This window comes from Mesocricetus auratus, unplaced genomic scaffold, assembly GCF_017639785.1.
Source record: "Mesocricetus auratus isolate SY011 unplaced genomic scaffold, BCM_Maur_2.0 Super-Scaffold_100020, whole genome shotgun sequence".
Taxonomy (NCBI): Eukaryota; Metazoa; Chordata; class Mammalia; order Rodentia; family Cricetidae; genus Mesocricetus; species Mesocricetus auratus.
The window spans coordinates 26,068,969-26,190,539 of NW_024429201.1; the positions used below are offsets into that span (position 1 = coordinate 26,068,969).

The following is a 121,571-nucleotide window of genomic DNA, read 5'->3' on the forward strand; positions in this document are numbered from 1 at the left end:
GGATCTTGCCATTGTAGTCAGGGTCCCTTAGTACCAGGCATGAAGTAAGTAGTCAACACACATTTACGGGGTCAGTAAATGGCTGCCTCCTGAGTAACAAGAACAGTGGGGTGTAGATGGGTCAGGTGAGCCCTCCTACAGCCCCCAAAGCCACTCGGAATCTGCGCTCAAATGACAGCAGTGCCAGTTGCTGTGTGTACGAGGCAGAAGCTCGCCTTATCCAGCTGGCTGTACTAGCTGTCCTTACTTACTCGTTGTCAGTCAAAGATACACAGAAATTTTACAAATCCCTCTGAAATTTAATCCAAGGAAGTTTGGCAACTTGTTTTTTTATTTTTTGTTTTTTTTTTTTAGATGAGGTCTCATGTAGACCAAACTGGCCTCAAACTCTCCATATAACCAAAGATAACCGTGAGCTTTTGGTCCTCCCAAGTGCCGGGCCACACGCATATGTTATCTCATCTGGTTTCATATGGTGCTAGGGTCTGAACTCCAGGCAGGCACTCTACCAACTGAGCTACACCCCAGCTCAGCAATATAGTTTTCATCTCCTCTTCTCTGGGTGAAATACACCTACAGACCTTTCTCAGTTACCAACCCCCTGGGAGGGGGAGGGGCTGATGGCTCCCTCTTTCACAGCTCACTCAAAGGTAGTTTCTGAGCCCTCAGATCCTTCAAGAGTCCCAGGGTGCTCTTGGTTTTCCACTCCGTGGTCTGGGTAGATTACCCAGATGATCTTTCCCTGGACCTCTTGGTGTTTTATGAGCACTGTGAAGAAGGTTACTAATCCTCTTCTGGAGAAATATTTCTGATCACTGAAGTCTACCAAGTCATGTTCACAAAAACGGTCACCTGCGAGGCAAGTGTGTCAGCTGATCAGATCTGGGGAGTCCAGGTGTCACCTTCGCCCATCCCCCAGCTCTTACGTTGCTCCCACGCCTCTTCTGGGGTGCTCCCTCAGCCTTGGTTGGGGGTGGGGAGTGATACAGATGTCCCAAATGGTCACTTATCTCAGCGCTTTGAGCAGCTGAGTCTCTGCTTTAACTGCTGCTCACTACAGCTGGAGCCTCCCTGGGCAAGGGCGACAACAGCCCTAGTCTATGGGTGACAAACACTGGCAGTTTGTCAACATGAAGCTTAGCAAAATGACAATAAGTCCCCTCACCGCCACCATAGAGCATTATGATCTCCTGAGCCATGGGCTTTTGGTCAGGTTTACAGAACTAGGCAAGGATTACCTCCTGTGGAACAGGCCTCAGATCCAATCAGAGGGCAATTGCTTACCCTATAACCTTCATGCACTATTGCACCAGTGGAAACATTGGCATATCAGGGTGGTGTTGGATCACACTGGGTCCACTGCTGGGTAAGACTACTGACAGGTTTTCACCCCCAGAAGCCCACATAGTGTCTTCATAGTGTCTCCATAGTGTCTCCATAGTGCCTGCGTGATACCTACGTAGCACTGTGAAGGTTGATGAGCAGGACGGTTTCAGGTCAGGTCTAGCTCCTTTAAATCCAGCTTGATGTGAATGGTTCCAGGAGTTGAAGCAGACATAATCACTCACCCATTCTATGAGTTCCTTTCAATGTTTTTCCTCTCCTGACCGTTTCTGTTACTTGGGGTATAGAAGATGTCGCTGTATGGGCAAGCCCATGCCTGAGCATACGGGAGAGCCCCTGGGTCAGAGAGGACACCCAGGGTGTCAGTGGTAGGCCCAGTGCGCAGGGACAGGCAAAGGAAGGGATGCTAAGACATTCTGTTCCTGCATGAGAAGGATGGGAAATTCTTCCTTGTCCCACCCAGGGCGTTAGGCTGTGTTTCACAAACATAAGTGAATGCCTGTAACTCCTCTTTTGAGGTGAGTTATAGAGTCAAAAGGGTGATAGAGTATAGGAAGTCACTATTATTTAAATTCTTTTGAGCATTACTTTATGGTCAAAATTAATATAAACAAGAGTAAAATCTGATCTGGAAGTAAGACAACTTGGGAACTACGGCGTGGCTGGTAGCAGGAATTGAAAGGAGGGAAGGCGCTGGTTAGAGCCACACACGGTCCTAGCAACAATGGATTTTATGGAGTGGGTTTCATTCATTTTACCTGCCTTGTGTGCGTCCTCCAGGGCACGGTCGAACAGACGATCCTGTCAGGCTGACAGTGTGCAGATGCCATTACAATAAAACAAAGGTCAATTAGTGGTCATCTTGGTCAACTGTGGTCTATGTAACACAGCCCATGGTTGCATCAGCCTCTGGCCATGTGGTTGCCCCTGTCTCCTCTGCCTGTCTGGCCTGCCTCAGTAAGGATAGGAGCTTCGTGGATAGGGCACTGCTTCTCTCTTCAGACTAAGTCTTTTGGGAGTGGAAGAACAGTGCTTACTCTAAGGCCACCGGAAACCATGACCAAAACCAGCCTTTGCTCTTTGCAAATACATCATCTCATACATGTTGTTACAACAGAGGAACACTGACTAACACAGGAGGAGACGGGGAAGGGAACCATAGTTTCATACATGTTGTTACAACAGAGGAACACTGACTAACACAGGAGGAGACGGGGAAGGGAACCATAATTTCATACATGTTGTTACAACAGAGGAACACTGACTAACACAGGAGCAGACAGGAAGGGAACCATAGGGACATAGGTCCACAGATCCCTCCCATGGTCACACCTGGCCCCATCCTTTGAAGTGAACACATAGGGGCCTCAAGTCTGTTTGAACCTGTGTAACCTTCTTTTATTTACTTCCCCTACTCCCGAACTTGCCCCTTATTTGGGGTATACAAACGTCAGAAGAGGTTGTTGGCCACTGACTCATCCACCACAGCACTGCTGCAGTGACAAGCCTTCCAAATGCAATGGCTGGACTCAGGGAAACATGAGGAGGAAGGGGTCACTGTCTGCAAGGGATGAGTCCCACATCTGAATGACCTCAGAGGTCAATTGTTTCTGTTGCTGTGATAAAACATCATGGCAAGGGTAACTTATAGAAGAAACCATTTAATTTGGGGGGTTCAGGGTTCCAGAGGGTTAGAGTCCATAACCATCATGGCGGGGAGCCCTGCATCAGGCAGGCAGGCAGGCATGTCACTGGAGCAGTGGCTGAGATCCCCAAGCATGAGGCGGAGACAGCTAACTATTAAAGCCATGCATTTTCAAAACCTAAAACCCCTCTAGTTGCAAACGTGTCTCTAGGGGCCTGCCTGTCCATCCTCCAGCTCAGTCACCAGAGGTAGAAGCAGACAGTCTCTGATCCGGGTACAGAGAGGGAGCCTTCAAAACACGCCTGCCATTCCAAATGGACCCTCTGAACTTACATTACTATTGAGAGAGAGAGAGGGGGGAGGGAAAGGGAAGGAAATAAAGAAAAGAAAAAGAAACAATGAGAACAAAAATCAAGGAAGAGTGAGGTTGGGCTTTGAACCAGGCTGTAGGGTTCTTACCCAACATACACAGAGCTCTGGCATCATGTAAACTGGGCGTGGCAGCACACACCTGTAACTGCACCACTTGGGAGGGAGAGGAAGGGAGCAGAAATCCAAGATCATCTTCTACATCACAAGGTGGGGACCAACCTGGAATAAAGAGCCCCTATCTTAACAACTACTTAAATAAAAAATAGAAAAATCTGTGATTGGCAGACTATAGGCTAAGGAAGGCATAAGTTTGGGGCTGGAGAGATGGCTGGGTAGTTGAGAATACATACTGCGCTTGTAGAGGCCCTGAGATCATTTCAGGGAAACCGAGTCTGGTGGCTCACAACAAATTGTAACTCCAGCGTCAAGGGGTCCAATGCTCTCTTCTGGTCTCTCACATACAAGAACCCCCACACAGACACACAAGTAAACATGTAACTTAAATTAAAATAGTGCATCTTTCAATGCCAGGTGTTCAAGTTGAGATTCACACTAGGGAGACTGGAAACAAACGCTGTTTCAGAGATCACTAGACCAAAGTTGTGGCTTCCTAAGGCCTGGGACTTGGCCTCAGCCTGTCACCTGTCTGAGCACTTGGTGCAGGGGGCTTCTTCAGGAATCTGTAGTGTGACTGGCACTGTGACATGAAGGATGGACGTGGCTTTGGGGAGAAAGGGTTATGACAGATACTGCCTCATAGTTCCAGTCAGTCATGGCTGCCAGACCAGGGAAGAGAGTGCTAGACAGGAGCCAGAGGCCAGCATGCCCTCAGAGGCCCACCCCAAGTCAGTACATTCCGCATTCAAACCATAAAGCACGACAGAAACCCACTGTTGGAAGCAAATATGTCCACAGGAGGATCTTTCTAGCTAAGTGTAAACAACTGTCAAGACATTTGGAGATTTTTCCTAGGCAGCTGTTCATCTGTTGCTTATTTTATCATGCTCACCAGAGTGGAAAGTAGCAGATCCCCGGTGTCTAGGATACGTGTGTGGAAGCAGTGCTTTAATTGAAAAGGTTTTCCAGCAACTTGTTTGCACTGTTTGTTTGGAGACAAGGTATTGCTATATAGCACAGGCTAGCCTTGAACACACAACCCCCCCATCTCCCAGTGCTGGGGTGCACCTAGGTGGTAACCAGCTCATTTTCCATATGGCACTGTCAACCACCCCCATCCACTCTCGCCCTCTCCAACAAATCAAGCGGACGGCTGCATGAGAGCACAACTCTCCAAAGCCCCTCAGCCCTGGGTTTTCCTGAAAGCCCCTCAAAGAGAAGGACTGGGTCATGTCCATCTCCATACGCTCCACACCCCCATCCCCTCCAAATAAAGTGTTTGTGGACAAGCTGGTGGAATGTCTGCCACTCACCATGATGTGAGTTCAAGCCCAGAAACCCATGGTGAAAGCAGACTCAGCAGACACACCATGACACATGCATGCTGCATGTGCAAGCATATGTGTACACACAGGCACACACACACAGAGGCACACATACACACACGCACACACACACAGGCATACACACACATACAGGCACACACATATACACACGCACATACACACACACAGGCACACACACATACTCACAGGCACACAAACACGTACACACCGGCACACACAGGCATACACACAGGCACACACACATGCACACAGGCACACACACACAGAGGCACACGCACAGGCACACACACATGCACACAGGCACACACACATGGCATGAATTTGCCACGCAAATGTCATGCTATATATCTTGTACATATATACATACATAAAGAGAGAGAGACAGAGACAGAGAGGATGGATAGATGATTGGTAGATGATAGATGATGCATAGATAGATAGATAGATAGATAGATAGATAGATAGATAGATAGATGGATAGATAGATGGATGGATAGATGACAAGTAGATTATAGATAGATGGATAGACAGATGAGAGAGAGAGAGTGATGATAATGATGATGATGATAACGATGACTTGCTGTGGACTTGTAAAGACCCACAGTGTCAAATCACCAAGAGGTTGCCAATCTATAGCTCTTTACATATGATCCACTAGGGGGCAGCAATCCTCTAAAAATAGCCTTGTTCTCACACAGCTGCTAGTCAAGGTGAAATTTTTTTAAATTAACAGGTTTCCTTTTGGTCATTTGAGACAAGTTTATTTTGAAATGAGCCTTTCTCTGATCCCCCCCCCAATCTCTCTGTCCTTCTTCCTAGTCTGTTCCCTTCTACTCCAGTATCCTGCGGAAGTTCCTTACTCAGAGAATAAGACTGGTATAGTTTATGAAATGATTTCCCTAGACACATCACCGTAAGCACAGAACCATCCATCTGTCCACTCATCACTCACTCGTTCGTTCTCTCAAGGCCCACTGAGCCATCTGCTGTACTGAACACCAGGCACCATGCTAATCACTGTGGTGGCCAGAGCAGAGCATGACATCGGGGCTGTGAGGTCAGGCCTCTGCTCAGGGAAAGCCTTCATCATCCCATACTCAGTTACTTTAGAACTGTGAGCCTTCAAGTCAAGTACAAGGTCTCTCCCATGGAGAGAGAGAGAGAGAGAGAGAGAGAGAGAGAGAGAGAGAGAGAGAGAGAGAGAGAGAGAGAGAGACCTCGGTGGAAGGAGGGGCTGCTGTTGACTTAAGTTGACATCTCAAACTTGGGAGATCGAACAAAGTCCCTTAGAAAACTCAAAGTCAGCTGGGGACTCATGCAGGGGCGTGGCTCTTGCCTGCCTCGTGTGATGCTGTGGGGTTCCTAGCCACCACTGCAAAACAAACTGAACTAAGAAAAGGTAAACTGAGGATGCTGTAGCCACACTATGTGCACTCCTGTGGAGACGGCCTGTGCCCTCCATGTGTTACAGTTTTAATTCAACCCTTGCCACCCACTTTGTTCCTGCCTTCCAGCAACAGAGGCTGAGCCCCTCTGTTTGTGACGTCAGGGTGTGGGGTCTCCCCACTCTGGGGGTCTTTCACTGTGAGGCCTGGGGATGCCTCAGTCTCCCACTGTGCCTCCTTTTCCTAGTCCTGCAGCCAGTGCTTCAGGGCCGGGACTTCAGTCCAGGCAGCCACCCTTCCCTTAGCAGCAAGCCCCTTAACACAGAAAGGGTTCCCACAAACTGGGTAACTGAGGGGTCTTGGACAAAGAGGCTGCTGGAGAAAGTTGCGGGATGAAGCTACAACTCAGCTGGTGCAGTTCTTGTCCAGTGTACATGAAGCCCTGGATTCAACCCTCAACACCGCACAGAAGCAGGAGAGGTAACGTATTCATACATTCCCAGAACTTGGGAGGTGGAGGCTACGGAGCCCGATCAAGGCCAGCGAGAGAACCTACCGTGAATGGTTGAGGCAGATTCAAACACACATACTTCTAAAATATAAAATTAGCCTCTAGTTACAGAAGCCATCTCCTAGGTGTGGAAGGAAGAGTTATGGCAGCAGGCCTGAGAAGCCCGGTTTTCCTACCAACAGTCAGCAGCTGACTGGGCCTGGCCAGTATAATGGCTAATCTGCATTGTCAACTTGATTGAGAATCTCCTATATTAACAAAACATGACCCTGTGAGGTGTGAAACAATCTTTGTACACTGTAAATATGTATTACTCTCATTGGTTAATAAAGAGCTGACTGGTCTATAGCTGGCAGGAAGACTGGGCAGGAGAGCCAGACTAGGAGGACACTGGGAAAGTCTGAGGGGTATCGAGCAAGGCTTGGAGAGAAGTAAGATAAGCATGCTGTGCTAAAAGAAGGTATTGAAGGTAGATAAGAAATTTAGGCTACTTTCAGTTGTAACACCTGGTTTAAAAATAAGTCTAAGCTATCGGCTAAGAATTATAATTAATAATAAGTCTCCATTTGGTTATCTGGGAGCAGCTGCTGGGGCACAGAGAAACTCTGCCTACAGTGAATGTCTCTGAGGGTGCTTCTAGAGAGGTCTAAGGGTCATGACACTCCTAAATGCTGGGTAGCCACAGCTAGCAGGCTGGGGCCCAGCAGGAAGAAAGGGGTGGTTCCCTCTGCTTCCCAAGCACAGTGAGGTAAGCAGCCCTACCTCCCCTCCTCACCCCCAATCCCATGAGCACCCGGAAGAGCAGAGCCCGCTGGCCACGGTCTGCAGTCTCTGAAACCCCCAAGCCATAAGAAACCCTTCTCCTTTTTCAAATTGTTTCCTTCACCTGTTTGTCCTAACCAAACCAAAGCAAAACCAAAACACCAGCAAAACAAGCAGACAAACAGAAACCCCATGGCTGGGACTTGAGAGTCTTCAGGCTGCAGACGGCCTCACTGGGACTCATGGAGCTTGCCAGTGCACGTCCCAACTCTCCAAAAAGCCTGGATGCTTCGATGGCCTGCCACTATGCTGCCACTCATCGCTCAGTGACACTCTGCCACCAGCACCTGCAAAAGCCACGGTCTATCCAGACAATAGCCTAGTTAAGGTTCCTGTTGCTGCGGTAAACACCACGACCAAAGCAACTTGGGAAAGAAAGGGTTTATTCAGCTTATACTTCCATGTTACTGTTCATCACGGAGGGGAGTCAGGTCAAGAACTCACACAGGGCTGGAACCTGGAGGCAGGAACTGACACAGAGGCCATGGAGGGGTGCTGCCCACTGGCTTGCTCCTCATGACTTGCTCAGCCTGCTTTTATATAGAGCCTAAGTCCAGGGATGGTACCACCCACCGTGGGCTGAGCCCTCTCCCATCAGTCACTAATTGCTTGGAGTCCAATCTTTTTATTATTTATTTAAATTTAAATTAGAAACAAAGTTGCTCACATGTCAATCCCAGGTCCCTCTCCCTTTTCCTCCCCTCCTCCCATGCCCTCCCACCAACCCCCAACACCCCCTCATTTCCCCAGGGAGGGTGAGGCCCTCCATGGGGGTATCCATAGTCTGTCATTTCATCCAGGGCAGGGCCTAGACCCTCCCCCAAGAGTCCAGGGTGATAGTGCATCTTTCATTGTTGGATAGGAGCCAGGGATAAATACTGATCTACTACCCAAGGCCCAACAGATTACTAGGCCTCCTCACTGACACCCACATTCATGGGGTCTGGATCAGTCCCATGCTGGATTCCCAGTCATCAGTCTGGGATTCAAGAGCTAACCCTTGTCAGGTCAGCTGTTTCTGGGGGTTAAACCAGCCCAGTCTTAACCCCTTTGCTCATCACTCCTCCCTCTCTGTCACTGGGTTCCTTGAGTTCAGCTCAGTGTTTAGCTGTGGGAGTCTGCCTCTGCTTCCATCAGCCACTGGATGAAGGTTCTGTTCCCCAGACTCTCTGACCGTGGGATTGTAGGCTGGCACTCCCCGGTGCAGTCCAATCTTAATGGGGGTATTTTCTCAGTTGAGGCTCCCTAAACTCTGATGATTCTAGCTTGTGTCAAGTTCACATAAACTAGCTAGCACAGGTGAGTATTGGAGCGCAGGAGACTCACAGTCCTGGGATGGTCCCTACAGGGCTAAAGAAAGCTGGTCCAGGGAGGTGGGGCTTTGTGGAAGTCACTCTACATGCCCGCGGTATGGTTGACCTCTACTTGCCCTCAAGAGAAATCTCCTTCTTCCTCATCCCCTATGTGAAGTTCCTCAAGTTTCTGGTATCATATTTTGAGATAGAATCTGTGTATCCCAAGCTGGCCTTGAACTCACCAGTAGCTGAAGGTGGAACACACACAGCTTATGTGTTTATGTGCACTGGGGATCAAACTTGGAGCCCAGGTACACACTAGGCGATCACTCTACCAACTGAGTCTGAAGGGACTGCATTCAAATCCTATTTCAGGGTCTGCTTCTAGGGGAAGCAGGTCACAAGCAAACTACTCACTCAGATTTTGCTGAATCCAGACTTGGGGAATCTGCCTCTGTCTCTCTGTCTCTCTGTCTCTCTGTTTCTCTGTCTGTCTGTCTGTCTGTCTGTCTGTCTGTCTCTCTCTCTCTCTCTCTCTCTCTCTCTCTCTCTCACACACACACACACACACACTTCAGCATCTCTCTGAAACAGACACCCTATCCTCAGGCAGGCTTCCTCAGGTATCGTGATGTATGTCTGCAATCCCAGGATTTGAGAGCTTGAGGCAGAAAGACTCTAGGTTCCAAGCAGTGACCTGTGATTAAAACTTTCCCACAGAAAGCTACTTCAGAAAAGGCGGGTTTGTTGTGGCTCACGGTTCCAGGGTATAGTCCATCACTGCGGGGAAGTCAAGACAGGAGGTTGAAGTGGACAGCCATGCCCACAGGAAGAGCAGAGAGAGAATGAAGGCATCCATGCCCATTTGTGCTCAGCCACACTCCCTGTAGTCTAGGATCCCCTGAATAGGGAATGGTACTGCCCACATCAGGCTGGCTCCTCTCAAATAATTATCATTTGCAATCAAATCAGCTCCCCACAGACATGCTCACAAGCTACTTTGATAGGCCATCCCTCATAAATTGATGATTAAAACTTACCACTGTGATAGTTAGATGCCCAATAAGTAAATGCAAACTAGAATAAGGAATTAATATCAGGACTGGGTGTCTTTCATTTTTCTCCCTCCACCTATGCCCCGACCCTCACACACCGGCCCTGCCTGCAGCCAGGCCTTTTCCTTTTCCTTCCCCTCCTCCTGTACTTCAACACAGCAGGAAACAGCATGCGCTCCCGCATGGGCTGATGGGTAGCAAAGACGACCCACCCACTCCCGCCCTCCCTGTGGGTGTTTCACCCTACTCTCCTGCGCGCTGGGGAAAGCTGCCAGGGCCATGCTCTGCAAGCAGCCTGCTTGCACAGAAGTGCATTTCCACCTCAGCAAGCACAGCTGTCGCGCCTGCTGGCTGACTGAGGTCTGCTAGGCTCGCCATGTGCCACCTGCCCAGAGGGCATGTGCAATTCACAGATGCTCAGCTTGCCAAGTCCAATGCCTTCTCAGCTCCAGGATCCCCCCCCCCAGGGCCTTCGCAACAGTTGTCACCTGCTTTGTGGACACCTAAAGCGACAGGGAACTCTCATCTATCTTCTGAAGCAGCCCGCCTTAGTCATTCCTAACAGTAGGCATCTTCTGCTATACACTCCATATGTGCCAGGCAGGATTAACGTGTTTGATCTGTGTTGACTCATTTAGTTAGGGCAAAACCCCAACTCACGCAGCCCGTGAAGAAGTGGTGGGGGAGAGAGTTTAAAGCGAGGCTGTCTCCCACCGGTCTTACTATACAGCCCCTCTTCCTTGATGGAGGCCGGATGCTCTACCACACCTCTTAGCCTTTTTAGACCCAAACTTTGTGAGACTGTAATGCGATCCAAGGCCCGTCTCCTGACTACTGTGCTTACGGACACAAGGCTTTGCACACAGCTTCAGGACGTCAGCCGTCTCCGCCTCGGACCCCAGCTAACACAGCACGGCTTTGCTTTTGCACAGAAGACTGTTAGGGCTCTCTCCTCTACATCTGGGAGATTTCCTGGCATTCCTCCAGTCTCTGTTTCTCCTGTTCTGTGTGAAAGAATGTCCAACCTCTCAGCAACTGATGACAGGAATTAAAACAGCAAACACTCCAAAGCCCAAAGCCATGCTCTGGGCTGCAGTCTTCATTTGTTGCTGCCACTGACATCATAACTCTACCTTTAAGGAAGGAATGGCTAGCGCCAGGACAGTGCTGAAAATGCCCACGGACTTTTGACCTGGTAATTCATCCGTTAGCATTTATTCCAAGAAGTTATTTACATGAAAATAAAAGCCACATATAGAAAAACTGTTATAGCAAACTTATCTCAGAGTGAGAGGAAAAAGAAGAGCCAGAGTAAGGGAGGGATTAAAAGTCCAGCAAAATAATAGGCAAGTACAATTGGACACATTCACCAACCAGTTCATCTCTCTAAAAGGCCATAGACCAAACAATCAGAATAAAAGGAGCTCAGAGTTGAAAAAGAGAGACAGACACAGACACAGTGAAGTGTGATGTGTAAAATATGTAAAGATGTATATCCATCCATGCCACAAAAACAGAAGGCAGCACTGAAGAGGATAAATAAGAACAGACAGATAATGGTTTTGGAGAATTATGGTAGCCAAAAATACTACACTCAGCAGAAACTGTAGATGATAAAACACAAGCATCCACTAAGAACCAATAAACAACACAAACTAAGAGAGACATTCAGTCTCAGCAGAGTCCACGGGGAGCCGGAGAGTAGGGAACAGAGAGCTACAGCTGATCTCAGCATCCACCTGCAGGCAGGCAGGGAGGTAGATATGGGGATGGTCTCGATGCCCCTATGGTGGTTAAACATACTTGAAGCTGCAGTCAGGTTCTTCCTACAGTATGGGAAACTCACCACCAGGGCATTCCCCTAATTGCAGCACACGCATACCAACAAAGGACATGCGTTCTCAAAAGACCACAATTGAATTATACGATTTGCACTAATGGTCTTAATGCCCACCTCGGGAGTTTTTTAAGGGGACCATGGACTTAGAACAGATCTGGTCCAATGCATTTGGAAAGGGAAAGGGGGTCGCCTTGCCACATCTCATAAATATTTATGGAAACCTCTTTAAAGTCCACGGTGCCAAACACAGCAGGCTGCTAAAGCCCCTTTGAATCATCTCCTCTGGTCACTGGAGTATACCATCTTTGCTTTGCTAAATAAAATTCTGCTTATACAGTCTCTTGGTGGAATTCTTTTACCAAGAGCCAAGTAAAAACCTTCACCAGGTAACAAATTTAGAAAGCCTGATACCATTCTGATAGAGGTCCACAAAGGGGACAGTTTCCAGAACAGAGTTCACCTGGGCCAGGCAAAGTCATATGTCCAACCATGCCTGGACAGGAGCCCCTTAATTCCACAGGGAAAGGACACCACTTCCCAACCACCCTGGTGTGTGGCTTCCAAAATAAAGTAATGGGTGCTATGAGGGATTTGAGCACACTTTTGGACTGAATACCCCATTTTGATCTTAAGTGAACAGATGATTCTATGCCTTATAAGGGATGAACCATCATCTGCTAGTTCACCAAGCATCTCCAATTCGATGGGTAATAATTATACCCATTAGTAAACAATCATAGCAGAAAGACCAGATATGCGCACTATGGATCACACCACATACAATCTCCTCTCTCAAGCCTATAAAGGGAACACCCCAAGACTGACATTTCACAGGCACATTGGACCACACTCATGAGCCTTGCTCCAGAGAAATGCTGAAATGCAGGAGCTCAGCCTAGGACCTTGGCTCTAACTCAGGTGCAATGTCTCCTGTTGGTGACATACAGTCCACTCCAAATTAGGAGTTCCAAACTGCCCACCATCCAGACCTACATTTGACAGCTCTGGGCTCAGCATTTATTAAACCTTTCGTCTGGTCCCCCACAGAGACTCTTGAGTACATCAGCTCTCTATGTCTAAAGTGCAGCCCCTCGAACACTGTGGCCTCTTTATCCCTGGCTTAGCCTTTCTGTAGCCAACATCTATCTGTGCTATTGTATGAGGTGCAATGTGTGGTCTGAGAAATAATATCAGTCATTAAGACCAGAGAAGAAAGAAAGAGGCGTGGGTCTGGGGGTGCCTCTGAGAAGCCCCAAGGCAGGGCTTTGGCTGTGATGAGAAAAACCAACAGCCTAATTCCTGGCTTGTCTCCAGGGACCTGGAATGACGTGTGCCTGGGCGCAGCTTGCATGGCTGGCCCAAGAACCAGCTGGCACCAGTAGAGCAAAGAGAGGGTCCTGATTTTGCTCAGCCAGCTGGCAACAGCCCAGCCCTACCCCTCAACCATCTGGAAAATGGAAATAAGACCTCTGCTTGCTCCCAGGCTCCAGGGATTCACTCATGCAGCTCCCACATCCCCAGAGGAGGCTGCCTAGGTTCAAACTATTGCCCAGCCTCTTTTGCCTTAAACAGAAGAAGTGATCCATGAATCAGCACTTTTTCCAGTTGCTGTGGTCTGTCCTTACATGTCTTTTCTGCTCCCTCTTCCCAACCCCCAGACAGGCTTCTTGTAGGCTCCCACTCCCTGCTGCCCTAGACCAGCCTGGTTTCTGAAGCAGGGGGTCCAACTTCAAATCCAGTGGCTCTGGACTGGGGCTGTGTGTGCCTATTAGTGTGCCTGCCTCTCCTTGCTCTACGGTGTCAACTGGTTCTCAGCCAGGCTGCCTTAGAGTGCACGTTCTGACTAGAGATGGGGGGCGGAGCTTCTGCATGCCCAACACGTTACCCAGTCGTGCAGATGTCACTGGCCCAAGAGAGGCGTGCTAGACGACAACAGGAGGAGATTTTAGCTCAAATGCATTCACGTGGAAACCTGGGCTCCTGGCCTAGCTGCTGAGCTAGAGCCAACTGTGACTCTCTGCAGAGCTGCTATGAAATGGACCGGGAATCCAGATCTCGCGGCCTGCCCATCATTCTTCTTGGCAGCACTGGCGCACAGCCTCAGAGGCTAGGTGGCATTTGGCTGGGTATTCAACCAGACCCAGCAGTCCATCTTTAGTTGGGACTCTGGGGTCTGTGGAGGAGCACAGCCCAGTCTGGGAATGCACCTGAAAAGCATCACTGTTCTCTCCCTGTGGCTTCTCTGTACCTTCCCTCCCTCCAACGGGGTCAGCCAAGCCTCGGGGTGGATGCCTTCTAGTTAGCTGCCTTTTTCCTGGCAGGGCCTGTAAGCTCATGGAATCTGCCTCTTGTTGGAGGCAGGGCCTCGGCTGACCAGCAGTGGACCACTGAGTGCAGGCTGCAGCTAATCATAGGCATCCTTCTTTTGCCTCTGTAATTATCACAATCTTACAGCTCGTTTTAGAATGTTTGGAAAAGTGGTAAAAATTCTCTGAAAGAATGGATCTTTCAATCCTAGCATTCAGAACTGGATTCCTTGTGTTATATGCATAGCTGTGGTTTGTATCTAAGTCTACATTGGTTCCACCAACCCTAAAAGTTAGTGCAGCAGCCAGCCGTGACTGTCGGCATGGGCCACGCTTTTTGCCTTTGGTACTGGGCTCTGGGCTTCCACCCCCTTTTGCCCCAGTGTTGGCAGGATCCCTCCTTGGATTAGCATGCCCTGTCCTGGATTCTGCAGCCACCTTCTCTGTGCTGTTGCAAGGTGGGGATTCAGATAGCCAAACCCATCAAAGCTCCACTTGATCAAAATGTTGGGCATCCACCGAAGCTTGTTGTCTAGTGACCCTGTCGTGGAGTCCTGCACAAGGATTTTCAAGTGAATGAGGTAGACACAAGTTCCATTTTGTAGAACAGGAAAGTGTCTCTGGAGATTGTGTCCTGTCCCCGCAGGCCAGAGGTAATGCAGGAACGGGAGCCCCCAGTTACCATCTGTGTGAGAATTCCTTCCTTTGAGAGGAATAAAAATCGTCTGTCTGAGTCCCAGTGACGAATCAAAGCATGATTCTACCAAAGGTCACCCCGGGGAACCAATGAGTTCATCAGGCTTATGTACAGAGCATGGGTGGCATGAAGCCAGCCACACTAGAAGGTCTGTGCCAAGCGTGGATGACAGCTCCCTCATGGCTTCACACACAGAGCTTCTCCTATTAGCCTTTCCCAACCTCTAGCACCGCGCTGGATTCCTGCCCCCTGCCCTGCATTGGCATGACCGGTGTAATTGGGGCCGAATTGTATTCAAATGGCTGAGAGCTGTAGCCAGACACTCAGGTGAAGATCCGATGAGCCCCCTCGCTCCTTCCTTCTATGAGGGACATGCCAACAGTCAACAGTCCCAGCTGTGACGGTTTTCCAGCCAGGCCCATTGATCTGATGACAATGGCAGCTGCTTTGCTTTCTTCTGTGCTCAATGGCAAGGCTCTCTTGCTGGTAATTGGTGAATGCCACCACCTTCCCTGTGTTCAGTTGCTACATACCCAATATCCTAAAAATGGCTCCCAGAGCTGATGCAAGAGTTTTACTGATCGACCATTAAATGGGGTTAGGAGGAAATAAGCAGATAAATGTGCAGGGTTGTTGCTGCTAGGGCGAAACTGGTGTGCGTGGTGTTATGGTTGGCTAGGAAACATCCACTGTAGGCTGGTGTATTAATACTTGGTCACCAGTTGATGATGCTGTTTTGGGAGGTTCTGAAAACTCAGGAAGTGGGGCATAGCTGGACCTGCCTTTGAGAGTGATGCCTGGTGCCTATTCTTATGCAATCTCACCCTGCCTCTCCTTCCTGTCCCCCTAAAGAGAATAACCTCTGCCACTGCTCCCAACTCCATGATGTTTGACCTCCTGAGTGAACAGAACCAACCATGGTGGACCTCCGAAACCATGGGCTAAAACCAGTTTCTCTTCCTTATAATCACTATGTCCAGCATTCTGTCACAGTCATGAGACAGTTAACACATACTATACATGTTGACTACAACCCTGGTCCAGCTCAGTCTCCAACCAAGCATGGAACCATGTTGTGAAACTACACGGTGTTCTTCAGTACCCCGAGTGAATAGGAGTGTCCTCTGTGCCCGTTTTAATTAATATCTGAAACCAGCAGCCACCAGTTAGACCTCTTTCTAACGTCAGTTTTCAGCGTGTACCTGTGTGGGCATGTTCAGTCACACCTCAGCAGTCTGCTCCTGTCTAGGTCTTCAAACAGACTGAGCAGCTGAATGAAGAAGGACTTGCCCTTTTCATGCTGCTAGGGTTTGGCTTTTAGACAGCACACAGCACAACTTTGCTGAAGGAAAGAATGGATTTTAAAAAGTCCCAAGAGGGCAGGGGAGAGGGTTCAGTGGACAAAGTGATGACCATACAAGCCTGAAGTTAGGAGTTCAGACCCAGGCAGGGCGACTGACTATTATCCTAGCCCTCGAAGATGGAGGCAGGGGATTCCTCAAGGCAGGCTAGTCAGCTTGAGGAACCAGACTTGACAAATCCTGACTTTCAGAGCCAGACCCTTGCTTCAGTAAACAAAGACGGAGCGACAGAGGAAAACACCTGACATTGTCCTCTGTCCTCCACAATGCGCGCACACACACATGTGCCCCTTCACAGGCACACATGAATACATGCACACACACCACACAAAAATGAAAGAAAATCCCCGAGTTTACTGTATAAAGGTCATTTTTGACGTTTCATTATATATTTACCTTCTCTAAGGTCTAATAAGAATATGGTGACATTTGGTAAGGCTAATTTCAATCCCAGACATATTTATGAATGCTGGCCTGAGCATTACGAAACTTACCAGCAGAGGTGGATTGTGGGTACCCTCTGCAAGCAAGGACTTAGAACTCTCGTGTGGCTTTTATATGAGACCAGATCCCACTGTCCATGCCTCTGCCTCCACTTTCCAAGAACTGCCATCGCCAGCATCCTCCACACAGTGTATCAGGCTCTCCTCTGTGACTCCTCAGTCTTCACCGAGACTTCAGCCGCTTCTGACAGTGGGGAAATTACAGAAAGGAGAGACCTACGGGAACTCTTGCAGAATGGGTTACCAAGCTGTTGGAAGGGATAGAAGGCATCAATTCCACACACATGTGAAAGAGATCAACACTGCTTCACCTGGAGGCTCACACAAGGCAGTCTGGGAGGATGGGGAAATGGGGCAGAGCTGAAACTCTCCACTTCGCTACAACAGGGCAGACCCAGGGCCTCTCCTTTTGGCTTCTCTGGCGCTGCATCTTGTCTCTGTCCTTGGAGAAAAGCAAGCTACACGCACCTTTCTAAATTCTAAAACCAGGCTTTCCTGTCTGTCACAGCCAGACAGTTTCCATTCCCTCCTGTACTGATGATTTTACATGAACATTAATAGCTTCTGGAGAAGGAACAGAAATGAAAAATGAATTTCGTGCTCCAGTCCCATTCCTGGAAAGAGAGTGGAACAGATGCATTAATCCAGTGCACTAAGAACCAAACCAGAGGTTCCATTATGAATGACCCCAGAGGTTCCTCTATGAATGCCCCCAGAGTTTCCATTATGAATGCCCCCAGAGGTTCCACTATGAATGCCCCCCACCCTTCTCTGGGGTCTACATCTCCATGACCCACCATCCTCTGTAGGTAAGGAGGAAGCTGGGAGCCAGTGTCCACTTTTCTTCCTCATGGTGGGCCAAGGATCAGTAACAGGGCCTGTAAATAGGCACCTTACCTGCCCAGAGACTGACAAATCACTCCAGTGACCCCAAGGTCGCCAGGACTAGCTGGTGCCCTATGCCACACTTCCATAGGACCGGGGCAGGGGATGCTGTATCCTAGAGGTGCCTAGCTCACCCCAAGCTGTGGTCTCATGGAACTGAGAAGTGCTTCGGCTCAATGAGCAAGCTTACTACCAAAATCTCAGTAAAAGAGAGGGCGGAGTCGGGGAACTGTGTGGACCGAGCCTGGAGTGCAATGGGTTCAGTGGGCCCATCAGTCGCTGACTTGTGTGAGCATGGATGCAGACACGGCCTCCCTGAGCCCCCCCCCCCCCCGTTTCATCGCTGGAACAGGCAATGCTGGTGTCGTCTACCTCAGTCAAATGCCGGAGAAAGATGGATCCTAACTGGTAATCACCTACCTGACTTCCCAGTGTCGGCCACATCGTTCTTTCATTTCCAGTCTTTCCTGTCATTCCCCTTGCAGCAACCCTCTCATCGTTTTATTGATCTTACATTACTGAGCACCCAATCCAGAGTCCAGCCCACCCTGGGCAGCCCTGCTATTGAGATCAACAGCTAGTTCTACCTTTAGTTTTTTATTTATTTGTAGTCCCAGCAATAATTCTGCATTTATAAAGTCGAAGATGTATTAGTGTTTCTAACACTGGTGTTAGAAATAAAGCCAATCCTAAGTACATACAGGTGGTTTACAGTAGAAACTTATTCTCACAGCTCTTGAGGCTGAGGCCTGAAATAAAGTTGTTGTCAGGGGCTTGTCTACCCTGTGAAGATTCTGAGGACAATCAGTTCATTTCTTGCCTCTCAAGGCTTCTAGTGGCTGGTGCCTTTCCTAGGCCTTTTCTCTGCCTGCCCATCAAATTGCCTTGTCTTCTGTGTCTGTTTGCTCCACTGTCATTCATAGAAGGGTACTTGTCACCACCAAATAATGCAGGAAGCTGTCCCTGCCTCAAGAGCCTTTACTACCCGTCTAAGCATCTGTAGTCCTAGGCTGCGCGTATACACGCACATTTGGGAGCTCCCTGTTCTCACCTGTTCAGACGCCTACAGAACACCAGAGACTGAGGGCTGATAAACAGTACAACTGAGAGACCACGGCACTGGCAGATGGGGGCTCAGCTGGGCGACAGCCACGGAGACTGGGCGTCACACAGGTGACCGATGATGGGCTGTGGAGAAAACAAACAGATTCAGTCGCCTGGGTCTAGGACATGCAGTGTCCTGGTTGTCCTGGAACTCACTTTGTAACCAGACTGGCTTCTAACTCAGAGATCTGCTTGTCTCTGCCTTCTGAACGCTGGGATTAAAGGCATGTGCTACCATGGCTGACTTCAATATTTTTAAATAAAAGCTTTAACTCACAAGAAAGAAGTTTTCAAAGAATGTCAAAATCACCTCAGTTCCAATAACAACAAGCTTCCATCCTGAAGGTTGGACCACAGTGCATTGCACACCTCCTGGGAAAAACGAAAATTGTAAGGATCTTTATAACTGTTTGCATTTCCAGTTATGGTGAAGTCATGTCAGTGTTCAGAGTACTTGCTGTACCAGCAGTGGGAGGATGGGACTTCTCTGCCTCACTACATCAGTCTGAAGAGTAACTAGAGGTCCCTCCTTGTGGGAGGAGTCCATATCCCTACCTCTTGCCCTCAGGAGCAGCTTTTGCCTTGACCAAAAGCAAAAGACAACAGACCAAACCTAAGTGAAAACATTAAGAGTCATCAGGTGACCAGGCCTTATCCTCCTCCATTCCAGGAGCAGACGGCACTTTTAGTTTTAGTCCTGGAACAAGAGGACTTGGGTCAGAGCTGCAGACAACCACAGCAGATGAGAATGTGAACAAAAGATAACTTTGGTAAATCACTGATTTTTTTTTGGAGCTGCTTCCTATGATGGATTAATTCAGCCTACACTGATTGATACATCCACCTGTCAGTTTCTTTTCTTGTCTAGAAAGCCTTTGTGTGGTGAAATATTTGCTTGAGCTTTAACTTATGTCTTTTATATTTAAATTATATAAATATAACACACACACACACCACAGACAAGCATGCAGCCCCCTGAGGATCTTAGGTGTGAACCACCAGCCATAATCTCATTTTAGTTGATTTCTACAAGTCAACAAAGCAAACTGGAAAGAGCTCAAGCTCAGAGGGTGAAGTCCTTGTCTTGCAAGCATGAGGAAGGGACCTGAGCTCAGTCCTCAGAGCTGACATAAAATGCCAGGTGTGGTGGTGAGTACGTATAACCCCAGTGCTGGAGAGGCGGAGACAGGCAGATCCCTGGGCCTACTGGCCAGCCTGTCTAACCTCCTTGGCTGTTCCAGGTCAGTGAGAGACTCTGTCTCAAAAACAAGACAGACAGTGTAGTGACCAGTCCCCCTTTTTAGCAGCCATTACAAGCTAACATATGCTTGCATGACCTTGCTGCTCCTGTCCTGGTCACTAAGGTCAGATGCCCTCCTCGTGGCAAGGAACCAATCAGAAGTTAGCTGGTCGGGCTGTGCTTTGTGCTTTACAGACAGTGCAGAACATAGCAACCGCCCTGGGAGGGCCTATGGACCATAACAACCAGTTGACCAATCAACAAAGGGTGGGTCACCCAAACCTGGAAGCACACCAATCCTGAGACTGTTTCATACCCCTAGACACTCCCCTCACACTGCCCTTTAAGATCCCTGCCTCGAGGTTGCTTGGGGTCTTTCTCCAGCCATTCGCCATGGTGGTGGAGTGAAGGGCCCAATGGGGTTAGCTCATTAAACATCTATAATAAAAGACTCTTTGCTTTTGCATTGAAATGGGCCTCTTGGTGATTTTGGGGTTCAGAATTTGGGCACAACAACAGCATCAGAAGAATGACACCTGAGGCTGACCTCTGACCTCAGCACTCCATGTGCCCATGAACACTTGGGCGTGTTCTTGTGCTAAGATGCACACACAAAGACACACACACTAAAAATAGCCAACAAAGCAACATTTCATTTCTAGTCTACAGACAAAAATCCTCCTAAGCACTTACGACACTAAGCCTAAATTTAATGAACAATTGTAATTTAAACATTTGGACAGACCCTAAACTTAACCACCTACATCTTGTGAGGTTTTGAATAATATTTTAAAATGTAAAACATTGGTATTTGTTCACCTTAAAAAGCAAGAAAATGTACACGAAATGTCACCGCATATGATAAAAATTCCTAACCTGACATAACTTAGCTTGTCATCAAAAAGTTGTTGGAAGAATTTTGGGGTTCTGGAAATAACATGATATTCCAGACTCATCTTGATATTTCCTTTCCTAAAACACACGTCATGTATCCAACCATGGCTATGATGGGCTTGTGGCTGGAATGCAAACACAACACATCTGCCAGGCAGCATCTGGGGCCACTGAGGGGAAAGAAAGCAAGAAATTCACTGTAATCTATGGTCTGACATTCGAGAGCAACTAAACCAAGTACCTAGAGGCTGGAAACCCTGCAACGCAACTGTGGCTCAAGCACAGTCTTTCTTGCAACAGCAGTTACAGGATAGAAAGGCCAGGGGAACAGCTAAGTATGAGAAGGAAGAGGTAGGCTGGGGGAGGTCTGGGGTGCCCTGAGGGTAGGGTGGAGAGTAAAGCAGAGGGGAGTGAATTCTGGGAAGGAAAAGTACAGTGTCTCACTAAGGGGATAGTTATTCTGCCCGTTCCTTTAAGATGGTTTAAGGTGAACCCACCTCCCTAGGGATGGTCCCCTAACCAGGCCATTGACACTGTCCAACAGGAAGTTGGGTCTCCGCCCAGGACAGATATCTATTCTCTTAGTGTTTCCCGTACCAACATTCTCCCCTCTGAAGAGGTAACAAGAAAATCATTTAGGATCCAGATCAGGATCAGAGTCCCCTGACACGCTTGGCATCTCTGACCTCTGGCAAAGATGTGGCTGCCTAGAGTCCCAAGGACACTCCTGGCTTTTAGCTAAGAAAGGAAGTGGGCCCTTGACCTGTTTCTTCATCTTGCAGAGAACAGAGGTGCATGGACACCTGGGTCCCAGATGCAGGGACTCACTAAAGTTGCCTGGGCTAAGAAGATAGAGACTTCTTTTGATCCGCAGCACAAAATGGCAACAGGGCTATAGTGACAGGTGTTCCTTCTTCAGTGTGGAAGTTAGCCTGAGATGCCCTCTGAGAGCACATACTGGTATCAAGACACAGGACTGAGTTCTCTAACATACTGGAACACAACCACAACCACACAAAAAGATATGGAAGCAGAAGGGTAACCATCTGGGCCGAGAAAGGGGTCAGCAGGAGTGGACAGGATCAAGAGTGGATAATTGTTGAGGACCAGATCACTGAATCTCTTTCTTGCCCCAAGGCGCTTCCCAAAACTCAGGCACCTTCCCACAGATGGCCTGGCTCCATGGAGATGATCCATCACTTAACAACACTTCGTTAACACCTGCACTCCCTGGTGAGATCTGCCCATCGCATATCAAACGTTCCCCACTGCCTCTCTTCTCAGCATCTCCAGTCTAACGACCTCCTCCTCATGGCCAATGCCACCTTCCCCAATTTAAGCCTGTACAGAATTCTCATTAAATGGCAGCAGCTTGATCGGAAGGTCTGTCTTAGCTGTCACCTCCTCTTGTCTCATTCATTCATTCATTGGGCTCGAATCCCATTGTGCCCTGGGGCAGCTCTTACAACTTAAATTAAGCCATATTTTATCTGTGTTCTACTCTCTGTTGGTACTTTTCCTCAATACAGCATGTACATCTGCTTCCTCTGCATCTTGCTCCAGACTTCTCAGATGCCCTTCTTCCCAGTATCCTCCTGGTGTTAAGAGAAGCTTTATCTTTGCTAGCCGCTTTGGTTTATCACCTGCCAGTCGCCTGGGCTCTGCCACATTGTAGTCCCCAAATAAACACACAGGAGGCTATATTAATTATGAAGCTGTTGGACTTTGCTTGTTTCTTACTGGCTTGCTCTGACTTAAGTAATTACCCCATAATTGTTAATCTAAGTATTTCTCTTACCGGAGAGGTTTCCGGGCTTCCTACCCCAATGGCGTTACATCTCGAACTCTCGTGTTTCTCCTTCCCAGAGTCCTCCTGGACTCCTAGTCCCTCCTATCTAGATTCCCCATTGGCCAGACAGTACTTTATTGACATATGCACAGGACTTCCCCAACATCCTGGTCTGACTTTCCTGCCTAATCTCTTCCTGCCAAGCTGTAAGCCAGTCAGTTCTTTATTAACAATGAGAGTAATACATGTTTACAGTGTACAAAGATTGTTCTACAGCATAGAATGGCTAAATCAAGCTAATTAAAATGTATTACTTCTTTTTTATGGTGAGAAAACATACAGTTCCTCCTTATAGCTATTTTAAATACATTGTTAAATGCAGTCACCATTTGTTTTGTTTTTTCGAGACAGGGTTTCTCTGTATTGTTTTGGAGGCTGTCCTGGAACTCCCTTTGTAGACCAGGCTGGCCTCGAACTCACAGAGATCCGCCTGCCTCTGCCTCCCTAGTGCTGGGATTAAAGGCGTGCATCACCAACGCCCAGCCCAAGTGCAGTCACCATTTTTTTTTTACAGCATTTCTCTTGAACTTATTCTTAGCTGAAATTCTGAGTTCTTTAACATCAAAAAATCCTTTGTAACCACAAGGATTGTATGATCTGTGTCTGAGTTTACCTTGCTTGTTCGTTTCAGGTATTACAGGCTGACCACAGGGCCTCCTGCGTGACAGGCAGGTACAGTAACACTGAACTACAGCCCCGGCCACTCTGTCTCACTATAATCTAACATTACTACAGTTCCTTCTTGGGAGACCATAAATAATACCTTCCCCTTCTCCTCAGGTCCCAGCCACAAACAGGCATGATTCTGTCAAAGTTCACTTTAAAGGAAGCATTTTATTAGGCTTCCTTAAGGGAGCATTGGGAGTGGTTATATAAGGGGTGTAGGTGTTCCTCCCTCACCCCAACAGGTCACACCTGGAAAGCCTTTGCTCAGCAAGGGTGAGTGAGGGCTTCCTCATAGCCACAGAGATGGTGCCCCTTCCTCTAGTCTTCCACCTATGTACCCTAAGCCCCCCAAGGCCACATGAAATTAAGACAGAGTATCAAGATACTCAGATAAGGGTCATGTGACCCCCCCATTCCTCTACATCAACAGCCCTGCTGGAATGACTTTTTTCAAGGGGTGCCACTGAGCTGCCCAAGATAGCGGTTGCTTGGGTTGGAGGACAGTCCCAATACGTAGATGGCTTGATGTGTATGCCTACAGTTGCACTGTTGTATTTACCAATGTTCTACAAGTTCTTTCAAGTCACTGCATATTGCAGGAGTCCCTTGGTTTTAAAGGCTGGATGTATTCCGTTGCCTGTATATCACATTTTGTGTGTTTTCTCAGCAAAGGAGAGTGGCGAGATCACCTTGTGAAACACTGAGTTGGTGGCTTTAGCAGCTATCTTGGGAAACAATTCATCATGCTCTCTAAATGACTCGCTGTCTCATTCAAAGTGGAAGCCAGCGTCTTCGTAGGGGTCTATAAAAACCTGCATGACCTGCTGCCATTGCTCCAGTTACCTTGCTAACTACCTCTGTCACTTTCCCCATGGCCAGTCCATCCCAGCATCCTTGGTTTCTTGACTGTTTAACGTCATCAGATGGACACTCCATCCTGAAAGACTCCTCCCTAAGATTGGGTGTACCATTTTTCCCCAATGCTACACTGCAGTGTTGCCTTTCCAGTGACTCTCTACCCTGCACCCTCCTGGACTGTCTCCTTCACTTGCCTGCTTCATCATCTTACATAGAACCCACCACCATCTGTCTTAGTTGTTTTTCTCTTCTGTAGCGAAACACCAAAAATGATCAAGACAATTTATAAAAGAAGGTTCTTAGTGGTGATGGTACACACCTTTAATCGCAATGCTCAGGAGGCAGAGGCAGCTGGATCTCTGAGGTTTTTTGTTGTTGTTGTTTTGTTTTTGTTTTTGTTTTTCGAGACAGGGTTTCTCTGTGGCTTTGGAGGCTGTCCTGGAACTCGCTCAGTAGTCCAGGCTGGTCTCGAACTCACAGAGACCCGCCTGCCTCTGCCTCCTGAGTGCTGGGATTAAAGGCGTGCGCCACCAACGCCCGGCTTGGATCTCTGAGTTTTGAGACCAGCCTGGTCTACAGAACTAGTTCCAGGACAGCCAGGGTTACACAAAGAAATGCTGCCTCATGAGGAGGGTGCTTAATTGGGCTTATGGTTTCAGAGGGTTAGAGTCCACGATGGTGGAGCAAAGGCATGGTGGCAGGGACAGTTGAGCACTCACACCTTGATCCACAATTAGGAGGTAGAGAGAATACACTGGGACTGAACTAGCCTTGTGAAACCTCTTAAACCCTCCCACTGTGATACACTTCCTCAACAAAACCACACCTCCTAATCGTGCCCCAATAGTTCTAACATGTGGGGACTAAGTATTCAGCTTATGAAAGCCATTCCCATTAAGCCACCTCAGCATCCAATTTACTGTTCATATTCTATTCACATTGTCTCTGACTCTAGAACATACATATCCCATGCTTCATTCATGTTTCTCTCATGATTCTGGGCATGTTTGGTGCTCAGTGAGGGGTGCAGGAAGGATTTGTGAATGATGACAGTGGAAGACAAGATTTGGGCACTCTGGAGGGCTTTTCATATGATTGAAATGGCTGAATTATTTGGTGGTGAGGTATGGAATGTGGTCATATGTAAGGGACAAATTATATCTTTAGGCATGTGTAACAGTAGGTGCTGGATAGCACAGATACTCAAGTGTTGAAACATAGATCCTGTTGAGGACTAGGGACATGGCTCAGTGGAACTGCTGGTGTTTAGCATACCTGTGGGGACTTGTGATCCCAGTTCACCTAGATAGTTAACTAAGGAGGGTAGGCAAATCCTTCTACTGTTATGGTCCAGCTTCAACAGTTCAAACAAAATTTAGAAAATAAAAAAGGGGGAGTAATGTCCCCAGTCCCCACATGACTCATCAAATAATACACTCCTCATTTAAAAATTTTTAAAATGTGAATGCCAGTGAGCAATCTGCTTCAGACAGATTCTGGCATGATGGAACTTGAGCAACTATTGCTCAGGTCAAATGGAGACATCCATGCACTAGACAGTGGAGAAGACCCTAATTTGGGGTCGAGGGCATGTTTGTGTTTTCTTGCAGTAAAGGAATAAAGCTAGGCAGCTGTCAGAACATTTGGTGAGATGCATGGAGCAGAGAAAAACTGGACCTGAGACCGTGGGAGCCTACCTAAGCCAGTATGAGTGAGATCTCCTAAATCAGTGTTCCTGACCCTTGATGTCATCGAATCTACAGCCCGAGAAAGAAAGAAAACAGTTGGTTTGAGATTTCCAGTTTCTCAACAGGCCTGCTGCATCAACCTCCCGGACCCGTGAGGTTTCATCCCAAAGCCAACAGAGAACTGGAAGATTAACAGTCTGCCCTTGACACACCTTGAAACACCAGAATTCATATTGCCAGGTTTTTCCCTTTGGGGAAAAAAGGACCTATTTAAAACATTTGGACATTGGTACGGACTGTGATGAGTGGCAAAAGCCCCTTTTCAGTATTTGTACAGGACACGGTCACTTGAAATATCAGCCTTGGTGGTTCCTGTTTCTGGAATCGCGCCTATGCCAGTTTATTTTTCTGGAGAAATGCAACTTGTCCTAATGCGACAAAAAGGAGACTTTGGCTCAAGTTGCACATTCAGCTGAGGCTGCTGATGTTAAATCAACAAACTACATCACCACAGGAACAAATTGGTGCTCTGTGGATAGTGCAACAAGCCTCTTGTTCATTTTTTTATCATGCTACATGTGTAATATCAATGATTGTCCCTAATGTATCTGTGCAAGTACACGTTCTAAATGCTTTCCTGAGTAGATCTTGGAATGATTGTAAACTTTATCACTATTTTGACTATCAAATTGTAACTGTAAAACACATGAGGGTTACCCTTGTAACAGAGGAAGGCTGGTAGAATGCTATGGCCCAGATTGGGGGATGGGTACGACGATGGAGAGGTGCTATATCAATGGGGGTCCTGGAAATGGTGGCAGTGGCGATAGGCATTCTGGCTTTATGCCGAGTTTAAACGTGCCTTGTTCCAGAGGCAAGAGATCTGTCACCAAGTATTGCTCAGGTTAGCCCATGGCAATCCCGGTAGCCATGAAGTCTGATTACAGACGATTTAAGGATGAGGTTCTTCGATGACGGGCAACCTGTGGGGAAGAGACCTTCCGCCTAAGACAGGGGTTGCCAGGTCCCCCAAAAGACGGATAAGGGAGGGTGACCCTACTTGACCTAAGACAGGAGTGCCTCATTAGAAAATAAAAAAGGGGGAATTGTGGGGACAACAGACCTTGGCCAGAGACCCACTTCCCCATCGGCCTGAGAGCAGGCAGCTGTAAGACAATGTTTACTAAAAACATGTTTACTAAAAACAATACAATGTCCGGGGCAATAAGTTCCTGAAAAGGGGTCGCCCACAGGAATGCCGTGACCTCTTCTGACCCACCCACCACAGCCTCTGGTGTCAGGGTATATTATAACCAGCCAGGATAGGAATAAAAGAGAGCCTTCTTGAGGAGCCTTCTGGTCTCTGTGTCATCAATCCCGACACCCTCCGCACATTCTCGGATACAGGCTGCACAGTGGGAGCGGCACATACCCAGGGCCTTGGTCCCCAGGACACACACACACACACACACACACACACACACACACACAGACACACACGTATATATATAAACACACCAAAGTTATAACAAGCCCGGAAAATATGAACAGTATCACTGAATATATCTAGATCTTTAGTAACTAATATGCCCTTGTACGTTAATTTGAAAAATACACTAGTTGCCTAGTGGTTAAGAGCACTTGTTGCTCTTGCAAAGGACACAAGTTCAATTTCCAGCACCCACGTGATGATTCACAACTATTTTGTAACTCCAGTTCCAGGGGATCCAACAACCTCTTTGGGCCTTTGCAGACACAAAGCACACACATGCACACATACATACAGGCAAAACACTCATCACGTAAAGTAAATGTCTAAAAAAAATCTGAAAGCCAGATGTGGTAGAATATACTTTTAATCCCAGCACTTGGTAGACAAAGACAGGTGGATTTCTGAGTTTGTGGCTAGCCTGATCTACGTAGTGAGTTCTAGACGACATCGTGACATCTCGTCTTAATAACCGAAACAAAAAGAAAAAGTACAATAGATAATCGTAATAATTTTAAGAATCAGCAGCTTGCCCCAGGCACAGAGGGAAAACATGGACCCACCCAGAGTCTAGTGGTGCCAGACAGTTGGGTACTATTGTGATAAGCAAATCTATAGTGTGATATGGAGAGATAGGATGCTTCATGTTCTATGGAGAGAGGCATATCTGAAGAGGTGAAAGTGGGCTGAGGTGGGTAGTCTACTTGCCACCTGGGTGATGGTGATGTTTGGGCCCATGGCCCTGCTGGGTTGGTGTGAGAGGCTTGTTACCACCAAAGGCTGAGAGGATAGGGCTGCACAGAGTTGGCCCCACCCCTCACTGGGGGCAGCCCTAAGGAAAACTGTTTCTGCCCCTCACCAGCAGCAGCACCCAAAAGAGTGGCCCCTGTACCTCTCACCTGGACAACCCAGCAGAGCTGGCCCTGGTGGTGTAGGTATGGGTGAGCCTGCCCTGAGGACAGCAGGGGAACTGGTCCCACCCCTCGCTCTTCGCTGCACAGGGTGAACTAGCAAACTGTAGAGCTCACCCTGATGGTGAGGACGGGGAAAGCTGGCCAGCTGACCAACCCAGCAAATACCGAGGCCCAGAACCAGAGTTATGAGCTGGCCCACCCCAACATCCACCCCATCTGTGATCTGCTGGAGCGTGTTAAGGGGCCAGTCCTGAGATTCAAAGCTGCAGGATCTCCACGACACAGGGAAAGAACAGGATATCCAAAAAGAGTCCCAGTGAGGGCCCAGTATCAATCACGTTGCAGAAACCACAGGCCTCGAATTAGACTAATGACTCTTTGCAATGAACACTTGCTAGTAGACAGACCAAAGGGTAAATTGTGTGACTCACCCTAAATAAGATAGGAGTTACAACTTGTCTGGGTAGTTTAAAGTAAAAAGACCCTAGAGAAGGAACCACTTCCTTTTTTTTTTTTTTTGTATATATTGTATTCATTTGTGACATTTGTTACCGCCCATAAAGATGGGTTCACTTCATCTTGCCTCAAGATCAGAGAGTTTAAAACTGTGTAAAGGCTTGACTACCACAGGGTGTTTTGGCCTTGGTAGCAGTAGAGAATACCTTATCTAAATAACAGACTTGGGCTCAGGTGTGTTTACTCTTGACCCTGAAGGCCAGATAACAGGAGGATTAAGGGAAGTAAGTCTGTTCGCTCATTATGGATGATAACAGAAGTCTTCTGCTATTGTCCCCACTTTTGGTTGGGTACTTAAGAATGCTGAAGAACAAACTAAGAGCTTTCAGTATTGACTGGATTTGCCCTCCTGACTATCCTGTGTCTCTGACTTTTTCTTAAGTATCTTTTCCTAGCCTTTCGCAATCCACACTCCCCCTCTCAGGTACGAGGCGGGCAAGTCAGCCGGCTCCATCTGTAGCTCCACAAACACAGCTTCCCATAGACATTTTCATGTGCATAATGCATTTTGATCAAATTTACCCCCATTATCTGCCCCAACCAGCAGGGCACAACAGGATTCGAGCCCATGGGAACCTGGAATGAATGAGACAAGAGACAAGAGGAGGTGACAGCTAAGACAGACCTTCCGATCAAGCTGCTGCCATTTAATGAGAATTCTGTACAGGCTTAAATTGGGGAAGGTGGCATTGGCCATGAGGAGGAGGTCGTTAGACTGGAGATGCTGAGAAGAGAGGCAGTGGGGAACGTTTGGTATGCGATGGGCAGATCTCACCAGGGAGTGCAGGTGTTAACGAAGTGTTGTTAAGTGATGGATCATCTCCATGGAGCCAGGCCATCTGTGGGAAGGTGCCTGAGTTTTGGGAAGCGCCTTGGGGCAAGAAAGAGATTCAGTGGCCTGGTCCTCAACAAAGAGATAGTAACAAGCCTAAGCTGTCAGCCAAGCATTTATAATGTTAAGTCTCTGTGTGGTCATTTGGGGGCTGCCTGGTGAGACAGAGAAACCCCACCTACAATTCTATTTGTAGTTCAAGGCCTTATATTTGTTAATTATAAACTATCAGTATGCATAGTTGCCAAGATGTTTGATCCTTGACTGACATGTGAAAGCACCAAACCTGACAAAGGCTAATTGGAGGCTTCAGTCATGTGTGTAATAGAAAGAAAACAAACAGTATGTTTTTCAAGTTTAAATTTTATTAAAGTACAGAGTTAACAAGTTTGAGTTTTTTACATAGGAAAAGGCCAGTCAATTTCAGGTGGTTCATAGAAAAGTTAGCACTCAAAAAAAACAAACAAACAAACAAAAAAAAGATACAAATCCATAATTGGCATTGTGACTAATGGGGAAAACCAACAAATTTAAAAGGTAGCAAAATCTAACCATGTCAGAAACCTTTATAAACGAACAGTAGACTTACCACACAAATTGCATTAAAACTCCAATATAGAAAAAAAGGTAACCACAAAATTTGGCTACAGCTAATTGTTCCCAAAACATCTTTTTAAAAAATTAACAGATATGACTATAAAAATTTTTGTAGTTTTTCTTTGCAAAGTAAAAAAATGTTTAATTCTTTAATGAAGTCAAAATGATCCTCTTAAAATTTTTATAAATAGCTCTCAAGACATATATTACTCATCTGCTGTAATCTTTCTTTACCTGAGAGAATTTTTCCCAGGGTCCTTTCTCCCAAAGGATTACCTTAGAGTCCTTCCATCATTTTGCTCAGATGAATGTGGTTAAACCTCTGCCAAAGTCAATTTGGGTAAATACAGTCCTGATTTGCCTGCCCGTCCCCAACTAAAACAAAGTCAAATACACCTCTTTGGTAAAAGTCAAGTATCAGCCTTTCAAAATAACTGTCTCTGTGAATGATTCACTGATGGAAAACAGAAAAAGAAGATTTAGCTAAAGACCTTGTGATCAGCTCTCCTGTCTGTTGACGCTACCTCAACACCAGAGAACCCATCTCTGCAGGAAATGAAAATATTTACTAGTGAGTGAGTTACACACAAAACCCTTCAGATCCTGTGGCCCAGTTGTCAACCTCGTCCCTGGTCCTTTCTGGGTGTTCAGTCTCATTTCTGAAGCCCTTGTCATTTCTTGGTAGTATATATGATGTGCATTGGTATACACTTTGGCACACCAAAACAGATACTGCTCAGAAGGGCAACGGAAGAAGAAAGCCCCAGAAGTTTAAATACCAGCTCTGGAGCTGCTTTCCAGATAGCATGGAGCACCAATGATGGGCCATAGGGCAAATAAATATGTACATCATCCAAAAAAGGCAGAGGGTGGAGGTTTGGGAAGGGGGCAACTAACACTACACAGTGAAGTCACCTGCGAACTGGAAACACTGTCATCCAGTGGGAACTCCTGCTGGCCATTCCTTATGGGAATCAGAACCCCAAAGCCTCAATACTCCATGCTCCCTCCAACTCCTTCCCCACCAGTTTACCCACGATATAAAGCTTCCCCAAACCTCTGGAAAACACTTCATCTGCTGACTTCCCAAGAAGCCCGGACCAGCTACCCAGCAGCACAAAAGCCTGACTCAGCAATGGCATGGCAGGCTTTCCAAGGGTGACAGTCTCTAGCCTCCAACCAAACATCATGTCTAAGCAAGACTGACAGGAGAACCCCACCCCCAAGCTTAAGTGTTTTACTCATAAAAACAAGAGAGAAACACATACAATTTCTAACTCTACTACCCAGTCTGCCACCACTAATGGGCCAATCAGCACCTTCAAGGCATGCATTTTCATGGTCCTGTGTGAGTAGGCAAGAAGCAAAGGGTGCTATCTTTAAAAAATTATCAGCGGATAAGGCAGGTTAACACTGCCATTGTTAACTAAAGCAATTGGCACGCTTTCCAGTTTCTCAAGTACAAGAACCTAACAGCGTTCTTAAATCCTTAAGTGGGCTACCACCTGAGGAGTGTCCCACAGCTGATCATGAGTGTCAACTTTTTGTTTTGAGAAAGGGTCTAATTGGCCTAGAACTCACAGAGATCCCCTTGCTTCTGCTGAGATTAAAGGTTTAATTCTTAACTTCTTCTACCTTACTAGGGAACCCACAGTCCTCAAGTGCAGCCATCTGACCATCAATCTAACTCTAGCAGCCGAGAGTAAAGATGGATGTGGTTGACTATTCCTCTTGTGAGAGACCCAGCTTCGGAAGGGGAGGGCATGAACCCAACCATCACTTAGGCAGCTGGAAAACAGGTGGAGCCTGCCTGGCTGACAAAGAAGCCACAGGGGCTGCCACTGGTACTGTGTTTCCCTAAGCTGCTTTCTAGAGAGGAAAAGGGGTCAACAAAGAGCAGCCCAGGAATATGTGGCCTTGTCAGTCTGACCTTGGTCCAGTATGACTAGTTGAAAACTCACCACATGTGGCTGCCAGATTCAGCAGAGAAGATGAGGGCCTCGACTAGCCCTTGGCAGGAGGGAAACATCACTGTTCCCACCTGTGCATGAGCTCCCCTCCGCTGCTTCTCACAGCAGGCCTTTCAGGTGCAGCAGTGGCTGCGGCCATGGAGCCAGCTCAACGGCCCACTTTCCCAGTTGATGGGGCTCCCATTCCCACTGGACTAACTAGACTTGTTTAGAGTTAGTGTGTAGTTACGCCTGTCTTTTGTGATTCTCACGTGTATTTAAACTGGTGAGTTTAAAGAGTTCCTGACCTATACAAGGAATTGTGACAAAGTTTATAAACAAGGGATCCTTACTAGTTCTCAAACACTGTAAATTAAGTGAGTTCTTCAAAGAATCCACCCATATGCATTCCCCCATGGCACTTTTAGTAGGAGGACATAGAAGTGAGTAGAAATAAGAATCCATATTTTGGCACATGGGAACCAGGCTTAGGTAGGTTCCAATTCTGCTCGATCTGTTCAGATAGTCACAGAAAGAACAGCTAGACCAAGTCCTTCTGGGATGTCCAGAGACAGCTTCTACTTCACACAGAAGCAAGATATCCCTCCACCAGCGTCTAGCAGACTCGGCACTGGGAATTCCAGATTAAGAACATCAGCATTGAAATCGCACACCCATAAGTGTGTCTGGGATGTTTCTGGGAATGTGATCTTGGTTTTGTGAGATTCCTTCAACCTCTGCACCTAAGTCTAACTCCTTACTTCCTTGCCTAGACCTGTCTGCTCAGCTCTGCTGAGGCTTCTCACCCCAGCCCTTCTACTCCAAGGAAGCCATGATGTTAACACTGGGACACAATGCAAGTGAGGAAGGCCTTGTGGTAGATAATCAGATGGGTGAGGGGCGGGGTGGGGATGGGGAAGCTGCCCTTAACACTTCCAGAAGGGTGTGGCAAGCTGCAGCCAAGAAGCAACGTTTCTGTTAAGACCCTTACAGCATTACTGCTGATGTCACAAGAGTTGTGATCCTCTGCTTAGAGGGAAAGAAAACAATTGTTTCACAATCACATGACCACCACCATACATAAGTGTCATGTCATTGCAGACTTGGATTGGGTAGGCATAAGTGGTGGAGAACTCCATGGAGGTGAGAGCAAATTGTGCTTTTCACATTATTACAAAAATTACCCAGACAAGAATGAAGGACTTCTGCCAAGGGCAGAGAGGAAAGGTCCTGACTCCCGGCATCAGGACCTCACAGGAAAATGCTGGGGCAGGGGCACAGGGAACAGTTCTGAGGGTGGAGGACCTTCCTCTTGTCCTCTGTCAACAGGGAGTGACAGAGGTCAAGACCCACCTGAGGACTGTGGACTCAATGGTTTTGCTTTTGCTTCTTTATACCAAGGATGAGAATGACAGGTTGTACAAGGCCATTTTCATCCCTGTGACGGATGCTGTGCCCCAAGTTCTGTTCTGGTTAAAACACACCCAAGAAAAACAGCAACAGAACTTTAGCTACCATTTAGGGTAAGGCATAAAGACATAATTAATTGCACCTATCAGCTTGGCTAAAGATTTCAATTCCTGTCAGCCAAACTGGTAGTTTCCTTTTTGGATTTTAGACTAAAGCTGATTGGGAGATTTTGTTTGTTTTCTGAAAGTGTTGTCAGACCCAGGGAACCGGTTGCTGCTCAAACCCCTGATGCACACATTCAAAGGGCAGCCCTCCAGAGTGGGGCACAGGCCTGCTGAGCCAAGGGGCATGTGCACACCCTCACACTGAGAACTGCCTGGAGGGACAGCAAAGAGGGGCCACCAGGGTCCATAGGTACAGAATCACACACATCCAGCAGGAGGCCATCTTGACCCAGAAGTTGGACCAGCTCCCGGTGAAGAAGGTCTCAATGGTGGCATTCTCATAGCTGTTGAGAAAAAGACATAGTTGTGGTGAAAGGAGAAGAAAGGGAAGGAGTTTCCTCTGCCCTAGGTACTTCCTGCCCCTAGAAACCTTCAACTTCCTTTCTTAGCAATTAATGGAGTTATAACTCATATACATTTTAAATGTATCATTTGGTGAGTTTTCAAACACTTACAGAATCATTACAACAATCAGTTTTAGAACGTCATCTCCCGACATCCTGTATCCCTTAGCTGCCCTCCCATTCCCTCTGTCCCCCATTACCTGCATCTGTTAACCTATTTCCTGTCTATAGGATTTGCTCTTTTTAAGCCAATCCATGTAAATGCAGTCATGTTGTCTCCTCTTATTGGCTTTTTATATGTAGTGTAATTGTTTCCCAAGTTCTTTGTGTTATTACATATATCAGCACTAATTGCATGTCTCTTATCTGAGATGCCTAGGACCAGATTTTAGAGTTTTTCACCCCAGAATATTTACATAGATATTACCAGTTGAGCAAAATTGAAAACGTGAACATTCCCATGTCATGTGAGATTGGAGAACATTTTGAATTTCTGGATTGGGGATACTCACCTATACCTCACTCCTTTTTATTGATAAATAGTATTACATTGTCTGACATGAGCATTTGCCTATAATTTTTTGTATTTTTCCTTTTTGTCTTAGATCTATACTTAGGAGGGAAATTGCTAGATTATACTATTATCTTTGCTGAACCACGCAAGGAACTGCCAAACTATATTTCAAACTATTGCCAAATTGTATTTTCAAAAGTGGCTTCTGTTGTGGGATATTTGTATACTGTGTGAAGATATATTGCTATGATGGGCTTAATAAAGAACTGAGTGGCCAATAGGTAGGCAGGAAGAGGTTATGCAGGACTTCCAGAGACAGAGAATACTCAGGGTGGAAAGATGCCAGTAAGACGCTGAAGAAGTCAGACATGGTACAGAGCAGAGGTACTGAGTCATGTAACAGAATATAGAGTAATAAAAACAGGTTGATTTGAGGTAAGAGAGCTAGCTAGGAACAAGCCTAAGCTACAGGTCAAACTTTCATAATTAATAATAAGGCTCCATGTCTTTGGCTGGCAATCCAAAGATAGTCTGACAAGAAAATTTGTACAGGCTTCATTGTACATTCCTAGCAGGATGGAAGGAGAGCTCTGATTTCTGTCACCTGCGTTTGTTACCACCTTCCATCCTTTCTCAGATGTTCCAAGCCAAAATTCCTCCAGTTTTCAAAGGATCACTAAGAAACATCAAAGTCCATCTCTCCATCAGGAAGAACGTCCTCCAGGAAGTGTCTTCTAACTCTAGGCTCATGGTACCTACTCCCCAGCACCTCTCCACTATCTGACACTATGCAAGGGATTCAGGTCATGGTGTGTCAATTCCACTAGAGACATTCTCTGGTGCTTACAGAGTGTGGTTCATGAGAGCCACACAAACACCTATTAACTAACAGACACATGGGTACAGCTGGAAGTCTGGGGCTGCACAAAAAATATGAATCTCCATGTAGCAAAAATAAGATCCATTAGGCATGAACACATTAAAAACTGGAAAGAATAAAAGACATGTATTTGATGTAGGAAAAAAGCCCACTGTTTCAATCTTTCTTAAGACAACCTTTCCTGTATCACGCTATAGTGTTCTCCATACTTGCCAAGTGAAATTAGCCCTTCCTGTCTTGTGTGCTTTGTTTCTCGGCAGAGATGGGACCCAAGGTCTCTCACACACTGAGCTGATGCTCTGCCTCAGCGTCCAGGAAAAGGTGCTGGCTATCAGAAGAGCGTGAGCTGTTGGCTACAAAGGCTACGGGTGTGGACAAGAGTGCGGATGACTCTACACTTTCGAGAACCACACTGAACTTGGGTGTTGGCTGTTTGTTTTTTTCCTGTTGCTTCTCAGACAACTATTGGGGTGTGTAGAAACATTTACTCTGAGCTTGGTTTTAGGGTATTTCAAATGGGTCACTCACTGGAACCAGCTGGTCAAGGTCATCATCACATAGAGGGAAGCCAGCAAGAAGACAAAGTGGAAATAGGAGTAGCTGTAGACGGTGCCTTTCTTCTCATCATAGATGACCCGGGGTCCCTTTTTGACATTCTGCTGCTCTTCAGTGTCTGTAGATGACAAAGGGTGCCCAAAGGCAGTGGTGAGTCCACATACAGTTAGCTCTAGAACAGCTCTTGCTTGCACATCTCAGTCCTAGGTAATGCTATCTGCACCTCAATCACACCAGGAATTTTCTTGATTAGATGAGTTAACAAATATTTTTATTTTAGTAGGCTAGAAGAAAGCCCTTAAAGACATAGAGAATATCAGAAGTTTAGCAGGAGGGTAGCCCATGAGCTTTCAAGCCCCCAGGTCTTCCCCTTCTATGAAGAAATGACACCCAAGTGAGGTATAGGGACCTCTTTGCATTTTCATGTCATTCCTTTAAACACACACACACACACACAGAGTAATTTTTCTAACTCTGATTTGTCAGACATGTACTAGAATGCACAGTGATTTTTCCCTGCCAGCTGCAAAAAAACAAAACAAAACAAAACAAAATCCAGCAACCCTTGAGGAAGATGTAATAAGTATATAAACAGTAAATAAGCTTTGGAATAAGCGTAGTTGGGTACTACCAACATAGTGCCCGCATCACCAATGCCTACAGAGAGAAATCCTGGTCTGCAAGGACACGGTCAGGCGCAGTACAGAAATGATATACTTACCCTCTCCATCTGGACCAAAGCAAAAACAGCAGCGAGCTACCTGTGAGAGCAAAGACAACCAAGTCAGACACTTCTCTTCTATGTCCCTAACACTGCAGGCTGCCTACATGGCAAAGTTGCTATCAGAAACACAAGCTAGTGCCTGGAAAGGTTTGGCTAAGTATCCATCCCAAGAAACACCGGGTACAGTAACAGGGGTGCCCTCCTGAGCACAGGATGTCCTAGCTAGCTACCGTGGGAACAAAGCCTGTGCACCAGCTCCTTCAGGCATAGCTTCAGCTGCAGAACTGCCTTGTCCTATAGCAAGCCCCTTCTGAGTATCCCCCAAAGGACTGATCATGGAAGGCCTATAAAGGCCCAGCTAACAGGCCATGAGGGACACTCAGGGGCACCCTATATGTTTGGGAGTATGCCCTTGAGTTAGTTTAGCTTATATTGTCCTTTAACTTTACCTATATTTGCCTAATTTTGTCTCCTTACTCACCCATCCCCCCTCTACATGCGCTGACCCCTAATAAATTACCCACTTGAGCTATTCTGCCTCGGTTCCTACTTCCGGATGACTGAAACATGCAGCAAACAAGGTGAGGACCTTACTTGCCTTGCACTTTCTAGTGATTCAGTCTGCACGCTACCCAATTCTTCTCCCACCTAGGAGCTGGGACTAGGATCATGCTCACAACTGAAGACACTGAAATCAGGCAGGTTAAACAGGAAGCAGTAAACCAGCTTTGTGACAGAGCTGGGGCACATGCAGAATGGAGACCTTGGGATCTATGGTTGACAACAATAAGTGGCGTGTGGTATTCAGGGGGCTTAGTTCAAGAGTGTGGAATGGGAACGGGAGAAATCTGAAGTGCCGACTAAAGCCAGCTGCTGAGCAGGGATGCTGCTGCACTCCTGTCCTAATACTTAGGAGGCAGAAGCATCCCAAGTTCAAGGCTGGCCTGAGCAACACGGTGAATTCAAGGCTAGCCTGGATGACAGAGTAGAGTCAAACCAGCTTGGGCTACATATCAAGGTCCAGGCCAGCCTGGGCTATTTAGTGAAACTCTTACAAAAACAAACAATAAAAATAAGCAAATCAGACTGACAAGCTGACTGTGGATACAGACGGCTGGGATACTAGCTTCTTTTTTTTTTTTTTTTTTTTTTTTTTTGGTTTTTATGAGACAGGGTTTCTCTGTATTGTTTTAGAGGCTTATCGGTCCAGCCTGGCCTCGAACTCACAGAGATCCGCCTGCCTCTGCCTCCCGAGTGCTGGGATTAAAGGTGTGCGCCACCACCGCCCGGCGGATACTAGCTTCTTTAGTACACTTTGAATTTTATATCCTTTCTCTTACTTCTTCAAAACAATAAACTCAAAGAAAAAGAACTGAAACGATCTAAGTCTTATTACGTAATTGCAGAAAGACTAATAACAGGGTAAGCAGCACAACACATGCCAAGACTATCTGGGAAGCAAGGGCCCTCATTATCTCTAGGGGAGACAGCTGAGCTACAAAACCCAGAGCCAGAGTTGAGGCCATGGGAACATGAGCCTTTCACCCCACACGTCCCACTCAAGTCAAGCCCGTTTCCCTCCAGCTCCACAAGACTTGGACCACGTGAGGCAGTCTAAATTCACTAACAGCAGTGGGCCCACGTTATTCATTCTGAGGTCTTGTTTCTTTTGAAGCTTAAGTTACCACAGAAAAATATCAGCTTGGGTTTTCAAAGGTATATCTCAGGAGACTCTATGTGGGCGCATGAACTCACTTGCTCAGAGGTAAACCCTAGGCAGCTTCTCTTCAAAGGAAAAGAACAACATTCTCTTTTAAATCTAACCTGGGGACTCTCAGCTGTTTGAGCCCGAACTCTGTACACAATGGGGACACTGAAACCATAATAGGCAACCCTCAGCAGGTGGCGACCCAGTCAGCCTGAGAACAAAGGCTGCTTCTGGAAGCCTTTCTGCTCTGCAACAGACAGCAGAAACCTATTCAACCCAGCACAGTTTTCTCCTGTAAGTGACAGAAAGAGCTGCTGAATGGTGCTGGCAGAGTAAGAAGCCTTCATAATGCTTCACTATCTCTAGGTCAGGAGCTGGATGGGCATCCTAGACAGCCAGCTGCAGAGCAAAGTGCCCATATCTGGAAAGACAGCAGGGCTTGTCCATCCAGTAAATGCTATTTGATGGTGCCAGTGGCCAGACACCAGGCAAAGCTAGCAGCAGGGCTCAGGGACAGCAGCTGTGCTCCTGGGCAATCAAGAACATGTACCCTGGGGCCACATCCTGGTAAATGGAAATCGGTTTCCCTCTATAAAATGCAAAGAATAGCCCCTCACTGGGTTTTTGTGAGGACTAAATGACTAAATGGCACGTGGAAAGCTCAGAACAGCCCCCACCCCACCCTGCACCTGGCAAATGCTAAGTGACTTAGCCATCACTGGAGACCCAGGTCCTTGCCACCCTTGGGGTCAGGACTGAATCTTGTCTTAACTACCCTGTACGTTTGAGTTTTCTGACAAAGACTTATGTTTCATCAAGAGCTTCAGATAAAAACTTCCTTAAAGGAAAGAAAACAACAGGGTTTTGCTGGCTGATAGTCAGCTACAGACTCCCTCCTCCCACTGATGCTGTGAATAGTCTCATCAGTGTGCTTACAGTTCTGAATTCTTTACTGAAGGATACAAGTGTGATGGAACTGATATAGATTACAATGTCAGTGTCTGCAGAGCATGTGCAGTTCCCGCCCTGGCCTGTCTTCCTGCAGAACAGGATTACATAACCCCATGGCTATGCTCTATATGGAGAACACAGATGGGTGTCAAACAGGTGAATGGTTTAAAGCAAAAAGAACATCTGTATTCTATTATAACCAAAGAGAGTAAACAAGGACTAGCTGAACAAGGTTCAGCTCAGACTGGGGGTGGGTGCCAGGCTAACAGGCAAGAGGCCAACATCATTAATGGAAAAATCAAGAATCCTTTTATTTAATACACAGGACAATAGCTCTTTTTCTACACACACAAAAAATTTTCTTTCTCAGATAGAAAATAGAACCATGAATTCCCCCCTCAAAGAGAGATATCAGCATAGTGCAAAGGGAAAACTAGCTTTCTTACTGGATATAGAAGCCATACTTAAGTGCAGGTCCCATGCCCTGCAGTAGATGGCCAACACAAAACAAACTCAATAGTATTTTTGGAGATGTTCTTTCTCACAATGCTTTGCTCGGACATTTTCTAACTTACTTGTCTTTTGCTTCACTGTTATGGTTTCTGATTCTGTGTTTGTATGGCTTTTGTGTGTGTGTGTACACGTGTTGTAGAGTTTCTTGTGCTTTTTCTTGTTTTCTTTTCCCCCTGTTTTGGTTTGTTTTTAAATTGGCCTGCTGTTTTCTAAAAAGAGAGAAAAAGAAGAAAGCAGTTGGATGGATGGGGTTGGGGGCTGGGAAGACACAAGGGAGGAGAAACCATGGTCAGAATATACTATATGAAAATGTTTGGTTTTGTTTTGTTTTTTGTTTTTCGAGACAGGGTTTTTCTGTGAAGCCCTGGCTGTCCTGGAACTCCATCTGTAAACCAGGCTGGACTCAGAGATCCACCTGCCTCTGACTCCTGAGTTCTGGCATTAAAGGTAAACATCACCAGTGCCGGGCAAAATTCATTAAAAAAAAAAAAAAGACACCAGCACATAAAAACTGTCCTGAGAAATGGGCCCTGAGCTAAAAAGCAGGGGAAGAAAAGGAAAGGAACTTACTTCCAGCTCAGGAGCTCCGTAACGCCTCTGCAGAGCATCAGAACTCGACCTTGTTGTTGAAGTCAAACTAAGAAAAAACAAAGTCCAAGAGAACAGTGAGAAGTTGTATCTGGAATGAAGAGGAAAGCTGCCTGGCCAAGGCTTACTGCACCCACAACTCTGGCACCTGCATGGATGTACATTTATCCTCTTTGTCTCCATCTGTGGGCTTAGCTTTGCATAGAGGTATCGAGGGGGGCAGGGTGTGTCTGTGCTGAACAAGAGCACACATCTTCCCCCTTGCTCTTACTTCCTAAGTAACGATATCTTACATTATTTATACTGTATCAGACACACCATCTAGAGACATTTTAACATATACTGAGGATGTATGCAGATCTTATATAAAAATAATTCCTATACCATTTTATAGAAACTTGATTTGGGGGGAGGGGGTTGCTCCTGGAACCAACACCACACCAGACACTAAGGGATGAACACAAGCTACTGCGATATTTCATTTGAGATTCAAGTTTGTTGGCTGATTCTACAACAATCTTTTTATGTACACTGTATTAGATCATTTTTATCCAGACTCAAGTATGCTGATATTTCTCGTCTTCAGCATGGGTTCTTGCTGCTCCTCCTTCAAATGATAGAATCACTTTCTAATTTCACTTTTACCTCTCTTGTGAGTCTCACTTAGAGATCAAAAAGTTATGAGAGAACCCAGAGGAGACAAGAGACAAGCAAAGGGCAGCAGTGATACTTTCCTTTGTTAAAGGGAAATTTGTTAGAGAAGCTGCTGGCCTGCATTTTGTTTTTGTTTGTTTTTCCTTTAAGTCCAGGCAATGTAGCTCAGATAACAGAGTGCTTGTATAGTGCCTGAAGCTATGGGTTCAGTTCCCAGCACACATAAACTGGGTGAAGTTACATAGACCTGGAACATCCCAGATTTGATGAGAGTGGCTTGAAGATCAGACATTCAAGGCCATCATTGACTACATAATGAATCTGAGACCAGACTGACTTATATATAGTAGATCTTGTCCCAAAACTTTTTCCTGCCTTCCCTTTACATAGAGAGGTAAAATTGACTTATAAAGACAAAGCTATTTATTTCTCCTTTAAATGAAAACATGGAAGCACTTTCAACAAACAAAAATACTCAACATTCAGCCGAACTTTATGCACTTATTTCAGTAATTCCTAAAGGCCATAAATCTGCATGTGGCAAGCCCTGTTCTGAGAGTTAGAGGTCGTCCTTCAGCGAAAATGCAGCTGCTCTGCCTCACACAGGACCAAGCTTTCAAGGTCACAGAGGACGACGACTGTTGCTGCTCAAGAAGCTAGTGGACAGGCAGAAATTAAGATTCACCAAAGCAACCCCAGGAGGCAGCAGGGTCCTGTCTGCTTGCTCAGACAATGAACTGCAGAGAGGCAATAGAGCCATTGCCTCCCTCACCAGCAAAAAGGCCCCCTAGGACCCACACCCTAGTCCTCCACTCTACTTCCTGACAAACACTTCCCAGTGGCCATGCTCCCAAGGAACTCAGCCATCGCTCATGCACTTCGGACTTCTGCATGCCAAGTGAGCTTTAGTACAGCAGGGGGCTTCAGTGGGGAAACCCAAACTTTAATTTCAGTGTCACATCAGTTCTGAAGTTCTCAACTGGAAACCGGAGAACAATCTTTAGGAACATTGGACTAAATACTCCATTTCGTAAGTTCTTGGAACAAAAGTTTAAGAAAGACAAAACTTGATTCAAGCACCTTTGCCGCCTCATTCCCATCTTCAGACAGCACTAAACCAGGGAAGGGCTGTACTTTTCTGTCTAAAACTACACCCAGTTCATCCTCAGGGACTGTCCTCCTGTATGTAGTATAAAACTCTTGAAAACTGCCAGGTGGCAGCAGTGCGCGCCTTTAACCCTGGCACTCGGGAGGCAGGGGCTGGTGGAGCTAGCTCTGTGAGTTTGATTCTAGGACAACCAGAGCTACACAGAGAAACCCTGTATCAACAAACAAACAAAAACATATTGAAAATTATTAAAGAAAACAATGGTTTTTGCAGGCTCTTAGTCTCTCTCTCCCTCTCCTCCCTGTCGCTGTGTGTGTGTGTGTGTGTGTGTGTGTGTGTGTGTGTGTGTGTGGCTATGAGCATGGGAAGGTCAGGGACAATCTTGGGTATAAGTCCTTTACCACTGAGACAAGGTCTCATGTTGTTTCAGGTCTCTTGTTGAGTTTCTAACTTCCCCCACCCCCATCTCATTGTAGACACACTGGGGTTACAGTGTCTGGTTTTACATGGGTTCTAGGAATTTGAACTAAGGTAGCTATCTCCCCCGCCCTTTCTTTTTATTTATGTATTTAGAGTCAGTCTTACCATGCAGTCCATGCTAGTCTGAAACTCAATATGTAGTCCATGCTAGCCTTAAGTTTATTGCAATCCTCCTGCCTCAACCTCCTAACTGATGGGATTACAGGTGTCAGCCACACATCCTGGAGTGGAGCTGGAGTGAAAAGAGGGAGCACAGCAGCGAGGGATACAACTTCACTATTCAGAGACCAGCTAAAACAGCAGCTTGTTTAGTCTGGATGCCACCCACAAATGTCAATTCCTTCTGATCATTCTCACGTTCACGAAAACGTTGCCTTCCTTCCCTCCTCTCTGGAAACCCTTGCAACCCTCCAGCCTCTGCCGTATTGTCAGCAGTCTATAGAGTGCACGTCTCCTGAGAACCTGCTTCAGTCCATGTCACAGGAGCAAGCCGAAGTCCCGTGGTCGCAGAAGATCCCAAGAAAATTCCAGACTATTGGAGATCATAGACCTCTTCACACCCTAGAAAACTGACAGGCCAGGCCCAGGACACCTGCCACGCCTCTACCCAGACTTTGTGTGACAAGTCTACGACGTTCCCACAGTGCTGTGTAATCAGTGATTCGTGGCTAGCAAAGGAGACCAGAATTCTGAGGGAGTCAGGGGAGGCTACCCACTGCTGCTATGAAGAGTTCTGGCTAGAACCTGAAGGCAAGAGCACATGCAGAGGCCATGGAGGGGTGCTACCCACTGCCTTGTTCTTCCTGGCTTGCTCCATTTGCCTGCCCAGTGGTGGCCCTGTCCACAGTAAACTGTATCACAGGTTTGCCTCAGGCCAATCAATCTGGTGGGGACATTTTCTCGGTTGAGGTTCCCTTTTCCTAAATGACTATCTCGTGTCTAGCCAGATATTAACAATAATAGAAAGCAAACCAGAACACTTCAAAGTCATAAGCCAAAATAAATCTTTCATCCCTTAAGATCTTTTTGGTCAGGTGTTCTGTCACAGTGATAATAAAAACAGTAACTACATAACTATCAATCTCTGCACATGCTCGAGCAAAGGATGCTCAAGCCAATGACTCACAAAGTTTAGTCAAGAGCTGCAGGGACAGACTCCATTCTTTATAAGTACAAAGAACTCCAGGGTCCTCCCCAGCCCCAGAACTCCAGCTGGAAATAACAAATTAGCATTCCCAGTCTCAAGAACAGGAAGGAGTTAAGGACTTTGTTCTGTCACACGTTTCAGGAGAGGGTGAAAAGGCTGGACTAATGGGGCAAATGGGCCAAGGTGAGGGCCACCCTGGAGTCCTGTTTTGGATGTTTCTCCACAGAGGTAACTCCTTGACACCAGGTGGGGCTCTAGAGAACCAGGAAGCAAGGTTTGACAAGACAACACAGAGGAAACTCTCAGGAAGTGTCTTGGCAGTAGGACCCGGGCCAGACACAGCACTTAAGAAGTATTTGGGAGAGACAAGGATCCCCCAAAGAACTGAGAGGAGGTAAGTGAACCATGCTTTCTACATTAAAAAAATGTAACCCCAGACAATCCTGGGTCTTACACTGAACACTTCTTTAATTTCTTATTTCTTCTCCTTTAATTTGCATACTACCTGGTGTTCTAGACTATACAATTTCCACCAAGAATTTAACTATTCCTATAATCATGTTCAAATAACAGCTTCAGCCCAGACAGTGTGGCCTCCTTTGACAACATTCCCCAACCTCCCTCCCGTGCTTCTTCTGAAAAGAGCTGAAAACCCCCAATGGTACTGGGGCCTCCCTTAGCAGCATGTCCTTTCTTCAAGGCCCTGTGAAGTCTGAGTTCAGCCCCTGTGATCTTGAAGCCAGTATATTTGTTTATAACGTTCTCCAAGCTGACTCCTCCTGGTGCTGCAATGGGTAATTACTGCAAGCATCCGATCTCCAGACCCTATAGGAAACTTAGCCAGCTCCTGGGAATGTGTTCACGCCATGTGTGACAAAGCATCCATGGGCAGTCGCGTTATCCTCTGCACTCTGTGCACCGTGGCCTTGTGTCTTCATTCCAGGCCACTACAGTTCTACAGTTTAATTACCATCACTCAATAACAGCGTTTGCTGTTGGCATGTAGACAGTCTAAACAGCAGCTGTCAGCTTCAAAAATTGACATCTTTGGGGAACATCAAACTACCCTTTGCCAACCTCCATCATGATGCCTCAATTCGTGATGCCTCAATTCTCAGAGACGCTCTCTCTCAAAAATGATCTTTCAGCCGGGTGGTGGGGTTGTACACCTTTAATCCCAATAATAGCCAGGGGCGGGGGCAGAGGCAGGCCGATGTCTGAGATCGAGACCAGTCTAGTCTACAGAGTGAGTTCCATGACAGCTAGAGCTATTGCACAGAGAAACCCTGTCTCAAAAAACCAAGGGGGGAAAAAGTGATTTTTTTGGTTTTTGTTGTTGCTGTTATAGTGCTAGGGATTAAATCTAGGGTATTATACAAAGGAATGGCAGGCAAACTCACTTCCATAGACCCAAATTAAAAGTGATTGATTGGGGGAGTTGTGAGGATGTGACACACTTGTAGGAAATGGTCTTGAATTCCTCTTATTGGTTTGTGTGAGTATGCATGAGTGTATGTGTACCTATGTGTGTGTGTGTGTGTGTGTGTGTGTGTGTGTGTGTGTGTACCTCTGTTTGTGCATACATGTTTATGCCTGGCTCTACCACTGAGCCACACTCCCAGTCCTAAAAGTGACTTTAAAAAATTAGGTTTTGCTAAATTGCTTAGGCGAGGCTCAAACTTGTACTCTTCCTGCCTCAGTCTCCCATATTAGCTGGGATCACAGGCACATGCCAACGTAGTCTACCTCTAAAAGTGAGTTTTTATAACTCTGAGAAGAGGGGAAAATGTGAGTGGGTGAAAATTCCATACTGTGAGGAGATAGCCCCACAACTGTCAATCTATGCAGTGCACGCAGTAGGACTCTGATCTTTTCCTCGAATGGTCGAAGACAAGCCTAAACCTCTGGGCTAGCCCAGGAACAACCACTTCCTCACCCCAGCTTGACAGGACACTGACTTTCAAAAAGCCAGTATTTCATTCTGTTAAGTATCCTTACAATTTTTTCTGATAACACCAAAACAAAAGAAATCTTGTTTCTGCAAATAAACACAAACCAAAACACCAAAAAGCTAAAATGAAGGAAAATACTTATCACCAATGCCATTCCTACCACAAGTTTGGCCTGTCTCTTCCTGGGGGATTTGTCTTTTAAATATTTATTTTATGAGTATAGAACTTTACATGCAAGTATGTCTGTGTACCACATGTGTGCCTGGTGGCCAGAGCTGAAAGAGCATCTGAACTGGAACCAGGGTTACAGATGATTGTGAGCTGTCATGTGGGTGCTGGGAACTGAACCTAGATCCTCTGCAAGTGGTTAAGTGCTCTTAACCACTGAGTTAACTCTCAACCTCCTTCTGGGAAGTAGTATAAACACAACTGTATTTGATTTGTTTTTCTTTTAAAGAGAATGAGCTGTAAGCAGTTTAGTAACCTACTTCTCTTTTGGCCTACCAATATTCTTGTGATTTTTTTTTATTTTGTGTCTCAATGTTTCCTTGCACATATGTCTGTACAGCACATGTGTGCAATGTCCTAGAGTCCATATGATGATGTTAGATCCCCTGGGGCTGCAGTTACTTCAGCTGTTAGCTGACAAGTTATAGAATCCAAGAGCTCTGGAAGAACATCAGTGCTTGAGCTGCTGACTCACAACACTCTTACATGCTGGTTTGCTTTTTGCTGCTGTGATAAACACCATAACATAAAGCAACTTAGGGAGGAAAAGGTTCACTTCATCTTCCACATCACTGAGGGAAGTCAGGGAAGGAACTCAAGGCAGGACCCTGCGGCAGGAAGTGAAGCAGAGGCCATGGAGGAGTGCTGCTAACTGACTGGTCCTCATGGCTTGCTCAGCCTGCTTCTAGCATAACCACTTGCACGGGGTGGTACCTCCTCCAGTGGGCTGGGCCCTCCCACATCATCATTAATCAAGAAAACACACCCCAGGCTTTTCCACAGGTCAACCTGATGGGGTCTCAGTTTCTTGATCAAAGTTCTTTTCCCCAGATTACTCTGGCTAGCACACAGTCAGCAGAAGAAATGGTTGCATTAGGTATGGGTTCACTGGAAATGGCCAAAGACTTGAATACCCCTCACTGTTTAAGTTTATGTCTGTCTGTCTGTGTGCACCCATGTTGAGGCCAGCATATACTGGCCATCTTCTTCAATGTCTTTCTACCTTATTCTTTGAGACAGGATCCCTCACTGAACCTGGAGCTCACTGACTGAGTAGACTGGCTGGTCAGCAAGTTGAGATCTATCCGTCCACATCCCCAGCACTAGGGTTAGCAGTGTGGGTGACAAAGCTCAACTTTTTACATGGACACTGTAAAGTTCCATATATCTGAACTAAGGTCCTCATGCTTGCATGGCCATCCCTTTACTGACTGAACCATCTCCCCAGCCTCAGCCCTCTCTGTTTCAGCATAGCAGGTACTAGGTAGACAATTAATAGAATTAAATGCCAGAAGTGTCCCTTCTGACATAAGGAAAAGACTGAGAGTCCATGCTGGCTAGAGAACCACCAGTTTAGCCAGATGGCGCACAACCAAGCACTTCCTGGATGGGTCACAGTTCTGAGCAAACACCCTCTGCAGCATGCAGGCCCTTACTCTCAGTAGGATTTGTTAGAGAGCATGTATGTCAACGTACTCAGACATTTTCTTTACACGGGCTGTCACCACCAGGGTTGTTTAGCTTCAGCAAGAGGAATTATAACATGCCCATGACAAGTTGATTCCTTACACACAGAAACAAAGCATAAAGCATGCTGAAGTAAAACTCACTCTAAAAAGGCTCTTGTTGAAAGAAAGGTTCATTACCAGTGAAGCATGTACCCAGAATAGGTAACCAGACATACCAATCCTTGACTTTTCTCTCCAGCAACCTCTGAAGTGTTTTAAAGTGGAGGCTCCATTGCATAGGCATGTGAGATACATGCCTATGTTACATGTATCCCACAGACCCTTGCTGCTTGGTCTACTGCAGAGCACGGTGGGTCTTAGCACAGGAGAAGAGGGACACTTCCTGTCTTCACTGGACCAAGCATAGAATAATCAATCAGGCTTTCTCTCCACAGATAACAAAACAAATGCTATCTCCCTTGGATTAGAGTTTTGTCAGAACATTCTGGCATACACTATGTCTTCGGCTTCCTCACTGTGTGCTCCCTTACTCTTCAAGGATGCCACAGCAACTAATCTTCAGTCATCTTTTAAACAAGCATGCTTCTACTTAATTTGCCCCATATAATGGAGTACACAGGTTTCACGTAGGAGGCCATGCAGCAACACTGCTCTGTCACTTCTGACTATTTTGCTCCTATGGACAGGGGCTGAAACAACTCTTTCCCCGTACTTTTAAAGCCTGTAAGTTGAACTCCCATAACACCGAGGACTTACCATGAATACGAGATGCACACAATCAAGAGAAAGGTGCCCAGCCAGGTCACCATGTTTTCATCTTTATGCAGGCCTTGACTGAAGTCAGGTGCACATATGGTAATGTTCTTCCCGTGTTCATCTTGAACTTGTAAACACACAGCAAACACACACATTAGAAACCGTGCCTTACAGCTTTCATCTGGGAATATTCAGATAGGTCTGGAATGACTCCTCCCAATACTGAAGCCTTCACACTGAGGCCTTCTAGCCTACCATCTGATTCTGTACAACTGAACTAGTTCAGAGCACTGTCCTCCCACATGAGGATCAACACCCTGTGCCCCTCTGTGTTCCAGTTAAGTGTTCAAGCATGTGATGACTTAGGACTTAGTCACTGTTGCTCCTTTCCAATATTAAACAGAAAGCAGTAAAAGTGAGGTTAGATCCATTTCTATAATATTATACTTTCTTTTTAGCTGGATCCACAAACCTCTGAAGAGAGGGGTAGAGCAAGGCCCCCTGGTGTGAATAACCCACTTAGAGACAGTGTAACAGGTGCCTGAAACTGGGATTCTTGCCTACACCAGAGAAGACAGGTTACTACAGATGACATAAGGGACACACAGGCTTTTTCATCTATGACCTGGAAACCTCCTGAGGTAGTCTAAAAGTTTAAAGAAATAAATCAATAGCTAGATATAAATGTTTCTATATCTCTCAGTCGAAATTTGCATTTTCAAAAATCATTGTGTTTCAATTATGAATATCCAGCTAGATCTGATCATCACCTTGACCCCAAAACAGGGAAGTGAAAATCATTCTATAAAAACACGATCTGTTTGGTGTTAAATCGCAATTGTCAGTGGCGTTCACCTCAAAGGAATAAATATAACCATGTCAGCTGTGGTTTAAAAACCCTTTATTTTGGAGGCCAGTATAGTAGGGGAAAATATTTTCATGAGATGTGAACAAAATCTAACATTTATATTTGGGTAGTACTACTGAAAATTAAAAGTGTTTTATTGCTTTGGGGAAATATTTGCTATTTAAAACAAACACTGTGAAAAAAAACCCATTACGTTAAAATCAGAAATCAACATGTAAGCAATTGTAAATGAAAATTTTAAGGCCCCGGGTAAACTAAGTCAGGATTAAGCTTTTGTGTGTAACTAAACTCAGGGTAAGCTGTATTTACTAGAAGACCTCCACTTATTATTTCCACAGTAACTGTGAAGACAAGACCGGAGGCAAACACAGTGGTATGTGCCTATAATTCCAGCACTTGGGAGGCCGAGGTAGAAGAACAAGTTGAAGGTCAGCCTAGGCTACATAGTGAGTTCCAGGTCAACTTGATTTTATAGTAAGACCTTCTCTGCAAACAAACAAGACCTATAAGAAGTACCTGTATCTAAATAATCATTACATTTGTTTTCTAAATTTAGCAACTTCTATTTTCTATTCTATTAAGACTATATTTACTTGATTTATAGAAGATCAAATATATTTGAACATTCACACATTCATGTATGTATATGTATATACACATATGTGTATATGCATACTTATGTATCACAAAGTGATAAATGTAAAATATAATGATCTAGAATATCAATATGAAAATTTGGCCACCTGTTCATAAGGCTTGGGGGTCTCAAATATATTAGAATATACTACTACTTATATAGGTTAAAATATTACTTTTGGCACATGTCTTCAGTCCCAGCACTTGAAGGCAGACAGGTAATTTCTGTGGTTTTGAGTTCAGCCTGATCCACATAGAGTGTTATAGGTCTGCCAGGACTATGCAACCCTGTCTTTACAAGCTTTCAAAGTAATCACTTTACCAATGTTACACCAGTAACAGGTAACACCCCACAGAACTTGCTATGTGCCAGCCACTGTCTAACTGACTAATGCACACATCATCTGCATTTTCACTGGATTCTAAAAACAACATACAGAACAGAGCTCCAACAGTCTGGCTCCCATGGCCATGTTCCTTTCTCTGTGTTCTGTTGTCTCTAAATGAGTATCATCTAGGACAGACTTTGAGACTGCCTGCCAGCCAGTGACAGATCCGGGTACAGATTGTGTTTTTTGCTTCCTTTACCTTCACACTTTTTCCACTCTCTCTTACTGTCAGAAAATAACCTCCTGATACAGGAACAATTAAAAAAGTGAAACAAAATGAAGCAAAATCAAAACAGGGGGGCTGGAAAGATGGTTCAGAGGTTAAGAGCATTGACTGCTCTTCCAGAGGTCCTGAGTTCAATTCCCAGCAACCACATGGTGGCTCACAACCATCTGTAACGAGATCTGGTGCCCTCTTCTGGCTTGCAGGCAGAACACTGTATACTTAATAATAAATAAATGAAATTTTAAAAAATCAAAACAGGACAAAAAATAACAGAATAAAATAAAGTGGTTCTTGACAAAACAGAGCAACAGGATGCAGGAGGCCTGAACACTTAAAGCTGATAAGCCCATCTCTGTTCATGTCTTTTCTGTGCGGTGGGAAGACTCAAAGGATGCCGGGGGCTGGAGAGAGGGCTCAGTGGTTACTGCCCCGTGTAACTCTTGTACCCATGTCATGCGGCTTACCGTGGCCTGTAATTTAGCTCAGGGGATCATGTGTCCCTTCTGGACTCCTGGAGTGCCTGCTCTCACACATGCATGTGCATACGCACACACACACAACTAAAAAATAACAAAACTTTTTTAAAAGGAGAAAATTTTGTTTTATTTCATGAAAAAGTCTAGATCATCTTGCTTCTTTGAATCCTCGACAGCTCAGGCTCTGGGGAAATGAAGACACATGTACCATCAGCACATACTCCCGAACAAGGCTCCTTACCTATTTTTTCAGGCTTGCTGGTCAGTGCTGAGAAAGTGAGGTATGTGACATAGCAGCTTATCAGCCCCGACTGCAACAGCCCAGAGTGTGGCCGTCCTGGGAACAAGAGACAGATGGAGGCAGGCTTGACATCCCAGCAGCAAGACACTGGACTAAAACAGATTTCCCTCCCCACGATGAAGCTCCTTAAACTTGTGCCCACCTTTACCAGGGAAAACCTAATGAAGTGTTTGTCTTAGAAAAACATTAAAATTGAGTGAGGGTATGCCTACTCTTAACACTGCTATTTTAAAGACACCAAATTCTGTCCAACTTCTTCATAAATAAAGCTTCAAAACCTATAACTACACAACACAATGCCCAGACCCCTGAGGGTTTTTAAGTGTGTGTGTGTGTGTGTGTGTGTGTGTGTGTGTGTGTGTGTGTGTGTGTGTGTGCATCAATGGATGGATGCATGGATGCAAGGATGTATACATAAGGTACACAAGTACCATAGCATGTGTGGAGTCAGAGAACAACTCACAGGAGTCACTTCCCTCCTTCTACCTTGTGGGCTTCAGGGATTAAATTCAGGTTCTCAGGCTCAGCAGGAAGTGCCTTCACCTGATAAACCATTTCCCAGGCTCATCCCCCTGAAGCATGTAACATTAGTTCATAAATCACAAGATGAGAAGAAAATCAGCATCACTGTTTAGCTTAGTGAGATACAGACAAATCTCACAGAACATGTGCAGATGTACAAGGCCATTAGATAATCCGTGAAGCAAGCACTTAGCTGTGACAGACAGGAAACAACAACAAAACACTCTTGGCCATACTAAGTACAAGACCTAGTCCAGACTGCAAAGAAAAACTACGGGACATGGCATTCACTGGAACATTGCATTCACTGGGCAAGGAACTTTTAAAATTGTAATTATTTAAGTTACAGTTCAGAATTGGAATAATTTAGAGTAATTACAGAATCTAGTGGCATGGGCTCTCTCTTTGCTAAAATTTTCAACCACCTGTTTGCGTGAAAGGATTCAGGCTTCCTTCTGGTTAGAATTCCTTCTTAAATTACCATTATTCAATTATAATTATCAATAGAAGTATAGTAACAAGCTCTTTGAAATAAGACATCCTTAGAACTAATGGCATTAAATAAAATGTTATGCCTGTTTCAGAAGGTAGGATTGAATCCAAAGGAAATTTTAGTCAGCTTACCAATAGTTTGTTTTACGAAATTCTTTACTGATCAGTTGCAGAGATTGGGAGAATAATCATTTGCTTCAATTTCTGTAATGCAGTTGAAAACTTAGTACAGATACTAAAATCATTTGCTAATCCTTAGCTACTTCCTTTTTCCGTGAAGGGATTGAGTCTCACGTAGCCTGGGCTGGCCTCAGACACCTCTGTGCCATCAAGTCTGGCTTTAAATTTCTGATTTTCTCATTTCCATCTCCTAAGTACTATGATTACAGGCATGCGTAAACATGTCTGGCTTTTCGAACCCACTGTTTTGGAAAGGATTCAAAGGGGTTATACATTTATTATCCACATGTCATTTTCCTACCCAGAAGTCGGAATGGTATGTGCAACTTAATCACCTATAGAGTAAGGTTCCTCAAGAAACACCAGACTGGGTACATCTTTTTAACTCTGAAGGCAGCATGGCTTCCTCACACAAGCTTACAGTATCAGAGGTAGTTTATTGATGACAAACCACACCTCTGCTTTCTATGGTACTTTCAACCCTCACTGTTTCTTCTGTGGCTCTGAAACCACCTGAACAAGGCCAAGCTCACAAAGACTAAGCACATTCCCATATAAAGGCCCCCTATAAACACTGTCTATCTTCCCATGTATTGGCTTAAGTTCAGATCTTTCTGGACACAAAGTAAACCTGGCTATCACCTCCAAATAAGCATGGAATATGAAGAGGAGACTTGAGTCCCCATCCACAGGAAGTTAAAGAATGACTTGAGCTTTCAAATAGCCACTGTGTTTGTCCAAAATGACAAAGAAAAACATACGGGAAAGGAGAAAGCGATGCTTACGGCTCTGGACACAGGGTGAGATGGCCGCCAGAGAGATGAGCAGGCACAGGCCACCATGCACTCCCAGCAGGATCTTGTTGTCCGTGCAGCCATCGTTCTGTGTGTAAAATACTGCCATCAGAACCAAGCCTCCGACAGCAATAGAGTACATGATGAGCGTCGCCAGGGACAGGAAGGCGTACCACAGCTTGTTACTGTCAGTGCCTGCATTCCTGTTTCTCCGGGAAGGGAGGTGGAGGAGAGAGAGAGAACAAGTCAGTGAAGGCCTCCAGTCTCTGGAGCTTTCTAGTCCTCAGATACTGGCTGGCAGGGACAGGCCCCCTCAGGAACACTGGCACCAGGATCAGAAGACACCTTGAGCAACGATGACACTCGACCTCAGCTAGAAAGTCTCAGTTATGCACACTGCTGACTTAGGCTTAGAACCATCTCTAAACACGTGCTTCTTCTCCTGCCCCAAGTGTGTTCCCCTCCTGAAATGAGCGTCCACCAGCTCCACCCTGGGCTCCTCCACACTAACGCTAACAGCGCTGGGGAAGGTAGTGGCAGCACTGAGGCATAAGCAGAAAGGGTAATTCAGTGGGGGTGGCTTGGCACTTCTTCTGTGAGTGCAGAGCCTGGCGTTGCCATGATCTCTCATGCATTCCAAGTGCCGCCAGCAGCCCCTCTGAAGCCACCTTCTCTTGGAGGAGAAACAACCAGTTCCACTCACGGAAGCCTGGCCACCCTCAGTTGTTTCTGAGTACTGAAAGGGGCCTGCACCAGGACCACCTCTCCAAAATACTATGAGGAAATATTAAGGGAGAAACATTACAGTAAATAAAATCAGGGAAAGAGGGGCTAGAGAGATGGCTTGATGGTTAAGAGTACTTATTGCTCTTGCAGATGACACGAGTTCAATTCCTAGCACCCACATCAGGCAGCTCACGACCACCTGTAACTCCACCTCCAGGGAACCTGAAGCTTCTGGAGGTGCCTGCACTCTCATGCACATTTGCCCACATAGACATGCCCATGTGTGCATGACTTAATAAATCTTTAAAGTCAGGAAAGAAAAGCTTCACTGGGGGCTGGGTGATATCAGTCAGGGAAGCACTTGCCTTATAAGCATACTTTAAAAGGCTAGGCATAGTGGCATGTACTTCTAACACCAGCACTGGGGAGATGGAAACAGCTAGACTCCTGGTACTCCCTGGCCTTCCAGTCCAGCCTACTTGGAGTGTTCCAGACCAAAAGGTGGACAGCATCTGCAGAATGACAGCTCATGCTGTCCTCTGGCTTCCACATGCATGCTCAAATGTGTTCACCCCTGTAAACATGAATAGGCACACACATATGCACACAGAAGAAGGGAAGGGGAGGGGAGGAGAGGGGACGGGAGGGGAGGGGAGGGGAGGGAAAGCAGGGAGAAAGGGAAGGTCTACTGGGATATACCATAAAGAATCTAAGAAGAGTCTGCTTTGCAGTTTTTACAGATATTAATGAAGGTCTGGGTAAGAGGTGTTCTGTGATTCTGTAGAGACTGTTCAGAACAATGAGGAGGTGTTACATATGCTAAGAAGAGAAGAGAGAGTAGAGGAAGATGGCTGACTGTCTTATGCCTCATGATCCAGCTGCTACTGGTGCCAGCAACTGTGCTCCCACAGTCATACTCCCCCATTCTTCAGAGAAAGCAGCGGCCTAATGTTTCCACAGAGCTGGAAAGTGTTTAAGCAACACAGCTAAAACGCTTTCACAACGGGAAGGGTCACTCTCAACAGAGACAGAGAAAACAGGAAGGAAGGCTGAAGCGATTATGACCATCATATTCCTGACACTAAGCCAGGCACTGATGACCTCAGGATTACCCCACATGAAAGTCACACAAAGAAAATGAGAGACAATAAGACACTGGCGACAAAGTGAAGCACACACCGAAGGGTGAACTCTGCCTGGTGGGAGGGGCGGGGCCAGCGTGCTCCTCCTCTGGTCTGTGGACTGTTGCTAGCATGTGAGGGATTTCTGTTCCATGGTAGTCCAGGTTAAGTATTCGGCCCTAGCTCTCCTGACTCCAGACTCTTCTTCCTTCACACATCATGCTGACTCCGTGTTCACTTCCGCTCCTCTCACCTCAGAAAGTGGCAACCGCACTCATTGTTGGGAGAAAGAGAAAACACAGGACCACGGGCACGTCCCTCACCTCCACACCCTCACCTCACTTCCAGAGCCCCCCGCACTTGCCCTGTCCAGACCACACCAGAATCCCACCACCTTTGCACCCTGGCTCTGAGCTCCCCACCTCAGCGCTAGCCCGCCTCACGCCAGCCTCCTTAGCATGCTCTATGGCCCTCTCTGATATTTTGTTTTTTAAGTTAAGAATGATTCAGCTACATTCTTCTCTTCAGAAGTCTTCTACTCTGCCAACATTTCATTTAAAAACCAAAGTCGTAAGTCTGGAAAGGCAGCACAGTGGTGAAGTACTAGCCTAGCAGATGCAATGCCCCAGGTAAGAAACAACGTAAAAAAGCCTTAAGCAGCCCTCAAAGGCACTATGATCTGGCATGGGGCCATCTCTGATAACATCTTCCCTACTCTTCCCACGCCATTGGGCCCCCCACACAGATGTCCCTCTGTTCCTTACACAAGCCCCGCAAGCTCAGGTCTGAGCAGGGTCCTCCCAAGGGACAGCCTGCTTTCCTGCACCCTGTATGGTGTAGTTTGCATGCACGAGCCCTTTATATAACTGCACGATTCTGTGTTGAGTATCTACTCCCCCACTATAACACTATCTGCTTTGCAGAGCAGGCGAGGGCTGTTCCTGCCTTGCTGCTACCGTGCCTGGGAGGCGTGAGGCTCTCACTGAGAATGCTGGAAAGAAATGACACAAGATGGCAAGGTGAGCAAAGAGGCTGTCGCTGTGTTGCTCCAGCCTCACCTGTGCTCCTGGTAGAGTCTTGCTAGAGGCCAACCCAGTCAGAACTGTGACTAATCACCTTTCCAGTCCCCGTGCTCAGGGCAGTGTTTTCTGGAGCACAACAGTTCAAAAAGATACTGCTGACCACATGCTGAGTAAGAAGCCCCAGGACAGAGAACAGAGGAGTACCAGATGATTGGCAGAGTCCACACACACGGCAAGAGGGCCAGTCTGGAAAGGCTGGCTGGGCACAGGCTCAGTGAGAGGGAGGACCAAACTGAACCCAACAAGGCAAATTTAAAATCTCAAATGTTTTCACCATCAACTCTCATTAGTAACACCTGAATATACCAGCTACCGTCTGTTACTTATTCAGTTATTTACTTATGGAGGCTGTGGCACATGTGTGGGGGTCAGAGGGCAATTTATGAAAGTTCTCTCCTTCTGCCACATAGGCCCTGGGGATTAAACTCAGGTCACCAGGCTCAGTGGCAAGTGCCTTTACCAAGTAAGCCAGCCAGCCAGCACCTGTACCTTCCATTATTTCAACTGTAATATAGAATTAACCTTTCAAATTGTGAATATGACCTAGATAGTAAAAAATAAAACAAAACCACAACTATTAAACATCCAATCCAATCAACCACACCATTTTATAGTACAAAATCAGGTGCCAGAGATTCCAACAAATATTCCTCAAAGTGACATTCCAGAATGGGGAGGGACAATAGATCTGTGTTCAGCTAGTTTGCAGGTCCATGTCATGTCTACTTTGTGGCTTTGAGGATCTTCTCTTTTGATATATTTATAAATGAAATAAAAGAGAAAGAAAAAGTGCCATCTAATAAGTTGTTCCTCTAAAGTCAGTCATCACATTTTCTGTGTTAGCTCTGAATCAAGTCTATTTAAGTCAAAGCAAAACAGAAAAGGGGGGGGCATAAAAGTTAAAAGAAAAAAAAACAATTTTAGTGAGTTCCCCAGCTTAGTATTAATTTTAGGCTGACGAATCATCTGTAGGTATGTTAATTTTTGTTGGGATTCTAGCCTCAAAGCAACATTGTCTGCAAATGCCTGTTTTTTTATGATTTGCTTTTGTGTGTGTATACATCTGTATAAATATATTCCACATGTGCAGTGTCCAAGGAGTCTAAAGGTGAGTGTAGCCCCCCTAAAACTGACGGTACAGGGGGGTACCAGCATTTGCAAGCCACCCTACATGGGTACTGGAACTGAGCTCAGGGTCCCTGGAAGAGCAGTGAGTGTTCCTAACTGCTGAACCACCAGAGCTCTCTTGAGTAGTTTCTAGAAAGTTTTCAAAGTGACCAAACTCTTCCAAGGGGAGCATTAAACTTTGGCATTAATAATCAGTCCCAGAAGAACTGGCTCACGAATCTGTTAAAGCACTCAAGGAGAGGCAGAAGCACAGATGTGCCCAGGGGAACATGCTGTGTGTGCACAAGTCAGGACTCAGTGTTCAACACACTAATATCTCAGCATACAGTACACACATGTAATAGACCTCCAGAACTTTTAGAGGAAACCTTGATTTTTGTCCAATACATAAGCCAGTATGCAACAATATTATTTAAAGTGCATTTCTAACTTGTTATGGGTACTTCTGTACAAAGAACACAGCACCCCTTTGCTGATCTTTAAGAAAACTCTACTGCCTCAAAATATGATCTAGAAGAGATGACAGCACAGATTACTAAAATTTAAGTGACTCAAAATGTGGACAGCATGCAGTAACTCTTACAATGGCACAAGTCAACCTGAAAATCTGAAATTGAAGAGTCAAGACTTTACAAAACATCAGAATAGACCAGTAAGGCTTCTGTGTGACCAGTCAGTATGGTTAATGGTTAGTGTGTGTGTGTGTGTGTGTGTGTGTGTGTGTGTGTGTGTGTGTGTGTGTGTCCCCTTCTCAAGAAGGAGTCCATTCCCCTGGAACTGTAGTCACAGGTGGCTATGAGTCACCTGATATGGGTGCTGGGAACCAAGCTTAGATCCTCCAGAAGAGCAGCAAGTGCTCTTAGCCACTGAGCCATCTCTCCAGCCCCAACATGTAAAATCTGGCCCTACTTGGCTGTACTAATCTAATATTCAAAGATGGCTGGCACTACATTAGTTCTTCACTGATGCACTCCACACGCACACAGGGGCCACATCATCACATGATGTTTGAGAAACAAAAGCAGAACAATGTCCAAGTTGAAGAGTATGTTCAAACCAGAAAGCATTAAGAAAGTCTGGACAACGCGCTTTGTCTTAATCAACATAAAAATAAAATGCATACCCACGTGTCACTGGCTTTTTGTTGTTGTTATTTTGTTTTTTGTTGTTTCGCCAAAACTCAGTATTTAAAAAATGCCTAGAAAAATCTATAAAAGAGCAGTCATAGTTCATATACGCATAGGATCCTAGTACTCAGGAGGCAGAGGCAGGAGGATCATGAACTGACAACCAGCCTGACCTGCAGAGACAGACAGACATAAAGCAATAGCTTTATTTGGTATAAGAAAGAATTATTTTAAAAGAAAAGATCTCCAACAACACCAAAACAGACAAAAACCAGAGCAACGGAGCACTCTGTGCAGAAACACAGACAAGGACAGGGCCTTTGTCTGCTTGTCGCTTCCTCAGTGTAGCTCAACAAGAAAGAACTAGCTATTAATAGGCATTTCCCCTGTGGTCCGGGATGTGAGTTTTGTTTCCAAGGTACTAAAGAGTCTATCATTTTACAGGCAAGACAGCTTCCTACAGCAGGACAGCACGTTTTCCCAACAAAGGGATGTTGTGTGTCTTGGAAAGTGGAGACAAAACATTTTCTTGAAGAAGAGAACTATTTCATTTTAGTCTTCACAGAGGAAGGAATCTCATGCCCAAAGCATTTGTGGCTTCTGTGCTTGTTCTGCTTCTTAAACTTGTAAGTGGGGGCCTAGATGAAGCATACTCAAGTTACAGAAACACAGGGCCTACACAGTCAGTCACAAAAGGCACAAGCAAGACAGGAAGGTAGAGAGGACAAAAAGCATAGAAGAGAAAAAGAAGAGAAAATGGAGAGATCCAAATGGACTGGAACCAGGGTGGAGCCTTTCTCAGTGGTAGGTACTTGATTTGTCTAGGTGAGTGACAGCTTTCCACAAAAACTACATACCAGTTCTTGTTCCATTTATGTGCAAACTCAACGATCAGGAGCAGCTGGATACCGATGAAAATGAAACTCCCCACCACTCCCACATAGCGCCAGGCTGCAAAAGAGCACACCGCCCAAAGGACAGGAAGGTGAGCACTGGATGCGCTTAACTCGAGAGAAAATAAACTTTTGGTTCATGTTCATTATACCTCTAATACGTTCAGTCCCGCACAACCACACAAGGTAGGTAGTACCCTCATCCTGACTTGTCAAACACGGGAGAAGAACTGGGAGTCTGAGGGAGTTGACGGAATCTAGAGTCACTAGAGAAATGGGCCTCTAGGCACACCTGGAGGGGTCATCTATGCTAATTGAGACTGCCTAGCCGTCTTAACTGTCAGGACCATTCTAGATGTAAACTGGAGAAAGCCACCTGAGCACATGAGCAGGCATTTTCTGCTCTTCCTCACAGGTTTGTGACCAGCTACTTGAAACGCTTCTTGAGCATCCTTTCTCCTTTACTTTGCTGTCTGGGTATTTTATCACAGTCTCTCGTATATAAAGGGCATGGCTGGGACTTGGACATCAGCTGGAGCATCCAAGCTGAACCTCATGCTGAGCTGACAGCTGTCTCAATAGATGCAGGAGTTCACAAAGTCCACAGTGGCCCCTGATTCACAAGCAAGAAGAAATACTGCTGGGAAATATTTAAATGAGCTTAAATCTCATTGGGCAATGAGTCTTGACTATCCAGTATGGAAATGAGGTGACAAGAGCTCACACCTATTTTGGGCTCTGTATATAGTGACTATAATGTCAGATGAACCATGCCATGTAGGTTGCCATGTGGGTCTATAAAAAGATTGAGCTAGAGCTGGCCTGAGGACTTTAGATCAACTCTCACTCTAGATTCCTATCTCCAATATGCTAAAATATACATAAAAGTTATCTCTGTGGAGAATAAAAACTAGTTAACAATGTTATAGCTAGAAGGACAACTTAGATACACCATTTTAAAAAGCCTATGAAAAACTGACACCAGTGTTACACCAGTTACACATATAGTTACACCAGTTACACATATAGTTACACCATATAGTTTACATCCCTAAAGGTGCAGCTGGACCCTAATATCTAGGACATCGAAGGAAGTATGGCTGGTGCCTATGAACTGCCATCTTCATTCAGAAAGTGAATCAATTGGGGTTGAATGAAGTGTTTGATTCACTGTAATTTAGATTTCATCCCATTCTTACCTGTTCCTTCCCTGGGAAGAGGTCCTATACTAAATACAGATAAAGAGTATAACTTCATGTTTCCTAACTTCACAGTTAGGAAAGTGTGTTTACAAAGTTTAGTGTGTTTAGAAAGAGACTGGAGAATGCCTTCCTTGTCCAATTCTCACAGCTATCAACTGTTTCACCCTGCCAGTCCTGTGTGGTTCTCAGAGACAACAAGGCCCCACATGGCATTCTAACAGGTCAGGTCTGTTTTCAAGTAAATATTAGAGACCTGCTTTATGCTCCAGGCCAATATGTTTATCATTCCAATTCCTTAGCCAACAGAGGCTTCTCACAGGCTGCCTACAAGTCGAGTAGGAGAAACAGGAGACAGGGGTGTGTAGGCAGGTAAAGCTGCCTTAAAAACCTCCTGTACATTGCTGGAACCAAAGCCAGGGTATTGCACTTGCTGGACAAGCACACAACCACTGAGCACCTAGACTTTCTTTAACACATAAAAGAATCAGTGGTTCAAAATATCAAAGGCACCGGGACACACTTTTGAAGAATTTTACAATGTGCAAAAACAAAATAACCGGGTACCCAGAAAACCCCATCTGTACCATTCAGGAAGGTCTCCTGATCTGGAATGAAGAATGCTCCCGAGCACATGGCCCCCAACAGCAGAAACTTAAAGAACCAGAAGCTGGGAAGAGAAAAGAGGAAGTACATTTAAATGATATTCAAGTTGGACAAAAGATCTCTCAGAAGGTAGCATGCCAGCCCGTGTTCCTGTCATTGGTAGTCTTCTCTTCAAACCAAGAGGAAATGATGAAGTAACTACAGAATGCCTTCTCCCATGATTAGGCACACTTGGCATGGCTCTGGCTGTACAAAATACTATTTCAGGGCAGGGTGGAAATGACTTGAAACAATAAACTCTCTGTGTATACTGAATCTGTCATCACAACACCAGGCATTACAAAAACACTGTCGCTCTTCAACTACCAGTGACATGCAACCCATCTTCCTCAAACCAGGGTCAAAACTGTAACCAGCAGATGGTTAGGGTTGGTGGGCAGAGGGGTCCTGGAACACCCTTGGGAGGACAGAAGACTTACCCATTGTGGATGTAGGCCCGGCACCCTTTGCTGTTGTTGACCTTTAAGGTCAGCAGGCAAAACACAAAGAAGAAACAAGCCATTCCAAAGCAGACTCGATACACCGCAGAATACCCCACCAGGTTCTCACAGGTGTTACCAGCTTTAATGCCTTTACAGAAATCTTCAAAAAAAGGAATCTGGGGGAGAAGGAGATACAAAAGCTGCCTGTTAGAACTGGACTGGAGGGAACCATCTATGAGTGCTTGTTCATCCTTAAGTCAAAACCCATGGTAAAAATAGCTATGTGCACAACAAAACTAAGACTGAACAAAAAACTTCACATCCTCTAAATACTTTATAGCTAGAGAGAGGCTCAGCAGCTAAGAGCATTTTCTGCTCCTCCAGAGGACACAGTTCAATTCCCAGCACCCACATGGTGGCTCTCGAGCTCTGGGATTCCAGTTCCAGTGGGTTGCTTTCCTCTGACCTCCAAAGGCACCAGGTACACATATAGTGCACACATACACTTACAGGCAAAACACCCTACACCAGTTACACCAGGTACACATATAGTTACACCAGTTACACCAGGTACACATATAGTTACACCAGTTACACCAGGTACACATATAGTGCACACATACACTTACAGGCAAAACACCCTACACCAGTTACATATAGTTACACCAGTTACACATATAGTTACACCAGGTACACATATAGTGCACACATACACTTACAGGCAAAACACTCTACACCAGTTACACCAGTTACACATATAGTTACACCAGTTACACATATAGTTACACCAGTTACACATATAGTTACACCAGTTACACCAGGTACACATATATGTGGGGACACTGGACCTTGAGCAGAAACCCACTTCCCCTTCGGCCTGGGATCAGGCAGCTGTGTAATGTTTACTGAAAACAATTCAGTGCTATAAAGCTCTTGATAGGGCTCAGATAAGGGCTCGCTCACTGAGATACCATGACTTTCACACCCCCTACGGCTAGATGCCTCTTCCTGTTCCCCTGCTGTGCCCCCCCCCCATTCTGGGGCCGGGAGATTAAACCACCAGCCAGGAGGGTGAGAAGTCTGGAAAGAATTGTATGTAGATGGATGGCAGAAGTCCTTAAAAAGGGGAAGTGTTTTTTTCTTGAGGAGACTTCTCTCTCCTAAGCGGACTTGAGTTCTCCTCCTAAACTGATTGGGGAAGCATAAAGTTTTCTTAAAGCAACCGACCAGTCTCTGTGTCATCTATCCCGACCACCTCGCTACATTCTCGGATGCAGGCTGCACAGCAGGTGCGACACATAGTTACACCAGTTACACCAGGTACACATATAGTTACACCAGGTACACCAGGTACACATATAGTTACACCAGTTACACACATAGTTACACCAGTTACACCAGGTACACATATAGTTACACCAGTTACACCAGGTACACATATAGTTACACCAGTTATACCAGGTACACATATAGTTATACCAGTTACACCAGGTACACATATAGTTACACCAGTTACACCAGGTACACATATAGTTACACCAGGTACACATATAGTTACACCAGGTATACATATAGTGCACACATACACTTACAGGCAAAACACCCTACACCAGTTACACCAGGTACACATATAGTGCACACATACACTTACAGGCAAAACACTCTACACCAGTTACACCAGGTAAACATATAGTTACACCAGTTACACCAGGTACACATATAGTGCACACATACCCTACACATAAAATCGAAAATATTTTTAACATGTAAGGACTTTTTCTTAATTTTCTTTAAACCCCCTTTCAAAGACACAGTACCTCTAAAAGCTCTGTTCAATCTTTATTTACTCCAGTGATTTTCAATATCCATTGCAGTTATGCGGTATAGGTGTGTACTTGAAATACACAATATATAACATAAAAAGTGGTAAACTGCCTACATAATCACTCCTTAGTTGATGAGGGACTTTTATTCATTTACAAATAGAAATGTATGTATACACATCTATACAACACATATATACAGATACACACACCTATACACATTCAGGTAGTACTATACACATTATATATTCACAATGTTTTTTGTTTTTGAAGATTCAGGGCTGTGGATTTGGCTCAATTGGTAGAGCATGCATGAAGCCCAGGGCTCAATCCTAAACATCACATAAAAAAACCAGGTATGGTGATATACACCTACAATGCCAGCACTCAGGAGGCACATCTCTCCAGTCCCAGAAACACAAAGAGAGAGATAGAGAGACACCTATAATGACAGTACTCAGGAAGCACATCTCTCCAGTCCCAGAAACACAGAGAGAGAGACACCTATAATGCCAGCAGTACTCAGGAGGCACATCTCTCCAGTCCCAGAGACACAGAGAGAGATATAGCGAGACACCTATAATGACAGTACTCAGGAAGCACATCTCTCCAGTCCCCAGAAACACACACACAGAGAGAGAGAGAGAGAGAGAGAGAGAGAGAGAGAGAGAGAGAGAGAGAGAGAGAGAGAGAGAGAGAGCTATAATGACAGTACTCAGGAGGCACATCTCTCCAGTCCCAGAGCGGGAGGCAGGCAGGGGAGATAGAATCTTCCTTGAATGTGCTGCTGTTTGGGTAGAAGGGAAGTATGGCCAAGAAGGTCCAAGCACAGGGACAAAGACAGTGCAACTTGGACTTTCTTCACAAACATAATCTGAGGCACTGGAGAGCATCCTTCTGAGCCACCCCAATGTGCACACCTTGTCACCGCTTCAGAGTAGTGATGAAAAGTGAACAAAGACATTGGAAGCACCCACATGAGGAAATGAGGGAAGCCATGTGAGTGTTTTCTGAAGTCAGCTGGTTGTCATGAGTGAGATCTGTATTAGAATCTCCACATGGTGAAGCAATGATGAGCTGGTGAGTCTTCACCATCATCTTGAGCAGGCTGAGAGACTCCCAGGGGAGCAGTGAAGAACTCTAGGTGGCTGGGTTGGTGTTTCCATGACCGTGAGCTCATGACAACTCTGATGTAACGGATAATACGATGGTGATGAAAAGTAGGAGATAGAGCATAGCTGGGAAAAGGAGGTAGCTGGGTGATGTATTTTGTTTTATTTATCTTTGAGGGTTTCACACATTTTAATCATATTCTTTCCATTTCTCTAACTTTTCCCACATCCATGCCCCCTCTCTTACCCACTCAATTACATGTTATCTCTTCTCTTAAAACAAAACAAATCAAAACCAAAACACATCCAGTCCAATTTGTGTTGCCAACTATTCCTGAGAAAGAGCCTGTCTTGGAGTACAGTTGATACAGTGTGACTCCATTGAAGAAAGATGATTTTTTTTTTCCTCTCCCAGCATCTATGTTGCAAATAGCTTCCTGGCTAGATGTGGAACTTTGTCCTAACTTGCCTCCCTCTCCATGCTGGAGTTTTGTCTGAATTAATTTTGTGTGGATCTTGTACACGCTGTCAGTCTGTGAGTTCATATAATGCATCAGTCTTGATATATCTGGAAAACGTCATTTTGTGGAGTTGTCCGGAAAATGTCATTTTGTGGAGTTGTCCGCCACCTCTGGCCCTTTACAATCTTTCCTCCTCCTTTCCTGGGCTGTATCTTGCCCTGACTTCTTCCTGTGTGTTCCTTTTTTCTACTTTCTGTGCCATGCAGAAAACAATCAGTCTCTCCACCACCACACATTCCCATAACAGGCCCAGAAATACTGAGCTACATGACCTCGAATCCTCAGAAACCATGAGCTAAAATTATTAATTCCTCTGTAAGCTGTATCTTTTAGGTACTTACTCGAGTAACAAGAAAAGTTCCTTAATATAAGTGGGGACCTGAAACAAAGTTACTCTTTCAGAGTTTCAACTTGCCAAAAGGAAGTCACTCTATATGAATAGTACTGGTGACAAGGACTTATGCTTTAAATCAGTAAAAATTATTTACAAAGAAGAAACTTGACAAGCTCACTTATTAGACAGATACGCCTTTTGACAACCATGTTTATCTTGTGCACTGGTGTTTGCCTGCATGTGCATCTGGGTGCCACATGTGTGCAGTGCCAGCAGAGTATCAGAAACCATGGATCCGGACGAGCATCAGCTGCCCTGAGTGACGGAACTGACCTCTGGTCTCTGTAAGAGCCACAAAGTTCTTAACTGCTAAACCCCTGTCCCAGCCTACATGATTTGCTTGTCCAGCACACCCACAGTTGTATTCCCTTGTTTCCTCTTTCACTCCCTTCCTCTTTTTATTTTCTTAAGGCAGGATCTCACCCTGCAGCCCAGGTGAACCTTAGACTAACAGAAACCCACCTGCCGCAGCCTCCTAAACGCCAGATTACAAAACTTGTCTTTTCCCTCTGAGTGCACAACCTACTGACCCCCATGCACACCACAATACATGCACACTGGCATGTTCCAACTACACCAGCGCTTCTTGTGCCTTTACTCCCACCCTTTCCTGCCTTTACTCTCCCCCTGAACACGGGCACACAAGACTTCTCTGCCGCTATTCCCAATAAATCCCTGCCTTGTTTACTCCAGTCAAAGCTCTGCTGTGGCCACAGACCCTGAGGCACATAAAGGAGGAGTATGTGGCACTGCCACTGTGATCCAAACTAAAAGTGGGCAAATAAACTCTGCTCTAAATACTGACCAAGCCCCCTTTATGCTCTGTGGGTGACTTAGCGCATTTAGCCTTCAATAAGTGGTGAGTATTTTTAGGCAATAACCTCCAAGTTGAACAAGATTTTAACAAGAGGAATTTGCTCTGATTAAATATTTGCTGTTCCAAACTCTATTCCAGTTTTGGGAAAAGAAAACATACATTACACACAGATTCCATACTCAAGGGTGTTACCTCTTAAGTCTGCTCTGGGCATCCAAGGACATCACACACCGAGTTTGTGTTCTGTGCAGGCCTCTGGGAACAAGGACTTTCCTCACATTCCATACAGAAATAAAACTCAAAGCCAAAACCGTCAAGTAAGAATAAATAGTTTACACGGAGTTTCAATTCTGACTTTGCTGCTCACCTGGGTAAGTATCACCTCCCCCACTGCCAAGTTCTCTCTATATAAACGGAAATAATCTCATAGTGTTGCCCAGAAAACTCCTCTGATTAATCCCTGTGAAAGGGTAACTACAGCCCCTTACCCAAGGAAGTCATTACACTCGGGCACTGTCTAAGATATAAAAGCTTTCTGGAGGAGTCAGGCACACTGCAAGGATCACTAATGGGTGTGTCTGATCTAAACAAGGTCAGAAGGACATTTGGAGCTCTATGCACTGTGACAAAGGATTTACTGCAGACCCATGCCAATAAGAAGAATGATGAATGTGTTCTTACACACACAGTGGCACTCCATTCTAGTCCTAGTATTTAAGAGGCTAATGCAGGAGTATCTACAGGTTAGAAGTCAGCCTGGGGAACCTACAAATATTTAAAAATAAAAACACCAGCCAGAGCTTGCCTCTCTTTGTATTAAGTACCTGGGTGTGCGTGCGTACGTGTGTGCGTGCGTGTTGTCCTTATGAAAAGCCAAAAGGAGTTGATTAAAAACCCATGATCTAGGCAGACTGACAGTATAGCTCACGCAAGTCCTCTGTTTATGACCAGTATCTGAAGGAGAAATAAGAGTAATTCCTGGTGAAGAACAGTGAGAGTAGGTCATGAAAGAGGCTGTTAGATGTGACATCATCTGTGAGTAAAACTATGGAACCTGGGAACTAACAGGCAGTCACAGAAGTGAATCACAGCAACAGCGGGGCAATGATCCATGTAATGACGGCTTGTCTCAGAGGTGCCTGTATCAAGAGGAAGTGTGAGTGATGGTTCCACAAGGGTGCTCCAGAAAGACAGCCTAGAGACAACGGACACATGGTACATACAGCCTGTGATTCTAGCAGTTGGGAAGCAGGGACAGGAGAAATGCCTCAAGTTCAAGACCAGCTTAGCCTATTTAGCACGTTCCAGGCAAGGCAAGAAAGGGGTGAGGATTTGGGGGTAGCCAGCATACCCATGGGAGTTGGTCAACTCTCCTGGGAGGATGGGGAGTAAAGAAGCAGAGAAAGGTCAGCCCTAAGCCTGGAGAAATCAACATTTGGGAGTGCTAAGAGCTTTGGTGACAAGTCTCTCTGAGCTAACCGAATCAGCTAAGATCCTCTTAAATGTGTAAACCATCATGAGAGAAACAACTGTGCATGGTCGTTCTCTGAGGAAATTTGAAAAGCTTAGTGAAATTAAAGTGTGTACAGGTGCTCTTTATCCCCTTCTACACAGTACATGACACACATGCAATACAGACAGGGTTTGATCACCCACTCATTCTCACCTACTATGTGCAAGTATTTTTTAGGTCATGGGAACACAAGCATCAAAGAAAATAGGTGTAAGCTCCCACTTCAAGGCTGGGGTATAGCTCAACCAGCAGACTACGGGCCCAGCATTCACAGGCCTTAGGTTTCATCAAAGTACTGCAGAATTCTCTGGCTAATTAATCAACTGAAATCCAGGCTAAAAGTGAGCTAGCCTTCTGGAGAAAGGCTGTGCAGACAGCCATGGCAATGTACATGTATTAAGCAGGCACGTGTTTTAGGTATACCTCAAGGATTCTCATCTGTTAATTTGAAGTATTTATGATTTTTTAAAACCTTAGTAAGACATGAGAATCAACTGTCTTCCAATACACTAAGAAACTGGTGACTCTGAAAGCCTGGATCACTTACTTCTTAAGCCCCTCCCAGAGAATCATGTACAGCAGACATTTGGGTTCTGCCTCCAGCATCTCTCCCTTCTTATCAGATTGGGATCCCCACATCCTCATTCTTCCATCCCTCACTACTCCTTCATCCCTAATGTGTTTGAAATGGATACATACAAATAATTCATCTTCCCCGTAAATTATTTCCATTTATTCCACGATTCCACATAGAGAAAAAGACACTGAGTCATACTTGCCTAAGGAGACACATGCTTCATGTAGCCCTTACCTCAACTTAAACCGAGCTCTGGTTGCCTAAGCAAAGTTCAGGACACTGAAGTTCGTGCCTCGGAGAAAAAGGAAAGTAACTGTATGTGACCCACATGGTGCTACTACGTTCTAAAGTTGGAGCCAGAAAAACTACAGCCCATAGGTCAGTCTCCCATTTATGTAAATAAAGTTTTACTAGAAGGGTCTATGCTCAGTTATTGGCATTGTTTGGGCCACTCTTATACTACAATGGAAGCCCAGAGTCTACAGTTTCCTATCAGACTTTAATTTGGAACAGTAAACTGCTGAAGTATGCATTCATATTTCAAAATCCAAGTGCAACTCACTCTACCTAGCCAAAGGAGCAGGTGCTCCTTTAACTTTGCTTAGGCAACCAGAGCTCGGTTTAAGTTGAGGTAAGGGCTGCATGAATGACTCAGTGTCTTTCTGTCTGTATGGAATCGTGGAATAAATGGAAATAATTTACAGGGAAGTGTGAGGTACACACAGATGTTTGGGTTATCCCAGCACAGCTCTTCAAGTCAACACCTTTCCCCTTAGGTCCTCTCCCTCACCAGAGCTGACTGAAACGGCCTTAGCAAATCAAACTGTAGAACCTCCTGCATTTGTTTTTAGCCAACAACAAGGATTTGTATTTATTCTCTGATAGAGGGGAGAATCTAGTAGAGATGCCCAATTCACAGAAGCCTTAAGCAGCATTATCAGAAACCCTCACATCTATTCCATGTGCTCCAGAGCCACAGCCTGCAAAACCAGAAATAAGCCACACTGATAAGGGCCGGTTTTAGAGGGTGTGCTGATGCAGAACTGTCTCACTGAACTGCACCCCTGTGGTTCCGGTTTCCTCAGTCAGAGGGAGCAAGCAGCTTAGGGTCCCTGCTGAGTCTCTCACCTCAGCTGTCTCTCAGACACCCCCGGGTGGAGCTCAGTGCAGTTCACACACTTCCACAAGTGTGCGCCAACCAGCCTACCACCATGGTCTCCTTCCGGACACACCTGCCACAAGCTTGACATCTTCCTGCTTCAGCCTCTCAAGTGCCGAGACTACAGGCAAGTGCCACAAAAGCCACTACTAAACTATTGCTGTCCCCACCTGAGGTTTAGTGCTCCACGACAACCATATGCTGGTTACACTTTATCCCCAGTACACCTCAGTTTTTGGTGCCTACACTTACATGAATGAGTAAATCAACAAAAGCAGCAGCAGATTTTAAGAAGGTTTTAAATAATGGAATCAGAAACTGGGCATTGTGGTGATTGTTTGTAATCCATACACTCCACAGGTTAATGGACAGAAGGATCACTTGAATTCAAAGATAACCTGGGCTACAAAGCAAGCTCCAGACTAGACTCCCCTCCCCTCTCTCCCTCTCTCCCTCCCTCCCTCCCCGCCCTCCCTCCCCCTCTCCTCCCCACCACACAGAACACAGAGTGGGCTCAGTAGCTGATGGTGCCTGCCTGTCATCATGGCAGCCAGCACCAGAGTGGCTGGGGCAGAGAGGTCTATGTTCTACACAGCAAATTCTGCTGTACTGTGCACAGAGTGCAGCCTGTTTCAAAACTCCAAAAGAATGTACTGAGACTACAGTTTACCCAAAGTAATATCCCTTATTATACTTTGTGAGGAACAGCAGAAGAGCATCAGACTTAGACTATACTTGTATAGCAGTACACACATATAATAGCAGCAAATCCTAGCACTTAGGGAGAGAGAAGTAAGGGAGATCAAGGTTATCCTCAGCTAAGTAGTGAGTTTGAGGCCAGAATGAGCTCCATGAGATCCTGTCTCAAAAAACACAAACAAAAACAATGGATGCCTAAAACTATGGGCAATTAAGCTGAGTAATATGCACACAATTCCTATGATAAAATGAAATAATAACAGCAAGACATTGTAGTAGTCAACACTACTCTTACACTTGGGAGCCATATAAAATAAGCGGTACTTGAGTTGGGTATAATGGCATATTGCTAAAATCCCAGCATTTGGGAAGCTAAGGCAAGGGACAAGTTTAAGGACAGCCTAGGACACTTAGAGGAAACCCTATCAGAGAGAGAGAGAGACAGAGAGACAGAGAGAGAGACAGAGACAGAGACGGAGGGAGGGAGGGAGGGAGGGAGGGAGGGGATGGGATGGGAGGCTAGCTACAGCTTATTGGTAGAGTAATTGCCCAGCATGTACAAGACCCTGGGTTCAATTCCCAGAACCAATAAACAACAAAAAAAGGATTGCTTGAACAAAAGTACTGATACCACAGTTTCAGATCTGATAACCAGGATGGCCACTGAGTGACAGTTGGTGATGTAAAGGGATAATTCATATCCTAAGCAGGATAGAGTGGGGCATAATTTAAAGGTTTGAATTATTTATTTCTGGAATTTTCCATTTAATATTCTTGGACTTTAGTTGACTTCAGATAATCAGCAGCACAGAGAACAAAGCTGGGGCTGGGGAGCTACTGCTCTCACAATGTTTATGCGCTTATCGCCACTCCCATCATTCCCATGCTACTTCATTTCACTCATTCTGCATTGTGGTGTCTGTTCCTTCTGGCTCCATTATATAACATGATGATCATCCTAACGGTAAGAGCTTGTCTATTCTTTCCATCTGGAAGTGTGTTGAAGTCATCATTTAATAGATGCTTCTGATAGTCAGTGGAAGAACTGAGAAAAAGCTCACATTCTCCTGTCATCATTCTCTTCCTCCAATAGCCAGGACAACCTTTAAAAAGATCCAGCTAACATCTGGTGCCTTCCAAAGAGTTCTGTGTAGACAAGGACAATGAGAATTGCCTATTGCTTTACGGCTCCTGGCAAGCTCACAGTTACTAGGCAAGAGTCAATCTGGGTCCTTGATTCAGAGTCTAACAAAAGTCTCTCAGCACAGTTCAAAGTACTGCCTCCTCAAGTACAAAACCATTTCCCAGCACCTCCACTATGTGGAGGGCAGGACCCAGCAGAGAGACGCCAAGGTTGAAAATTGCACTAACTGTTTGCTGCTGGTTTAGATGCCCTCAGGCTGAAGATAACATTGTTTTAAACCTGTGTCCCTACAGACCCCTACTGAGAAGGGATGGAACCCAGGGAAATGTAAGAGGTGGTGCCTCATTGCCAGCTCCCCTAACACTCAGCCCAGGGAAGCTATGATGGGTTTCTAGTGATCCACATGGACCAAGGTTCTACACAATTGACCAAAAGGCACACTGACATGGAATTCACTTGATGTTCAGGAAGAGAAGTTTTGAAAGCCATTTCATCTCAGCTGGGTTAATAACAAACTTGAAAATTCTCTAGAATCAAGGAACTGCTCTAGCAGTATTTCTCTTTATTTGATACTATTCTACCACAGAAAGAAAGAAAGAAAGAAAGAAAGAAAGAAGGAAGGAAGGAAGGAAGGAAGGAAGGAAGGAAGGAAGGAAGGAAGAGAAAGGCAGGCAGGCAGACTTCTGCCTGGGGCTTCGACCAGCAGCCTAGGTCCCAGTGCTCAGAACATCAACCAATAGAGACCAAACTCACAATTAGAGCCAGTCATTTAGCAGGAACCCCCACCATACTGAACCAAGGAAATCATGTGATGTTTTTGCAAAGTGAAATATTTTTCACCAGTGCTGTTTGCTTGCTTTAAAAAGACAGATACATGAAGCACGACCTGAGGGCAGGCAACACCAAATAAATACTCCTTTTGTGGCTACTCTGCTTTCCATTTCAGACCAACAGCCCTTCTTCCCTTCTTCGAGACCAGCTTTTGGTTGTAGGAAAGAAAGGAGGCAGTTGGGAGGTGACCCTTACAGGTCATCAGACACTTCTGCCACTGTGTCCAGAGAACATCCAGGAATCAAGGAAAGCTTTGCTTGCTAAACGGGTGTCACTGTCACAAGAAGGTACTAGACAGGCTACTTCTCCCTGTCCCTGTATTCACAGTGTTTAGGAGACAGAGGAAGCCAGGCTTGCTCTAGGCTAGGACTGCTGCTTCTGTGAGTTATCTGACCAACAAGCAAACCTAATGATGGGAGCAGAAAAATCCTGGTCAAGCAGCCAGGGACGCTGAATTTCAGTCTCTGCTGTAACTAGTGTTTTCAGTCTTGGACAAGACATTTCACTTCAAGGGCCATGTCATCGTAAAACAACCAGTTGGGTAAAATGACCCCTTAGGACTCTTCTGCTTTCCCAAACTCGTTATTCTTTTGCCAGTTGATTCAAACTACATTCTTTAAAAAGCAACACTGTTTCCTCTGTGTAACACTTAACAGGCCCCTGCTGTTTACCATCAATCACAGATGTGAGTTGTGTTCTATTTTTGTTCATTTCTTTAATTAGATACTTTAGTTCTTAGGATTCCTGAGACTAGCCCAGGAAGGTAAGATACAACACTGATAATCATGTCATTACAGTCCCTTAGTTCTCCAAGCTAAAGACAGGAAACAAAGTAGCTCATCTGCCAATGGACAGTCTTAAGTATAATGCATGGCACTGTCAACTGCAAGAACCACCAAAGTAGTGTAACATGTCATTCAAACTAACTAGACAACTACATGCTGTACTTAGGAAACCTCTTCAAAACCCAAGCAAAGAAGCCTCTGTGGTCAACAGTCGAGGCAATGGGGTGACTCCAACACAGAGGTACAAGGAGCAAGAATGTCCTCACTGGTTGGGATCAGTTATCTGGAGACGGAAGGCTGAGGACAGGAGCCCAGTGCAGCAGAGGGCAGAGGGAAGAAAAGGAAGAATCTAACAATGTTCCCAGTTCTGTTGTGAGTGGAGGTACCCCAGGGGAAGCAGGATGGTCAGGGTAGCATTCCAGACATCAGCAAAGAGATGATGACACCACAGACACTTCTCTACAATTTAAATTTAGAATAAATATATTACAACATCATGTTCCACACTCCATATACCAAACAAATGAGTTCCCAAAACTTTATGATATATTTGGGGTTTTACATTTATAAACACACCATGTCTGACATCTGCCTCAATCAGAGCAATGCAGGCACCAAATAGAAATCAGGGGTTATATGGACCTAAGATGTAAGACTGCAGCACTGAAGGCTCTTCCCACACCAGCCAGTGAGCACACAGGAACCTTCCTTTGTCCTCCCTCCCAAATGACCAGCTTCTGGGGCACTCAGCTGTCGCCTCTTGTCTCCAAACCAGGCAGGCAGGTCTTGTTTTATCAGTGCAGATCTGCAGCCCTTACTCTTCCGCCTGCTTCTCCTCTCGTACTCCACAATCTAAAGTCCACAGAGCCCCCAGGCATCAACAGCCTAAGTTCTGTGTGTGCTTAAACACCATAGTGGCTGGCAAGAGCAGCCTGCTTAAATGGCTCCTACATTCTGACACGGGGAAATGCTCCAAGAAGTCAGAAACTACATGCTATGAGTCAACCATACAAGAGATCCTTCTCTGAGTCAAAGGTCTCGTGGGCAGAGGGGTTTCCCTCACACAAAGCAAGACGAAGTGGCCTCAGCCTCTCTTTGTAGTCCCTTCTCACGGAGATACACAAGCAGCATTCTGAAACCAGAAAGAAGGCTCCTGTTCTCAACCCACACCCCACAGGCCATGTGACCCTGACAGGGCCCTTGCTAAGAGGCAAGAATGCAGGGTGGGAGGCAATGACACACCCTGTGAAGGCCACAAGCCTGCAGTTCTTTTTCCTCAGCCGCTCTCACCTCTCAAATCCCCACAGCCAACAAAGGGCAGGCAGGGACCTGAAGAGGGTCAGCCTGTGCACTACAAGGAGACCTTTCAGGGCCCACCCTCAAGCAATGCCTGAGCATGAGGTCAGCCTGATTCTAGCACCACAAAACAAGCTGACTTTGTGGCCAGATAGCTGTCCCCCTGTGAATGGAAAAGGGTTTATTTCACCCCGAATGACCTCACTCCCTATACAGGAAGCCTAACTGATTTTTAAATCGGTACATTCAGAGGCAGGCATGAGAATCCAGAGTTGCACATTACCTCCCCTTCCCCCTCCATCTGACCTCTGATCCCAAGTCACCCCAGTGTGCTCACTTCCCCCAGTCTCTCCCTGTTCCATGACAATCACCTCAGCTTGGGAATCGACAATGGCTCCTCCTTTATCCAAGCATCTGTTGGTTCTGACCATGTGACCCACATTCTTTTTCCTGTCCCTCTTGTCCTTGTTCTTTCTCTGCCATTCTAGCTACATAGCTCAGCAGCTAAGCACATACTCACACAGTGCAAACGCCAACTCTACCTCTAGGTGATTGTTAAGACCTGGTGTAAACCAGTTAAATGACTCGTTGTTTCTTTCCTACAGAATGGGGTAACAACAGTACCTACTGCACGGCCAAGAACAGTGGTGATTAAGGATGAAGACACAGTTAAATGCTCACACTAAAATCTGGCATACGGTATTACACTATAATGAGCAGTTCTTAAAATACTTATTGCCTATACATGCCATTTCCTCCATGAAGCCTCCCTGGGCAACACTAGTCAGTATCTTCCTGTTGAAGGTTCTGTCAGGAAGCACAGGTACCAGATGGAGTTGTTAGGGGGTGTTGCATGGATACTTGAATGGGAATCAGATGTGTGATTATAAAATTTATGCCTGAAGCATATACCTTTGGCTTCTAAACTAACTATACAATTACAATTGCCGTGTTTCGTCCCAATAACATATTAGAAGTTACAAGTTTTGTCTCTTGGACCTAAGGCTTTCATTCTACTTGTACTGAAAGCGTAAGAGCAGAACTCACACTACAGACAGCTGAGATAAAGACCTCTTACCACAGGACCACAGTGGGTCATACGCAGCTGCTCATGCATGGAACCTGAAAGACAGCATCACACTACTAGAAAAACGAAAGTAGTAAATCGTGTGCTGGGGTGTAGATCAATGGTAGAGACCTCACTGAGCCTGTTTGAATGTAAAGGGGGAGATTAAACAGACCCTCAGTAGAAGAGTTAAAAGCTATTCTTTTAGCATTCTAGATCTTAAAAAGTTTTGTTTTTTAAATGAATATAATGGAAGCAGGCATGCATGAGAATGCAGGTGCCTGCAGAGACCAGAAGAGGGTGCCACATCCCCTGCAGCTAGAGCTACAGGCAGTTGTGAGCCATATGAAGTGTGTGCTGGGAACCAAATTCAATTTTCGACAAGTGCAGCATATGTTCCTAACTGCTGAGCCGTATTTCCAGCTCCATAGGTCCAAACTACTTTCACCAAACAAAGTTAAACCACAATGCTAGTAGGAACTGGGTGGTAAATATATCAATCAACATAAAGCAAGTCTGGCATAGACTCCTCAAGGCAGCCAAACCCTTCATCTTTCTGCCTCCAAAATTCTACAGTATCTTTCCACACGGGACCTAGAGGACCCTACCTTGTCTTCTGAGTGACAAACTGTACTTCTCATCTAAACATACCATATCTCCCACAGTGGTGCTTTCCAGTAGTTTATATTCTAATCAAAACCATGCAACCACAATTAGAAATGCATTACCCAACAGGAAGCTCCAACAGGCCTATGCTAACTAAAGGATAAACAGGATAAAAATAGAACAAGAGGTTTTAAGAGAATGTTTGTTGGGCTGGGGTGTACATCAGTAGAGGGGTTGCCTAGTTCATGCCAGACCCTGGGTTGCTTTCCCAGCATAAAGAAAGAAAAACGGTTGTTTTAAAGCAGAGTGTAATTTAGAGGCACAGGATTGGGGCACAGTTTGCTTAGAAGCTGCCCCAGCTGAAACTATCATCACCATAGAAGGGATGCAGCCCCATTAAAGGCCTGGCTTCTCTACCTCCCACTGCCTGCCTGGGAAGATGAAGAGCTAAGTGGTGTATTAAAGGGAAATGGGCCTTGACAGCTAAACTTTCATCTACCACTTCTGTGGCATGAGAGCTGCCCTCAACACGCTGCTGCCCTCTTCCTGGCCAAATGGGCCCTAGTGGAACAAATCTGTCATGAACCACACCAGGCATCCCTGAGTACAGACTGCCCAAGAAATGGCTAAACTCTTGCCCTAACTCTCAGGGGCAACACCACTCAAGTGATCTGTCTAGAAAGGCTAAAAGCTTCACAAACCACTCCCTGGTATCTGTGGTACTGTCTAAGATGCATCGCCCTTCCCTAAGTGTTCACAACAAGCTGTGATTTGAAACACTGGCAGCTATCTGTATGACAGAAATGTGCACAGTTCTATAAGCAAAGACTATGTTTATCAGAAACAGCTAAACAAAACAGAGACCAAACACAATCCTCTGACATCAACGTTCTCCACCAACAGCATCCACTCAGTATAAAGCTATTGCAGCTAGAAAGATGGCCCAGCGAATAAGTACTTGCTGCCTGAGCATGAAAATGCGATTTTGGATCTAGCACCTACGTAAAAAGCTGAGCATGCCTACACATGTTTATAACCCCAGCACTGCAACAATGGCTAAGAGTATCACTGAGGCTTGCTGGCCTCCAATCACCAACCCAGCTCTGGGTTCAGTGAGAGACCTGGTCTCAAAGGAGCAAGGCAGAGAATGAGAGTAGATCACATTCTCCTCTGGTCTTCATGATCACCCAGATACACATCATACATCATCACATTCATAGACATACCTAGACATCATACCAAACATTAGTTAGTTGATCAATTCAAGATCAAGCTCGTGAATGGCTTGCCTGCTTGACCTGAAAGCAGTGGACAAGCCTTGAGACAGTTCAGAGACCAAGGGTAGTGGTTTAAATGAGAAATGTCTCCCACAGCCCCGGGCATTTGTACATGTGGTCCCACGTTGGTTGGTGGCACTGCTAGGGAGATTCAGGTGGTACAGCCTTGCTGGAAGAAGTCGTCAAGGGGTAGTATAGAGACAAGGTAACTAAAAAGCCATGCCAACTTCCACTCTGTACTCTCTGCTTTGTGCTATGGTTCAGAGTGTTAAGTTTTCAACTTCCTGCTGCCATGTCTACCATGTGCTGTCACGCCAACCCACCATGATGAACCCTGATCCCTCTGGAACCATCAAAACCCACAAACTTACATGCTCCTTCATCTGCTTGGTCACAGAGGATGACATCATCACACAGCAGAGGCCGATGACCAGGATGAAGTAGAGTAAGTACATGAAGCGGGTAGTCCGAGACTGTCGGACCTTAGGGCAGCAGCCACAGCAGAGGGAGCATCCAGCAGATCCACAACAGCAGGCCAACTAGGAAAGACACAAACATCCTGTCAGAGTGGGCCACTGTGACTGTTCTTCAGGGTCAAGGAACATGAGCCTCTGTAACCACTGGAATTTCAAAGGTGGGTGAGAAGTGTCTTGTTATTCATAAGCCCCATTAAGACACACCTGAGTCCGTGCTTAAAGGCACAACTCTTGGTGAGCTCCTCTCCCCAGGCATTTTAGGATGGGGTCTGGCTGTCAGAAGTCATCAGCCATATGACACTAAAGGTTGGAAATTTCAGCTCCCTGCTCTCTCCTTTCAGGGAGAAAATAGGTGATTGAGTTAAACAACTGATGGCTGGTGATTGAATCAGTTGTGATACATACTGGCATGTCTACAAAAACCCTCAAGAGTGGATTCAAAACTTCTATGTCAGTAAATGTATCCATGTACACTGGAGATGTGCCCCATCGCCGTGGGAACACATACTACTGGGGTTTGCACCCTCTGGGACTCCTCACCCTGTAATATGGCTGAGTATTTTTAACATTTATAGTAATCAGGGAAATATAAGTACAGAGTTTTACCTAAATTCTGTGAGCAATTCAGCAAATTACTGCACCCTAGAGCAAAGGGGAGGAACTCAGGTTTATATCCAATCCAATAGGCTGCAGGAGGTTCAGACTGTGACACAATTTTGTGAGACTGTACCAAAACTCAGTAGTGTCAGGTTTGAACTGAATTATAGACCCAGTTGGCATCCTATACAGAGCCACTGCTTTACAAACATGTGCCCTAGCTTTTGGCTGGTGGACCTTCCAGCTTCAGGATGAGCATTCTTTTGGTCATCATGACCACAGGACATAAGAGGAGTGTGTGGCAAAGCTTTTGCTAGAAGCAGTCAGATACTGTCTCGAATGATGAGCACTAATGGCTTGGAAGATGGCCAGGAATGCACAGGAAAGGGACTTCCTCATGAGAGCAAAGTCACTGCACTTAAGAGAAAACAAAAGGTTAAAAGAAAAGACAGCAGCTAAGAACTAGAAAAATGATTACATGAAGAGTACATAGGAAGGATTACATGGGAAATAAGAAGCTGGACCCAACAATCAAATGTCAAAATCCAGAGTACAAACTGTGTTGCCTAGGAACATGCTGGGAGGACAAGGCTGTGCTTATAGAGGGGAGTCTGCAACTTGAAACCCCAAGACAAGCTCATAGGTACCTCTTACACTATTTCTCAGTCTCATTCTCCTCAGGGCAATCTTTCTAGGCTAATGAGTGGGGCACGGGCTCAGTGAGCACAGGACTCCTGCTGTACCACTATGAGCATACAAAGTCTTTCCCTTGGGAAAACTACATCAGTGTGCCACATCACCCTGTGTGTTGCCCGAGTGTGTACATGCATGTGGAGGCTAGAAGTCTATATTGGGTGTCACTCCTCAGTCATGTGTTCACTTTACCTTTCAAGACAGAGTCTTACACTGGATATGGACCTCATCAATTCAGCTAGATGACCTGGCCAGCACACCAAGGGTCCTCCTGTTCCGGTCTCCACAGTGCTGGGGTTACAGAGGTGGGCTGCCACACTCGGCTTCTATGTGGGTCTTAGAAACCACATCAGGTCCTTGTACTGTACAGCAAGTCCTTTCCAAGCCAACATTCTCTCTGCTCCCCATTATTTGGAAAACTAGGTCTTTGATAAGACACAAGGCAGCAGGGTAATGGACAGCAGTTCAGCCTAGAGGCAGCCTTTGTGGGTGTGGTTAGACTCTGCTACCTGGAGATAAAGTCATTTATCCCTTCAGGACGCATGTCCTCACTTATAAAGTAACAATGGTAAGGGGACATAAGCTACACATCCCTTATACACTGCTGGGTGAAGCCCCCTCTGGTACAATTGACTTGAGGGAGGAGCTGTTACCCAACAGGGCTTTTATGAAATGAATTACAAAAACTGCAAATTACATCCGATTATGTGAGTATGAACACTGTTCTATATTGAACCTAAGCCTTAATAATTCAATTTCTTGATAATGATCTGAAAGGAAGTTTGGGACTTTGCAAAGCTCCAAAACAAACATAAGTTACAAGGCTTCATTATAAACATCATGTACAAGGAGACTAGTTAACAGATACGTAGTTAAGACAGCAAATTATAATGCTGTGGTAGATCTCAGAAGTCTGGTCACATCTCGTGCTACCTCGCTTACTTTATAAAAGTGCCAGAGTTTGAGCCTCTGTCCTTTTGCACTGCAACATGTCTTCTATGCATCTTACATTCAACTTTCCAGGTCATCTTATACAAATAGGCCATCGCTATAAAGGATGCAGTTCTCCTTAGGTTGAGCCAATAGATCGCACTGTGCAATACTAGCACCGCACCGCTGCATGGGTTTTTATCGGCTACACCTCCATTTCCTTTACAATTCATTCATCCTTTCTGTTTTTTGTTCTGTTTGGGCCTCAAGCTCCTCCCAAGTGTTGGGATTATAGGCATGTACCACCACACTGGGCTTATAATGTGCTAAGATTGAACCCAAGGCTTTGTACACATTAGGCAAAGCACTGTGCCAACTGAGCTGCCTCCCCAGGCCACTCTGTCCCCATTGTCAATCTCTGATTTTATTGACCTCTTTCTACACACATGTACAGGTCTTTCTCTTTCTCTGCTCCCAAACTAACTTGATTCTCTGGGCTTTCCCTCCTCTTTCCTAGCTTTTCTTCAGATAACCACATTTGCTGCATCCCAAGTTCAAATGTGACAAAACTGAGTGCATTGGAAAGAAAACTCCTTTAGAAGCAGTTTTCTATGTTTTGTGCCTTAAACGACCACATAGTAAAAGACTGGCCCAGCACGGAATGGTCTAAGAGCCTACGAAGGATCAGGTCACAGAAAGGGACTGACAGTCGCTGGCTCCCTTTGCTTTCTATATGCTCCCCTCAGGATGTGTTACTTGTCAAAACAACAGAGACGGCCAATCACATTCTAAACAGTGAGCCCAGTAAGCCTCTTCCTTTTATGGGCTGGTCATCTCAGGTGTTTTAGAACTAGCTAGAAAGCTTCAAGCTAATGGCAGAACTATACCAGAGCAGAGTCAATAGTTAAGCTTACTGTCTGCACAGAGGGGAACATGAATACATACAAACATCTAAATGTCTAAATAGTGACAGAAAGGGCATGATCATGGAAAACGCTACAATGAAGCAAGCAGTATAATCCTACTCTATCATTAAAGCCATATACCAAAGTATGCACCGTATTTGTCAAACGTTACTCTTTACTTACAGTGCTATGGTCCAGTGGTAGGTAGAGAATTTGCCTAGCAAATGCAACACAATTGGTCTAAACACAGTACTGCCAAAAACCAGACATATGTACATTTATATGTATGTACATATTGTACAAAAAGTCTAAAAACATTGCAATTCAACAGTAGTCTTTTTCTACTATACAAAGAATCACTCTTCAAAGCAAACCTACCAATAAACAAGGGAATGATGCATAACCTTAATCTGAATTTTGACAAACGCACCAGGTGGAACAGAAAACAATGTCCATGAAAGGGCACTACAATTCCAGGAAACAGTTACTCCACCTGTGCTGACTGGCCACAGTTTTGGAGAACATAACTTACAACAAAATAGGACTCATCCAGTTCCTGCCTCCAGAGTTTTATTACTTGACTTGTTCTTCACCTTAGACAATTCCTGTCTGGCCTAACTCCAAACTGTCACAAGTTTGGAGAGAAAAGCTAGTGTCCTATGTCTTGCTCTACAGGGCATAAGCCTTTTACCAAACAAGCCAGGCTTGAAAAACAAATGAATGTAGGGTTTACAGCACTAAGACCAAGCTGCAACATAAACTTGGAACTTGGAGACAAAGGGAGATACTGAGCCATCGGACATAACAAACGTGCCACTGTGCTGGGGGATGCTGTGAGGGATGGTGATCATAGGAAGACACTGATGTCACTAGAGAAGTTCATACTGAGAGGATGCTGGTCAGTTTGGTGAAGACCCACCTCTATGGTGACAGGACATATGTAAAATATGTCTATGTTTTCTACTCAGTTTTGCTGTAAGCTTAAAATTACTCTTTTTAAAAGCTTTTTGTTTAAAATAAAAATAAAAAATGATCAAAGCAGCTCTGTCCATCCTTGCCTCAGTAAATTGATGCTGAATGAGTAATGTCTGGTGAAGTCATGTGGGTGGCAAACTCCTCAAACCAAAAGTACAAGCAACCTCAGTCCCTGGGGCCACAGTCACAAACCGCATGTTAAACTCTTGCATTTCTTACTATCATTATAACACAGAGCACTAAGGACTATAATTTTTATTTTATTTTCTTTTGTTTTTTGAGATTATAATTATATCATTCACCTTTTCTTTGTTTCCCCACCCCTAAACCTTCCCATATATCCCTCCTTACTCTCATTCAAATTCATGACCTCTGTTTTCATTGTTGTTGCTACATTCATATGTATATATATGAATAGATATTTATGTACATACATATATGTATTATATTCCTAAACACATAAAAACAACCTGTTCAGTCTGTATAATGCCATTTGTATGTATGTTTTCAGGGCTGACCATTTGGTATTGGATAACCAATTGGTGTGCTCTTCCTTGGGGAAGACTATTTGTCCTGCTCTCGTTATTTCTTAGCTGCTGTAGGGTTGAGGTCTTGTGAGTCTCCTCCCTATAATTTTTAAACTCTTCAGAGGGCAATGCTTACAGTTATTCAAAGTTCATCCTTGTGGATAAACACCTACAAGGATTCAAAGACTTGGTTACAAACATTGGAAATAGCCTTAGAAATCTATACAAGGCCTAGTGTTAATTATGGGCTATCTATCCAATGGGATATTGCTTTAAAATGAGAAGGTTAGTATTACTGAGCCTGTATCTCCTTCAAAATTCATGTGTTGAAATACTAACTTCCAGCACCTGAAAATGTGATTTTGTTTGGTTTTCAGAGGGTGGAGTTTTTAAACAGGATCCCTGGAATAGTCCATAACCCAGTGGTTTGTGTCCTTATCAGGAGAGAAGAGAATCCAGAGTCATCAGGACTGCCTTGTGAGAAGACGTTAAGGGGCCATTTATAGGACAACCTGCCAAAGCCTGGCTCTGGGGCTTTTAGCCTCTGGAAACATGAGACTGAATTTTTGTTTAAGCCATGTGGTTGGAAATCTTGAGTGTAGCCACCACCACTAACACAGTCCACATGTGCTGACATGGTCTATCTATACAGAAGGTACATAGAGTCATGTGGGAAAATATAAGACTACTACCATTGACTACCAGGGGAATGACCTAGATATGGGGGAGAAACATCTACTTCTTAACACTCAAGCTTTTACAATGTGTGTATTACTTTTGTTTTGCTTTATTTGGGACAGGATCTTAGGAAGTACAAGCTGGCCTCAAACTCTCTATGTATCTGAGGAGGGTCCTATACTCCTGATTCTCCTCCCAGTGCTGGGATCCAGGAACATGGCACCATACTTGACGAATAGTCACATTTCTTTTCTTTTTAAAGAGTAGTACATGCACCCTGGGCTACATGAGATCCTGTCAAAGGAAGGAAGAAAGGGAAGGAAGGAAGAAGGGAAAGAAAATCCAAGTCTTTTAGAAAAGCAATGAGGTTTGAAGATGTTTCTGTAACAGGATTTGCAAACATAGTATGGACTTAGTGCTTTTCTTCCCTTCTGAAGAGCCCTTCTGTCCCTCAAACAAATCACAAAGAGGAATCTGTCACTCGTAGAGTCCTTCCCACTGTCCCAGATCAGTTCTGAGGCATGCTCAACACAGGCTTTCAGACAGCTCTTTATCCCTGCCTGGGGAAAGCTCAAAATGAAAGACAGGCCAGTTGTGCTCACTCTTCCCCTTTGTCTAAGGAGAATCCACAACACAATCCACCAAAAGTGAATACCATTCTCCATTCTCCCTTCCTGTTCTTGCCCACCAGCCCTGGGAAGTCATCACCCAAGGACTGAGGGAAGCCTATGAGGAAATGCGCCAGGAACCATGCATGAGTAGGGTTGGGGGTGGCTTCAGGTACTTCTATTAAGTCAAAACAAAATACCCTCATTCCCTGGAAGTCCAAGCCAGCAGTACAAACTGAAAATAGCAACACATCAGGAAGCCTGCAAGTGTCACTAAGTAAGTACAAACATACAGTGGTACCTAACTCATACAAGAGTCCACCTCTCTGCAGTTCAAACTTTCTTTCATAGTTCCAAAGGCCTAAGTACCAGATCCTGAAGCTCACAGCAAGTGGCTGTGAGATAGCTCAGGAGTGGGTGGGGACTATCAGGGATGGTGGGGGTACCTGAGTGTGAAGCTTAACTTGGGAGTCTGGGTGCTGATGCTCATGCTCACACAAAACTTCAATTTTGGGTCCGTTTCTCATGAACTCATGGTGTAAAATTCATGGGTTTTTAAAGGAATATTTTTATTTCAGAAAGAAAAACTAAGAGAATGATCAGAGCTCTGCTGTAGAAAATAGACCTCTGGAAGGCAAACAAAGCTCCAAAAGGGACCCAAGGGGGGGGTATTCTACTTGCTCCTGCATGAGAGGGGAACATGCTGAAATGTTTGTCTATGGGCTGCTAATACAACTTATGGCAGGAATTAGGAAGAGACAGTTTTTAATCAAGACTGGCTAATTCTCTGTGCAGAATGGAGTTGAGTCAGCAGAGACCCACATGCTCTACACACGTTCTACTGCTCCTAGCAGAGAGATCAGGCATGTTCACACACGTACTTAGAGGAATGCCATGCTTTGATGCCCTCTATGCATCTCTCACTTGTTGCTAACTGTTGACTGTCTACTGACCATTAGCCACAACCAGCATTACTACTCACTGACTTTGTGAGGTCTGTTAACTGTTAGACTATGCTCTTTGTTCTGGAACTTTACATAACCAGCTAGAGCCTTACCACAGGCCTTTTTCTTTTACTGTTGTGGATAGTTGAGTCCTATCATAGGATGTAGCTGTAGTTTCTCTTGGCTGACTCGTGTTTAACTCCTTGTCTACAGGTTGATCTAGGGTATTCACATTTTTGGAATAGGCAAAATAGAATAAGTGAAAAGGAACAGAATTGTTAAAAACTGTCCGTATTTATAATTTAGTCTACTATACTTGCCAGCAAAAGAATTCATGAAAAACCATGTGTCTTGTGTGTACTTTCCTGGGGGACTTCAGCCAACGACCAACACTAGCTCAAAGCCTGTCTTTCCTTTTATCTGGTTAGTTCAGTTATCTCATACCCAGCTGCGAGCCCTTTTGCTTCTCATTCCTGGTGTTCTGGGTCTCAGCATTTTAACCCTCACTCATTAATACTAACCTTTGTTTCTTACCATCATAAAAAGGACTTGTGCAGCCCAGATCTGAAAAACTAGAAAGTCAGAGTGTTAACTGGGCAGCCCTGGGTCCTGAAATTCTGAACCACACAATCATTATTTTGCAGCTGCTTTCCCCACCCTCTGTGAGTTTATGAGGACTCATTATCCTACTGCATGAGGGCTAGGGAGAGGAGTACAAGTGCCACCAGAATGCCGGACAGTGCATGCTGGGCAGTATGTACTGGGTCGCTGCCTTTTTGAAACACCTATAAAATGCTGAAATGAGGTTAAAGAAGGAGTCCATCTGTTGAAATAGTGTGTACCATGTGACAGGAAATGGAGAATGGGGAACTTTTATATTCCACGCTGTAGGGAGGACTCTACACTTACACACTATTTTTTTTTACCCCACCCCCACTTACACACTATTAATGAGCTACTGGCTCTTGGTTAACTTCCCAGGCCAGGCAGCATCTGAGGAGACACAGAGTTGACACCAGCAGACAAGCGGATAGACTCAATAGTCCAAGAAGTACCTGAGACATCCAGAAAGAAGGCAGAGAAGCATGGATGGCAGAAACCATGAATCTCAGAATATGGTGGTCACTTGACTGGGGGGGAGGGGGCATGGTTAAGCTCTGGGATGGTAAACAGTCTTTGTTCCCCTCTTTGCAACAGCTTCTGAGCTAACAATGAGACTGTAGACTGTAGGGTGTTTCCACGAGGGGTTAACCTACCACCTGCTCAGATCGCCGGTCATCTAACTAAAGCACAATTTACAGACTTAGCATTCTTTTCTGCTCACTGGCATGTATGGTAACAAACATCCCAAGCTCAGGCATAACAGTTACAACTGTAGTTGGTCCTCCAGTTACAGCTGCCGCTCATCCCAGACTCAAAATGACTGTACCAAAGTGAACTCAACACAAACACACACATTAGGAATGTCATTTACCCCTCACAGACAAAACTTACTTCATCTATATTAGCCAACACCTGCCACTCTCTTACTCTTTGCAGGGGACAACAATTACTGGCACTGCTGTCATCTCTGTGAAGAGTGGGAACCAGGGCTCGGGGAAGTGATGTAACTAAAGATGACAGGGCCTTGAGGAAAGAGCCAGGGCTTCATCTGTTGAGCTCTGCTGTTTGCGGCTTGCATGAGTAAAGCACACTGGCCGAACCGTGGCTTCCTCTAAAAGGGAGGCTGGCTGAGTTGGGAGGGTAAGAAGGAAGAAGCATTTTTTCTTTACTGCCCTACACAGTAAGGGGCCAGTGAGTCACCTCCCTTCTGTCCACATCTTCTCTGCATACTTGACTTCTACAACAGCTAGCAGCACGGGACCTGGAAGTGTTCTCCAAGCCTTCTGCCAAAGAGATCAATTACCAAGGCACCAAACTCCTTACCTCCTCACCAAATCCTGCCCAGTTCCTAGCTCTATAGAAACAGTCAGGCCATTCACTCACTCAGCCAGTATTTGGTGTATCCATAATTACTAAGAGAAGCATTTGCTCCTTGGAATGTAGCAGTGACTATGGAACTCCACTCCCATCACTGAGCAAGGCACTTGGTGGCTGGTGTCTACAATCTCAGCACTTCGAAGGCTGAGGCAGGAGAATTACAGTGAGTTTGAGGTCAATCTAACCTGGGCTGCAGAGGTATAACCTGTATAGAACACACAAACAATCAAGAGACAGAAAGAGGACTAACAAGAAAAGAAAACTAAGACAAAAGACGAAAAGGAAGGAAATTTGAATGTTCAATGAATAACGTATTGATCAACTCACTTAAATTTCAGCAGATTCACATTTAGAATATGCCCACTGCAATGATTTTTCCCAGTCATACAGAAAGTCATCTGTGGTGTGTTAACCGAAAGCAGCTAGTAACACAGAAGCACTGAGTATAGCAGCACTGGAGATAAAAACAGAACAAGACAGAATAGCAACAACACCCACAACCCAGAAGAAAGTTCAGTATGCCAACAGCACTGAAGAGCGACAGGATTAGGAATGATTATATTGGTCTGTATTTTCTGAACTCTGCAGCAAATACCTATCTTACAGTTAGAAAACCATTGCTCCAAGTTTCAGTTTGACAAGAAAACGAACAGCATTCCTGCTCCATCCTGTAGGTGGTAAGTATTCAAACATTAGTTAAATGAATCAGAGAGCTAAAAAAAAGACCTCTATGTCAGCCAGGAGGCCAATGCAAGACTACCAGTTAACTGAGGCACAGATTAAAATTGTCTGCTTTCAGAAATGTTGAAGATGGTAAGATTCTGTCACATGTTTTTACCACAAAACAAAAACACAAATATTAGGACTGGGGATGTGGCACTGTGGTTGAGTATTTGCCTACTATGTGAAAGATCCTGGCTTTGATTCCTTAGCATAAACAAATAATAAATAAATCTCTAGGACCCTGCTAATATTTTTTGTGTTTAACTAATGTAAACAAACCTCTATTTGGTGGTATCTAAATCATTAGTAAATGAAATGAAATTATTAAACATCTACCTAAAAGGTCAAGCAGGTGACTTTTCCTCTTTGGTTCAAGAATATCTAGACTTCTCAGTGGCTCCTGCTAGGCAGGACAGGTGATCCTTTTCAACATCCTAGAACACACACCAGGACCAAGCCTGCATAAGGCCAGGCTGTGATCACAATGCCAGCACCTGTGATGGAGTTACAGTGGGGTCCTGGAAGAGCTGTTCTTTGGGGGCGCTTTTTCTCACAAGGTGAGGGTTTCTTTCTTCCTCTCAGACAGCAGATGGAGTCTTTCAATCTTTCCGTCACACTGCCATCTCTGCTCAGATGCAATACAGGAAACACCACACAGAACAGTGGTTGTTCATCTGCAATTTCACCAAAGTACAAAGCACTAAATGGAAAATTCTAGAAACAAGTAATTCATAAGTCTGAAGTTTTACTACAGTGTATTGTAAGAAGTGTTTAATTTTATTGCAAGTTGGTATTGTTAATCTCTCACTATGACTAACAAATTAAAATTTCTCATATTTACATATATGGAAAAGCACAGAGTACATGTGAAGTAGGTACCTGTCTGTGGTTGCAGGTGTGTTTTGTGGGTTTTGACCATTTACGCTCCATGGATAAGGCAGGATGGCTATACATTCCAGTTGGTTGGTAAAGGGATTCTACAAGGCTTAAGGTTAAAGGTAAACGAATTCCACCTTTCTCTAAGTTCAACAGAAAACAGCCATTCCTAAGAGAACACTGAGAGTAAGCATCCTCGAGTTCAGGGTTACTGATGCTGAGGTTTCTTATGGAACATGACTTATGTTCTGTGGCACATTCAGCAGTGTCTTTGACCTCCTCCTTGGCCTCCTCAGCTAGATGCAATAGCACTATCTCCAGACACCTGCTCCTTGGCTGAGAACTACTCATTTAAGAGTCAAGAGCAATGGATTCAAATGAGGTTTACACGCTGTAGTCTGAAACCAGAAGACTATTACAACAACATGGGAAAGCTGATTCTGTGCATATAACAACACCTGCATAGGCTCCAACTAAAGCTACCTTCATCCTTTTATTATCAGTGAGGAGAAAGTATGGATGCAGGCGCATCATCTGTACCCATCAAGGAGTATCTGCAGTAGAACAGACAAAAGGGTGGGGGGACCTCACATTCCACAAGAAAAAGCTGCCAGGAAATGACTCCCCAGAATCCAAGAAGTCTAGAGAAATGGGGAAAGCACTCACTGAGTTTAAATCACTATTGCAAATTAGTTTTAAACACTCTCCTCAAAGGTGGAAAGACAATCTTGCTTGTCTTACTTTATAAATAACAGCTTATCAACTGGCAATTACAGAAACTCTAAACCCCGAATCTGCCTCCTGTGTCATAGGGATTATGCTGCAATGGAGAGATCTGTGAGCCCTTTCCAAGAGCCACTGAGGGCCAATCCAGTTCCCAAACCCTGCCAAGCCACAGTGCACTCTCCAGGCTGGAGACTAGATCACAGAGCCAAGGAGATGGAGAAGTATGCTCTGGCATGGGAACAGCAATGAGTTCATTTCACTGCTCTCAGAGAGCTGAGACGGAAGGGGCTGGGACTCAGGAGTGCCAGTGTGAAGGGCTTCATGGGGAATACGCTTCTTTTCAAGCAAAATTTTCTGTCCAGACTCAGACACTTGGATGCACTATAATGTCACAAACCATACAGCACTCGCATAACAAATGTTTACCAATGCTTCCTTAGTAAAAAAAAAAAAACACTGCCCCAGGACCTGACAATACAATTTCTGCCCTCAGAAAGCTCACATTCTAGTAAATAAATATTACCCAAACTTAGCATCCTGGAAAGCCAACCCAACCTGGGACATATCTGCAAATGTAGGTGGAAAGCCTTGGATGTAATCCAGTCTTCTCATTTTCCTAAAGTAAGACTGGATGTCCAGAAAGGTTATGATTCAAAGACATAGTGATGGATATTGTACATCAGTGGACAAAAAAACTCCATGAACACGAACAACTCAACATTCTGAAAGAGGGTTCAGCCAGTAACCTCTGGGCTCCACACTTCAATATCTACAGTGCAATATACTATGAGACATTCAAAATTGCTATGTGAAGTCATGGCAAATAAACTAAAGCAGCACTCTGCTCATCCTAGCAAACAGGTAGTAAGTGTCTAGAAAGGTTTCCATCACAACCAGAGAAAACCAAAAGATGGAGAACAATGCCCTAACTCCAGGCTGGTCACAAAACCAAGTTGCTTCCTGCCAGTGTCCTGATCAATGCCTAGCCTCTTTTTTGTTTTTTGGGTTATTTGTTGTTGTTTGTTTGTTTGTTTTCAAGACAGGGTATCTCTGTGGTTTTGGAGCCTGTCCTGGAACTAGCTTTTGCAGACCAGGCTGGTCTCAAACTCACGGAGATCTGCCTGCCTCTGCCTCCCACGTGCTGGGATTAGAGGCTTGCGTCACCATAGCAATGCCTAGCCTTAATGAACCTCCTTCCCCAACCTTCTGAGAAGCAAAGAGCAGGAAATTCCCTACCCACCCCTCCACTATATAGGGCCAACTACCAGTCACATCCCCTGCCCACACTACAGAAAGGTCGATACTCAAGTAATACCTTGTGACTGCCCAGTGAGAAGGTTTTTCTTTGTGGTCTGTTTGTGAAGTAGGATCTCACACAGTGTTGAGGATGACCTTGAACTTCTGGTCCTCCACCTCCACTAAGCTTTGTTTACCTGGTGATGGAGTTGGACCCCAGCGCTTCAGACATGCTCAGGAAGTATTCTAACAAACTGAACTGCATCCCTAGCCCCAAGATGGTTCTTTCCAAACTTGTCTTACAGTGAGAGCTCCGTTCACTTTACCAACCTTAGGCTGTTTAGGGCAGTTAGGATCCACAAAATGTTCCATAAACAGGAAATTTTTCATGTAAATCAGAAACTAAGGTGTCAGGCAACTAGCGTCTGATTTGAAAAACTACCACTGTGTCATATGCCAGTGGCAAAGAGCAGGGACAAGAGACAGATAGGGCAGGGGACCCACAGGAACCCCACTGGCCACCCTCCCCCTTCCCAGGCACTCTGCTCTGGAAGGAGGGTGTGGGAACATGAGAGTCTTACTGGGCAGCTTTCGCTTGGGGCCAGAACAGCAGCTGCACGTGTTTTCTATGGCTGAGAAAATGCCTCCTCTTCACAGTTAATCTTACCATCCATCAATCCCCAAAACATTAGGAAGCCTCAGACTAGCTTTCCTCTCGTTTCATCATGGAATTCCATCTCCTTCTCCCATTTTCAATGTGAAAGGCAAAGAATCAGTGTTGACTTGTCCCGGAAAAAAGTATCATAAGTTCATTACCTTTCCTCTCTTCAGCACTCTTCAGTCACCTAGTAGACTGTCCCAGCACCTTTAACCCCTTCTGAACCGGGTCCTCTTTCCAAGGCTGGCTGGTATTGGGATGCTCGCCATCAGGGTGCACTCCTTCAATGGCAACACTTGGTAGACAACTATCACATGCATACAATCCCCTGCAGCTCAGTGAAAATGCAGCTCAGTGGCAGCTCAGTGGCAGAGCACTTGCATGTCTGGGGTCTGACTCAGCCCCCCAAACTACTGTAGGTCAGTAGGAGGAGTTAAATAAGAGTCACTTCTACCAAAATACCAGCAGAAGCGCAATAGTCATAAGCGGGGTCTCCCTGCTCCAAGCTTTATTTTCCTCGTTATTCATCAGGTAATCGGGGAGCTAAAGAGAGGTTGATTTCCCTGGATCGCTTTCATGAAACAGATCATTGCCCACATTGGAAGCAGTGTCCAAAACTCTTTTACCTTCCCTACATTGTGAAGGCCAGCACCCCAGCATCAAAGTCAAATGTGAGAACCCTGAAGCCAGGGAAACATACACTGAACTGTTAATTGGACTGGGAGGTAAACAGGCCCAAGGGAGAGGTAGTTCAGGAAATGAATCTTAATTACTGTTATTTGCACAGTCAAACCCAGTATTTCTCCAGTCAGCTGGTGGGATGAATGTGGACTGAGCAAGAGGGGTGCCTTTGAAGATTCTACACCTGACCTTCCTCATTCGTTCCTGAAGGAAAAGCCAAGGTGTTGGTCTTCAGGGAGGCCAAGGAGGAAGCCAGGCTGGGTCAAGATGTCTGAGCCACAATTCCTCTTAAGGGGAGCTACCACCCTCCTCCTACTCCTCCTCGGAGGATTAGACAGCACTAGGCCTGAGCTCCCAGACAGAGAAGCTGCTGGGGTGAAGGCAACAGATAGAAATTACTGACAAAACACTGAGTTCCTGATTAGTGGTTAAAGGAGGGGGTTAGAGCAGGAGAGATTAGCCTGCGGGGTGAGTAGGGCAAAGCCTGGGTGGCAATGAGGGTACGTGGCTGGCACAGCTGGGAACAGTTGGCAATCGTGAGCCGCCCTGGCGAGAAATGGAGCAATGAAGCAGTAGAAGACAGCCATCACGCCGATCAACCCAGAGCAGAGTACAAGCAAGAGCTGCTTCCCCACAGGAGATAGGAACATCATGCCGATCAACCCAGAGCAGAGTTTCTAGTTCAGGTCTAACCCACAGAATCCCAGAACCTATACTCTAAGAGGCTCCCAAAGTGACCATCAGAAACCAGCCCAGCAGCTGGTGCAGACTTAAATTCAACCCATGATTAAATTACACCACGTCACATGCCTGACAGCCAGTGTCCCCAGATACTTATTCAAAGCCCCTTCAATGATGGTGAACACAGCAGGAAGTCTTCAAGGACATCAAACACAACTTTGGTGTAGCAACACGATCCAGACAGACTAGGATCTTGTCCTGAAGAAGTCTTTAATACAGAAGTATGCTAACAGACACCCTCAGAAAAGGAAAACACACCCAGGGCTGAGGGATGTCAGGTGACCTTTGTTTCTCTGGCCTATTCTAGCTTTCCAGGGTTTCAACACTATGCTTGAATTTCATAAGTTTTATTTCCTGGGCAGTAGGTGTTTGTTTTGTTGGGTTTTTTTAATTAGATGAATATACAAATTTTTAGTAAATAAAGAATCAAATAATAGAAATTTATAAACCAGAAAAAAAATTTAAAGTTAACTTAATTTGTTACATTCCACATAAAGAATGACTGCTGTGTTTACAAAATATATTCTATTAATATAAATTAAAGATAAGAATGACCCTAGCAAAATCAACAATTGTCAGATAAACACCATAAAGTAAGTTTCAATAACAGTTGTGATAAATGGTCCAAACCTCCCTCTTGGCTGCTGTTGTAAACAGACATCACCCTGCCATGGGGAACATCCTACTGTGTTGTCCTGAAGAAGAATCACACCACTAGGTGGATAGGCCACTGTTTCAAGGTGACTTCTCAGCAGGAAGAGGAAGCTTTGCTGATCAGTGTGAGCAAGTGTGGTATCTGCAAAGACACTTGAGAATCTACAGTACTCAGTTCCACTGAGAGCAAAATGGAACTGTGCTGGACCCAGTCCTGGAAGCATGGCCTCTCCACCTCCAACCTGGGTTTCACATGCCATCCCAAGAGGTCTACAACTGAAACTCAATTGTGACTGCCTCCTGCTTTACAAGAAGAGAGTATAACACACTTATTTTCAGATTTCTATATCTCCAATGCTCAGGTATCTGAGGTTTTGCTGACCTAGGAGGAGCTTCCCCACCCAGGGCTAGTTAATGACTAGAAATAGCAAGCTATTTCCCTGATAACACAACTTCAACCAAGCAAAAGCCTCCCATCCATGCTATTCTCCCCCGGCCCCTCACTCCAGGAAAGAACATCTACTAATTACCCCATGTTCAGAGTAACCACCCAGGGCCCACTGATTTACCCTGCCCACCACACCCCCAACATGTACACACTGCCTGTGGGCCTTTCTCAAGGAAGCCACAGCAAAGGAACAAATTCAACCTATCTCTGTGGCTTCCCAGGTAGCTGAATGGTGTGCCTTGTCCCTATCCTCTTGACAGCTGTAACAATTATTTTTGCATTGTAGCTGTCCCCCTGGTCTCCTGGTCTCACCATACCTGAATAGTAACAGACCTTACATCTACACACGCACGCACGCATGCACGCACGCACGCCATGGTTTAATTTTTATTTCTTAAGCCCATAAATTTTCCTTAATCCTTCACCACCTGCTCCCAATTATATATGGGCAGATGGCAAGCAGAAAGAACACAGCACAACTACTAATGGGAAATTGGGAGTTCCATGGTATTTAGCTTGCTTTTTTATGAACAAATACATTTGGGGTCCCACCTGACTCCTATCTCTAACTTCCTCAGTGAACACGGTACAAGCAACGTGCTTTGAAAATAATAACACACCCTGAGAGCAGGACTCAGTGAGAGTCGAGTCGATGCTCTGGTGAAATAAAAATAAAATGCATCTTTACACAGCAAATTCAGAATGAACTAAAAGCAAGCACAGCTAGCTGTCAGCGTGGCAGAAATAGGAGGAAATCAGAACCACGGAGACCTCTGCCCAGCGCCCACTATATATAATAGTGGCCTCCTTTCTTCATCACTCCTCCAGTTCCAAGCCCAAGCCCCACCCCCACCCCACCCCACTCCTGCTAAGGGTTTTCTCTTACTCCTAAGAACAACTCTATACTGAATCACAATCCCTTTTCAGAAACCTGAGTCACTGAAAGGTAAACTATTACAGAAACCTCTTTCAGAATGACCAAAATGCTGACCTCTGACCCGAGTCCATCTGACTTCAAAAGTCAGTTTTCCCTGACCAAGTCTCTGCAATATCTAGAATACACTGTTTTGACCTCTCCTCCACCTGGCCCCATAAAAAAGGCTAAAGTCAAGGAGACCTTACAGCTAGTACACGCAATGAGGCCAGCACAGCAGCCCGCTGGAGGCTAGCCTTTCTCACCTGCCCTCACTGAGGGCCAGTGCAGCTCTGCAGACACAGCCGCTGCCATATTGTTCAGAAAAGCATTCTGAACATGTTCTCAAACAAGAGACAACTGCATGTGTCAGACAGGACCCATTTACTATCCCAATAACCCTTGCTCTGCATTGGATCTTGAGTGTCCCCAAAGGCCATGTGTCTCGTACCAGTCTACAGGCTAAAGAGAGGAAAGGAAGCAGAACCTTCAAGCAGTGCAGCCTAGTGGAAGAATGTTGTGGGGTGGGAGCCCCTGAAGGGAATTTGAGACCGCCAACCTCTTCTGTGTGTTTCTAACTGTATGGTCACTTGAGATGAGCCAATCTCCTTCGTATGTATCCCTCCATGATATATCACGCCATTGTAGGCCCAAAGCAACCAATCAAGGGACTGAGGCCTGCCCCTCTGAAACCAAGAGACACTCAATCCTTCTCTTTTACATTACCTCAGGCATTTGTTACAGTACTAGAAAATGGACTAACAGGTAGGGTCCTCAGCTATTACCATGGATTCATATAATCCTCCCACAGCCCACAACACTAACACTCTCAAATACTTCTCACGAATGAGAAAGTATCACTTTCAAATATGTGCTACTTTTAAAATCACAACAAAAATCAAAATATATGATGGTTTTGGAAAATTCAGGGAAATGTAAAATAAGTAGAAGATACAGGATAGAAGAGAGAAATGGGGTAATGGCAAGTCCGTTTATTCATAAATGAGAAAAGCTGAGAGACAGACGTCAAGTAACTCTCCTGAAGTTCTAAGAGATGAGCTCTATTCCTCACCCTCTGCTCTCCACAGCTCTGGCACTTCCTCTAGCATGGAGCAGCCACCAAGAGCTGCCCACATGTGCCATTAGTTTACTCAGAACTGACCTGACAAAAGCAACTTAAGAGAGGAAAAGATGGGGGGTACACGTGCACATCTTTAATCCCAGCACTTGGGAGGCAGAGGCAGGCAGACAGTGACTCTGGCTTCTGGGTGGGGTGGAGTGGGTGGGGTTCCATTGTGGTTCCCAGCTCAGGGGTCCAATCCAGCACAGCATGGAAGTCACAGTCAGAAAGCAGAGAGCTCACACTCAGCTACAGCAATCGGTGGTTGCACTCATGCAGGGCTTTCCACTTGCTCTGCACTGACCTTAGTGCTCTTGACAAGAGAGCTGCAGGACATCCCAGCCAAGGTTTCCAAGGACTGGAGCCTCATTTCCTCAAACCCAGCTTGGTGACACTTGCTCACAGTGGCTTACTTGGTGGCTTCTCTTCCCACTGCTTAAGGAAATCCCAGGGGACGGGAAAACAAAGGTGCCCTTCCTCTGAAGGACAATCTGCTCTCTGGGAAACTGCAACAGCTTCATTACTCAAACTTTGTATCTGGGCCCCACAAAAAGGAAAACAAATAAATTATTCCTCCTTGCATTTCTGCCTTCCAACTCCTTGTTTGTCCCTTTCCAGAGGGCCGGGCAGTTTTGAACCACTCAGAACAAATAACAAACAACAACAAAGGCAACCGCTCATTTATGCAGCATTTGCTGCCAAGTCCTGTGACAGATGCTATGACATGTGGACAGTTTCTGCCAGTTGGTGACAGGCATTGTCATTACCTCCACTGAGGCTGTGGGAAGCTTGGACTCTTGGCAATGAGATATTCACAGTCATATCTCTGCAGAGGTGAGGACAGGACCAAACTTAGGAGTAATACCAAAGTCAACCTAAGAAACTGTCCTACCACACTTACCAAAGTGGAAAAGAACAGGAAAACCACATTTCATATGTGTACATGCGTAAAGAGACAAGATCTCTCAGTGGCCTGGAACTGACCATGTAGTCTCATCTGACTGGTCAGTGAACCCGAGGGATCAACATGCCTGGCCAGGACTGCATTACAAGCATGAATCAATGCCTGGCTTTTTTTATATGGGTTCTAGGGTTGGAACTTGGTCTCATGCTCAAATACTTTATTGACTGGCCTTTTCTTTCCAGGCCCAGAACCACACTTTTAAAAACAGAAATCAATAATTACTTTTGAAAACCTAATCAAAAAATTTTTTCCAATAAAGTTACTGTTTAATAAATGAACAGATAGGACTAGTGCCTGAAGATGATCCATATGGTGGGGAAGTGCGCTTCTGATGACTCCAGAGTTCAGGGCAGTCTATCTGATACATGGAAGGTCTGGTAACAACTGCTGCAGTATATGCTGTGCTTGTGTGTAAACAGAACTATCTCTCAGGGCTCTACCAGAATCTATTGCAAGTCTGTGCTAGTAACAATCAGATCTCTACGAATATTACTCACAGAGATGAGTCGATCATCTCGAAAAACCAGTTGCCAGTCCCCAAAGTATACTTCCCTGGTAGATGACTGCCAATTTAACCACATTGAAACCTTCTATAGAACAATGTTTATAAATAAAAAGAGAGATGGCCTGGCAGTTAAGATCACTTGGTGCTCTTTCAGAGGACCTGAGTTTGGTCCCCAGTCCCATGTCATGTGACCCACAAGCACCTGTAACCCCAGCTTCAGGAGTTCCCACACCTCTGGCCTCCATGGGCACCTGTACTCAAGTGCACAGACCCACATGCACTAACCTAGTTAGTTTTCTATTGTTGAGATAAAACACCATGACCAAAAGAACTTGAGGAAGAAGAGGTTTATTTCACCTTACAACTCCCAGGTCACAGTCTGTCACTAAAGGAAGTCAGGGCAAGAACTCAGAACAGAAGCCTTGAGGCAGTAACTAAAGCAGAGACCAAGCTTCCTGGCTTACTCACGACCACTTGCCCAGGGTCGGCACTGCCCCCAGTGGCTGGGCCCTCACACACCAATCATTAATCAAGAAAATGACCCAAAGACTTGCCTACAGGCCAATCTGAAGGAGGCAACTCTCAATTAAGACTCCCTTTTCCTAATGTCTAGATTGTGTCAAGTTGACAAAAACCAACTAGACACACACATTAAAAAATAATGAAAACTGGGACATGGTGGTGCATGCCTAACACTTGGGGGGTAAAGGCTTTGAGGGCAGCCTGGTCTAAATAAAAAGTTCCATGTCAGCCAAGGCCACATAGTGAGAGCTTGTCTCAAAACAAACAAATAAACAAAAACAGCAACAACAATAATATTTTTTAGGTAAGAAAGGTGAGCATTCAGAACTAAATCTGATCATTTGCAGACAGTTAATCTTGTCAACATAATGGAATGAGGGGAAGAAAAGTCATTTCAAATTATTCGACTAGACCCGAGTACAGAAGAATACAGTTGGACACTCTCCTGAGTGTACAAAAGTTCATGCTAAGGTCTGCATGTAAGATCTAAAATGATGTAAGTCTTAAAACAAGACATAACCCTTTATTTTCGTAAAAGGATTTAGCTAAATGACCTATAGCACAACCAAAAACAGAGAGAGGTTTTATACATATGTCACCAAAATTAATAACTTTTCTGTTACAAGCAATATCATCAAAAAAGACAACTCACAGAATGAAAGTGTTTGCAAATCATCCACCTCAGGGAGTACATACCTGGAATCGAATACATGAAGATCTCTTAAAACTCAGAACTGGGAAAGGATCCAAGCAGGCATGTCTCCAGAAGAGGTACAAACAGTCAATAAGCTCATGAAAACTTAGCATTGAGTCATGAGTGTGGTGCAAGGAATGACAGTAACAAGCTAGTGACACACAGGCCCTGAATACATTCACAGATGTATATGCTTAGAGGCAGGGAAAGCTCTTGTCACAGTGGTTAGAAGGAAAGACGGTAGATCTTATGGGGAAGACATCTGTGTGGGACTCCTATCTGGATGGCTAGGCAGACATTTAATTATTCTGCTAAGATGTGAGCTCTCCAGTGTGGCTTCTCCCTTCTTAGGACCAACTATCTATGCAATGCAGCACAGTACTCCAACTGCTATTCAGGAAAGACTGACATTTTCACAACGCTATCTAGAAAGACTGAAGCCAGGCTTGTGTGAGGTCAACTCTTCTGGTCCTGAGAATGTCAGGAGTTAGCAGGGAAGAGACAATCAGGCAAGAGGCCACAGAAGCAGAGAAGCATGACCATGGAAGAATATTCCTCACTGGCTTAATCTCGTGCCTTGCTCAGGACAACCCAGGACCTCCTGTCCACACAGCAGCTAGACTCCAAAGAGAAGTAACACCCCCAATTTGCAGCTGCACCAACTGATAAATGGGGAAATATGGTACTTTTCATAGAAAGAAATGAGCTAACACAGACAACATGAATAAACGTTGAAAGCACACATGGAAGAAGGCAGTTCAAAGGCTACCTGTGATAAGGTTCTTCATACAAAAGGTGCAGAGAACAGGCAAAGCCACAGACATGGTAGGTGGCTTAATAACTGTCAGGACTCTGAGTTTGGAGGGAAACTGGCATTAACTGTCACTGATCACAATGACAGAAGTTCATATTGTAATAATGACTACACAGCTTTAGGTATTCAAAAAAACCAAACATTCAACTATATATCTTAAATCAATGGGCTACATGACACAAACAAACACCATCTCAATATAACTCTTCTAAAGTGCACTCTTTAAATTTATGTGCATAAATGTCCAGGGGGTGCACAGCATATATGGAGGTAAAGGACTTTTGGGGAGTCAGTCCTCTACCCTACCATGTGGGTATCGAGGATCAAACTCAACTCTTCTCCACTGAACTATCCTCCCCCTCCCCCAGCCTTCAATACAACATTTTAAAAATAAAACTGGGCATGGTACTGTACACCTATCATCCAAGCAGCTGGGAGATGTGGGGAGGAGAATCAGAAATTCAAGGCCATCACCAACTGCACAGTAAGATCAAGGTCAGCCTAGGCTACATGAGATCATTTCTCAAAAACAAAAAAAAACATTTTGGGGTTGGAGTTTCATAAAGTTATTATGTAGGCTTGAGCATGAGAGATAAACTAAGAAAGAGAAGCACTCAGAAGGACAGACAGACAAACCTGAGAGCAGGCTTTTCAAAGAAGCCTAGCTGATAGCAAGACATAACCCAAGGTGGGTATGGTCTCCTCAGGAAGAACCGCTACGCTTTTGTTGTTGTTGTTTAAGATGTATTTTATTTGTGGCCTGGAGTGATGGCTTGACATTAAGATCACTTATTGCTCTTGCCAAGGACTTGGATTTGATTCCCAGCACCCACATGGTGGCTCACAGTCATCTGTAACTCCGGTTCCAGGGAATGCGCTGCCCTCTTCTGACCTCTGAGGGCACCAGGCATGAATGTGATACACAGGCATACATGAAGGCAAAGCACCCATACATACAAAAATAGATAGTTTATTTTTTCATTAAAGATTTATTTATTTTGGTTTTTAGAGACAGGGTTTCTCTGGGTAGCCCTGGCTGTCCTAGAACTCGCTCTGTAGACCAGGCTGGTCTCCAACTCACAGAGATCCACCTGCCTCTGTCTCCCGAGTGCTGGGATTAAAGGTGTGCACCACCACTGCCCAGCAAGTATTTATTTTCACTTTTACATATGTTTGTCTATGTTGTCTATGTGGACGTATGCTCACACTTGTACCAGTTCCCCAAAGACATGTCAGATGCCCTGGAGCTGGAGTGACAGCCTGACCTAGGTACTGGGAGAAGAGCTACACTCTGGTCTGCTGGAAGACCAGGAAGTCTCTTAACTGCTGAAGCCCCTCTCCAGCCACATCTATCACCACAGCTTTAAAAATTAAAACCTAATCTGTTAGCATCCTTTTAGGATAAAAAATGTTTTACACTTTCAAATAATGATTTTTTAAAAAATGGTTTGTGGCCAGCAAGATGGCCCTTTCTCCTTCTCTGTGAGTACTTTGTACATTTTAATGTTTTAAATAGTGATCTTTTATCCCCCCAGTGGCAAAAGATGTGTGTGCTCTGCAACCCTGACAACTTGCACTGGAGTCCTCAAAACCCACCATGAGAAGCAAGAACCAATTCCAAAAAGCTGTTTTCTGGCCTGCACATATGCGGGACAGCACACACACACACCTGCTCTCACACACAGGACTCACACCTGCACGAGTACACACTCTCAACAACAATAAAGTCTTTTAGACTGGTTGGGCATGTCTGCTCAAGAGTGAAGCAGAAGTTAGGCATTTGTCCAACTCCACTTTAAGCATAAGAGGGTCTCTGAACACCTGTTAGTTTACGCATGAACAAAGTGCCCCCAAAGGCAAATTCGCAGCACTTTGGGGGCTGACTGTGCTTATGTTCCTGAAGTCGTAAGCCTGCTGTAAAATGCTTTATAAAGTTTACATGAAGTGTTTTATGGGTCTTTCAGTGTTTAGCTTCAAGAGCGCACATTTGAAATGGCTCAGTCTCAGCACCGGGCTCCCATGTCGGTTTTCTTGTCCTGTACCAACACAGTCCTGGGAATGATACTTGCTGATAACCCATGGCCCAGCTGGAACCGAGACAAAGCCATGTGACACTTTAGTTACTATCTCAACACCCTGCTCGGGGTGGCACTCCTTTTCTTTAGTTCTACTTATACCTCAGTGCTTCAAAAGAAAAAAAAAACTCCATTAACGTATGTAAATTGTGGGCATGCAGATAAAAATAAGTACCACCACACAGTCACGCCAGATGTGCAACCAGACTGACATTGAGATTTCTGTCGTACACAAAAGTAGGCTGAGTGTGTTATGGTCCAGTCCATTTTCTAAACACGTCGTGTACTACCACCTCCTATACCCCTCGACTCTCCAAGGGCAAGGATATCAAAATCACTATCAAGAGCAAAGCAATGCTGGAAAACGCAATTATGTAAGACACCAATTTTATACATTTGGCTTTGCTGAGATAAGCTTTGAAAATTTCAAAAAGCAGCTATCATGTGTCAAGATGAACCCTGACACACAACAAACTCAAATGCAAGCCTATGTCAGACATGAGCGCCTACCCTCCGGTCTCCTGTGGTGATGCCCTGCATCAATGGCTGCTGCCAGTAGCTCTCAGAAATGTTCATGCGTGCACAAGGATCTACACAGAAGCAAGCATGTGCTTTTCTTCTTTGGAAACCAGACACATGGATTGACCATGTTCTGTCCTCCAACCCCCTCCTGTAGGGGACACTACTGCTCAACACTGTCAGAGCCATCTTTTCTCTCCATACACCCAAATTCACCTCACTGTTTTTCTAGATTAAGTCACTTAGCCACATTTATGCTTACAGTTCATCAGCATTAAGGGCAGTCACTGTGCTTAGTCAACACAGATGCTCCCCTTTGCTTCCTGTGCCCCAAACTTTAGAAAGCCCGCTTCTATTGTTTTAGGTTTTTGTTTGTTTGTTTGTTTTGGTATTTCAAGACAGGGTTTCTCTGTGTAGCCTCAGCTGTCCTGGACGGTAGACCAGGCTAACCTTGAACTTACAGAGATCAGCCTGCCTCCAATGGCCTGTCATTTTTAATTACCTCAGATACGTCATCTGAATGGAGTCATGTGATATCTCTTGTGTTGTTGAACATAATGTCCTCAACATTTAAAGCCACCACTAAAGCGCAACCTTGTGTCTTCAAACACATAAGCAAGTCCAGGTTTGAATCTGCCTTGCTTATTTATATTTGTCCTGCAATTTTAGAGCTGTACAAGACTAGAAGTCAGTTGTGCAGATCTAAGCTGTAAGAGCTCAGGAAGCCCAAAGCTCTGAGTGCCTTTAACCGAGCACTAGCACTGTATCCAACAGGCCTGGGTAAAAGCTGAGGCAGTGTTCCACAAAGAACAGACCTAGGCATAGACCTCCTTCCTAAGAGAATTGCCCAGGTTGGAGAGATGGTTCAGTGATTTAAAGCTCTCATTGCTCTTATAGAGGACCTGGGTTCAACATTATGTTATGTGCTACACATGGATATTAGCATGTTACATACATCAAGGGGGGTACACATGTGGTGGACTGTTCTTTAGACAGGTTTTACTGTATTACAGAGGCTGGTTATGACCTCAGTCTTTCAACCTCAGCAGCAGTGGGGTGCTCTGTTTGTTCTTGTTGGTTTGTGTTTTACTGGAATGTCTTCTTGCTGTATAGCCCCTAACTAGCTAGAATTTACTAGGTATAACCAGGCTGTGTGAATTTGCTATGATCCTCCTGTTTCTGCCTCTGTCTTCTGAGTACTGGGATTCCAGGCTGGACCACTGTATCTGCCTTACGATAGATATATTTTTCATCATGCAAGTTGCTTATTTTCATACTCCCAAAAGTGTGTTTTAAAGGCCACTGAGTGGGAAAGAAAGATCTCTTTCCACTTGGGAACATGCTACAGCCATATATGAAGCAGCAGCCCTTTGAAGTAGTCCACTCTCTATCACGTCACTCCTGGGGAATAAGAAGGGTTCGAGGCAGGTCCTCTGAACCTCCTTTGCACGAATCTTCCATGTGCAGCAGCCCTCACCCCACCCTCTACTCCCACCACCATAAGGAAATAATTTACTGCTTCATGCTTTTCAAAGCTTCCAGCCAGAAGCCACTGCTGAGCAAAATGATTTGCATAAAGTTCCTCATTGGTTACCCAGTGCTGTTAAAGTGGCCTAATTTCCCTTACTCAGCAACCTGCAACTTTCCCAAAGCACATCTCAGGGTACAAAAGTAGTTTTAAAGACTGTTTTCTGTTAAATCTTGTGATCTACATACAGGGTAGAATTTTCTGGAACAATAATAACAAAATAAGCAACTGCCTAGGAGTTTAAGAAACATTTTTATGTTTCTTAAGCCAAATTTATCACAGAGAAATACAACATGGAAAAAAAAGCCAATTCAAGATTTAAACCGCAAGATTGTTTAAAAGTTTTAGTCATGTGTTGGGTTGCTTTGAAAAAAGCCTGATGCCCAGTCACTGACTCTCAAGATGTACATGTCTGCTTTATTCTGTGCACTGGTGTGGGCAGAAGGGGACAGGACTGAGAAGCTGGGCAGCTGGACTTACAGCAAGCTGCTTGGCAATGTGCGGCCTTCACCGAGGCCCCATGCTGGGAGCCTGTTTTCCCTCTAAATTACTGGAGGAGGGTGCACATCTTATTGGCTCCAAATGACCTGTGGCCTTCCAGACTCTCAATCTCTGATGCCCCAGCACCTGGAGAGCACCTGGAGGCTTGGGCAGCATGCCCACAGGAATATGGGTGGTTACAGGAGTCTATGTGAAGCCTTTTGACTGCAAAGCACTAGGGCACGCACACATTCGTGAGCACACGCACACACACACATACACGCACACCCGCCAGTATCCTGATTTTGTTTGTGGATCATGTGGACACTCAAACTGCTGAGACAGCAGGACTAACAGACAAATTGGGAGTTTCTGGGACTTGGGAGCTGAAGACTAGAAAGGAACTCCCTGGAAGAAGCTGTGTTTACAGAGACTGGTTACAACTGAAGTGATGAGGAGCAGCTGCAACAGTGCAGGCCCAATTACTTCACCTCGGGCTGCTTTAGCCCAACAGCCACTGCTCACCCACCTCTGCATCCGTCAGAATAACATCCAGTGATTAACAGATAAAATCCTTTTAAACGTATTAAGTTAGTGGACCACTAACTTCCACAAACCTGAACGCTAAAACATCATCAGACAACATCTGAGACCTAAAGAAAAGACCCTCTACCTTGCTGTAACCACCCCCTTAATTTATGACTTTCTTCATTCTGTTAAACTATGAAACTGCTTCCATGTTGTAATATGGAACTTGGAGTGTCTGGGTGACTGTTCAAGGCAACTTTTAAAGAAAGCATATAATTGGAGGCTTGCTTCCAGTTTCTGGGGGTTAGTCCATGGTGATCATGGTTTGGAGCCTGGCGGCAGGCAGACTACCAAGGCACTGAAGCAGTTGTCAAGAGCTCACATGATCTTCAAGTTGTAGGCAGGGAAGGAAAGACTGGATTGGCAGGGGTTTTTGAAACCTCAAAGCCCATCACCAGTGACACATCCTTCTCAAACAGTCTACTAACTGGGGACTGGGTATTCAAACCTGGGGGGGGGGGGGCGTTGTCATTCAAACCACCACAGAGGGTAACCTAACCTGTGGTTCAGGTCATGGCCACTCAAAAGGATTCCAGAAAAAAACTCTCTTACGCTCTTTAAGATGAAAGCTGTGTTGTACATGGAAAAGACTATAATGCCCCTTCTGACTCTATGATACAGCAATGACTGTGTCCTCTGCACGACACAGGCAAGTTCTTTTGGTCCTAGGCAGCTAGCAGGAAGAAGGATTGAGCCAGAGGTCATTGACAACCAAGAAAAGCTGACTCCAGACAGGAAGACCCTGCCTCTGGAGCTGTTTGCTTAGTACAGTAAGAGAAAGCAGCGCACAGATGGGCCAAAGGGCAGACCCTTCCGTCACCAAGTTTCTGGGAGTGGATCCAAGGGGAGCCTGCTGGACCAATACCAGGCCTCACAGCTGAACACAAGTGGGGCATGAGGACAGCCTTCATGAAGAAAGCTGAAAGTTCAGGGCTTCTAGGCTATCTCAGCAATAGTGTGACGAGGCCATCCTCCTGGAGGAAAGCCTGCAAGTCCAGGGCTTCCCCGCTATTCGTCCTGCTCTTACTTTGAAGGTACACACCTTCCAACAGGGTCTGCGTGTTATGGATGAGCCCAGCTCACTAGGAAGGGCAGTTTTCTCTGTGAGACACCAGAGGCCTGGACCCTGCTGAACTAAGCTGCACAATAATACCCAAGACGCACACAATTCAAATGGTGTTGAGTCACACCAGAGCACACCTGGGCACCAGCCACCATTCATTGCAGACGCCCCTCCTCCCACCACTCGACAGCAACCTGGGGCAGAACTCCCAGCACCTATTTCTATAAGCACAGAGTCTTTTTTCAAAGTGGCACATTTGTCATAGTTCAGGTATGTCTTAGCAACCTGAGATTTATAGGATTGTTAATACTATTTTCCCCAGGTTCCTTTTTAAAATTAATTTATTTTACGTGTAGAGACATATTTTGCCTGGTTGTACGTCTGTGAACCACTTGCATGCCTGGTGCACACCAAGGCCAGAAGAGGGTGTCAAACCCCCTGGATCTGGAGTTACAAGTTGTTGCCAGCCACCTGGCACTGGGTGCTAGAATCGAACTCAGATTCTCTGGAAGAACAGCAAGTACTCAAACCCTGACCATCTCTCCAGTCCCTTGAGTACTGCTTTAAAATTAATTTTCACATAACATTAACAGTTTAAGAGCCAGGCAGTTGGGGCTAACATGCGGCTCAGCAGCAAAGGACTTGCTTAGCATGACACAAAGTCATCCCCAACCAGGGAAAAAATGTCCCTCAGATATGTGCTGCTGCTTAGAGGCCAACTCCACACTTAGGCTTGCAGAAACCTAACAGACAATAGGAAACAGGATACTGCTTACTATGCCTGCCTTAATTTTATACCTGCCTCCCTTTTTTTGTTTTTGTTTGTTTTGTTTTGTTTTGTTTTTACGAGACAGGGTTTCTCTGTATTGTTTTGGAGGCTGTCCAACCAGCCCGGCCTCGAACTCACAGAGATCCACATGCCTCTGCCTCACGAGTGCTGGGATTAAAGACATGCACCACCACCGCCCGGCTACCTGCCTCCCTTTGCTATCCTAAATTTTGGTCAGAATCTTGAGGCAAACATGTGAACTGTTTAAAAGAGTACTCCTCTAAAGATGGGAATCCTTCCCTCCAAGACTAAACACATCAATAATGACTAAGACACTTTTGGGAGTTGTGGGGGCATCATAAACAAGAGATGGTTAACTACCCCCTTTCCAATGCCCAGTTCCAGACCAGTCTGCCCTAGTGCAGTCACCTAGGATTCTAGGGTCACAGATCTGACAGAGACGTCACCCCCGAACTTCTTGCTGCTGTTGCTGCTGCTGCTCTGTACTGAACTCATAAGCACGCAGACCACAGTCAGAACATGATGGCTTGACTATGCCTGCTCCCTACGCAACCCCTCCCCAGCCCTGCCACTTTTGCTCTTCCTGTACAGGACCCAATAATAATAAAGACCCAAAGCTCTTTATTAGCTCCCTGAAGGCAGGCATGTGGCAGCTGGATCCCAGCAGCCTTCTCAATAAATTGCTTTCCTACTTCACCATTACTTTTAATGATTTTTATTTTGGAGTGATTGGCTGAACTTGGTTTATTGGTGATAGTCAGATATGAGCAGTGAAACAAGAAAGGGTTAAAACGTAAGGCCCTGGGAATGTAACATTTTACTGCAGGTGTTCTAGCTGCCTGATCCCCCCAACTATCTTACTAAAGCTGCTTGCAGGAATAAACCCCAAATGTAAATAAAGTAATTTTTTAAGATTTATTTATTACAGATACAGTTTGTCTACATGCCAGGGCATGCACCAGATTGAATTGTAGATGGTTGTGAGCCACCATGTGGTTGCTGGGAATTGAACTCAGGACCTCTGGAAGAGCAGTCAGTGCTCTTAACCTCTGAGCCATCTCTCCAGCCCCAATAAAGTAATTTTTAAAATCCATATTTAGGCCCAACTAAAGAGAACAGGCTTCAACCAGCTAGACCTAGCTCCTGACCAGCAATAACCTAGAGCTCATTGTACCAACCATATCACTTGCATTGACACTTGAAGCTTGTCATGGGCTTTTCACAAACTTCCAGGCAGCTGCATGCTACCAAACAGCAGCTTACACAGTTCTTGGAGTTATCAAACTTCAAAGGGAGAAAACTTAGAATTAAAAAAAAAAATCTCCACCCTAGGAACTTCTGGGCCCATAAATGGTCCACGAGGCAGACTTGATGGTGTATTCCATTTCTTTCAGTACATATTTATTTCTGCTGCTGTCCACATGTTGCTTGAATTCTTTTCTGTGACAGCACAAGAACAAGGACTTAACTTGCCAGGTAACATTATCCACCTACTATCAAAGTGAAGCTCCCAGGCCTCTGGTAACATCCTAGCATGCTGACTGCCCTCTGCATACCATGGTTCTTAGAAAACATCTAAGCTAAAAGAACAGAAAGACGGGAAAATACCCAGCTAAATGTCTCCTTGAAAAATAAAACAAGACGGGGTTGGCTGCTGCCATCCTGCTTTCAATCCTTGGAAGATGCACAGTGGAAGAAGACAATAATCTAGCAGGTTGTTCTCTCTCTCTCTCTCTCTCTCTCTCTCTCTCTCTCTCTCTCTCTCTCTCTCTCTCTCTCACACACACACACACACACACACACACACACACGTAAAAGAGACCATTAGATTGAGTCAAAAGCAAGATTTGACTATTTCATGTCTGTAAGGGACACAACTTTTAAGAATAGGGACAGATCAGATGAGTGTCAAAAGAGTGGTACCAGCCACTAGAGGCAAAAGGGGTCATTTTACAAGAACAATTTGGCTATTGGTGGTGGCACACCCAGCACTCAGGAGGCAGAGTCAGGTAACCCCTTGAGTTTGAGGCCAGTCTGGTCTACAGAGTGAATTCCAGGACAGTCATGGCTACACAGAGAAACCCTGTCTTGAATAAAACAAACTAAACAATAACAAAAGGATCAATTTATTAAAGGGATATATTTCTGAATATGCACTCAACTAATGAAGCTTCAAAATACATTAAGCAAAAGAGAATTAATGAAACTAACACTCATATTTGGAAATTTTAACATCATTCTTCCAATAATTAATATAATTAGATAAAAATGAAAAGCAAAACAAAATCCTGGAAAGATGGAAATTTAAGCAAGACCATCAACAAATTAGAACACTTAATAATTGTAGAATGTTCTTTTCAAGGGAACATACAACATTCAGCGAGCTATGCCACATTCTGGACTATGGAACAACAAATTTAAAGGAAATATAGAAGGGCTTGGGGGTATGGCTAGGTGTTATTTCCCTAAAATGCATAAAGCCCCAGTATTAGATTCACAGCAATACACACACACACACACACACACACACACACACACACACACACACACAAATGCATAAAAAGAATACACACATGTAGAAAATATTCTATAAGCATCAAGCAATTAAATTAAAAAACCAGTAGTAAAAATGCCCCTGGAAAATCCCTAATACCCAGAAATTAAAAACACACTCTCTAAATAAACTACCAGTTCAAAGAAGAAATTGAGAGAATTTAGAAAACTATTTTGAGCTGAATGATAATAAAAAAATGCAATACATCAAATTGTGGACTGTAAAGTTACAGTTTTAAATGTTTATTTGAGAAAATAAGGGTCTAAGCGCCTGCCTTACAAAGTCAGTCAAGAGGCAAATTAAGCTGAAAGTGAGAAAAAGAAATAACTAATAAAGCAGAAGTTAGCCAAACGGAAACCGAACGATCCTGCTCTAGGTAGGCTAACACGAAAGGAAAGTGAGCCCAAGACCAGCCTAGATCACACAGCAAAGCTTTGTCTCAAAACAAGGAAAAAAGGAAATGAAAGCTGCCAATGAAAAGCAAAAAAGCCTTATCTTCCACAAGAGTAAAGTAGCTAGAGCCAGGCAGAGGTGCGTGCCAGTGATGCTAACACTGGAAGGCAGCAGCAGGAGGGTGCCTCAGTAAACAAGCCAGGCCAGCACCTGGCTCAGGAAGTAAACGAGCTTGCCACAAAGACTGACAGCATGCCATGAAGGACTCCCACAAATTCACCTTTGTACAGGCAGCCCCACAGACATGAATAAATACGTGTTAAAAAGAATTAAATTCCTTAATTTTGATGGCTTTAATAAGTTTGGGTTCTCTTATCTATAAATCCATTAATTTTATGTTTGTAGGCCAGCCTGAGATTTATGTAGCAAACGGGATCCTGCCTCAAATAACAAGGACAGGGAATGAAACTCAATGGTAGAAGACTTGTCGAGCATATGCGGGGCTCTGGGTTTCCATTCCCAGCACCACAATAACAGTGATGGCAATAATAACAATAACAGTAAAATCAATAAACACCCTAGCTATGTTAATTAAGCACAAAAGGGACGCAAATGATCAGTATCAGGAATGATAAAGGTGGCAGGACTCCAGAGCCACACAGCTGTTAGTTCTAGAGACCAGAAGAGGGCACCAGCTCTTCTGGGAGCTGAAGTTCCAGGCAGCTGTAAAGACACCTGCTGCCGTGCTGGGAACCAAGCTCAGGTCCTTTGGAAGAGTCAGTGCCCTTTACCACAGACCCATCTCTTCAGCCCCAAAGAACCTGCACTTAGGAAATCCATCACATCCACCTCCTGTCAGGTTGACAAATCAGGCAGAGGATGACATGATTACAACCGACCTCTGGCAGAGGGCTGATTACAGGCAAACATTCAGAAAGCAGCAGGAGGGAAATCAGCAGTCTTGGCTCTCAAACCAGGTTAAGAAATGTGTTGTTTAAACTCTGCACGTCCCACCTTCCTGCCCTCAGCCTAGCCCCTGGCGCTGCTTTCTGCAGGTCCCACTTTCCTGTGGTGGAGCCAGCAGCAGCTGCGACCCCGCGCTGTGTGCCAGAGTCCTATCCATGCTCATGGTGTGCGGCGCTCCACGCTACCCTCTCACGGGTGCCTCCACAACTAATCTGTGCCCCTGTGCTGAAGAATGTGACAAATTAGGCTGCTTTTCCCAGACTCTGATGTTAGAACCCTGACAGTGAATAAATGCTTAGATGGTGGCAGATATCAACTCATCTTCCTGTTGTGGCCTCTGTGGCAGGCAAGGTCCTGGGGCAGGTCTAACCCTGACTACTTGGTAAACTGCAGCTAAGGAAACTGACAAGCCTTGTTCATTTATTGTTTGTTAATGGATTCTAGCATGGTAAAAAGACACATGGTATTTATTTCTGGCATAGTGGGCTCAGAACACTGAGGCAGTAGGATCATAAATTTGAGGTCAACCTGGGCTACAGAGTGAGTTCCAGGCCAGGCTGGGCTGTTTTTCTAGTTCTAAGTCTGTGGTAGACTTTTGGTTTGGGTGATAGATAAGAACATAAAAGTAAACTTGATGATGGAAAGTGTAAATTCCAGTGTGAAGCACCACTCCTTCATAATGGCTGCACCGTACAGAAGCTCGCTGAGATGGGCTTTTATGTGCTTGCAAGTGGGGAAGAATTATGCATGTAGGGGTCAGATGACGGCTTACAGGAGTCAGTTCTCTCCTCCAACCACAAGGGTCCCAGGGATTGAACACAGGTCACCAGGCTTGGCTGCCAGCACCTTTACCATCTGAGCTGTCTCATGAGCCCTTGCTTTTATTTTCTGGATAAAGTAAAAAGTATGGTTCTTCTTACTGGAAATATGTTCAGGGTACACAGACATAGCTGTGTGCATAACTGCAGGGCTACATAGGATGCCTCCAGCCCACTCATGTGGACTTACGCAGCATGCTCCGAAGGGGAGGATCCCACCGTACACAACCCTAACCCTCTCTTTCCCCAGAGAGTGAGGCTTCAGAGCTGAGGGGCACAACCTTCAGTGAGTTGTGAAGAAAGCCACCTTAGGAGAGATATTACCCTAAAAAGCCAAGTAACGACTGACAAGTTGAGGAGAGTGACAGCCTTCCATTTGTACTATCCTGGACACCCAGTGAAGATGCATCAGCTGCATGCTGCTTGAAGGGTTTTGACGGCTCTAACACAAAATCTCCAGGTCCTTGGGCAGAGCACAGGCAAAGCTGAGGAACACCAAGATGTCCTGTGTCAGAGAAGTTTCATTACTATGGTAACAGGGCACTGCCAATGTTCCTGAGAACACCACTGCAGATCAGGGCATGAAGTCAAGAACAAAAGACTGAATTCCTCCATGGTTCCTGTGAACCAAGATCAGAGCAAGCCAGGAGAGCCAGCCCTCCATTAAAGTACTTACAGAGTCCAAGAACAAAAGGCTGGGGGAAAATTCCACACAGACTTCACAAGCTTTGTTTCAGAATGCAATTAGCCAGTCTATAAACATGTTATGTAAACACAAGTCTGATTTTCCTTCCACTCCTCATCTTCTCATAAGCAAACCTTTTGGGTGTATATGAGCTTGTCCCACTTTTCTTCTGACTAGATAGTGTTCTTGAGAAGCAAAGTGCTTTCTAATCACTTGGTACGGTAACATGACTTCACGCCCACAGTGCCTCAAAACTTGCTCTTGATACAAACCCAATCCAACTAAGTTTTTCCATGCAGCTGCTTTCCGAACCCTTCAGCAACTTTAATGTCACAAGGCAAGCTACAGAAGGCCAAGAGCAAAAGCCTGCTTCCCTTAAAATGCAGGCAGATGGTTTATATAATCAAACCCAACCACTGTTTGAATTTCCTATACATACTACACTGACTCACGGGCTATACTGTAAAAATAGTTTTAAATTATCATTAATAAGAAAAATAAACATTAATATACAAATTAGAAGATGTAGGGAATGAGCCAGGTGGTGGTGGTGCACGCCTTTAATCCCAACACTCCTTAGGCAGAGGCAGTCAGATCTCTGTGAGTTCGAGGCCAGCCTGGTCTACAAAGCTACACAGAGAAACCTGTCTCAAAAAAAAAAAAAAAGTAGGTAACATTTTACAATACTCTTTTAGTGGGGCCACAGAGGATCATTTTTGACTACTTAGAACGTGGTTTAGTTTGCTAATTTGACCAATACTGCTCTCAACATTCCATCATGACACTAAACTCAAATGAAAACCAGCAATGTGGAAATGGAAACTCACTAGGCCAAGTTGCCTACCTTGGGGTGGTACATGGGTACATGAGCTTTAGTCATTAGGTGAGTGGGACCTCATTTTTCAGCCTCTGAGGTTAGATCAACAGTACTGGAGCAAGGGCATTTTGGGCAGGTTTTACCACCTTTTCAAAGTACTGGAAACAGCTTGGTTCATGAAGGAAAAACAATTGCATGCAGTAACTTGCACTACAGACCTACCAGCTTATATAAGAACCCTTCTTTGCTGAGTATAGTGGTGCACACCTATAATTCCTTCTAATCCTTTTAAATAGTGCCACTCCTTGCTGCCCAAGCATTCAACTATATGACCCTATGGGGACCATTCTTACTCAAACCATCACACAGGCCAACAGGTGTGTGCATGTGTGTGTGTATGTTTATCAAAAGATTTCAGACAACTGGACTTAGACAGCTCTGAAACACAAGTAGCCATGCCATCATAATCATTGCTTTATCCTCTGTGAATTTTTTTAAAGGATGATTACATTAAAATACTTGGGCAACTACTGATAAAGTTGATGAGACTCAGTCTACTCACTGCCAGATACCCAGCATCTGTGGGAAATCTACTGGCAATATCTAGATGGAAACCAGCAGTCAGGAAGCCTGCAATGGGGCAGGGGTATAACTTTCTCTCTTCAGCCCAGAGATGAGTCAGAACCTGCTTTCCATTTCCTACATACTAGTGGCTCCCCAGCCTCCCCAGCACTCTCCCACTCTGCTGGACCACAAAGACCAAGCCCAAAGCCATTTATCTGTCAGCTAGTGAGGGAGCTAGCTGCATGCCAACTCTCCAGCTCACCCAGCAACCTTCACTGGCTTCACTGCACAAGGGAAGAAAGGGGTGGAGACTTACCTCTCCAACACTGGAATGTGGCTAAAACCTGCCAAAATACTGCTTGGCCACCACTCCAGTATCTGCTCACTGCAAGCTGTATCAGCATACAGTTCCATCAACAGGATAACTAACTGCCTGACAGCAGGGTTGAGGCAGGATATAGGCATCCACTATATTCTGCCAGCATTTTATGCACTAAAAAAATGTAAATGACTAGAAAACTGAAAGCGCCCCATATTAGTAATAAGCGCAAGACTCAAAGTCAGAACCGTGACTCACATCATTGGGACAATGGCATGCATGCATAAGTACATGCATGCATACATACATACATACATACAATAAAGAAAAAGCTCCAAGTTAAAGGAAAGACTTAAAATGACTGAAATGACCCAGTTTTACAAAATAAAATCACAAACATTAGACAAAAATGAATGGACATATTAAATATTAAAACCTGACTTTCTCTGGGTAGTAGTAAATTTTCTTTTCCTCAATGTTTCACAAAACTGCCATATAATTTCAAGAGTATCAATCTTGGAAAGAATAAATCTGTGCCTGGATCCCTCCCAAAGGTGGGAACATGTGATATGATGAGGACCCAAAGAACAGGGAACAAGAGTTTTGTGACCAAAAGCCCTCATCAGGGCTTTCATGAACACAAGATGCAACACACTGTCCTAGCCAGGCCACACACTTAGCATACTAGAAGGACATTCTTGGGGGTGTCATCAATATTTTGTGGTATGTAGTCTGTATGTTTTGTGTATGTTTCTCTCTTGTACTGTGGGGGAGCGTGTGTGTGTGTGTGTGTGTGTGTGTGTGTGTGTGTGTGTGTGTGCGCCACACAAACCTGGCAACCTGAGTTCAATACCCCAAACCAACATAAAGTTATAAAGTTATAAGTAGAGAGCCTACTCCACAAGGTTGTTTTCAGAGTCCCACATGCGTACACTGTGGTAGCCATGCCCTCCACACACAAATAATAATTTAAAATACATTAAAAACACTCTGCAAGAAGAGACAGGGCTACAGCAGGCACATTCTGAGAGAGAGACAGAGAGACAGAGAGAGACAAAGACAGAGAGACAGAGAAACAGAGAGCGCTAGCCAATTCTTTTATGAAAAATCCACAGGACCAGGGCTCCAGCTCTGGAGGAAGACAGAACCTAACTGTGACCAGAGCCAGCTAGCAGGCAAGGCGGACAGACACATTTACAAGGGCCAACCTTGTATAACTTTTCACTGCCTAAACTGGACTTTGGCCACTACTCACTCCCCTTTCCTACTCCCCTCTCTAAGAGGCCGACTCTTCAGGTGGCCCACACCTGTAGTTCCAACACTTGGGAGACTGAGACAGGAGGATCTTCTCAAACTCAGAACAACCTAGGCCAGCCAGAGCCACACAGTGCCAGAACAAATAAGCAGCTCACAAAATGGAAGTTGAGTTCTTTACCCAACACTTGGCAAATGAAATACTATGCTTTAACAAACGTCCTAGGGGTTTTTGTTTGCTTTTGGGTTTTGTTTTTTGTTTTTTTGCTTTTGCTTTTTAATCTTCAACAATGGATGATAGTCCCTGGTAGCATTAAAGGTTTTGTGAATTAACATAATAAACATTAAAGTGGGTTTCCATTAAGGAAAACCTCAACGATCAAGAAATATGATCTTGGCTGGGCAATGGTGGCACCACCTTTAATCCCGGCACTTGGGAAGCAGAGGCAAGCAAACCTGAGTCTGAAGCCAGTCTGCTCCATACAGCAAGTTCCAGGACAGGCTATCCAAAGAAACCTTGTCTTGAAAGGAGGGAGGGAGGGAGGGAGGGGGAGGGAGGGGGAGGGGAGGGGGAGGGACTGGGGAAGGAGGGAAGGGGGAGGGAGGGGAGGGGAGGGGGAGGGGGAGGGAGGGGGAGGAAGGGGGAAGGAGGGAAGGGGGAAGGAGGGAAGGAGGGAGGGAAGGAGGGGGAGGGAGGGGGAGGGGGGATGGAGGGGGGAAGGAGGGAAGGGGGGAAGGAGGGAAGGGGGGAGGGAAGGAGGGAGGGGAGAAATACTATCTCACTGGTCACATGCTTTTAATTCCAGTACTTGGGAAACAGAGTCAAACTCTTGAGTTTAAGGCTAAGGTCAGAATTACATGATGAGATGTGTCTCAAAAAAACAAAACAAAACAAAACAAAAACCATAAGCCACACACCTCCAATTCCATCACTGGAGAGCTAGAGGCAGGAAGATCAAAAGTTTAGGGTCACCCCCAAGTTGGAAGCCAGTGTGGGTTACATTATACCCTGTCTCAGGAGAAAAGCTGGCAGAAGGGGGGAGGGAGGGAGGGAGGGAAGGAGGGAGGGAGGGAGGGAGGGAGGGAGGGAGGGAGGGAGGGAGGGAGGGAGGGAGGGAGGAAGATGAGAGAGATGAGTAGAGTGTGTATAGACCTGCCTGTAAACATCTGGGCATTTCTGCCCTTGTGTGAAGCCGTTGCCCACATGGACTGAGTCCCGTCTTTGTCATCGACTGAACCTGTCCACAAAGCTCTGCTTGTGTGGCCGTCTAAGCCCATCCAGAAGTCAGCCAAGACCAGCAAATGACTGCATGTGTGGCAGAACTTAAGTCTGTGAGTGGAAGCCATATCTACCAAGACATCAGATCTACTTATTGTCCATTCAAGGACAACTGTCAGGTTGAGAAGTCAGCCAACTGGAGCCTGGAAAACCAGATTCCAAAGGTTCCAATCAGTCTGTGAATCCTTTTGCTTTCTTCTTGTTATTTACTTATTTATTTATTGTACTTTAGTTGTTTCACCTGTGAAAGACAACGCCATTACCTAAAGTGATCATATATCTGTAAAACCAGACAGAATGGTGAGCACAGAAATGAAGTTATCTGCTATCACCATCATCATAACCACCATGATTATCACCAATGCTTACATTTGCCTGTAGGAAACCCTGACAACTCTCACTCTCAAAATGTCTTGGAAAGGCTATCTAGATTTTTCTTTAAAGCATGCATCTCATTTCAGTCTAACAGTGTGTCACAGCTCCCTGACACCTTCATTCCCAACCAGCCCCTAAGTCAGAAGAGCAAGTAAGCTTTCTGTTCGTCCCTAGAGGCCTGTGTCACACACAGTGCTCTAACTCAGGAGGTATTGTGTGGCCTCTCCCCTGTGATCTCTGCTTCCATTAACATCCATTAGCCAACAGTGAGGCAAAATCTGAGTACCAGAGTAGATAGAACAACCATGAGAAAGATGACTGGCAAGGCAAGCAGGAAGTGACAACTCATTCCTTGGAGCTGGGTGTGGTAGCACACGGCTGTAATCTCAGGAGGCTGAGGCAGGAGGATCACCATGATTTCAAGAGCAGCCTAGGCTACAGGCTGAGTTCCCAGTAAGTCAGAAAAGAGGGTATGACTCATTGTGTGGAATTATAGGCTGACAATCTCCAATTACATCTGGTGGAGAGAGTTCTCTCATCTGTTCTAAGTCAGTCCAACCCCTGTGTTCCCTCCATTGCATCTCAGTTCTAGAGGCATCTTTTCAAACAAGCTTCTCACCCAACCTTCCCGAGGCTGTTTTACTATCCACTCGTGTTACAGGACTACTGGATTTATTGTTGTTGTTTACACGCAGATGGAATGTCCCCATACTTACCTACACACACACACACACACAGGTCTTTGCCAGAAGAGATGTTTGGTTTCCTACAACATATCCTCCTCCCAACATGTAGCAGGTGTTTTTAAAACAATAAGGATACAACTGGCTGACTTAGTTTTGGGTGATGCTGTGAGGTTTGAGAGTTTCATTTTGTATAGTGGTAGGGACTGAACTCCGGCAAGTGCATGCTGGGCAAGCATTCTAGCATTTAGCTACATCCCCATACCCTCACATAAACTAGGGGGTCGACAGTCCCACCCAGCTATTTAAAATCACGGTGTGACCGGCTACACTGCAACCCACCACAGTGAGGTCTGCAGCAGTACTGAGAAAGCAGAAGTATCCTGTGGGGAACGGCCAGGACTTGGTTCTTTCCAAAGTTCTAAGAGGGGGGTTTTAGAAACAAGTCATAAATCCTGGCAAAATATTACTCATACGAATACATTTTTAAACTCATTTAAACACTAACAATAATCTGCAGAGCCTGAAATCAGGCACCTGTCCTGAAAGAGATTCAAGGGGTTGGTTCCAAGGGAGCAGAAGGGCAGATGTCCCCAAATACATGCAATTACTACACAATGAAAATTGTTTCACTGCATTGAAGAGTTTCACAAAGAACAAGAATAATGAATTTGAGGTGCTTCTTGATGATAGAGCATTTGCCTAACATGCAGTCACAAGACTCTATGTTCCATTCCAGCAGAGAGAGAGAGAGAGAGAGAGAGAGAGAGAGAGAGAGAGAGAGAGAGAGAGAGAGAGAGATATTTGCTATTTTCCTTTCTTACAACAATCTTCTCTGGCCCCTTTTGATCTCAAAAGCTCTGGTAAAATGGAGGACACTGGTGGGACACATTCCTTGGCTCTTAGCCCTTTCCTTTCCTGACTTGGGGAAGGGGTGTTATTTTACCTCAAATCAAAAAGCCTCAATTTCCTCCTCTCTGAAAATGCCAGCATGACTACATGCCAAGCACAGTATTAGACCTCAGAAACCAAGATGACTCCACAGGGCCACCTCAAAGAGACAGGACATAACCCGTGGGTCCAGAGACGCAGCTTAACCCCTACAGCACTTACCGCTGGCCTCCATTGTCCTGATGCTCCAAGTAAACAAGACCAGTCCTGCACATCAATGCCCACCCTCCGCGATCAGATTCGGGTTTTTGCTTTTATTTTTTAATAACCCATTAAAACCAAACAAAAAGACATAACCAACGTGGGACGAACATCCAGATGGCTTTACCTAGTTCGCTGTTGTTTTTCCAACCCTTCAGAAAGAAGGGAAATCGGCATTAAAGGGCTAAAACCTAATAATCCTTTCCTGCTAGGAGACGCCTACAGCTTGGATATCGAGAATTTAACTAGTAAGATTACAAAACAGGCTCCAGCAAGAGGAGTTGCAAAGGACGGTGTGAAGGCTCGTGCCCAGTCAGGGTTGGGTCGAGTCCGGTCTGTAAACCAAGGAAGAAGGGTTGAGTCTTCCCGGCGCCCAGACTTGCGCCCGAGACTTTGCAAATAGGGTTTCCAGACTACCGAGCCCACGTTCTAGACTTGGAGTTGCCAACGTGCCCTGACTGGACTGACTCGAGTTGCATTCGGAGTGCGGAAACAGAGATCTTGTCCAACCCCACGTTTTTTCCTCGGTTCATCCCACAGGCAGCGTAGTGGCAGGAGAGCTGCGGAGCTCAGCGCCACTCACTCGAAGCTCTGGCAGGGGATGACACGTCCCGGGAAAAACCGATGGGATCCTCAGCTTCAGCCCCGCTCGCCCCGCCAGCCCGGAATCCCGGAGGCCTGACGCCGAGGTCGCGGGGGTTGCCTCTCGAGCGTCCCCGCGTCCCTTCCCGCCCACGGGGTTTCCTGAATCCGAGCCCAGCGCGCGGCTCGCCACTCGCGGCCGCGTCCACGGTTCTGACAACGCGCGCTGCAGCCCGTCTCGCTCACCTGGCCAGCACAGCACCGGGCAGACATGGCCGCGGCGACGACCTCGGGGACGCTGCCCGCTGGGCCCGCCACTCAAGCCCTCTCGGCTCAGTCCCCGAGCGCGCGTCTGGGAAGCAGGTCTCGCTGGCTCGCCGCGAACCGAGCAGCCCCAGCTGAGAGCTTGCTTACCTCGGCCTCAAAACAACCGCCGCCAAGCCCCGCCCCGCGCCCCAGGCCCCGCCCCAGGACCGCCCCGGCCCACATATCCCGCCCATCTATTAGGCCCCGCCCTTCTGCTGGCCCCGCCCCTCCCCGGGCGGTGCAGCGAGCTCCTTCCTTAGGCACTTCCGTCCGGGTTAGGCGCTGGGAGCCTCTGGGCTTTGCCGGCCCGCCCAGTTCTCACGGCTCCCCTCCGCTCTGGCGCCGGTGAGCTAGAACCGCTGGCCTTCGCTAGTGAAGCCCGGAGCCCTGGTGAGAGACACCCTCCCGACGGTCCCGCGCTGGCTCCACTGGTCCTGGGCTGCGATCGCCTCTCGCTCCACCGGGTCCCAGTTCGGGAAAACCCTTTTGCTCCCCAACCCCGTCACATGCGGGGTCCACCCATCCTCAGAGTCCCAGGCGCCTGGCTGTCCCACCTGCTGTTCCGCGGAACTCTGGGGGGGGGGTCTCCGAATCCAGGGACTCAGTCGGCGTCCTTGCTGCCTCTCACCTGACCCTCGCTGAGGGAGGATTCTAACGATTGTTAGGTGCCGGGGGAGCGCCAGGTTTTCCTCTCTACCTGAATCTCTCCTCACAGTCACTTCAAATGTAAAGCTTTTACTGCTGGTATGAATTTTATTGGCACCGGTCCCTTTTTTTTTTTTTTTTTTTTTTTTTACTTAAAGAGTATTCCGGATAAACATTACTGAGCAAAGTGACAGTGAAAGCCCGAGCTTGCCCTGAGGTCTCGGAAAGTGAAAAGTCAAAGCTGGGAAACCTAGTGTGGGGTCCTCAGGCACAACCCAGGGCACTGGACAGACGGCCTTTGCCAATAGAGATTAAGGAATATTCCGGGTCTTCGATCCAGGAGTTTAGAGTTACATACACAACGGAGCAGGCCCCACTAGGAGGCCAGACGTCGTGAAGACAGTGGCAGAAACTAAAAATAAAGGGGTGTGGGAGGCGGTACACCAAATCAAGTCAGCATCTTGCTGGGTGGCAGCCGGAGACTCAGAGCCAGGAACTCCCTGAGCTTTACAGTGAGCCTCATTGTTTGCTTTAGGAACTTCGAACTTCAGCCCCTGGGGAAACCGGTTGGACACCAGCAGTTTCTGTCTGTGGAAACCGCCCAACAGGTGTAGGCGGGGTGCAAGACCCACAAACCTTTGAGCTGGGACTTCCCGCTCCTTGAGGAGAATCCTCGACAAATATCAATGGGTTAGGGTCGGGGCTCCCCACCGGAGTCCTTTTTTTTTCCTTTTTTTTTTTAGTTGTTGGTTTTTTCGAGACAGGGTTTCTCTGTGGCTTTGGAGGCTGTCCTGGAACTCGCTCGGTAGACCAGGCTGGTCTCGAACTCACAGAGATCCACCTGCCTCTGCCCTCCCGAGTGCTGGGATTAAAGGCGTGCACCACCAACGCCCGGCTCGGAGTCCTTTTTTGGTTGGTTGTTTGCCAGACCAAAGCTAGAATTCAGATCATGATGTCAGTGTCAGGAGAGAGAGCATACATCTTAATGACCTGGAGGTAGAGCACTCGCCCAGCATGTGTGAGTTCCTTCCCCAACATGCCAACAGTAATAAATAGCCTGTGGACATGTCATATGTACACCAAGGTACCAAAAGAGCCAACCAAGAAACAAACAAAAAACATTAACAGAAGCCTGAGCTTCCCAGAGTCAGGAAGTTGCAAATTGCAACTTGACTAAAAACAGGTTGGATTACATTACCTCTTTGAAGCTCTGACTTAACCACCGCTTGTATTAATGAACATGTTTGAATGAAATGAAAAGATAATTTGTGATTTTCTCTCCTGGTCCCGGCCCCTTCAAGTTCTACATGGACTGTGGGGCAAACGCCAGCCAGTTTTACAAATGGCATCAAGAAAACGGATTGCAGCCTGGGATGTATGTAGCTCAGTGTTAGACCCCTTGCCTTGCCTGGTGAGAACTGAAGTTTTCTGAGAACACTGTGGTTCCTCTCCCTTCACACACTGGTATCGAGGTCTGGCAGGCCAGACAGACCTTCATGATTGTGGGAAGATGGAATGTTGTAACGCGAAAATCAAAGTTATCTTGGGCTGTCTTTAGTCCTCGTACTAACCATTTACTTCCCACCTCCAGAATCTGACCTAACATGTTTGTGAATATTAGGTAAAACCTTTGGAATGTACTGCTTAACCGAGCACTAGCTTCCACCCTCAAAGCTGAGTGTTATGATCACATCTTGTAGCTGTTTCCGCACTCTGCTGTGTCCTTCCTATCTAATGTCTCCACCAAAGTCTTTGGTAAATACATTCACTTATGAGTTTCTTTTGTTCTGAGACTATAAAAGTTCATGTACCCTCTCCTGCAATAGACTGTCATTCAAATCAACCTGAAATTATGTTCCCAGGCCCTGGTTATTCGTATTTGACCCTGAATTGGCAATCTCTTGCTCTCTTGAGAGTTAAGAGCTGTTTCTCACATCAGCACTAACAGGCACGGCGCCCCAGGTTCCATTCTCAGATATACAAAAAGAAAGCAAGTAACACCAGCAACAGAGAGAAAGCGTGTAATGGTTTGGAGTCCAAGTTTCCTACGAAAATAAGGGCTTATGGAGTCTGAGAATAGAGCTCAGGGATACAGCACTAGCCTGGCATACAGGAAGCCCTGGGCCCAGCAATGCCAAAGCCATCCCTGTGACTGCTGATGCTATGAAGGCCTTCACAAAGCCCAAAGAATCAAACCCCAAGCCCTGAGCTGCACTTTCAGAGGACTTACTTCTGGCATCCATGCCAAGCCCAGGAAGAGTGTGCATGCTGCTGTGAGGCCAGAACTAGCTCAGAAAGCCAGAGTTCAAGGTCAACTCTCTAGCCAAGACAGGCTTGCCACTCTGATTCCAGGCTAATTCTGTCTCCAGCTCAAACTCCCAAGGGTGCCCAGCCC

The 121,571-nt window shown here is 45.5% G+C and overlaps 1 protein-coding gene across 3 annotated transcripts; it reads right to left on the bottom strand.

The window, feature by feature from the left end:
- Window positions 1-29,879: 29,879 nt before the first annotated feature.
- Serinc5 (serine incorporator 5) lies at window positions 29,880-118,640 on the bottom strand. 3 transcript variants are annotated; one of them, XM_040728839.1, is made up of 13 exons: window positions 118,472-118,635; window positions 87,684-87,863; window positions 77,525-77,692; window positions 61,531-61,709; window positions 61,033-61,115; window positions 59,211-59,304; window positions 53,137-53,372; window positions 51,122-51,217; window positions 48,286-48,412; window positions 40,474-40,540; window positions 36,729-36,768; window positions 35,981-36,125; window positions 29,880-33,998 (listed from the first exon to the last, which is right to left on the bottom strand). In XM_040728839.1, exons 3-13 carry the CDS (start codon window positions 77,606-77,608, stop codon window positions 33,851-33,853), a joined length of 1,299 nt encoding a protein of 432 aa, XP_040584773.1. In that variant the 5' UTR covers window positions 77,609-77,692; window positions 87,684-87,863; window positions 118,472-118,635; the 3' UTR covers window positions 29,880-33,850. The 3 variants fall into 3 exon arrangements, with proteins under 3 accessions (XP_040584773.1, XP_040584772.1, XP_040584771.1); XM_040728838.1 differs by lacking the exon at window positions 87,684-87,863 and having other exon boundaries at window positions 53,161-53,372; window positions 118,472-118,640; XM_040728837.1 differs by lacking the exon at window positions 87,684-87,863 and having other exon boundaries at window positions 118,472-118,640.
- Between the last annotated feature and the right edge of the window lie 2,931 nt (window positions 118,641-121,571).

Coding starts and splice junctions, on each gene's coding strand:
- Serinc5 (XM_040728837.1), bottom strand. CDS start 118,498: ATGTCTGCCCGGTGCTGTGCTGGCCAG. Junction 48,413..51,121: donor CAGCAAGCCTGAAAAAATAG/GTAAGGAGCCTT, acceptor TGTGTTTACAAG/TTCAAGATGAACACGGGAAG. Junction 40,541..48,285: donor GTGTGCATCTCGTATTCATG/GTAAGTCCTCGG, acceptor GTTTTTTCTTAG/TTTGACTTCAACAACAAGGT.